Source organism: Strongylocentrotus purpuratus, unplaced genomic scaffold (assembly GCF_000002235.5).
Source record: "Strongylocentrotus purpuratus isolate Spur 01 unplaced genomic scaffold, Spur_5.0 spur5_scaffold_9, whole genome shotgun sequence".
Classification (NCBI taxonomy): domain Eukaryota; kingdom Metazoa; phylum Echinodermata; class Echinoidea; order Camarodonta; family Strongylocentrotidae; genus Strongylocentrotus; species Strongylocentrotus purpuratus.
In genome coordinates this window covers 1,778,182-1,922,360 of record NW_022145615.1, presented here as the reverse complement: position 1 = coordinate 1,922,360, position 144,179 = coordinate 1,778,182, and the positions used below count along the sequence as shown (strand labels likewise).

The window sequence follows — 144,179 nt, the reverse complement described above, 5'->3', positions numbered from 1 at the left end:
AGTCGTTGCGATCGTATTTGTGGTGAAAAATAGAGGTCACTAAGAGGAGCTGCCAAAATTCCACGTCCCATATTTTTAAAGAAATATTGTAACGATTAATCATGTTAATAATCATCTCGTCTAGAGCATCTATAAAACCCTTTTAATTTAAGATTGTCTAGTGCTACCACTATACGCCCGTCACAATGCCAGTCACAGGTCTATGCCTCATGTTTCAAACCTGTCTGATTTATGTTCGGTGTGTGATGTTGGAGATCATCCCAAGTGTTCCCTGGGATTCGGGGTAGGGGATTCTAAACTGAGTTATGGCGATGACTTTGCTTCCCATATTATATTTAGAGAGGTAGAGCATCTGAGAAATGCTGCCTTGAATGTGAACCCGAGATTTTATAGCGTCCGTCCGCACTTGAACTATATGGAGAGTTTAAGCATTTATAAATGTGTATTGTACCTTCTTTATATCCTTTCATTTAGTAAATAATTATACGTCATGTTTTATATTTATGTATATGATTTCTGGACCCCATGAAAGACCAGCAGTGTCGTGCCTGGCACAGCTGAATATGGGATATCCAACCGTTTTATTATCGCTTATGTATATACTTGTAATATTGTTTGTTTTTTAAAACGGAAAATAAATACTATACTATACTGTGGACAAACGTGTTCACATTACCCTGTCTGTATTGCAGCTACTGTCTGAACACGCTGCTTGAGTTCAGACATTGAAATGTACTTTTTTGATGAATAATTATTTTTTCAATTTTCTCTTACTTTCTCTGTTTGTGTTTTTTTGTTCTTGTTCGTGTTCTTGTTTTCTTTTTTTCTATTTCTTCTATTTCATTTTCTCCTTCTTCTTCATCATCTTCTTCTGATGTTCTTGTTAATATTTTATTTTTATCAGTTGGGCTTTAATAATTGCAAACAAATTATAGGAATCGAAAGAGATTGGGATTCTGTTTTCAATATTTTGTACATTGTGTTTGTGTTTGAGAGTCGTTTTATTTGTTTTGTTTTAAACGGAGTACAACATTATAGATACCGAACTCAATAGTATGTCTTTGTCTGATTTTAAAGCACGACAATCAAGGAACTAAAAAATCCTACCTCCTTGCGACAACGCATGATGGCGCTCTTACTCCTTTTTAAAAGTGTTGTCATTGAGCTGCTTATTCTCGAATCTAAGCAAGAAATTAATATATATGATACCTCTTTTTGGTTGTAGCTGTCGGAAATGACCGTGTGTGTAAATGAATTTATGAATGAAGTCAACCTAATTAATAACCTAAAATGTCAGAGATCCTGAATAAATTGTTACATGACTAATTTAATTTAACTTCAATTTCAAATATCTCTCCTTTCCGGTAACATACTCAAAATATGTGATGAATTAACACAGGGTGAAATAAACTCTCTTTGTTTCTATAAAGTTAAGATTGAAGAGCCCTTCGTTCTGGTTCATGAAAGTTCCCCCCCCCCAAAAAAAAGGGCGGAGTTTCAGTGCAATAACTAAATTTGCTTAATGATACATCTCGAAGAAAAACAGAAAGTAATATTTTGAAAAGAGAGGGAACCCAAAGAAGAAAAGTAAATTTGCAGTTCTGCAAATGTGGGATCAGATTGAAAACGACGGAGAAAGATAATCAATCTATATACCATCTCTTGCGAATTAAGTAAGGAAGTGTACCTTCGAGTGAGCTAAACGAAATAGATTAGTATTTTTAAACAGAACAACTTACTTCTGTATGTCAATTTTATTTTCTCTGTGTCGTAAATGAAATACGTGCACTTCAACCTTCTGCGGTAGAGAACATGCATATGTCAGAAGAATTATAGATTTTGCAATGTAATGCCTTGATAATAGACTTCTATTTATTTAGAAAGAAATCAATTGGGCGCATATTTTTTAAAATAAATATTCCGGTCCCCTAAGGTGCTCAAAAAATGGTCAGCTCTACATGAGGTTACTCATTTTCTTTGAAGATTAATTTTTCCATAAAAATGGGTTCATACTTCTGAAAATGAAAAAGGGTTCCCAAATTCGAACGTTCGTTGGTCTAAAATTAATTTGTTATAATTCCGAAATTTAAATTGGGTTGATAATTTCATTTTTCATGATTGGGATTCGGAACCTCAGGACTCATGGATCCCTTTTAATTTTATGAACCTTCGGAGCAACGACATTCTTTACATGTACGTGCATGTAGAAGAGGAAATTGGTAAACGTTAAAAAAAGGGAAATTCCCTATTCCCTTGAAGCTTCTATCGATGCTTGAGGCGCACCGGTAATGAAGGTGAGTCAAGTCACCGAGAGGGGGCCGAATCCTTCCGTTATTTGACAGATCCATAATATAAGAACTTCTAACTTCTAACAGCGGCGTAGATATACAGGGGGTGGGGACAAAGGGCACGTGCCGCCCCTTAGTCGAATGCGGGGGAGAAACGGAGATTTATAATTAAGGGAGTGGTAAAACCGCATTTAATAGCGTCGTTTAAATTTGTCTGTCAAAAAATGTGGTCCCCTAACTAGCACCAGCACTCCTACAATGAATCCACACTACGTCATTACTGTAATCGCTCAGAATATGTCATTATGTAATTACCCAAATTAGATTATGTAACTCATCAATTTACCACAATGTGTAATCCGAGATGTGCGTAGGTAATTTGATAATCATCCAATAATTCAGATGTAGGTCATCAACATCTCAAATAGATTTGATTAGAAAAATATCTCTCGTCGTTCCCGAAGACGTGATAACACTTTTTATTAAAAAGTCCTGACGTATACTTGTAATGATTTGATTCATGCGTCTTGTATTCATATTAAAGAATCATTAAATATATTGCTCTCAATATTCAAGATTAAATTTGTTTGACAATGTATTTTGATATTTTTAGACCGTATATACGACATTCAGTTAATCGATTTAGTATAACACACGGTTGCCCATAAGTAAGAATATTTTTTTTACTTCTTTTCATAAAGTGGTTGTGAGAATATGATTTATTCTTGATTGATAAGGGGCAGGCGCGTACGCAGGGGAGGCGGATGGGGGTTGACATTACCCCCCCCCCCCCCCAACGGAGCAAAATGTCAAATTTCGAGACCCCCCCCCCCCCCAAAAAAAAAAAAAAAAAAAAAAAAAAAAATGTCCTCTTACCTCTGACCAAAAAAAAGAAAAAGTGTCCCCTCCCCCCCCCCTCCCGCTTATTCAGCGGCTGGCTGAGTCGTTGCGAAATTTTCGGCCCGATTTAAAAATGTTAACCCCCCCCCCCTTGATAAGCGGTAAAAAAGAAATCTTCTCAGAAGTTTATCGATTAATCTATAGAGATTTATCGATAAACTTCTGAGAAGATCTAAACTTGTATTTATCAAGAATAAACCACAAGAAAAGATTAATCCAAATTTATGGGCAACAGCTAGTGTATGTAGGAAATAAAAATGGAATTACCCTTTCTCAGAACCACCTACCCTTCAGTACCATCAAACTGACAGGCAAAAGCGTCACCTGTTCGGTAAAATATTATCAAGGCTATGCTTTTAGATTAAAAAAGGGGCCATTCTTTTTGGATTTTTTTTGTTAGTTAAACAAATCCCGGGTATGGTAAAGACTGAAGGATGGCTGAAGTATTATTAGAAATATAAGACCTTTTTGGTTCTCTATAGACGCAACATGTACATGTGTTCACGTTCAATATAGGTGTTTTGACATAAAATAAGATGGTGACTATCAGTGTTTATGAAGAGGGATAGTATAGGGGAAGTGCGGATGTATGAGGCATGAGTGTGTGTGTGTGTGTGTGTGTGTGTGTGTGTGTGTGTGTGTTTGTGGGAATCAGATTATGTGCCACTATGTCTATGGGCCCCGGTAAAATGATATCATGATAATTATGATGGTGTATGTTTTTTTTTAATGGAATACTCGGATAGGCCTACGTGGGGTTATTCGTCCAGCTACAGATAATGTTCGTTTGCCCCTCCATAACCAGGGGGGCGTTTCACAAACTTGTCATCAGTGACAAATGACAGATTTTGTTATAAGCTACTGAAATCCTTGCTTCTGATTGGTTATCGTCAGATTTGTCAATAATTTTTGTCATTTGTCATTGAAAAAAGGCTTTGTGGAACGGGTCTCAGGAGAAGAATATAAAGAGCCAGGAAGATTTAGAACGAAAAAATGGCCTAGATTCCTTATTTCGTTTAGGTCACGAGAGAATAGATTACAGATTTTTGTTTAAATAAACTTCAATTTCGTGAAAAATATTAAAAAACCTTTATGTACTTTTACAAGGAAATGAAATTTCAAAGAGTATTATTGTTTTTCCCATTTTCGCTTCGCTCCCTCGCAACATTTAGAACAGGATGATTTCAGACCATGAAGTGCCCGGATACCACCATATTCGGGCAACGAGATGACAGAATATATTTGACACATTCGGGCAGCAAGGTGCTTGAATATATCTTAAATTGTTAAATATCCGAATTACATTTCTGCCACGAATTATTGTTTCACTCGATCGGAACATTTTCTGTAATAAATTTGGGGTAGGATGACGCGAAACTTTGTATTCCCTAAAAGGTTACTGTGACTATAAAAGGTTGAAAAACGCTGGTCTTGGTGAAGAAGGTATGAATTATGGAGTTGAGATGGTGCACACATTGTGTACGGTTAAGGAATGTGATAGAGGGAGAATTTGCATCGAAGCGCTAATTAGAGACTTATGTTTGGTAGTATACATTATGCTCTGTAGTCATTTTCACATTGGTACTACAATATGTTCAAATTTAAATCCATAATTTCAGTTTTAATAGCAGCCATGCATTTTGCATATATACTATAAATGACAAGGAAATCGTAATGCAACGTGCAATGCAAACAGACCTCGACACAGTTTGGGGCCGGTTTGTTGTGGTCTAGCCATGAGTTTGTCACGATGACTGTATCATGATGACATTTTGGTAGAACGTTTCAGATTTCATGCAGTGCCAAGAACACGTCAGATTTCGGATGGACTGATTCATTGCAAGGGGCGTACGCGGGATTTCGAAATGGGGGAGGGGGCGGGTAGGGGGTGTATATAATATACACGCATTAAACTTCAAACGTTCGTGCTTATGGGGGAAAAAAATGAAAAAAAATGAAAAAATGAAAAAATGAAAAAATGAAAAAATGAAGAAAAAAATAAAGGCCCACAATACCTTGTACGTTTATACATCGGATGTTGGCCGCCCTCATGTTAGAGGGGCAAATTTATCCTGTGCCCCCATCTGGATACGCCACTGATTGCGGTAAATGAGCTGGATTGTGCTCATCGTGAGGTAAGGGATACGACTGATTACTAGAATGTAATAATCATAGCCAGGATAATTGGGCGAGTCTCTGTAAACGACAATTTGGCAAGGGCTTGATATACTTGTACTTGTACAACATGCACAGTATATTATTCAGATTAATTAGTCCTATTAGCACTATTACGTGGTATACCAGAACATAATAAGGTACTAGTAACTGATTTTCATGTTCTATACGCTGTAAACTTGTTGGAATTACGCCATCTTAGTAATACAACCTCCCTCTCTTCCCAACTTTTCGCTCTGTTTTCATCAGATGTTTTTTCCGCTTTTTTATATCTTTGGTCTGGAAAATGCCCGGTATAATTTTCAAAGTCGAATATAATAGGTACCATAGACGTATCCATACATTTAACACCGTAATAACAAAAGGTGACCAGTACTACTTGGGTTGAATCACTTTTTGTACTAAACAACCAACAATAATAATCTGAAGGAGACGAAGAAGGTAATTTCAATAGTGCATCCGATTTGTCTGATGTGCCGATTAATTCAAGTCACTTGGTTTCAATATCTTCACAAAAACCCGAGGAGTAAACACTAAATACCCCGTAAATGAGGTATACAGGAATTTAAAGCGAATAGAAAGATTACTTAGTCTAGATCTTCACCCATTAAATGGTGATGAGACATGTATCTCATTGACATGTCTAATATGATTACTGCATCCATCTTATCTGACGGTATTCAGGTCACTTCGATTTGGGAACTGGATTTCCCGACGATGAGAGAGAGAGAGAGAGAGAGAGAGAGAGAGAGAGGGAGAGAGAGAGGTAATGATTCTGTATAAGAGGGGGCCACACTTCTGAAAATTATTTGATATGCAAAACAAGAAGAAGAAGAAGAAGAAAGACTGAAAAGCATGTAGAGAGAATGAAGAAAGAATACATCAAAAAGGTATATTATATTTTTTAAGGTAACATTTTTAGACTAAAGTTTGAAGAGGAGTGTATAGGAATACAAGTAGGGTGCACATTCTCTTGTATCGGATTTGTAAGAGGAGTACGGGCAGGCAGGTTGAGCCCCCCCCCCCCAATCTTAAATCTGCCATACGAGAGGTGAGTATCTATATCCTCAGACCACGGTCAGTGATAACCAAGGAATGTCCGATCGGGGTGGGGCATGAAGTAAACGAGGTAAAAATTAAGGATTATGGTAAACGAGTTGTGAAAAATAATTGTAATTTCTGTTTAGTTTTCACCAATTAGAATATGTCGGAAAAAACAGTTAGCCGTGAACATTTCAATCAGTGTAGTAGTCTGGTAGTAGAAAGTGGAAATTGAGAAGATTCGATTTTCCGCTGTTCTTAGCTGTTGACATAAAGTTTCTGAATAAAGACTGGACTTAGCACTAGTCAACGGTAAATCTGATGATTCGATCCATAATTAGGCGAACTTGCTCTTTAATACAGAGACACAATTTTTCAAAAGCTATATAATTCGGCTGTGTCAGTTATGCCATATTTCAAATGTATTATAAATAAGATTTATGTGAGTATCGGAATGCTCCTAAACATTACTTAGTTTATTATCAGCCAATGGTTTAGAAAATGAGCTGCATTTCAGAATTTGGAATTGGGTGTTCAACAGCAAACACTTTAGATACGATTGCAAAATGTAAACTTGTAGGCCTTTATCTATTAATAATAGTGTAATGAAACAGTGACAATACAAGTGATCATCTATTAGGCCTATCATGATTATGTTGTTATGGCGACCCCACCACAAGCCTCGTGCTTTTAGAGAATTTCGCATCTTTCTTACAAATTGTAAATATATATATGGAGGCGCGATAGCTCAGTCGGTAGAGCAGTGGTCTCGTAATCCGGTGTACCGGGTTCGAAACCAAGTCGATGCGCTAGTGCCCTTTGGTAAGGCATCCCTCGGAAAGGACCTGAAGCCGTCAGCCGTCGGCAGTCAGGTAAAATAACCACCACCACATATAATTGTTGTTGTTTTTCAAGAAGGCTACAGATGTTTATTGAATGGATCTACTTACAGAAGTTTACACAAATTGAGGTATGTCAGCCTAACGCACTTCCTTGGCTTACATGTATGTACGAAATCATTAAGGATAAGGCATTTCAACGTAATGAGGCAGCCCTTGAATGTGTCTTCATTCACGGTGGTCTGGTTGTTTTAATACGTTATATGCCATTTTATTCTGATTAATTTTCGACACCAAACACCTTCTCGCTCCCCTCTCTCGTTTTTGGGGGTCACGAAAATGGTCCAAGGCGATTCGTGTCTGTTTGTTTTTGGTATCAGGAGACATGTATCACATCAATTATGCTTAAATGTCTGAATGTATTCCCGTAACACCCCCTTTTCCAGTTGCCTCTAGTTTTGTTATCAGCTTTGGAATGATCTCACAATTAGTCACGTAAAGACAGACCCTATCTTCTCATAACTGCTCTCATAATCATTTTTGCTGGGCAGAACTTCAGAGAAAAAGTACATGCAGAGGCTTTTCCCCCTCTTACCCCCCCCCCTTCTCTCTTTCTCTCTCCCTCCCTCTCTCTCTCCCTCTCTTTCTCGCTCTTTCTCTCTCTTTCTCTCTCTCTCTCTTTCTCCCTTTCTCTTTTTCAATATGTATTCTATTATTCGAAAACAACATATCACAGCTTCCACCCCCTCCCCGATTCATTAAAAGAGATGTCCAATATCTCTCGAAAAAAAAATAATTTAACTGCTGTGGCCTTTTGGTTTGTGATCAAATTTGAATTCCAAATGAGTCGCCAACATCCTTCCGCAGGACATTAATTTTGCTACTCCATACCCAGGTGAGAAATTGTGACAAACACAAATTTATACATTGAAACTGAAGCTGTTGTTATTGTTATTAAAAATGGTCTTCTCGGTTATGTGTACAATCGACAAGAATATGGAGACGGTACACACATCGCCAGTATAGGGGTACTGCCACAATTTTGCCTAATATAAAATTCGTAATTAGGCATAAAGTTTTGTTTAAGAAACAACATCCGTATACATCCGTTTTTAGTACTGTATGTATCATTATGATTCTTCCATCCTTGTGGAATGAATACTCTTTCTTCAAATTGTACAAAAGCATAATGACCCCTCCCCCTCCCCATTTCAGTCAGGTCAGGTGCTCGTACCTTGGTACAAAATATCGTGAGCAAAACTGAAAGGACCCTGGATAAATAATCCCATGGTTCTCTCTTAAGACGATAAGGTGAAATAAGAAATACATAGCGTGAAGTATGATCCGGCCATATCACGATGATATTAATCATGAAAGTTTTGATGATAAAACATGATAATTCCAGAACTAGGATATGACGAATCTGAATCTAAATGAGCTCGACAGTTGCTTGATGTTTCTAGATTTCGAGATGAATTGCTTTAACACTTTGTGACTATTAAGGAGGCGTTGAATAGTGTTTAGTAGTGTTTAAATAACAAGAAAAAACAAATGTAACCTAATCTGATTTGGAATGCCTTTTTCTTATTTTCTTGTATGTAATAAACCACAGCATCCGACGTTCTTGACGAGCGCAGTGTAATCCGATAACGAACAATGGGCAGACCTTTTATATCACTATGGTAATGACATTTTACATTACATTACCAAAATCACGTGTCCTAATAGTTAAAGTATAGTAGGCTTACCAATTGTTGTACATCTATTCCAAATAAAGAAAATTTAAGTAACTTGTTTTATATGTCTGAGGGATAATAATATGACGTTGTCGTTTTGTAACAACCAAGTTTGACAATCTTGTTGAAAACAGTACATCACTTTACGCACTGAACAAATTAATTCATGTAAATGGACGTAAAAAATCGGTAGCCCAAATTATATATTGTGTTAAATGGTATGGAAGACGATGTTCATGCAGGTGGTTCGATTCCATTGCATCTATTTCGTCCTTCTGCTTGGAAATGTTAAAAACATATCAAGATAATGTTGAACCTTTTTGCTCCCTTTTACCATGTTCTCAAAGATTTATAGAAAAATTACCATGGCAACACTGAGGAGGAAAAATGATCAACCGCATGGCGTTTATGACATTCAAGGGATATCACTTAAAGGGGCTTTCACACCGGGCCTTGCGTAGAGTTGCGTAGAGTTGCGTAGCGACTACGCCGATCGTACGCAACCCTACGCAACTGTACGCGGAGGGACGCAAATGGGTACGCGAGATGAACGCAAAAAATTAAACATGTTTAATTTTTTTTGCATACCTTCGGCGTAGGCTTTTTTACGCAGAAAGTACGCCATGCCTACGCAACTGTACGCAACCCTACGCCAATTGCCTACGCCGAAGGTACGCGGTGCCTACGCACAGGGTACGTAACTATACGCCGATCGTAAGCAAGCCTGCGCATAACCTACGCAAGGACTACGCCGAAGCATCAATTTATTCATGAGTACGCAGCTTAACTTCGGCGTTGTTGGTACGCAACACTACGCAACTCTACGCAGATCCGGTGTGAAAGGGGCTTTAGACGTCAAGACCTGTAATCAGTATGCCATTTTTTTTTGGTCCATTTTATTTATTTTGATGTCTCTATACAAGAACGAGCTGCAATTTTACATTCGGAATATACCCTTTGACTACCACATCCTAACCTGCTAACCCTGAACACCTACTTCTCGAGAATCACTGGCCATGGGACAATTACTCCGGACTGCTACCACCAACAACTTCCTCAGGATTCATAGTCCAGGGGTTATAGTCGTGTGGACGCATTAAAAAAAATTGTAAGTTCACACCGTCATCAAAGTGTTCGTTCTTTAAACTACTTGTAGTTTCGACTACCAATTGCTCTCACCTCCTTATACTGCCATATCAGTCAACAAGGTGTTAGCAAGCTATGATATGATCGATTTTTCAAGACAGGGGCACCTTCTATCCTATCAATCAATGATCCCAGCGTCATCCACCAATCTGGGGTGTGTTTCACAAAGGTCCTAAGTTGAACTTATCTCTAAGTTGGACTTAACAGTTATGGAAAGCCATTATCATCCTTGAAATTATTTTTTTAAAGTTACTTTAAAAGGCAAAAAATGTTGATTCAAACGATTCAAATTTTCTATTTTCATAGGAGATTTTATGTTCTTGATGTCGAAGTTATAAAAAGTCTAAAATACTTGAATTTTTGCCTTTGAATATATTTCATTATTAGGCTACAAATGGCTCTCCATAATCTTGAAGTCCAACTTAGAGTTGAATTCGACTTAGACTCTTGTGAAACACCCCCCCCCCCCCCAGATGTCATCTTCGAAGTCTCCTAGCCTAGGGGAGCAGGGATTACAGAAAGATGCCCCGATCTGTCACAAATAAAACCTTCCAGATTAACATTAAGATGATCCTTCACATCTTTTCCACTATCAATTTTCTTGTTCTTGTTCTTGTTTTAAAATCTCTCTTCTTTCCCCTCTACCATGACAAGAACAAAACCTTGACTTTCTCGTTATTTAGGAATTTTGGTTAGTCACTATAGTAGCTGTTGATATCTCGGATAAGTATTGTTCAATTTTTTTTTAAATTTATTTACTTATTTGTAGTTTTATTTTCAAAGGGTAGGATTGTCAGTTACAAACTTGCTTTCCACATTAGCTCTGTTAATCGGTAATATGAGTATTCTTGAAATTATAGATATACGAATTATTTGCTAAGTCCTATATAAATGTTCCAAACATTGATTTAAGACAAACTAAGCATAATATATCAATAATGAAGGCGAATTTAGAGACGTTTCTTGGAAGTTATAATTAACCGAAAGATAAAAACAAAACATGAGAAAACAAAACAACACAAAAACCAAAAGAAAAACAATTAAGGAACGACAAAAAAAACCTCGTTGATATGAAATTGATACTTATTTTACAACATCCTTGGATACATGAATGCAGGGGATTCTCCTCATTCATACAGTGTTAATGTTATTGTCTTGCTGCTTACTCAATAAAGTGACATGAGTAATATATATTCTTGGTTTATAAAACGATTAATGCGTCGACGAAGACGACGATGTCTCCAAGCGCTTTACAGAAATATTATTTACCCGGTCATTGGATTCAGGCTTGTCCGCAAACAATTTATGCGCATTCTCCACTCCTCGGGGAGCATTCCAGCCAGGCGCCAATTTTACAGACGCTCACACTACAATAACTTTCGCAACCTCCCGAGTACCCGTTTAGCACCTGGGTGGAGAGGGGCAAATATGGATTAATGTCTTGCAAAATGACGTTAGTGCCGGGCTGGGATTCGAACCCTCAACCCTTGGATTGAGAATCAAGTGAATGAACCACTAGACCACGACACCTCTACAACCTATATAGTGAATTTTTAAGAGCTGAATCATATACAAAAACCGCAAAATTTAAGATTTTCTCCATTTTCTCGGAGCTCAGGTTCACAATGGCATCACCCCTGCTGCATGTCGGTCATCTTTGAACCATATCAAAATACCCTGAGTTCCCTTCTTTGTTTTCGTTGATGAAAATGATGAGTAACGTCGGATTTACCCTAATCCTAGTTCAAACATTCCATCCAACTTTTGAATGAAATTTTGACAGATTTGGCCATGTGCTTGTCCATCGGTGATCTGTCCTTCTTTAATCCGTGTTTGGATGATGAGTAAGACACAGGGTGATCAATCATCGTGAGTTTCATTATCATGTGATAGCTTTGGGTTTTCTTTTTTCATATCGCAAGATATTTTCGAAATAATATTGAATGCGTCGAAGACACACATGCATTATGACGATATAATTATTATATATTGTTTGATTTAATTTGCTAAAATTTCTTACATTTTGTTATGTTATGTTTCGTTTTGTTATCGAAGATGAAAGAAAGCGTAAAAAATAGGAACCCTAGGGCTGTTTTGAAGTTGAAAATCACTGAGACACACAAACAAGTTACACATGTACGAGTGCAATCGATATATTTGTGTACCCCTTTCATATCATTTTCATTCATCTTCAGTAGCATTATGTACATGTATCTCAGCTATTATTCACTTTCTATCTAATTCGTATTGCATATGTCTTGTTTTTAACGTTTTAATATTAAAAAATAATAATCGGAAGTTGTAGGATTCAGTAGGTCTATGAGGACATAATGCACAACGTCACCGCTCCCCAAAGAACTACATGATTTGACATATGTCATTTTCACCCATTATGTTTATTGATTGAATTCATATCAGATTTACATCTTAAAGGTCTGTCTAGGGGCAACATAAGATTACAATATTACATCGTACTTCTAAGGTAAGATGAAGTGCCATCTTGATCTCTTCTCTTTTAATTTCCTGTGTTAGATCACCTGTTCGTATATAATTCTACAGATTAAGAAGCGGAACAATTAGAAGGGGCGCTACGCTTGGATGACGTCAGTATACGTCATTGCGGTATTATCGGTGCTTCACTTGAGAGCGAGAGTGAGAGAAAAGGAGAGACAGAGAGACAGAGAAAGAGAGAGAGGGATAAAGGGAGAGAGCAGAAGCGGATCTAGAGGGGGGGGGGGGGGGGGGGGTTGGGGGGGGGGGTTGCAACCCCCCCCCCAAAAAAAAAAATCCGGGGACCATTTTTTAAAATCTTATCTTTTTTTTAAAACTTGTAATTTTATTTTATTCTATTTCTATGTATTTATTTCATTTATTATTATTATTATTATTATTATTATTATTATTATTTCTTTTTGGGGGGAGGGGGGGGGGGGGGGTTGGGCGAACAAATGTCACAGAGTCCCTTGCCCCCCCCCCCCCCATCAGCTTTTTTGAGGACACGGGCCACCGCCGAAGTGACAAGCTAGGCCAGCGTTGACGATTCTCATCCCCAAAATCCCCACATTAAAAAAAAAAAAAAAAAAAAAAAAAAAAAAAAAAAAAAAAAAAAAAAGAACGCACGCTGGAGAGAAACCCTTTCAAGTGCAATTATTGTGAGAAGATATTCAACTCATCTGGTAACTTAACCAAACACATGATAACTCTGGATATAACTGTGTATTTAACTGTTACTTGATTTAAAAAGACGTTATCATGCACTGCTTTTTATGGTCTCCATTGTGTTAATAGATGCCAGGAAAACATCACTTACGGGGTTCAAATAAACACCCCCAAAAAATCGGCTCGCCGCTTCGCGGCTCGTGGACGATGCTCCGCATCGTCATTATTGGTCAACCCCCCCCTGAGCAAAAAGCTAGATCCGCCCCTGGAGAGGAGGGTGTGGAGGAAAGAGTAAGAAGTAGAAGAAGAAAGAGAAGAATAAGTATGAGAAAAGGAAGAACAAGAATTAAAAGGATATGAATGATTTTGTGTTTAAACAGAGAAAGAGAGAGAAATAGAGAGAAAGAGATAGAGAACAGAGAAGGCGAAATGTACTATAGCAAATGCGCCGATCGCTAATTAGCTATGCGACAAGGGTTACACACTATTAAATGATTTTGGGGGAATTACTCATCCCTCCCCCTCCCTTAGAAATTTAGAAAAACTCGAAAACTACATTGGACCAACGTTTCATATTAAATAACCCTGTATAAATATTCCAGTTATCGCAATTCAAAATTTGAGAATTCCAAATGCTTATTAATATTATGACTCAAAGTCGCCTGTGACAGGGAGGAGAAAAAGAGACATGGGCTCACTTAAATTCCTTCCATGGTCAACATTGTTGGCTAGCAAAACGTTTTGTCACAAAGAGCATCATTTATTTACGTAACACTTGATCAATGTGTGTCATCACCGATGCATGTAATATAGCCCCAACGTATAATTGACATGTAGGACAACCCCTTCCTAGAGGCACCACCAGAAGCGATATCACTTGCCAACCGTTTAATTCTTCATGATTTCCTGACTAAAGATGTGCATAAAATGTGATTCAGAAATCAGATTTAGAACCATCATTGAAAGTAAAGTGTTCAAAAAGTGCTCACACATCCTTCCCTTCAGAAGAAACAAAATGAAGTTAGACGATTCTAAGGGAACTCTGACCTAGTAAACTGCCTAGACTGTTTCTATGTCGCCCAAATCGCTGAGAAAATAAGACACCCTCAACGCTAAAAACGGAGACAGTCCCTCGTCTTTTTGACTGGTGTATTTTCGGGGTTGGCGCGTTTTACTCATCGCACCCTCTGTGGGATGCTTGTAAAGGGAGTGGGACATAGAAGATTGATCACAAAAAATATATAAAAACGGACAGAAACTGTAATACCTCTGAATAAGTATATCGAAGAATAAGATGTCCGACCCAACATTAACGACCTGCAGAACACCTTCCATTTAGACACGAAAATTTAAATACTTATTCATTTTATTTGTTTGTAGTTGTACTATTTATTGTCAATAACAATATTGCTTTCCACAATGGCCCTGTTGGCCTATATGAAGTATAAATAGAATATAATTAAAGATTGTTTGGTTGTTTTTTTGTGTGTGCTGATGCTTAAAAAAATGATATCATATATACCTCTGTCACGATGTTATTGATAGCAAAGCTCTGTGTAGAGCCATCGCGAGCCGAGAGGCTACGGGATATGAGCCCCCCCCCCCCGCAAACTTCTACTTGCAAATCTGTGATTATCGTGGATATTTTTTTTTTAATCCGTAGGACCCTTTCTTGATTTTTGGGGAGGGGTGAGAGACTTAACGAATGTTCTGCTAACTTGGCAGCAAAATGGTTAGGCACTCCTATTTTAAAGAATGTTCCACCGCCGCGCCTTCAGCTATGGAAGGCTGATAGGGGAGGAAATGTAACGGTGTGATTCTTATTATAACCAGCCCTTAGGAGTAAACAAAAGTCTAGACTATTGCACCATTACATACTTGACTTAGGACATGCACGACAAGACAAATAGTTCAGGCAAGGTCATAGTATTTCATGTTATATGTTTTTTTTTATATCGCAATTCGTCATAGCGAGTGGATGTTTGAGTACACCTACACGAACGGAAGAGAGAGGTGATCATGATCGATTGACTGAGTGATTGAGTTTGGGGAGAAGTCTCTGGCTACTGAGGAAGAAAGATGACGGAATTCCTTGATTTATAGCCAAGGAGACTCGCACATTACCAGGTCAATGTGATCGCTTCTATGTATTATCCTGAATAAATAATGAATAAGGTTCTTGTAAACTAAATGTCAACTCTCACTGATTGAATTTGTCATTTTCTTATATCTTTAATTATGAGGATACCCTCTTCTGTCTTCGCACCTTGATCTTCAAATTTCTCAGGTCGAACCCAGGACCTTCGCATCTATAGGCAAGTGTATATACCACTCAACTACGGCATCCTATAATACCCCTAACCCTGGATGAAAAGGGGTTTCTCGAGCACAATGTACAGACAACTACAAAAAACGGACAGACACTCAACAGCAACAAAAATCATGCATGTGAATGTTAAACATTTTTTTGATTATACCAACACCTGTACCAGAAAAACACAAAGTCATTATCAGCTTAACATGCAGGAAGGGGCACTCTGCTGAAGGCAACATTCAGCAAACTTGTAATAAGTGAATGTGCAAGATTGGATATAGCGGGTTAAATGCCCCAGGGAGAGGTAGAAAGTTATCCCGGAAGTACGAATGAGGCCTCCATTACCTTCATGTCAAACATGGTATCGTCAGATGGTCTAGCAGGCTGGGTTCAGACATCGATTTTTCGGCCTAGAATCTCGGTTTTGAAACGTTTAGTTTAAACATGTTTTCACCGGTCATAAATGTAATAATGATTGAGCTAGCCGATTTACAAATTGCCACACTTTTAAGGTAATCATAACTTACGATGGAGACAATATATTTATACAGACTCCAAAACAAATCGCATTAAATTTGAAAAAGAAAAAAAAAAGGAAAGAATTTGGATTTATTTTGATGAAGGACAGTTCTCTCAAATGATTAAGGTTTCTCCCTTTTTGTCATTCACCTTAACATTTCAGTTGCAATTCCAATCGATTTGTATAACGACAAGATTTCATATTTATTTCATCAAATAGATCTACATCATCCATAGATTCATTGCTTTTGGCGATTTTGCCGAGCAAAGGAGAAAACGGCACCCCGATAATTTTGGTAACAGTGCCTTGATAGGTTGAATTGTGTTTTTTTTCCATTAGGCCTGATTTCATTTTAACATAATGTTTCACACGATATACCATAAGGTGCTTTTAATTTGTCCGATTACGTGCACTTTATGTGTCAAGGGGTAATGTGTAGTGTTTTATGTAAACTGTAATTCAGCTTGTCCGCGTAACGTAATCACCTTTGTCACTGCGGTTTAGGTATTTCTGGATTTCATTTCCTTTTGTAATTATCATGCCAGTGCACATGCGCAGTAGTCGACCTTGTCAAGTTTGATCCTGTCACATCCAAGCCATAGCCATTCGACAGGTAGACAGATAGATAGACAGGCACTAGGGGGCATCGGACAGAGCAGGTGAGAGGAAATGAAAGAGAATAGATGGGGAGATATGTGACATATGAGGAGGGTACACAAGGGAAATGAAAATGTGGAAGAGAGAGAGAGAGAGAGGAGGGGAGAGAGAGATGGAGAGAAGAGAGAGAGAGAGAGAGAGAGAGAGATGGGGGTGAGAGAAAGTAGAGAGCAATGATAAAGAAGGGGATATAAAGATTGAGAGAAGGGGGTTAGCAAGAATGAAGGGCAGGCAAGCTACACAATTAGAAGTAGATTAATGGAAAATTCAAAGAAAATGAAGATTTGTAAGAATATAACACCCTCGGTAGTGGGGTGATTGGAATTAGAGGGAGAAATAGTCGAAATAAAATAGAATACAAAGATAGCAGGAAGGAGTCGGTAGAAGCGTTATAAGATATCCCAGCGTTAATTAACAAGATGAACACAAAGAGAGAAAGAGGCCGGAGAGAGAGAGAGAGAGAGAGAGAGAGAGAGAGAGAAGGGGTTACGATTAGACCAAAATAATGTTGAAGATATATTTATATGGAGATGACGGGAAAACAGAGAAAAGACTAGCTGTGCAAAGATATAAATAGAAACGGAAATAAAGAGAGAGAATGAGGGAGATGGGGGAAAAGAAGGGGGTCATAGAAAGCAAGAAGATAAAGAGAGAGAGAGAGAGAGAGGAGGAGGGAGAGAGATAGATAGAGAGAGGGGGCAGAGATAGTGGATGGTGTAAGATAGGGATATGGAGATAAATGACAAACAGAGTAAGAGAGAATGAGAGCAAGAGAGATAGAAAGAGAAAGAGAGAGAGAGAGAAAGAGAAAGAAAGAAAGAGAAAGAGAGAGAGAGAGATAGAGAGAGAGAGAGAGAGAGAGAGAGAGAGAGAGAGAGAGAGAGAGAAAGAGATAGAGAGCGAAAGAAGCAAGGCACCCTGGAACTGTTTGGTGACTCACAGTCACGTCCTCCTCCGTACGGGAGTGACTGCCTGTTCAGAGCAGAGCCTAGCTAATGACATGGGTGCTCTATACCTCAAACCTGGCACGCCAACAAACCAACAAACCAACCAAGCTCACTACTCTACATGCCAGTCAGTCAGTCAGGCCCTGACCAAGGAAGCCTGCAATCGGTTTTAACGCACTAAACCTTTTCAAACTTTCCACGTGAAGTGCCGGTGAGTTACAAGTCACCGCGACGATCGAGATGGACGTGTGATGTTATGCCGCGGAAACTCTCATGATTTATTTCTGCGTCGTATAATTTGACGCAGAGGAAAGATGACGAACACAAAAATGTTCTTTTTCTTGGTATACAAAGTTTGTATCATCCACAACTAGTAATCAGTTGAACTATTAGATTTATAGCAGAGTTATCATCTGGCGTTAATTGCTTTCGTCAGGAGATTATTTCATTCAATCGGACAGTAGCCTGGTGAGGATTATATTGTAGAGTTGTAGTTTACCTGAAGTCGGTGCCATGGATATCTTGAAAAGAATACTTTGCTTGCTTTCCGTGATTATTAAACTTGTAAACATCGTATCTGTGTCGGCCCAGGAAGTGGCATACATGTTAGCTACCGAGGAGGTCAATGTACAACGAGGTGATATAGCAGTTCTTCCATGTGTTCTTGACCCGACGCAGAATGCCTTTGTCATCTGGCGCCGAATGGACCCACTCGTCGAGCTCAGTCTCGGTGTCATGTTGGACAGCAACCTCGACCCGGAACTCAAGGAGAGACTGTCCGTTGTCGTGAATCGTCAAACAGGGGAGTATAATCTCCAAATCGTGGACGTGCGGGTGAGCGATGAGGGTTCGTATAAGTGCGATGTCATTTTCGGCTTGATGACATCGAGAACAGTAAGCAACTCGGTACGACTGAACGTGTACGTACCACCGGAAGATGGGTTTCCGCTGTGTGACGTCACTCCGGCGATCCCGTTGCAAAAGGGACGGTTGGTGACGATGTCATGTTCGACAAGAGGTGGGCATCCACCATCTAAGGTGACGTGGTACCGTGGAAGAAATCCTGTCACAACTGCAGCTGAGAACGAACAACAGCTCCAATGGAGACTGACCGATAGTGACTATGGGGTTCAGTTTTCCTGTATCGAGACTCACCCGGCATTACCCGGCGTCCGGGAATGCAGCGTTGTCCCGCTTCCTTTCCGGCTTTCCGTCGATCTCTTTCCCGCCATTGCTGAGGTTGAGGTTGGTGGTGAGATGTCGTTTACCTGTCAGGGACGCGGACCAACGGATGCTCCTCTCGATTTCAACTGGCGGGTGAATAACAAGAATATCTCAATCAAAGGCAATTGGGCCATTTCCGGAAACAACGGTCAAATCCTTTCCGTCTCCAATGTATCTACCTTTGATAATCAATCGAGCATTATATGCACCGTCACGGCTGGTCCGGGGCAATCGGTGAAGACATACGCAGTACTCGTGGTGAAGGATATACCTATCAGGAGAACATCTACATCATCTAGAGGCAAGTCGTCCAGCAATTTTACGAGTCGTCCAAGACACAAGAATCGTCAACAAGACGGGTCGAGTCTAAACATGTCAAACTCGATCAGTAGAAGACTCGTCGTCATCATATCATTCGGGGCAGTCATGTTCGGTGTCCTTGTCGGCGCCACAGTCGCCATTGTAAGCATATACCGTAGTCGTAAGGTAGCCGGAACGCAGTCGAAACCGAAGTCGTTTAAGAGTTCGTTCAAGACCGGGTCGACGAAAAGTTCAAGACAAGTAGGTAGACGGAACCGCGGGTTCAACAACAGAGGAAGTCGCATCTGGCGAGATTCTAGGAGAATCACCTTCAACGACACTCAGATTACTTTCGCCGATCCTATTCTAGATTACGATGAACCACCGGCCGAGACGACGTCGACGGACCCTGACGACAGCTACCTCGGCCTCTGTCCCGACAGTCTGTCGTCATCGAAGTACGAAGATCTACATTGTCATGTCATGAACTCATTAAGCTTTGACCGTTTCTACAACGAAGCGCCTTCGGTTCCGGAACTCGAATACGAGGATGTAATAGCGGATAGGAATTGGTCGACGAGAAGCTACCCGGTAAATAGGAATCAATGCGATGAAAATATATACCTCAATAGGACATCGGTTCCATGAAATTAGAAACATGTTTGAAATGAACGAATGTCGGCCATTCGAGGCTTTGAGCACAATGATGTGCCTGACTGCCATGTTCTCAGAGTGACCATGTTTAACATAATAAGAGGGACATGAAATGTGTGGAAGACTTTTCGATTGACTTTCCAGTTTTATGAAGGCTCTGTTGAGAATATTGACATCCATCAAACTCTCTTGGTATCAACATTACAAATGCCATAAAGTTTCATTTGTTTAGATGTTCATAATATTTGAAATCATTTTATGATGATTTCTTTTCTCCTTCTCTCTCTCTCTCTCTCTCTCTCCATCCATCTCTCTCTCTCTTCCTCTCTCTCTCTCTCTCTCCTCGTCTTTTCTCTTTCTCCTTCCCTCCCTCCCTCCCTCCCTCCCCCTCTCTCTTTCAGTTTAATATTCTTATTTGGATATGTGGAGTAGGTATCGACCGTATCGAGTTCTGTTAACTCTGGTAGTTTTTAATGCAGTAGTGCTGAGCATTCTGCTTTCGTTGTATTGTGAAAGGTATAAATATGATACATGACAAAAGGTACTTTTATAAACTCCGATGATTAAAACTCTATTAATCATCCATTGATAAAATAAGTTCCGTCAGGTTTGAAACATATTTTTCCGTCGCCTTTATTGATAACTTCAACATCTGGAATCGTTGAAAGTTCGAAATTAGTGAATCTACATCTAGTACTTATCATCAAGGAAAAAAAGAAAAAGAAAAGAGTTCTTCTCAGCTGTGAAGAGAGCGCTCTTTTATGTAATCCCCGGTAGTGATCACCATAATCGAATATTGCTCTAACATTTGAATGTTGTAATCACTTTAAATTGGCATTATAAATTTGTTTTAATAACATTTTAAGTAATTTGGAAGTAATTGGTACAGAGTAATTCTCACTAATTTTCTTAAGATGTTAGATGCACAAATATTGGATGATTTGATACTATGTATATAGAAATGTATACTGATTTTCTTAAATATTTGTATGAACATGATAACATTCAAAATGTAAGCTACATGCAGCATGTGTCTGTGACACTAACGGACTTGTTAAGAGAAAGACAACATTTTTCGGATTAAATTTGATAAATATAAATAATTTCATGCTGTAAAAATGCGTAAAAGCTAGGATAATCTATCAGGGGCAATCTCTGACGGTAACTTATAATGATGTTTACATAATTATAGTATCGATTGCTGCACTAAGGTGATGTAGATTTTCTCTGACTTATTTGTGATGAATGCTTCAAAATAATTTATAAAATATAATCCATGATTATTTCTTACTGAAACATTGTATGTGTTGTAAGATATTACCAGTTCTATCACGATTTTAACAAAAATATCCATTGTCAGTGTACGTATAATGACACTACTTTGGGGGAAATTGTTCCTACAAAGCACGAGGCACTTATAGCTTTTATGTTTTTTTTAACATTAAATATTAAACATTAAAATATATTCAATTAACTAAGTGTAAACAGTGGCTTTTAAGGAAGAATGATTAACTAGCAAGTTGTTAAATAGCAAAAGAATGAAAGCTGGATGGCGATTGAGTATAAGAACAATGATGAGGTATGATGTGGAAAAGGTAAAAGAGATTGAAGGAAGATGGATTATTGAGAAAGAGAATATGCAGACAGGAACAATTATCGACACAAATATAACGGAAGAAGGGCGGCTGGGGTAAACATAATGGATCGTTAGGGAATCATGTATAATGAGTAACTTATACAAAACAAACTCTTTGTGGACTTGATATTTCCTCTATCGTCGTGTGATTCACATATACGACAAGTCCTACCCTGGATTCGGCCCAGGTCTTTTTCGACCCCCTCCATAACCAGTCTCCATGTCAGTACTCAGGAAATGGCTTTTATCTGCTCCTACCCACGTGGAGGTCGAAAGGTAGATCTAGGGGCCAGAGACATGAGCTTAGATCGATTTTAAACTCGTAAGGTTTGAAAGGTACCTGTATATAAACATAGCAGGGGCTAGCGACATGAGCTCATAGCTCGAACTAACTCGTAGAAATGCAGTATTAGGATATTAACTTGTTTGTAAACGATAATGGAGATACCACAAATGAAGGTTTAGTCAGAGTTAGGGGACTAACTTCCAAAAACTTGATTGCTGACAAAGGAAGATATTTATGAATTGTGTCCCATACATAACTAGTTCAACATGTTCAAGGGAATAGTATTTTAGAAGAAAAACAAACACTTTGACTACACACTGTATGTGATCTTTTCGATGTCAGTTTTGTAGCTTTGTTAAAGGTACTATGTCCCATTTGCAGGCCCCAAAAATGAAAAGGTTAAATTCCAACGGCATTTAAAAGATAATACTAATAGAACTTCCCTAAAAAAGGTGGGGCTTGAAAATGTCTTCAAGTGGGAAAATAACTACTAAAAGTTGTCAAATCGACTTAGGAGCTATAGAAGCCAATAAGTAATAGTCTTGATTTTCAGGCCATCGTACCGAATGGTCATACGTTTTATGCTGCGCAAAGATTCAATCAGTTTAATTTGGCCATCACAAGAAGTGGGTTATTGATGTAGACAAGTGCTCATGTACCCTTTACAGCTCATTTTATGTATGTTAATACCAAAGAAGAAAAAAGCCAGTCAGTCACTCATTAGTGTCTGACAGTGAAGTATAGCAAGTAAACGGGTTTCCTTGCATATTTTGAATATTAGGACACTGCTAACGTTTAAATTTCACAGATAGGACATACATGACATATTCATATTTGCTGCAAAGTTCTACAGAATTTGAGGTTGGCTGCAAAAGGGACAGAGTACCATCAAGTATTGGATCATCCGTACCTTTAAACGTTATTTTAACCTAGATTAATTTTAATTTGTTGTGAAATAAATGATTCATAAATTACTATCTCACTGTATGAAATATTAAACATTCGGGTTATTATAATATCTAACCACATTATAGCAATATATTTTCTGAATACTTCAATCATGGGCATTATTATGAGGGGTGAGCCTTTCATTTGCAAGAATTAGTATTTTCCAGATTATAATGTGATAGCAAGTATAAATGACACTACAATCTTTTATTTCTCTATCAGTTGGAACAGAACAATTATCTATTTTATTCCGCCCCCCCCCCCACTTTCCCCATTTGGTCCCCATCTGCATGTTAATATTGCATTGATATAGATGTGATATTCTTCATGGATTATTTTTTCATTGACGAAAGTAAAGAGAAGGACCGAATAGAAAACTGGATGATTGAAGGGGTAACTGTTATAGCATTCAAACTGTCAGTGCTTCATCTTCAGTCTGCTATGATATGTCTGGTATTTAAAAGTCAAAGTTTATGGGACTCCAGGCTCCAGATTTCGGCCCAATCAGGATCAGGAATGGGAAAACCCATGGAACGAGTATACATCTTAAACATACACCTGTAGGGGCTTCAATTTGCATCCTAATTTTTAACATTTCCACACTCTTAGGCGTCCAATGTTGAGCTTTTTAGGGTACCAACGTATAGATGCATGTAATGTGAATATCTGCATCTCCTTCATACCTGACTTCAACAAATTGTTCTGATAGGACTAAAATATTTCATTATTTTTAAAGATATTATATCAGTCTGGGAAAGCTCTATAATATATATTGTTGCTCCTTCATTTTTGTGTACGTTTATATCCTCTCGATTTCAAAATGAAAAGATGAATATAAATCGTGATTTCAAATGTAATTCTGAATCTGTCTGCCCTGAAATGGTTTTTCTATTATTTGATATATGACTGTTTTGGTATGTGAATGAATGATTTATCTTGAGTTGGAAATCAATATTGATGTTCACTTGAATCTATTTTTTACCATTTTATACTGACCAAAATATTTATTCTGACACTAATCACTTTGCAATCATCTCAACATCTCTGCCATGTTTACAATTTATTGTGAGTGAACAATACAACTGCATAGTAGTAGTAGTAGTAGTAGTAGTAGTAGTTGTAGTAGCTCTATACAGAGCGAATTTATTTTTCATTTCTTTTCACATAATATAAACAATAACAAACAATAATAAACGTAATGATATAACAGAAATCAGCATTGAAATATCTTTGACATTATTTTTTAGTCATTGTAATGCAAAATGGCTTGTTATGCGTACATCCGTACCTTTAAAAAAACGCCTTCCCTTTTTCCCTCTCATTTTTTAAGGTTATAACAACAGACCCCCGTAAGTGATCTAATCTCACAAATAGTAACTGTGCCTTTTGAAAAGATATTTTTATCTAAATCATAAAAAAATGAGTGAATGCAACATAGGGTATACTATGGGCATTATGATCTATAAATGGATTTTATGGGGAAGAAAAGGGAGGAAAATTAATCATAGCTGGTGCACTTATGAACTTACCGTCCGTGCCCCCGGCTATTTGTCCTTGGAAATGTGGTTCATTCGGTGTCACTGTATATAAGGATACGGGTAAGAATTAGGCAGGGGAAAAGGAGGGGAAGATAGCATGCGAGATAGACCCAAACCTTTCGAAAAGAGTCGTAACTCCATGCTCATGAGGCAAACACTTTCGTTTGAACTTTTTGTTTCACTTCTAAAGTTGCCGGCTATTTCTTGTCCACAATGAAATGGTTTCACTATAAATATTCAAACCTATACAGGTTTATAATTCTTGAAAAATATAATAATTTTTTTTTTCTCGTTCAAACGACCCTTTTCATTTACAGATGTTATTTATTTATTTATTCAGTTTTATTTAAAAACAGGGTAGTCTTTTCAGTGCCAAAGGCCTGCTTTACAAAAGAGCCCTGTACATACAAAGATTTACAAACAAATAGAATACATTGTAGAAAACAAAGACATTATATAAACAACATACCATAAGAGATTGAGAAGAAAAAAACCAAAAACAAACAAACAAACAAACAAACTAAAAACTAAAACAAATTAAAACTAGATCAAAATGAACATAAGGCCTGAAATATTAAACATTTAGGATATTATTGATACAATACGAAATACAAATACAAATACGCATGCCATAAAGAACAGACATAAAACCAAACGGGTAAAAGGTAAGAAATAAAACTACTACAGACTACACAACTACAAACAAACAAACAAACAAAACTAACTGTAATAAGTCATGATATAACATTAGGTACCAGTGCATGCATTAAAGTGAAGGAGGGAGTGATTTAATTTTGTTTTTTGAACATTTGGAGTGAAGTTGCCATTCATTTTGTTAACCAAACAATTCTGTTATTTTTCCTTTCCCCCCCCCCTCTCTCTCTCTCTCTCTCTCTCTCTCTCTCTCTCTCTCTTATTATAGTTTTTCATGTTTGTTTTTTAAATGATTATGGCTTTGACTCAATTATATAAGTGAACATTAGATATCCAACAATAAAGATATGTAGCCTATACTCTATGAAATTTCTTCATGAAAAAGGTGATATGCTTACCTGGACGCCTGTAGCTCACTTCGACATAATGAAAGTGTACTATTGAGGCCCTCGTAATAGATATTCTGATTGATTTGAGGTTTTTATAACATGGCCCAGGCATGGTTAGGAAAGAAAAGGAGATTCTGTAGCTTTCAACGCATCAATAAAAAAAGATCTGGAACGCTATCGATAAGGGGTTCACATCAATTGATACCTCTCATCGAGTAATGGGGCTTCTCTATCACCTGTCGTCTAAGATCGAGCAGCCCCCCCCTTCAACCCTCTCCCTCTCTCTCTTCTCCCTCTCCCCCTCTCTCTCTCTTTCTCTCTCTCTCTCTCTTTCCCCTCTCTTTCTCGATCTCGATCTCTCTCTCTCTCTCTCCCTCTCTCTTCTTCTTCTTCTTCTTCTTCTTCTTCTTCTTCTTCTTCTTCTTCTTCTCCTACTCCATATCTCTCCTCTCTCTTTCTTTCTCTCCAACTACCTCTAATCTTCTCTCATTACCCCATTCCCTTTTTCTTTCTTTCTCTCTCTCTCTCTCTCTCTCTCTCTCTTTTCCCCCTTCTCTTTTACTTTCCATCTTACTTTCACTCTTGCTATCTCTATTTCTCATAAGTTATCTTCTGCAGAAAAGGGAGTCTCCCCCCCCCCCAACCGATCATGATCTCAGCAAGGTGCAGATTGATTACATTTGGCAAAGATTACCTTCATTCATCCATTCCTGATTAGTTATTTGATTTTTAATCAGTAACAACCTTTTCCGAGTAAAATAACCAGGCGGTGTCTATAGGTTAATCGGTCACTGTAATTATGGTTTTAAAGATATTATATACAATACTTTGCAATGAAACAGAATCATATTAATTTCAGACTTCATTATAATGGCTTACAGTATTAAACCTAGTGCAAGGGTGATTATTTTGAAAAACATCAATGTAAAATTGAACTTAATTTGTAAGTATTCCCCCAATAAAAATGAAAACGCTGGAAAGATTTGTTGATATTACATGCTTTTCCATGGGTTTACAATGAGGGATTATGATCGTTATTATAATTATGAAACAGAATACAGGAGGGGAGGAAATGTTGAGTTGAATTTAGAATTCATGAGGATTCCGGACAGTTTCCATTCGGTGGTATATACCTTTGCGATGATCATAAATAATTAACGCAGGTAATACCATGTCAAGTCTCGCAAATCATATGATTATCACATTAGATGTTTCTGAAATACAAATGGAATCAAACGAGATTAATGTAGCTTAATATTAATCCAGAAGGAAGCATTGTATCAATTAACACCCATAAGCGTTCGATATGTACATGTAGCTACAAATTCCGGAAACTACAATCGTGGCCGGTCACGTACAAAGTTTACGTTAAGTATATTAATTATGTGAATCGTGGTCTTGGTTGATACATCAGAAGAGTTTGGATTAGATAGTACTTTGAGCTATATTTCACACTCTCAACCCAGGTGAAAAATGGGTACCCGAGAAGAAAGTGAATCAAGTGACAATTCCCTAATTGCTCGAGCGCCTCATCAAATAAGCTTTGCCAAAGCATGGGCAATGATAATTCCAAAATACTGTGTAATATGCGCTATACAAAAACGGATTCTTTTCATTATCATCAATAATAAGGACACTAATTTTTGTCTGTCCGTCTATTTAATGGATAATTCTTAAAGCAGCAAATTCTGCACCATTTCCTGCATCCTATCTCCCTCTCTCTCTCTCTCTCTCTCTCTCTATCAAATTCTCTTTCTAACACTCTAATGCTTCTTCCTCAAATATGCATCTTCTGTTCTTTCTCTTTAACTATTTTAATCGGGTGACTTCACGACCTCTCGACTTTCCAAAAAGTGAGTAATTTCCCTGGATTTACGTGTATGATTCGATGAGCGATGGTGATAAGATGTTGACCAGTCTATGATCTAATACAACCTGATCGCTAGTCGGTGATAATAAAAGTCACATAAACGTAGAAAGTCTTGCCGGGATCCCGTATCGTTAAATCTTGGGAAGTGTTTTCCCGCCAAAACTCCTCCCAAAGGTACTATACGTTGCGGTTTAGGCGTGCATCTAGAAGAGCATAAAGCTAGAACCTATAAAGACCCGGTGTTGTCATGGCGATGAGACTGAACGTTATATATCTTCACATGACCCCTTGTCACTTCTCCCGGCAATATTGTTCTTTACTGTCTGCGAGCCAGCATTTTACATAAATTGAATTCTATATTAAAATTTGAATATTCTTTGCAAAAACGTTAGTATTAAAGTAATGTATTTATTATCAGAGGAAGAGAATCGCAACCGGATTAAAGCAAAACCAAAAGGCCCCCCCCCCCCCACACCTCCTATAAAAGGATGGAATTCATATCTTATCTCTTGTGCTCTTCAGTTTTTTCTGATATTTTACTGTTTTTACATGAAACAAAAATTGACTTTTATCATATTTTCCTTTACGACCATAATCACCTTCAGTATGTTTCAATCAGTAACTCCCTGTCTTCTTCTCCTCACTTATTTTGTCATATTTTTTGTTCATAATTAGCAATCAGCATCTCCCCATGTTTCTCTCTCTTTTGTTCTCCTCTTCTGTATTTTTCTTCAGGGTTGCATCTTGCTTTCTTTCTCTTTTTCTTTACGTCGAGTATAATCACCTCTTATCTGTTTCAATCTGCAACTCCTCTTCTTCCTCTGTCTTGTTCTCCTCCTCCTCCTCCTTCTTGTTGTTCATGAAGCTCGCATCATTACGGATGTAAGTGTCAGCTTTAACTCCCACCAATTCCTGCATACGTCAACTGCTCATGTTTTCTTGGCATTCAATTCTTGTTACCAACGACGCTTTCGACTCATCTTCAAATTTCCCTTTTTTAATTATTCAAATTTAGTCATCTCTTATTCTTGTATACGATGACATCATTTTTTCATTGTTAACTATTTGTAGGGTTTTTCCACGGCCAATTAAGGTTCTTAATTCAGTATGTGGAACGTATTTTGCATAGAAGACACACACTACATTATTTCTAACTGTAGACCTCGAACTTGTATCAGTATATCTACATTCACGAGACACGAACAGCCCACAAGACCAGAAATTTCGGTCTCGGCAACCCCTTAGAAAAGATATCAGCAGGCTGACATGTCTGTCTCGTGTGGGTCATAGGTTACGTGAACCCTCAAAAAACTTTTCTCGTCGGCCTCATGAACCCTCAGATGACTTTTTAGAAGATCTGCGAGACCGAGATTATCGATTCTGTAGGCTGTCTTCAGCTCGAACTATTCTGAAGCGGGATACACAAAAGAATGCATTCTTAGTCAATGCAGATATCTATATCTGTGCTGAATCTGACATAATTTTCCAATTCCTTTTCGTCACATTACGATGAAATCAAGAATAGTAACATAAATCCTTCGCTGTGTGAAACCTCAAAATTCATGTCGCACATAACACACCCATGTATCTCATATAATTATATACCCGTGATTTTGCGAATTTTCTGAGGGAAAAGAGCAAAAAGCTCGTGACATTTTGAAATGGAAGTGTGTGTTAATGTGCCTAGTCCTGATCAGATAGCTAAGAATAGCCCCTCAAGCTAAACAAGTTTCACATCCGAAAAATGCTAGTGGTTTTTATCCCCATGAGGTGCAATGTTATCATATTTAAAGGGAACCATTTAACACATTGCCTGCCTTTCTTGGTATAATATACAGTATACGGAACATTATGTGTTGAACATGTAGGCCTATGCTACGTTTATACGTTGGTGTACTGTTTATGCTACTACACGTGATCAAAGTTACCTGTTATAAACAAATTATTAAAGAAGTCACATCGGATACAGTTCTTTCGATTTACACGTCACGAGGGAAAGAAATTGGCAGAAAGATTAATCTGAACGTGTTAGAAGGTCAGACCAATGCAATACAAAATCTAAAACCTATTTACTGTAATAAAATAATTCTAGTTTATCAAATAGAAACAAAATGATTATTTCTAAAAACAAACAAAAAAGTTGTCACACCCCTCTAAAGAGGAAAGGCCACTTCCCACCATAGAGGGTATATGGCAACTCGGGTTTTCAGTTTATCAGAGCATGACGACGACATCCCGATGAAAAAGAAATTATATTTTCATAATATTATGCAGTAACGAGGGTTACAAGGTAAAAGAGCCAGTTCTTGCTGATTATCTTAAATAGGCAATCCAAGTTTTTAAACAACTAGAATCCACTTTTTAAATGTATAAGAGTAAACAAGGAAATGAACTCTTATAAAATATTAATATTAACCAGTGATCTCGTTTTTATGTTGACTTTTGACTTGTTAAATAATCAATTTTGGAGAAGATATCATTTCATGTCATATTAGAGTACACCTTCCAAAACAGATGAACCATACTTCTGCATATACTATTCTACTTGCATTAATCAAATGACCATTACAACCTGTAAAGATTAAAGAAAATGTTTGCTTTTCCCCTTTAAAGCCTGTCTGTACTAGTTTGGCCAGGAGGGATTAGACCACCCACCGTGGTCACTGACAGGTGGCTATCTCATCAACTCAGCTCTCAATTAACATAAAAAAGAGGATAATGGGGCCCAACAGGCACCGCTTAGGCATTGTTTTCTATATAGAGGGAACAAGTATCTACAAGTAGTACAGTGGGGCTTTAAAGGCAAAGAAATCATGTGGATCAAATCAATCATTCCTCCCTCTAATTTCACAATTTGATGATTCCTCGCGCATCGCAAATTAGATTTGGGTCATTTAAGTGACCGATATTTTGCAAGTTTGAATCACCATTCCTAACCAGGGTATATATGTGATTTCGATTCTTTATAACAGAATCAGTAGTTCATTCAAACTGCATTCATTCTCGCCATGCAAACTTGTACTTTCAAACAACAGAATAAGCAGTTCATTGATCTAGAATAGAATTATTACAGGGTCAAAAATTCAGACGCTTCTGCGGAAGGTACAAGTTAGTAAAGAGATAATTGGGAATAAAGAGAAAGAGAGAAAAATTGGGAAAGGAAAGGGTTCAGAGACGGAGAAACAGAGAGAGAGAGAGAGAGAGAGTAATGGGGGAAGGAAAAGGTTCAGAGACGGAACAGAGATAGAGTGAGAAAGAGAGAGAGATATATATATATATATATGTATAAAGACAGAGAGAGAGAGAGAGAGTGTGTGTGTGTGTGTGTGTGTGTGTGACAGCGGCAGAGACAGAAAGAATAACAGAGAGGGAAATGGGGAAAGGAACGGGGTCAGAAACTGAGAAGCAAAGAGAGAAAGAGGAAAGAGTGAGAAAGAGAGTGAGAGAGAGAGAGAGAGAGAGAGAGCGCAGGATGTGGTTTTGAAAAAATTAAAAGACCAGCCAAAACATAATGTCAACGTTCACTTTCAGTGTGAATATGGAGTGATGTGCATGTGTTTTTATTTAGCCAAAGTGAATATATTCCATGAAAACAATTACCCCATCTCCATTCTACCCACTGGACACATCTATTAATAACTGGAGCTTTAGACCGACTTTGTAAAGGGTCATGCTGTATACTACCGTCCTTTTCACATGAGGCGTCAATTGTCACTGGCGTATGGCTGCGTCAGCCACTTGGCGCAGGCTTATACGCGCCTTTTGAAGGCTTTTTCAGGTATGGTGCGTTAAACCTTCGCGCCGCCGCAAGAAAAAAACAAATTACTTGTTAACGAATAGCAACCGTACTGTGCGCAAAAAAAGGACTTGCTCGTATATTCACTTAGCTCTGTTTTATAAGACACCGAAGTGGAAGCGCATCATACTTTACACCGTTATTTAAAAAAAAAAACGTCGTTTTGCAGCGTAACATCTGAACGAGCCTTTAGAAGGAGTGATAATCGACCAAATATAAATAGAAAATGGTACCACTATCACATTGCTTTGAATTATTGGCGCATGCTCTAGTTGCTTTCACAATTCGCGCAGGTAAGAAGCGCAAGCGAAATGACGCATTGTATGCAACGTAGGAGCATTCATCGTTCATGCGTCTTGTCTGATGGTTTGATTCTCTTGCTACCGAAGCTAGACTAGGAATAATGTCACATGTGACAGCAGGGGGATGACATCTATGAGGCAGGAAGGGGAAAGGGAAATCACCTTCAAGACAATTATCTCATCGATCTGACATTCTTCAACATCAAAATGGTTACATCCATCCCTACTCAGATACATACAAAATGGCTGAAATTTCCTCTACGTTGTAGATGTCCGATTTTGAGAGTGCTTTAAAAAAAGAATGCTAGTGTTCTTTTTCATGTTAACTTCGAGAGAAAGTCGTATCACATACTCATGATTTGTGAAGTCTATTATGACATTAATGAAATGGGTGATGATGAAATCATAACAAAATTAACATCATGTACAAATGTGTTTTGTTTTATTTTTTTCTCAGTCTTAAGGGCGTAGTCTAAAGGGCGTAAGTGACTCTCAATCTTACTATGATTTAAATCTGAAAGGTTATGGCCTTTATAAGAGTACGTTATTTCAGCCAATAATGTTTGCCAAAATATAAAGGTGTGGTTGGGCAAAAGGAAGGTGTTTGATATTAGTCTTAATTGACATTGAGTAAAGTAGCGTGTCCTTTCCATGCTTTCTAAGAACTAAGAATACATTTTTACAAAATGTTCATATCATGTGGAAATAATAATCCTACACCACACCAATTCCTTCGTAAATCTTTCTGATGTCGAACGTATACTTTTTGTTTTTTCTTGTCGACATTGGGTGATTTGAATTTTGATGCCCCACACCCTTATCCATCCGACTTCAATAACTTCTAGCGATGTCTTCTCAAGAAAACTCTCTACATGTATATAGCCCTAGTTGACATTACACAGGAGTATGATGACAAGTTATCACCCTTGATCTTCAACAACAATAAGTAGTGTTAAAGTATTAACAGATGTGTCTATATTAAGATGACAAAGCTGTGTATTAAACCACGTTTAAGTTAGTTGACTGCGCATCTGTTAGAGTCGTCATTTTTCTAAACCTTGAAAATTCTTCCCTTCATTTTTTCCTCAATAACAAGTGGTATTATAGGTGTATTATAGAAGCAAGGTAGGAGCTTAAATGAACACAAGTCATGACGTCAGTAGAGGCTAATTGAAAACAATGTTCTAATTTAGTCGAAAATGTCAACAGGATTAGTTTAAGATCTTCACTGATATCTGTCGTTTCCTCTTTTTTGTTACTAAGGTGTTGTTTTAAAAAGATAAGCGTCAATGTCACAATCTCACAACACTTCTAGGAAGAAAATACATCCTGCAAATGTTCATTTGTGTTCCAAATATTTTCTGTAATCGACAAGTCACTCCTTTTGTTGCCATTGTGTATCGCATTGAACTTGTCAAACAGTTTTACAGTAGTGTGAAAACAAAATAATGTTTTCTCATACCGTTGTTCTTGTTGTGGTCGAAGTGTTTTCAAACTGTGACGAAGAGTATGAAAATGGGGGGGGGGGGGGGGTTTAAATAAAAAAAAATAAATAAAAAAAATGGCGAGTCATTTTTGCACAAAAACCAAGGGTCCATATTTTTCAGTTACACCCGACCCCTCATCTAAAATCACGTTTAACAAAGGAAGAGTTAGACCTCGGACTAACTTCCCTAGTTTGTTAAACCGATTTTGAACAAAAGCTGAAGCCCAGTGTCAGATTAAAGAATAAGAATAGGGGTCTAACGTAGCTATTACATCGATTCCGGCCCTGGAACAAATTCGACGTCTTGAGGGGCCTATTATAAGAGGCGTAACCATTCCAAGGTATAAAAAAAAACCTGATCAACATGTCAACAAATTAAAAGTGTTTTAATCAAGGCACGCTAAACTAGAATTAGCAAGTCATTGAAAGACATCAGCATTCATGACGGTGGACTAGCCATTATGACACATACAAACAGACAGACATACGGACAAATATCCCGAGAGAACACACACTTAAACGAAAGAACAAAAACAGCCTTCTTGGTCTTTCACACTTTGTCACAATCGTTCTTCAGGTACGGAAGCTACCTTCAAGACAATTGGCTTGCTCGTGTGACGCCTTGAAGCCACCGTAGAGGCTAGTCAGGGTGAAGATCGAGTCTGTCTTATATTGATACCTGTATGTCATCTGGAGGATGCAGGAGTGGATGAGCAATCGGATCTAAGGATGTTAAAGGCCCGGCCCCCCCCCCCCACTCAGTGTTATTTAGGGTACGCATATGCTCGTTCCCTCTTTTTGAACGCACCCCCTATCTGAGGACTGCCAACATTTCCGAACCCCCCTTTCGCGGGCTTTTTGCGGGCTTTTCCTGCCTTGGAGACCCCCCTAAATCAGGAAAAAAAATCAATGTACCCCCCTAAATTTCGGAATAATTTCTCAGGAGTCCAAAGAGATGAGAGAAAAAAAGAAAAAACACCCCCTTTTTAAAGAAATCTCTGGGTGAAAAGTTAATACACCCCTTTTTTTTTTTTTTTTACAATTCTCGGGCTGGACTTTGTCGCACGAAAAGTACCCCTTTACCGGACATTTTGGTAACACGTATGGGGTCATTCCGACCCCGGAGTGGGGGGGGGGGGGGGGGTTAAAGGTAGTCTTGGCGGACTTTATTTCCAGATAACCCGCCAATACACAAAGCTACAGGGAAGCATTCGACATGTAGATTAATTTTGTTTCGTTGTTGGTCTTGTTGTTGTTGTTATTGTTGTTGCTGCTTCTTATTTATTTATTTATTTCTGATATTTAGACAGGGTGACTCATTATCACCAATAATGGTGGTCTTCCATGAGGCTCTGTTAAACATAATAAGGAACAATAGTTTCCCTACAAAAAAAAGAAATAATAATATGTGTTTATTATTGTAGTTGTTGTTTTTGCCGTTGTTTATACATTTCGTTTTACCTCAGGTTTGGCATGGATTAATACTTGTTTATCTCTAATTATCTGCAGGTGCGGATCTAGGGAGTTTCGGCGGTTTAAATCTTCCCCCTTGGGCGGCCAAGTGATTTTTTTTTGTTTAAGTGGAAGAAAGAAGAAGAAAAAAAAAGAAAAAATTAAAACAGTAAAACAGCGCAATTTTTGGAAAATCCTGGATCCGCCACTGGGTCAACCCCCCCCCCCCCTTGGCAAAAAGCTAGATCCGCCCCTGATCTGAATAAACCAATTAAATCATTCCACTGTATGACATGTCATCAAATGACTAGATTAATGATAGTCTTTGTTATGGATGAAGCATTAATAATAAATATGAAAATGCTTCAGTGCTTCATAATTGCGTTTTCATTGAAGACGACGATCTAGAGTGATTTACCTTCTGAGCGACGATGTATGTTTCTGTTACAAATACCCATTTGAAAATCAACATAAACGATAACCAATAATAATATTAGCGGGTGAGGGGATCCCCCGTCTCTCTCTCTCTCTCTCTCTCTCTCTCTCTCTCTCTCTCTCTCTCTCTCTCTCTCTGTCTCTCTCTGTCTCTCTGTCTCACTCTGGGTCCGCGTATGAGGGGGCTTCATTCTCCAAAGCCCCCCCCCCCCCCGACATGCTAGTGCCAAGGGTGTCGTTCTTAAGGTTAAGGTGGTGCCTAAGACATGAACTGAAGGATTATGCTCCACATGATACACACTTCATTTTTTCCCACGGGAGGGCTGCCCCCCCCCCCCGATCAACGATCGACGCCCCAGACGGTAACTTTGAGGAGCAAATGCATTGAGCCATGAGTCCATTTATCATGTCTATGTAGCACATTATCCCCTGCCCGTTTCAATCTAAACTGATTGGTTTTTATTCGTCAAGCTTCCAACATACAACAATATACAAGAATAATAGATCAAAATTAAGTCAGCTTGAACAGGATAACCCACGAAAGCTCGATAGCTTATTTCTAGTGGGGTCCCGACAGACGTATTACGTTAAAATAGTAATATTTACAGACAGATAAGAAAGAAAAAAAAACGAATTAACGATAATAATGATGATAATAATGATAACAACATTAAACTGATGATAGAAATGATCATAAGTACAAGCAGTGGCGTAGACAGGTTCGTACACCTGGGGGGATGACTGGGCTGCCAACGCTAATGAGGGCGCGAAGCACCCGAGCGAGGGAGCGAAGCGATAGGGAGCTTTTGCAATTTTGAACTTGAAATCGTGCAATCTGATGCATACTTAATGAGGTAAAATAACACACACAAGCGTGCACGCACACACACACATACTCACCCACACACACACACCCATACTCACGCACACACACACACACACACACACACGCACACACACACACTACGCCTTGAATGGACAGACATACATCGACAAGATCTACACACCGTGGCATACGAATACAGAATGGACTGACACATAGTATTGCATATTGAACTACACTACGTATTTACTTATCTCTGTGAATTTTGCTGTTACACCTCTTCAGAAAAAAAAAACAATGTCAACTGTGTACACGCAGGTATAGTCTTTGTTGTCTTGATAGGGGTATGTGGTTATGAAAGAAAACAGCCTCTGTGGCCATTTGTGAATAGAACACATAAACAACAAACAAATAACGATTAAACTTTGAACAATATGTCTGTTCATTATAAAGCATAATTAATACGTACATACTATGCTTTTTTTTACCTCAAAGAAACAGGCATAGTATCCATAGATGGATATTGGCTGGCGGCTCATTAACATACAGATACAAAAACATAAACAGTATCACTATGATCCATGGAGTAACAATACTGCTTTGTAAGTTTGTGAAGAAATCGGAACCATATAACGGCATTGCATCGTTTCAAATTAGGGCATTATTTACTTCTATTTGATCTCAGTCTTATAATAGTAATAGTAATAATAATAATAATAATAATAATAATAATAATAATAATAATAATAATACAAATAAAAATAATACTAATAGGTTCCTTTTATCTCGCATTTCAAGACAGGGTAAATTCACACTGCGCTTTACATGAAACAAACTTCTTTAAACATTTCAAACTTATGTCTTCATGCATCAATCAACATACTTTAAATGAATACAAAACAAAGTGCATCTTAAATAAAACAAAAATAAATAAATAGTTAACAATACAGAAAAGATGTAGCTGCTGCAAGCTTAACAACAAACTAATGTATACCAGTCAGTCCTGATATCAGTATTAGTGTAACAATAGTCATATAGTGGGAGCATGAAGTTGAACAATTCATGATTATACATAATTATATATGTTTGTTTGAATAATACTTGTTATAAAGATAGTAGTATGGTACTCTCTGTCACGAATTATTATGTATACTGTTGTATCACATTCATTTTCTATTCTGTTTTAGAATTGGCTTTCACCGTGTGAATGCGGCTAACAATAAACATAATTACAATAATGATGAGGATTATTATTATTATTATTATTATAATTGTTATCATTATTATTATTACTATTATTATCATCATTATGACTTATTAAGAAAGCAAATATCATTCCCCAAAACATGGGGGGATGATTGTACATGCCATCCCCCTCATCCCCCCCCCCCCCGTTGTCTACGCCCCTGAGTACAAGAAGATAATAAAGAAGGTGAAGAATAAAAAGAGGAGGAAGAAGAAGAATAGGAAAATGATGATGAATATGGAGAATTTCTATAACGTACAAAAACATAAGTATATACAAAATGAAAAAGTATAAACCAGCAAAAGAATTAGCTGTCGATCACGATGACTGGTCAAGCCCTCCAACTCCCTAAGGTCTGAAAGGTCGGCCGAATGTGGGACAGCTAGGAGAGTGCACAATGGCTCTTCTCATTAACGCCCTCACAAGACCCCTGTTCGTACCCCCGCGACTGTTAGGCAGTAACAACAGATGCGAGGGAACATGTTTCCTCACCAAACTCGATTCATATTCATAATCATGTAGCCTTATAGCTAGTAGATACTGTCATGTTATTACACAATCACGCAATGGGTAAAATCTAGACTCAATTGGGCTAAGCCATGGATTAAGAGGGGGAACACAAGTTCTGGACAATAAGAAATACATGATTCGTATTCTTATTATGAAATTTGAATATCCGTTCCAGTTGTAACATTTGACATACATTCGTAACACCCTCACAGTTATGTCACCACAATGCATTAGAATCCAAAAAAGAATGCAATAAAATAGTTGAAAATTATTCATCACAATGAACGCAGAAATAAAATCAATCAAACAAACAAACAAAACAATTGTGAAATTGCTGCTTTGATTATCACATTGTACAAGGGAGAAACATATACGGTTCAAAGGCGCTTGAAAGTTAGGAGTTTTTTGTTTTTGCTATTATAATTTCTCTAATCTGACACAATATTTGCAGTTAAAATCGTTTTGCTGAACAAAATCAAAAGGTTTATTCTCAATCCAAAGGAGCAAACAAAAAGCATATTACTAAATGAAGCGCACCACAATTTATAATTTAAACAAAATCAAAAAGCTTTCACGACAAAAGGGCAAAAGGACGCTGATAATAATGACTACATTTTCAGCGTATTCTTAAAGTTTTTAAAGTCGATAACAATAATGAGTAGTATTGCAGGGGGTGGATGATCAAATTAAGATGTGTTTTTTTGTCTAATCCCCAGGCCTTATTTTATACAATATTTATCATCATAATGTCATTCATGATAATCATCGGTCATGTATTTATTTTTACCGATATTACGATATGAAAAGTTTGTCAAACTTCTAAGCAGTTTTAATTTTGAAAAATAAGGGGGTAGAGATAAAGAGGGGTTTAAATAGTATCACAAGTGTATAGGAAACGCATGGAATGCAACGTTGTCAATTTGAAGACTTCGTCGTTATCATGGAGTCACATGTCCCAGCATGAGTTCTGAAGAATATCGAGGCCTTTGTCTCAGAGGTATTGACTAGTTAACTCCCTTGAGTGGAACAACCGGTGCAAGCGGACAACCCTCTGTTTGGATGTTTTTTCTCTCACAAAGATGTTTCCTTGGACAGTTACCTAAATTTCGGCGTTTCAGATGATTGTACCATCGGCTAGGATACGATTTCTTCCGGGCGGGGAGGGATCTTCTCTTGCTCGATTAAGAATTATCAATTAACTGTATAAATTGTTAAATATGTATTTACAAAATATATTTCTTTATCTCAATATGATAAATAGAAATTAAAATACTAAAATTAAATAATGGACCACCTCATTGCCCAAAATATTGGTAATGACAGAGTTTCAGAGGGGCTCCAGCCTTCAGGGCCTACTGAACCCCCCCCCCCCCCCCCCCTCTAATGTATGAGTTTGTACCGACAGCTTCGGGGCTAAGACGTCACCCATATAGACTCGCACTAGATAAAGAGACTGCTCTTTTAAATATCACACAGTTAGCATGAATATATTTATCATGGGCGTTATAATTATGATTATTTTGTTTGTTTAATAAGACACACACAATCTGCTCTTCGACTTACATCATTCACTGTGTCTAAAGACCTCAGACTGTACAATCCAACTCAATCTCCTAAGTAGTGTATACGTTTATTATCAATTACTTAATGTTGACGATGATGAGAAGTGAGAATTTCAATGAACGCTTCATTTCCTAAACATCCCTCGCCTCGGGCATTTAATGTAACACGATACTAATTCGGATGAATAATTAATGAATGCACAATAATAGCGCTCATAAATGATAAGTTTGACTGCTCGGCCTCTAAGTTCAATGCAATGCAATGGAGGTGGACGTTAAAGAGAGAAAACAAAACTTTAAACGGGGGATGAAAGGGGGAAGTCCCGAAGTTTCCCAAGGAAGAGCCGCAGTGGATGTGGGTGCTCCCGCGAGAGGGATACAGTTTATTTTTAAATCATCCCAACGGGGTTGCTATGGAAACAAGTCGGAGAATGAACTTGAACAAAGGGTTTCGATATTGAGAGTTTATAGATCTTAGGCGGATGCGTGAACTTTTTCACTCTCAATATTACTTTATGAAGCTGCTTTAAAAAAAAAGATTTTGTTAGCATTTTTTGAAGAACAGAAGTGACCGAGAAAGTAGGCCAGAAAATCTAAGGATCAGGGTATGAAAACTAGTTTTTCAGTGGACACAACCAATCGAAACAAAAACTATCATGATGGTAGATAAGACAATATCCTTTTGTTTTTTCCCAAATGAGCTGATCGAATTCGATTCCCTTGGCGTAACGTCGCTTTATCGAATCTACAAGTTACATTTCATTTAGAATTACCAATGATGAGGGGCAGGGGTCCTTAAGATAAAGGCTCCTTTTATTTCTCTCTCAGGCCAATCTACAATCTTAGTATATCTAACAAAATAGCGACTACTTTCGAAAATTCAGTATCCTTGTGCGTCAACTTTCTGCAAGGTACGAACATGATTTCTACATGCAATAAAGTAATGAAATCACCCCTTGAGTTGATTTCAATAATATTTGTTCGTGTTATTGTACCATTAAACAATGGTGATGATGATAAAGATGAGGACGACGACGACGACGATGATGACGATAAATATGAGAACGACGACGACGACGATGGTGATGATTAGGAGGATGCCATGATGGTGAAGATGAGATAAGTATACTGATGAAAGTAATAATCAGCTGAGAGAGATAATTATTCAATTTTAATTTGCCCATTATGTGGGCTTCCTCATTTAGGCTTGCGTTATGACTGTAAGAGATGGCAAGAGAATGAAACAAAAATGTTGTTGATTTTGTAACTAATAAAATCTGAAAGATATGACATTATTATTTCCTCTAGAAGACGCTGTTTGATGTTTCAAATTGCGTAGATGAAAATGGTAATGCTTCTAATTTTGTTTCTGTTTAATTGGGGAAAATCCAATTTGAAATGACTTCCTGAAAAAAGGGGGCGTCAAAATAATAGTTGTATGACCATCATTAAACTATAGTGTACGATATTTGGCAACTTTTGATGATGAATCAAGTGCAGTGTCGGGTCAAAATTACGCATAATCATAATGGATATATTTTCGTCATGAATTAATCAAATTAGAATTACCTTGAAACTATGTCTCCCCCATTTCGTGTGTCAAGCGCACGTCAAAATTGGTTCGTGTATTGTCACAGGTATTATCACAGCTAAATATATATCTCAACTTCATAAGAAACTGTTTCGCTTTTCTTGGCTAAAGTCCATAATAACCATGATAACAAATTAAAACGCTCCTTTTAGAGATTCTATAATTATCAAACATGAGATAGATCATGTCTCAAGTTTTATTTTTACATTTTCGTCTTTCTCTGACAACAATCTTGTCTTGTTTTGTCTTTTCCGTTCATCTTTTACTGTTTTCTTGTGTTTGATTTCTGCTAGTCAGAGTGCAACGCACAGTTCCATTCTGGTGAAATAAATCCAAGTTGGTATAATAACGGAAGTTACCTTGATACCGCATGATAATTCTTGCCGAACCCTAAACCATTGCTTATGACACAAAGCTTCAAAAGTCTTTTGTCTTTTGACACGATTATTATAAGAGATCACGTGTGACGAAATATCGAAGGCGATAATATAAATCCACAATGAAAATATTACTAGATGGATCTAGTCAAAGCTTTAAGAATTTTCTATATACCCCTTTTTTCCCTTTGCCTTGAAAAAAAGTGACATTACCGATTGCGTGCTATAAAATAACTATCTAAAATGAGGCTTCCGGTGTCATGAGTGTAATAAAGGAAAATATAAAGAAAAGGCGACCTATTGAAGTGGGGAAAACGAAGGGGTACATCTTCAATCGAGGTTATACTGTAGTGGTTATAGTCACTGTGGTTATAGTGGTGTAGTTCAAGATGTCTGATGAGCACAACAAAGGGGACGCTATATTTTAGAAGGACCAGTGGTACAAAAGACCAACGTGGTCATCTTCTGAGATTAGTGTAAGCCTATTTAGAAGTGGTTGGTATCATTTGACAACGTATAACATTTTCTGACTTCCTTCTGCACACATTTTAAAATATACAAAAACATTATGAGAGTATATACATGAAAAGAAAACATCGTTCAAAAATTAGTAAAACCATGTGCATGTGGCACAGTTGAGTATGATAATTCAGGCATGTTTCAGAGAAAGTGTCTTCTCGATTTTCTTACGATGTACTCTAACATGGTCAGCCCTTTTATAATTCAGTCCTTTTAACCACCACCAATAACTCTCAGCTGTAAATAAAATGTAATTTTTCAGGCTCGCCTACGGATGACAAGTTCCTCTGTATCAAAAGATGATTGATTATACCGCAACAAAACGGATTCATGAAGCAGAAATTATTATTTTTTTTTTGGGGGGGGGGGTCATTTCTCAGATGGTTTGTCAAGCTTTTAAACGCGTTCATTTTAAATTTTCTCTTACTTTGTATCAAATCCCCCTCCCCCGCCCCTCCAAACATGACACTAGCAACCTCAAACAGCAAACGTCAATTTGCACGTTCATGAATGTCGGCGCCTGAAGTTGAAGGTCATAAAGGCGCCCTCTTCCGGCCACATGCGTGTTAACGTCCGGCACTTTTAGAATCCGTGACATACAGACAAGTTTTGCTTTCAGCAGATCAGAGGAGAGGAAATAAACTTGGTATGTCTTTTATTCAATGTTCTTGATGATATAAATCCTTGATTAAAAAACTGGATGTCAAGTAAGGGACGAGAGAATAAAGAGAAAGATAATAATAAAGAGAATTATGGAGAGGAACACGAATGTAAAAATCGGAAGGATGTAGATTATAGAACAATTAGGTTCAAGTTTCAAGTTTCAAGTTTATTTCATATTTCACAAATAAAAAGAATTCACATTATTGACAAAATTAGGACATAATATGAAATATACTAAAAGTGTGTTTCATATTAATCGGTAATTCCAGTTACATTTTGGCAGTGGCCCTATTGTCGGAAGGCCAATATTCGGTCGCTTGAAACAGAGACATTAAAGCTTAGCAAGCTGTGTTCCATTTCCTGGCATTCAAAATAGTAACATTTGATTTTCAGTGCCAATTTCATTCATAAGAGCAGAGTTTCGCATGGAAATCAGAAAAGATAAGGCAACCTGTCCAAATCCGACTTTACATGAGTAATTTCATGTAAGTTGAAGAATGAGCTTTTTAGCATTACCGATAGTAGAAAATAATGTTTCGCAAAAACAAACCATTAAGCCATCAAAAAGGTGAGGTATTATCATTCATCTAAATTTTGATCACCCATAAACTATACTGTAGACCATCCTTCATATTCTCATTCATGTCATTAATTTCAACCCAAGTTTCTCTTCCTTAATATACTTCATGTAAAGTCTTAATCATGCAGTACAAGCGCTATTCGACATCACACATGAACAGACATTTGGAAAGTCAAAAATCGAGACATCATATTAAATTACATTTTTATAAAAATTACGATGTATAGCAACAAAAATGTCATTCGAGGATGATATTAATTTATCCTGGTCTATTTCAAGAGAGCGTGACAGCTCTGCTAGAATGTCATCAAGGTAGACTTGATTAAAGGAAGAGCAAGGAAATAATTAATATTGATAGGAAACGTGATCATATATGACAGGTGCATCAATGATACATGTATGGACGGAGTGAGACAGGTGAAAATGTTATTGAGATCAGAATGAAGCAAGCACTACTGTAATTGATACATAATGGTATGAACATTTGGTTCTAGGACACCTACACAGTTAAAATTTTAGTGAACATGTTGTTTAAAAGTTTAAACAATTTGGATTAACGGGTGACCTGATCTAAAGGGGCTTTCACACCGGGCCTTGCGTAGAGTTGCGTAGAGTTGCGTAGAGTTGCGTAGCGACTACGCCAATCGTACACAACCGTACGCCGATCGTACGCAACCCTACGCAACTGTACGCGGAGGGACGCGAATGGGTACGCGAGATGAACGCAAAAAATTAAACATGTTTAATTTTTTTCGCGTACCTTCGGCGTAGGCTTTACTACGCAACTGTACGCCAAGCCTACGCAACTGTACGCCAAGCCTACGCAACTGTACGCCAAGCCTACGCAAATGTACGCCAAGCCTACGCAACAATACGCTACCCTACGCCAGTCCGACGAAGCATTAAAAACGTATGGTATAAAGATTTTTTTGGGTATATACCTGGATGTAAACTTGGCAGGTATTGATCATTGATCATTCTTGCTTGTAATTCTGTTTGTACTACTACAAGGTATTTCAGACTGAAATGTTTTGTTTTATTATGGTTTATTCAATTTGTGATAATTGACATCTCAGGCTGTTGATATAATAAACAGAGATAAGATTCATAAACTGATGCCTCATGCGAAATGTTATTATGTTTTGCGGAAATCTGTATGTATTTGTGTCGGTTTGTTTGCTTGTGTGTACGTTTGTGGTCCTGTTTGTATGTTTGTAATATAATTTTGTTTAATTGAAATGAGCAAAAAAATAATTTTGTCTCACTCTGTTAGTGAGACTGAGTGAGTGTAGATTAGTAACTCCATGGTGTATGTCAGAAGTATTTCTTTAAATCTAATAAATGACTAACATTTGATATCATTACATTGTCACACACAAATACGCTACGGACCAAGGACAACAGATATCGTCTTCAAACTTTCAGGAAACCGTTATGGAATGATATTTTACAAATGAGTGATAAAAAGGGATATGGTCAACAAATATCAGACTTCTGTCCATATTTATTCACAAATCAAAATAAGCGCTCTCTTTTGTTGGCGTTTTGAGGTATCAAATCACATCACGTGACCTTGCAATGTTCATCAAAAGAAAAATCATGTATTACCCTTTTGAATGATACATAGTACAATAATGTAGTACATCAACAAAAATGTCTGCATTTTTTGGAAAATAAAATATTGAACAAATTAACATTACTGCAAAATAACCTCAGCAGTTGCTAATACCTACTAAAAAAAACTGAAAATTTAAGGGTCAAAAACGTGTACCAAATGCCACTTTTTTCTATTAAAACTTATGGGTTTATAAATGTTATTTTCTACACTCACTATTTTACGCAAATTGGCGTTTCAGCCCTATTTCACGCATGCAAAAGATACCCACTGCCCCTTGGATGTCACAGTTTGTCAGAATGTTATTATTATACTAAGATCAAGTTATGTTCACATGTAATAACATGTACAATTCTCTGTACACTGCACAGTTCATTTATACAATAAATTGAACTGTCTTTTTAACATATTTTTTTTAATTATATATGTTTATAAAGCGCCAATGGCTATACTCGCGGCTCCTACAAAGCGTCTATTGATTTTTACATGGCATTTTCGCACACAGTAAGCAACCGTACGCAACCGTAAGCAACCCTACGCCAGGCCTACGCAAGCGTACGTAACCCTACGCCAATTGCCTACGCACAGGGTACGTAACTATACGCCGATCGTACGCAAGCCTACGCAGGGACTACGCCGAAGCATCAATTTATTCATGAGTACGCAGCTTAACTTCGGCGTAGTCGGTACGCAACACTACGCAACTCTACGCAGATCCGGTGTGAAAGGGGCTTAAGAGTTGTTTAAAATGTTAAGCAACTCTAGTTGTTTAAAGTTTAAACACTTAGTTGATCAACATTTGGAACAACTTATTTAAAATTTGACCAACCTGTTTTATATGCCTATTATACACTGTAGACCAATTACGATTACAATTATATTGTTAATTTTCATTGTTTTACTATGTACAATGCAATCCCATGTATTTTATTTTCTTTTGTTGGAAATGGAAATATACGAAATGAAAAAATGAAACGGTACGTCGTGGGACTGTGGATCACATCGTTCGCGAGTTTCGACCCAGCATTAATGTACTTTGGCAAGGCAATTAGTCTTTATTTTTAACTCTCCACCCAGGTATTGAACATGTTAAATGTGTATAAGGTAGAAGGAATTATTTGACTGCTGTGGTAATATAGTACCAAATAGTCCCTCTGTTCCTCGGATAGAACGTTAAATGGAGGCCCCGTGTAGAGGAGAGTCACCACCTTTGCACGTTAAGAACCTCATACACTGTTCTTATCAGAGTAGGATGAAACCCCGGAGTAGTGGTCCACCTGCACACCACGGTATATACATCTGCAAGAATCTTCAAGCATAGGGGAGGCAGATTATCCGGAAGAAGAAGAAGAAGAAGAATAGTATCAAAATCGGTAGCCTCGGCCCTAGCAGAGCCCGTGTAATATTGGAGCGCCTTGAGCAATTTGCGTGATGGATAATAATGTACACTATATCAATATCCGACATTGTTTTTATTTAAGTAGTAACTTATGACGATTCGGAATATGGCTGAATTCATGCATGGCAATAATTATTATTATTATTTTTATTATGGCTGAACTAATGTATTTGCGGTCATTGTCTCTATGGTGATTAACATCGTAGTATAACCAGCTGTCAGTATTGGAATCATTCTTTTTTTTAAGGGGGACAACCAAAAAGTGCCGACAAAAAATCTCTCTCTCTTTAGCTCTCTTTAATAATATTCCTTGTGTAAAAATATATAAGCGGCTGCAGTTCATACCGCACACCAATGATCTGCAACGATGAACATAATAAGCACCTAAAGCATAAGAATAATATTTGGAAGGAAACCGTTTATCAGCAGCTACGCATCAGATGGTGATCTTGCCGAGATGACTCGACTGACATTGACGTCACAATAGAGAGATTTGATTAAGAATATAAATAAAGGGGAACGGACATATAATTGGGAGAGACAGGGGGGGGGGGGGGGGGGGGGGGGGGGGGAAAGAAGGGATTGGTGAGACAGAGAGAGAGAGAGAGAGAGAGAAAGTGAGAAAGTGAGGGGAGGGGAAGAGTACATGCAGAGATAGGTGGAGATAAAAGAATAGTAGCTAGGATTTTTTGTTTTAATTAAAGAGGAAAGATCAAGAGATATGAGCGGCTGAGAGAAATTAGGTAGACCCAGAGAGGGACAGAAAGAGAAATGAGTGATAGAAACACTCAGGGGCGTACGCAGGGGGGGGGGGGGTTTGGGGGTTCAAACCCCCCCTTTGGTATTTTTATGTATGTAAACCCCCTAAAAAAACCTAAAACCCCCCCCCCCTCTCGTACTTTTTTTTTTTTTTTTTTTTATTATAGGTTTTTCCCGCCCAATTTGATCAGAGTTGCATTCGACTTCATGAATAGGCGTTCAAGTTCGAACGGTTTTCATCAACTCTCTGCTCTCATGGTTCGAGTTCATTCTTTGAGCATTTGATTTAATTTTATATCATTCCTTTTAAATTTTATTTCATTCAATTTAGAGAGAAATCCATTCAATTTAGTGCCGCTAAGTTGTCATTCAATTTCGCGCAAGCTGGATAGACGTTCAATTTCGTGCTTAATACCAATTTCAATTTCATTTATAGGCACACACCTTCGCACTTTGAACGTTCAAATTAAATCAACATAAACAAGTTCTGTAGTTCTATTTCATTTTTACCGCAATCTTTTCACGTCATTTTTTTTTCTTTCACTGTTTTTAATTATATAACTTAATTTTCATTCTTAAAGTTTCATAATGTTTATTTTTTATCATATTCTATATATTTCTTTTCTTTCTAATCTTCTCTCCAAGTTTCACTGTATTTCCTAGCAGTATGGACATAACACTTACAGAATGGTTTATAAATCATAATTTGTTTGCATGACGGTTTGTCAGAAGAATGAGATATTTCACTATAAGGGAAAGGTCCTATTTCAAGGTACATAAAGTTTGCATAATTTATTCAAAGAGATGCAGATTGCAAAGAATATAAACAGTAACAGAAAAAGACTGCCCAAATGCTGTAAATGCTTGCCTATTCGTCAATTTGAATACCCTAACGTTCATCAGGGCGATGCAGGTGCGAAATTGAATGCATTTACTTGCATTTTTAATTTGAACGCGCTTTTTACACGTTTATGTGAGAAAATCATGAAATTGCATGCTTATACAATTAAATTGAATGAACTAATTAGCTTTTTGAATGTTGATCTCGGTGATCATTCAAATTCGCTCGAAATTGAATGATCGCATCGTTAAATCGGATGCAACTCTGATGAAATTGGGCGGGAAAACCTATATTAAAAAAAAAAAAAAAAAAAAAAAAAAAAAAAAAAAAAAAATTATACCCACGATTAACGTAAATAAGGTGACCTTACCCCCCCCCCCCCCCCAACGTAGAAAAATGTCAAATTTTGAAATTTCGAGACCAAAAAAAAAAAAAAAAAAAGTGTCCGCTTACCCCCCCCCCCCCCCCCCCCCCCCCCCCCCCCCCCCCCTCTCCCCCTCACTGAGCGACTTTTCGGCTGGCTGAGTCGTTGCGATTTTTTTTGACCTCCAAAAAAAAAAAAAGTGTCCGCTTACCCCCCCCCCCCCCCCCCCCCCACTGAGCGACTTTTTGGCCGGCGCGATTTTCAAATTTTCGGGGCAAAATATTTTAAAACCCCCCCCCCCCCCCCTTGAAAAAATCCTGCGTACGCCCCTGGAAACACTAATATAAAGACTTTCGAAAATTCCACCAATACCGGCAATTTCAGAAGCATTATCAATATACTGACTTGTGCGAGAAACGATTAAAATGATCTATATTCATATTCAAATTCAAATTCAATTATGATTTATATGGGCTTTACAATGGGGAATAGAAATGCCTTTTAGTTGATTTTGTATTTTGTATGTCTTTTCGACCCTGTTTAAATATTTTTTAAGGGGAAATATAATAATGATCAATGATAACGATGCAGAAAAATCACTATAAAGAAGCCCCCCCCCCTTTCCTTGCACTCTCTTTTTTCTGACTCGTAAGATTTGTGACTAAACCCTAACGAATAATAATGCATGGGTCATACTTAATTCTTTAGACAAACCAAAGAGATACCAATATCTCTTTGGACAAACAGCGCCTCTTTGGCTATTATCGAATGACCCGTGAACCAGCTAGGGAGCCTAATTACCATCGATTGCGCAATCCATGCTTTGTTTATTTGTTCTTCGCCTCGTGTGTTCAGGGCCTTTATTGTCATATACTGTTATATTCAGTTCTGATCTGTTTATCATATACGGCGATGATATTTATAGTGCATATATATAAAATAGGAGTCATTGAAATTATCTATAAATCCTTTATTATACGCTACCATTTTTCAATCAATCCAGCTCCATTGATGCACCGTGATATATCAGGTGACCGATCAGGTGATCAAGCTCTGTATATTTTGTACGCGTTTCGTATATCACATGCAATTCAATGTGCAGATCTAGTAGATAAACAAAGTGGGAGTATTGCGACATCGCTTTGAAATACTACAGCAAAGCGATCGAGGTCTTTGGTATAAATAGGAGTCATAATATTCTTCAGCTACGATACCATACAGCGTGGTGACACAAGTGCTTGATATTTTAAGAGATGTCAGTTTGTTCTTCAGCAGAAATTAGTGGAGAGGTGACTACAGAAAAATGTCCTCGCACTGAGCAAAATCAACCCACACTCGACACTGCAGAAACTAGTCTCGAGCCATCCGTAGACAAGATTGCAGAAAATCCCGAAAGCTCTTCATCTGATAATACAGCAGCCGATTCGTCTGCAACAAAGGCAACGGATTCCATTTCATCAGCTGAAAGAAATAGCCAAGATGGAACAGTAAAAGGTATATTTTATTTTACTAATTTACTTAATTCTAGGAACACATTATCATTATCCTAATAATCATGATAATCTTCTATTTCATGATTTTCTCTCTTAAAATTACATTGTAATTATTTTCAGATAAGCTGCTAGCATAAAACCAGTGAGACGGGAACATCTGTCAGGTTTGATAGGGTTTTACTTATGACTTGTAAGTTGTAGGAGAGGGAGTTTATCAGTCTAGTTTAATATTGTTTACTATAATCTAGAAACAACTTTGACTAATTAAGGAAATCAGGAATGTTTTTTTTGTGATTGTATAAATTAAATCTGCAAGAAAAACAACTGCAATTCCCTCCTCATTTTAGGTGCCAGTCTTTGCCTCAACTATTGTAGAAACTAGTAACATCAGATAATCAAACTCACTGAATAATCCTTCATATTTTTAATTTGCAGAATCAGTAGAAAACTCTGCTCTGTCGGTTGATGGACAGCAGAACTGCGGAGAAGAAACATTAAGCGGTGAAAGCAAGCCAGAATTATCAGCAGCAAAAGATCCAAGCAAACAAGCTCAAGAGAAGGTTTGCTCTTACTTTGTTCGATCTGGTCGGTGTAGCTATGGAAGAAATTGTAGGTTCCTTCACCCAGCTCGGCCTGAGGGACACAGCAGGGAACGGGGATCTACAGCCAAGCCTGATGCTAAGACGCCAGCATCTAGCACAGGAGACAAAGCAACATCCCAACCAAAACAGGTTTGCAAATTTTATGCAAGGTCTGGATGGTGTAGCTATGGTTACAGATGCAGGTTTTCTCACGTGAGCAAAGAAGCTGCTTCCAACGAGGAGTCCGATGCAAATTCTGGATCAGATCAGAAGACCAATGCAACAACAGAGGGCAGTATTGATGATGGTGACATCCTGGTGTCGTCCACATCGCAGCTTTCGATTGATGATGGGGCGGAGGAGCAGCCAGATGAGCGGAAGCGCTCCAAGAGGAAGTCCAAGTCTGCAAAGCAAAAGAGATGTCGGTTCTATGACATGGGGCATTGTAGAGTAGGACAGAGATGCAGGTTCTTGCATGCTGAGAAAGCAGAAACTCTTCAAGAAAAAGATGACACCAATGAAGTTGCTGAAGGTGTGTAGTTTTACATTATTTTGTTATTGATGTGATATCTTTTATTACTTTTCTGATCTTCTCTTTACCTCTTTCTTTAAATCTGTCTTGGCTCTTAATTTTTTAGTTTCATTCCCCTTCTTCCATGATAGACCAGCTTAATTTTCCATCTTTTATGTGCATCCTTCCCTCATTGGTCATTTAATTATATCAGTTGCTATCCATTAATCTTCCATTGACAAAGTGAAATGGTTTTACAGACATCACCTATCTCTCCCAATATTTAAATGTAAATTTCAATAGTTAAAGGCTTAACTTTGGTGTTTTTGTGTTTTGTTCAATACTTCAATTAGTTACAATTACTTATTGTCAGGATAAAGGTCATAATGAAGTGATAAGATGAAAAAATTGAAGATCCCAAATTCCTGATTTTGCATTTCTTCACCAGAACATGCAGCTCCAAAACAAGAGGAGGAAGGAGAGTGGCAGCCGGCACGCAAACCAGCTGGACCGGTCACAAGCCGTCCGTTATCTGAACTGAAGGAAGGTGATGCAGCTAAGATGCGGGAGACTGAGATCACTCAGCTCAAGAGGAGGTTTCCAGGAGACAAGCTTGAAGTGAGCGATGATGGTGATGACAATCCATCGTATCGCTTCACTGTCAGGCCTACTGACCCTGACTGGGTAAGCATAACCACTTGCACAAAGTGATGTTTCTTTTCATTTGAGGTACCATCAAACATTTAAAGGGCTTTACCATAGTAGATATATATATATATATATATATATCTCCTTTAAAATTTCCATTTTATGTTACTTTCTCTCCAGTGAATTCACAAAATGCTCTCAAATAACATAAGCACAAAAGAAGCGTATTACCCTGTTAAAATCAGGGTACGCATTGAATTTATTACTGAACCTAAATTCCATTTCTCATGCATTTTGTAATAGAGCAAATAAAAATCCACAATTCAATTACTTTTATTTAACTGTAGAAGGTTAAATATTGCCTCTAACAATATTGAACCCTCAATGTAAGATATGAAGTGATGAAAAAACCAAATTTATTGTGAAAATATGCAAATGAAAACACAAGTGGAATAGCTTTGGAAGTGGAATATTGATGTTTAAAGCTCAGATTCTATTAAACCTGTTTTACAGAAACAATACCATTCATGAAAGATTATTGGCCGATCCTTTCACATTTTGACCCAAAAAATGCAATACATCTTTTATTTCTCCACAGCCTTATGATCTGAGCGAATTTGAAATGGCTGTTAGCTTTCCCCTGGACTACCCTCTCTCGCCATTACAAGTCAGTTTGCCTGAGGATCAGGTACTCCCTACTGTTATAATGAGGTGAGAAAAAAATCAAGGTCATGAAAGCTTTTCAAACTGGTAAAACTCTGCTCAGCCCCGGACTATAGGTGGGGCTAAAAGGGGGTCTTATCCCCACCTGTAGTTCTGGGCTAAGCTTCGCCCATTTTCTGTTCAGACACAAATTTACCAAAGTGGGCTAGCCCCACCTAAAGTACAGGGTTTATTGGCCCTGCAAAAATGCAGGTCTAACTCTGCAATTTTGATGCTAACATGATTTTCTTATCCCGTGATAGGCACTTAGTATGGGTCTAATGTGAATTTTAACATCATTGCTGTCATAATAAATATAGCATGATTAGCAGAGCATGCTAAAGTGTATTAACACCTCCTTATCATACCGGGTAGTTCATTCTGAATGTACTGTATTTCAAGGGAAATGCACCATGTGGAATGATAGGAAATGATTATCACCTGGACTTTGTACTGGCAATTGTATGTATAGGCCTGTTTTCATCAGCTCCAGTTTGCCAAATAACCCGCTATTCTAACTATCCCAATCGCAAATTAACCAGCGTCGACATCAGCCCGCAATTGCAATTAGTGGGATATTTGGTGGAGAAAATATCCTGAGAAATCTTGGTCTTGTTTCCAAAATATCCTGCTATTTAAGAAATAGCGGGCTAATTTGTGCCTGTCCAAGCTAATTTGTGATGAGTGTATTGGTTTGGTGAAGACCTAATTTCGAGCTTCGAGATAATATCCTGAGTCTGAAAATAGCGTGTTATCTAGCAAACACGAGCTGATGAAGACAGGCCTAGGCCTAGTGACCTGTTAAGTGTACGGTACATCTATCTTGAAGATAATCCCAATATTCTGTTATCAAAGTACACTTCGCTTGTAAATTGACTGGGCATGGAATTACAGAAGAACATTATGAATTTAAAAAACTAAGTCCCACATATTTATAATTTAATACTAAGAAGGTAAATAACTTTAAGATTATGATTTATTCATGTTATTACCGTTGCTATTCCCAATGTACAGACACATTTCTGATAGTACGATTGAGTGGTTGGAGGCTAGGGATGCTACTAACAATCTCTCTGGGAAGGTAGAGCTGATGATGCGACCATTCCTGAGATGGTTTGATAGGAGTCTTATGAGGCTCTTCACAGAGGGCGCTAGAAAGGTTGGTTCATGCTCTTCAATCTGATGAAGACTGTTCTCTTAAAACCCATCTGCACTAGTTTGGCCAGGAGGGATTAGACTAGTGCTGTAGCCGAACCGCCGAACTGAACGGAAGTTCGCCGAACATGGCACTTCCAAACCGAACCGAACCGAACCAAACGCAAAGGCCTGGTTCGGATGTTCGGCAGAAAAATGTAAACGTTTTTGCAAGCTAATAAACTTGTCATTCTGTACCTAATTTTCATGTCATGATTGCTCATTTTATATTTACTTTTTTCCCATTTTCCGCCTTTGTGATTTATGCCTATCCAGTGGTGGGCGCGACTTCACTGGCGCCATTTAAATCCCAAATCCTGACCACGCTACGTCGCGATCGTAAGCCATAAACAAGAATACATGTGCGTGATCAAAACAAGTTCAGCTCAAACCCATTCAACAAAAAATTAATATTTTAATTGTAACAAAATCGGACAAATTTTACAATATAAATAATAAATAAACAATAAATATATATTATAGTATGGTATTTATTTTTTCAGGAAAAATAGGGATTTTATATTTTTTCTATTGAAAATAAAAACTTAAAACAACAGTTATTGACAAGCCTGACTTTCTATTCAAGATGGCAGCTTTCATGACTCTAACATTAGACAACAACTTTCACGGAAAATCTTTAAAAAATATCATTTATTGACAAATTGAAAACATGATTCTTTTAAAATTGAAAATAAAACACTATTTAAGACCGAAATACAAATTTAAGTAGTATTTTTCTTCACAAATAATTACGTTTAGAGCAGTTTTTAATGTGAAATTCGTGCTGGTCGGAAGCAGTGTGCAGAGGTCCTCCGCGCTGGTCGGGCCCGCGGCAGGCCGGCCGGCCCACCCAGTGCCGACCGCCGTGGCTATAATGCTGCTTGCTATTATATTACCGAACCCCGAACCGAACCAAGTTCGGGTGAAAAATTGCCGAACTCTGCCGAACCGAACCGAACCCAACATGAACAAAGCGTCTGACTTACAGCACTAGATTAGACCTCCCTGCATAGTCACTGGCAGGTGGTTATCAATATCTCGTCAAATCAGCTCTCAATTAACATAAGAAAAAGGGGACCATGGGCGATCAATGGGTACCTCTTAAGCATTGTTGGCTATATAGACAGCACAAGTAGCTACATGTAGTGCAGTCTCGCTTTAAATACGAGAAACTAAAAACCTTTGTTCAGGAATGATGCATTGAATTGCTTATAAAACCACCATGCAGGAAAATATTGACCATTTTATGCGAAAAATGAACGGCAAATGGGGATTAAAAAATTAGCTGCACACAAAAATAGCCCTCACGCATTATTATCTTATTGGTGTGATATTTCTGTATAGCCTCAATTGTTTACAAAACCTCAATTGTATGTACTATATAAATATGAAGAAGTTACACATGTCATCCTATTATATTACTCTCAGTTCCTGTCAACTTTAAGTGTACTGTGAACAAAAAAATTCTTGGACATGAAAAGAAACTTTTAAAGAATCAAAAAATGCAGTCTTATGTCAGTGTTTAAATAATTATTTCACAAAGCATTCATGCTAAACTATCCTGTACTTGTCTTTTATTTCCATAGTTCAAGAAGGAGGTTTATGCCAAGGCTGCAGGCTTTGAATTCATCTCCTACAGCTCAAAAGAAGAAGAGAAGGAATCGGCTGATCAGGGTGAATCGGATGCTCCAGCTCATCCCAAGGAAGAATATATCAACCATGAGATGGATGAAAATCGTGGAAACATCAAGGAAGAAGATGAGGGAGAAGATCCTGATGAAGAAGAAGAGGTAGAGGAGGAAGCAGAGGAAAGGGATGGTAAGGAAGAGAAGGAGGGTGTAGCATTAAAGGAAGATACACCAGTGCAGTCAGACGAGCCATCCCAATCAGCATCCTCACCGCCTCAGGCCCAACACCAACCCCCATCTACTCTAAAATCCTCCAAGTATGTATCCCCGACCGATAACCGCCGCGGCACCGAAATCCGGTTCCCTCGCATGGAGATGAGCGAGTCTGCCTCCATCCTGGCCTGTGAGAAGATCAAGATCCGCATCCAGTGTTCACGTTGCAAGGACCAAACAGATCTCAGCGTAGCTCCTGGAGTCGCCATGGTCTTGGGATGTCATAAGTGCCAGAGCCAGCAGGCCGTAGGATATAGACCTTGTATCATCCATCAGTTTTCATCTGTGATGGGGTTCCTGGACCTCACAGGATGTGTCCCTGTAGATCTTATCATATATGAGTGCAAGTTCATGGTTTCTTGTTTGGAATGCTCAGCAAATTCTGATATTCAGGTATGTTACACATAGATTTTGGGTTTTGCTTCTCTTTATTTCTCAAGATATAGGGTAATGAGGTAGAAGTCAGTATTGTGAGATCATCATGTAATAATGGTCGAACTTTGCATAAGTCTTAACCATTTATTATAAACAAGAGCCTTGATGCCTTCTAGTGGTATTTTCTTCTTTTAAATGAGATCTGTTGGTGCACATATGCTAAACTTGACCATCTTAAAAACATTTCCTTGTTATAAAAGGGGGTATAAACTGCATATGTTCAAAAAGCTTATTGAAAGGTCAGAATAAACTATTAGAAATAAAAAAAAAAATTGAATGCTATTTATTATAAGACCTGTTTTTTTTAATTAAGAATGGTGATATGCCATGGCAAATTGAGAACATTTTAATCCATTTTGTTTTATAGGGCATTCAATACGGACAAGAACGCCCTGTGTGGTGCTCCAAATGCCACCAGAAGATGACCATTGCCATGGATACAGCTAGATTCCAAAGACTGGTTGCTTCTGCACCTGAAGGTTAGTGTGAATAGTAATTTTTATTCTGTTATTGTTTATCTGGAAAATATTTTTTGCAATTATAAGACTCTTAAAGCCCCACTGTTCTACTTGTAGCTACTTGCTCCCTCTATATAGAAAACTTCCACAATCGGTGCCTGTTGGTCCCCCGTGATCCTCTTTTTTATGCCTCCGTTACGAAGTAGCCGGAGGCATTATGTTTTCGGGTTGTCCGTCCGTCCGTACGTCCGTACGTACGTACGTCCCGTTCTCGTGATCGCGTTATCTGAAGAACTGGTTGATGGATTCCTGCCAAACTTTGGTCATGTATGTATCTTGTAGAGCCGATGAACTGATTAGATTTTGGGGTTACGAGGTCAAAGGTCAAAGGTCACAGGGCTCATTATGTATGCAAAACGAGCTTGTGATCGCGTTATCTGAAGAACTGGTTGATGGATTCCTGCCAAACTTTGGTCATGTATGTATCTTGTAGAGCCGATGAACTGATTAGATTTTGGGGTCACGAGGTCAAAGGTCAAAGGTCACAGGGCTCATTATGTATGCAAAATTATGCTTGCTCTCCGCTATATGTGTGCAAGGATGTTATACAAAAATATCATTGTATTTATACCACAAAAGAACAAGATGTATGATATTTAAGAAGTTGCTATCCATACTCTTATTCATATAAAAAGCAAGCTTCTGTGCTATATATTATCTATGCAATGGGAATATACCAAAGAACTGTAATAACATTTTCAATTATTTCTTGAGTATTTTCGCTAGTAACATATCTTGAGCAAACTCTATTATGATAATACGTAAACTTAATCTTTGTTTAACTTCAGGTAAGACAGAAGTGGTTGCTGTGAAGAAAGAGAAGCGACAGAGAGACCCTGCCATCCAGGAAGGGCTCCCTCTACCAGCTAATGGAACATGCCAGCACTACAAGAAGAGCTTCAGGTGGCTCAGGTAAATCATTATATTTCATTTTTCTTTTATAAATCTATTTGTACTCTAGTTTCTTCTTCAAATTACAACTTTTCAATGCTTTAAATAAGGGCTGTACTTCTATTTGGATGTAATTTTTCATCACATAATTTGGACACACAATATAGATTCTACAGTGTGCTGTGTCCCTCTCCATACATATTTTATATTAGATATCTTTCTTTAAATATTGAAAAAATTGGAAACGCAAAGAAAACATCCATCCTTTATGACATTTATTTGTTCGTTTGTTTTTATAGATTCCCGTGCTGTGGTAAATGTTACCCATGTGATGAGTGTCATGATGCCGATTCAGATCACGAGATGAAATTTGCCTCACGTATGATCTGTGGATTCTGTTCTAAAGAACAGGTGAGTTTCTAAAAGAATGTTTCCCGCATCACATACAAGAAACATCCTATTCTTGGCTTTGGAACACCATGTTTACTGATCCACTGATATGATTTCATATACATATTCTATGACATTTTTTGGAGGCTGGTAACAAATTTACAGCACATTCATGTACTTTATATTTCCTTTTACTCCTGTTTATTTTATTTTCTTTGGGCCTTTTTTTTTTTTTTCACTCTCATTTTTTTTTTTTTTTTTTTTTTTTTTTTTACTCCTTTCTGTTTTTGGTTTATTCTCTTTAGTTTGCATGTTTTCTTTCTGATTTCTGGCTTCTAGCCTGTTTTTTTTTCTTCCTTTCTTTTGTTTTAACAGTAAAGTTAGGTTTTTTTCACAGCCTCCTAAACAATAATCAAATCATAGAAATATGACCCTTACTTTATTACCTTGTTTAAATGGTATCCTATTCTTTGTTTGTTTTAACTAGCCCTACTCTGCAGACAAGCCTTGCCTCTCCTGTGGATCCAATGTCACCAAGTCCAGGACCACTCACTGGGAAGGAGGGACTGGATGTAGGAACAAGTCCAAGATGAGCCGGTAAGCCTTGGGCTATACTGATACCCCCCTTCCTCAGGAATGAACCTAGAGATATTAAAAGGACATTCAAACCTGCTTTAACAACCACCTGTGTATAAAGATCACATTTCTTGTTCCCTTTGTAAAAACCGTTTCTCATTGAAACTGTAATAAAGGAACCTGTACATTGAGACCCCCCTTCTTTGTTCCCTCAGCGATCTTTTCAGGTTTCACTGTATATCAAAAGATGAAAATTTGTGAACCTCCTTAGTTTTATTACTGCTTGTCCTGTATAATCTTGTCAAGTTCATAAACAATAAAGAATAATTTCAACCGACAGAGTAACAAGGAAAATCAGATATTTTCATATTTCGTCTATGAAAGCTTCATTGGTGGGTTCCTCTATTAAATGCAGGAAATATACAACTTTACTTAATTGCAGTCAAACCTGTATAATTACTACTCAAGTAGAGAAACAAGAAATTTGTCTTCAACAGGATATGATTTATTTTGTACAGGTTCTCTTTCATAGTTTTCAAAGAATAATACCTTGGAAGAGAAACATAAAATGTGGTCTTTATAAACAGATGGCGGCTAAAGCAGGTTTGACTGTGGTTGAGGTTTCCATTTGACAGGGAATCAAATTGATAAATTTGAATATTAAAAATGATTCAATAAGTACCTCAGAATTATGCGTATTTTGCAATACAATGTTCAGAAATCTTAACTATGTGTAAATATCTATGTTTACCATGCAATGTTTGTTAATACATCTTCTGTAACAAACAAAAACAATGATCTGGGCCCCATTTCACAAAACTTGTCATCAGTGAGGAATGACAGTTCATGTCATGTTACTGAAATCCTTGCTTCTGATTGGTCATCAGCAGATTTGTCACTGATGTTGTCATTTGTCATTGAAAAAAGCCTGGTGTGAACCACCGCCTGGTGTGAACAAGTCATATTTATTTATATAGAGACAACTTAATTCTATGAAAACACAATTTCACTAGTTTTTATAATTTTGTATTTAAAATATTATTAATCATTCTTTTCTCCTTTCTGTTTCATTTCTCCTGTTTCTTTAGAAATGACAAACAGAAGTTTGCCAACTTGCATAAGACTACATCTCGTCATGCACAGAAAGTGGAGGAATTCCAAAAAGGGAAAAAGAAGAAATGACTGGAGCTCTAAACCAACTGCAAAAAAGGGAAAGAGAAGAAACCACTTTACCTCAATATTAATTCCATATGTACAGGTGGCGTAATATTGATTCAGTTCATAATTTGTTATAATTTTGTATTACTATTAATGTAAACAAATTATTATGAGCAGAATAAATGCTATGCAAAGAATCATAGCACAGTGATATTGAAAAAATATAAAGAAGCAAGGTAAAGTAAGCATTGAAAAGATGCTACGACTTCATGACAGAATGAAGATGGGACAAATTTGATTGTGAAACAATATTTGGAAGATTAGATAAACAAATTATATCTTAAAGTAGAATGATAAAATCAAAGCCAGATTATGTCAAGAATATCATTCGGAAACCAGTAGTAGGTTGAGCGATGATTATGTTTTGATGTAATGTTATAAATTGTTTTGTTTTGTTGTTTGTTTTTGGCTGCTGCTTCAAAGAAGAATTCATATAATGAGAATTTAATAAAGAGACAAAATCAATTTTGCCATAAAATGCTGTAATTTGTGCATTTTCTTAAGGCTGGACAGCTGGTGTATGTGATAGATATTGATAATAAGTCATAGAGATAATTTTAAAAAGTAGACTGTCAAAATCAATTTAGTTAATAACATTAATGAATTAAGGAGAATCAAATGACAATTTAAACACACAATGTCAATAAAAAAAATTCACTAAACTAAATTAAATAAACCTTCAATTTCATTATAAGATGTATGAATGATTAATATTTTGGCAAGAGGAGTGAATGATTGATTAAATGAATTTGTTCATTGATGTGAACAATAATGCCTTAAAATAGTTTGCATTGGTTAGAAGACATTGCTAGATTCAATCATTGATATGAATCATGAACTGCTCTTTTGCTAGGAGTTCTCTGATTAATGAAAGATTTGTTGATTGGTTGACTGGTTGATTAATCAAATGATTGATTGATTGATTGGTTAAATGATTGATTGATTAATTGAATGATTGGTTAAATGATTGGTTAAATGATTGATTGATTGAATGATTGGTTAAATGATTGATTGAATGATTGATTGAATGATTGATTGAATGATTGATTGAATGATTGATTGAATGATTGATTGAATGATTGATTGAATGATTGGTTAAATGATTGATTGATTGAATGATTGGTTAAATGATTGATTGAATGATTGATTGAATGATTGATTGAATGATTGATTGATTGAATGATTGATTGAATGATTGATTGAATGATTGATTGATTGATTGATTGAATGATTGATTGAATGATTGGTTAAATGATTGATTGATTGAATGATTGGTTAAATGATTGATTGAATGATTGATTGAATGATTGATTGAATGATTGATTGAATGATTGATTGAATGATTGATTGAATGATTGATTGAATGATTGATTGAATGATTGATTGAATGATTGATTGAATGATTGATTGAATGATTGATTGAATGATTGATTGATTAATTTAATGATTTAATGATTGGTTAAATGATTGATTGAATGATTGCTTGAATGATTGATTAATTAATTGAATGATTGAATGATTGATTGAATGATTGATTGAATGATTGATTGATCGATTGATTCAATGATTGGTTGAGTAATTGAATGATTGACCGATTGGATGTTTGACTGGTCGGTTGATTGGCTGGTTAGTTCATTGTATCTAATCGTTTACTAATCGCACAAGCAAACTTAATTAGATTTAATACAATGTGCGAATGTTGCATAAGGGTGTTATTTAAAATCATGATTTTTGATCTTTCTTTCAAAACGATAATGTTGACCAAAAATTATTATTCTACATGATGCAATCGACTCAGAATAAATCGGACAAGGGATGACAATACTTTTGGCATGCCTCTATTCTGATATTAAACCTTTTATGGGCCATCAATAAATTGGACCTCAAAATTTGCGCCCTGACAGCAGTTACCCCCTATACTCCCCCACCTTTTCCCCCAAAAATAGGTATAGATAAGGGGAGAGAGACGGGGGTTAATATTTAAATGTTTTCTTTTTATTTTTGATCAGTCTCTTCCTGCATGGCCTCGTCTGGCATTAAACGATGTTAAATTAGCTCAAAAATCAAAATTAAAATAGTAAACATGCCAAAGATATGATACGGGATGTGCACACATTATAAATGAATAAGAGACATACGCTAGCTGTAGTATAATGCAAATAAAACAAAAGGCAAGACAAGAGAGATGGGAGGGGAGTCAGGGAGAGAGGGAGGGAAGGAGGGGGGGGGGGACACATGGAGAGGGTAGGGGAGATCGAGGGAGGGAGAGGGAGAGGGGGGTAGAGAAAGAGGTCGGGAGGGAGTGGGGACATCAAAGTGTAAAAAAGGACAATACGACCCCACACGGACCCAACCGGCCTCTCCGCTTGCACCAGCCACCAGTGCCCCTCCCCATAACACCCCCCCCCCCCCCATGGCTGGGCCCATACTTCCCCAATGACCTTTTCCACAATCCCAAAAAGGACTGTCAAAGTCTTTTTAAGACTGGAATATCCTGAAATATCCGCATACGGCGGCCCTCACAGACTTAAGCACAAGGCATACACAAGCCTGGTTAATTATTGACAAAAACATGATTACTCCACCCAAAGAAGTTAATTTATAACACGGCAATGAAGAAGAAACGCTACGTATGGTTAATGTTCATGCTTTATGGCATGCTATGGATTTTCACGCAATTATAACTTTGGGTGTCATTGTTGTGGGCTACGTGAAACTTTATAACACCGGTTTTTTAGAATAAGTGAACCCTCCATGGATGGATGATTAGTCTTTGCGAAGATAAAATATAATTTATTGAACAAAATGTTCTAACGAACCAGGTAAGTTGAGTTATGTTAGAGTAATACAGCTTTTATGACTTGTTATATAATCTTCCCACAAATGTATCCGATTTCGAACAGACGGCAGGGCTATTGAAATCAAGGGTTGAAAATTGTGTAGGAGATGATTTGATTATTGTATGTTATTGTGTGGGCAAGCCTGAATCCGATGACCGGGGTAATAATATATCTGTTAAGCGCTTAGAGAGACCTTGCATGTTGTGTGTATAAAGTGCTGTATAAAAGTGGAATATTGTTATTATTTTTTTAATAATACATAATAGTTGATTTGTAGATTCCTGCTATACCGTTAATGTACAATTATAAACTGTCGGGCAATAAGATGGAATAAAAAAAATAGGCCTACACATCCGCATATGATTTATCAATTGCAATGAGATTTTTATTAGATAGGTTATTGTGGTACATTAATTATGTACGACCGGTACATCTAACAAAATTTAGGACTACCCAGGAAAAGTTTTCTCTATGGAATAAAAAACAACACAAATAGTATTAAATCAAAAATATCCAGAAGCAGTTTCAAGAATTTACTTTAAAATCATTTATTATGTAAAATAATAACTATCTGTATATTGCTCTGTATGAAATCATTTTTACTGAGTTTTAATTGATTTAGTATGTGTTAAGTGATTTAAAATTGAACGTCTTGTATTTTGTAAATGTTGTAAAGGAGCTACTTATGTTCTGGTCCCACTTACCATCCTTTAGCATACATTTTGATTCTATTCTGTAATATCATCATCGTCGTCATCCTCACACTCATTATCCCCACTATCACTGTCCTCATCATCATCATCATCATCATCATCACCACCACCACCACCACCACCACCACCACCACCACCACCACTACCACTACCACCAACATTATTGCCATCATCATCTTCATCGTCACCATCATCATCTTTATGAACATCATCACCACAAAAATAAGTATCATCGTATAATCTTAATTGTCCTCATTATTAGCATTATCGGTCTATCATCACAATCGCCACTGGTCGTCACCAGAGAGAGAATATATAGTGAAGTGAAATGGGGATTTAAAAAAACAAGAAGAGACCAGAGAAAATAAAGATAAAGAGAGAGAGAGAGAGAGAGAGAGAGAGAGAGAGAGAGAGAGAGAGAAATAGAGAGAGAGAGAGAGAGAGAGAGAGAGAGAAATAGAGAGAGATAGAGAGAGACAGAGACAAAGGGTCGAGGATTTAAGGAAATAATTGTACCATTACAATTATCTTAAATCAAATAAATGGAAAGGATTACAACATATCACTCCAGTCAAACAGAGAAAGAACGAAGGTGAGTTAGGGCAACTAATAGAAAGATGAGGCAAACTTAAAATAAATTGTCTGTTTCTTTATATTTCTCTGTAGGTTACGACATTGCTGACCGAAGAGTCATCAACTGACAGCAAATCATTAAGGTGACTCACGTCGGTGACCTGCTCAAAGGGAATTCTTAAAAAGAGAATCTTGGTCCAGACACCATTTAATAACACATCATAAGTTAAGGATGGGTCTAGTAATCGGCATCACAGCATGTTGCTGTGCTTACTGCGCTATCAAGAAGAAGCGGAAACAGAACAGGAGGAGACTCGCAGAGGGTCAGGCCGCCAGCGAAGAAAACGGTCTCGACGACGACGCCGATGAGAGCATGATGAGAGAACAGGGCGACGACGCCACCGACGACGAACTGAACGCCGACTCTCCCCTGCAGGCTGATGGAATCGAAATCGGAATGAACAGTGACCGGCCGCCGCCTTACCAAGCAGTGTCGGTTCCTATGGAAACAGTGCTGGAAGAGATCGACGAGGCAGACGATATGAATATTGGCGGGAGTAAACATTCCTCGAACAAAGTGAAATACAACCATCTCTCTGATACCGCAGAAGTAGTGGAAACATCAAAGGGGGTGGCGCCGGAGACTTCAACATCCGACGGGAAAGAAAATAGTCACGCGAGAACCGAAGAAGATGCTTTCATTAAAGAAGTCATCGACAAGATGTCCGAAATTGAGGAGGAGGGTGCGTTTGGAGAAGGGAGTAAAAAACAATCGTCGAAAAAGTACAAATATTCGCCGCTGAAAGGACCGACTAGCAGTGAAAGAAAGAGAGTTAAGTCGGGCGACTCTCAAAAGGACCATGAGGAAATTAAGACTTCTTGGTCCAATGACATGTACATAGATGAACCAGCGACTGACGTGTAATTTTTATTACCAATATTGTTAATTGTGTCGTGGATACCACCGGGGGGGGGGGGTGGAGGGTTCTTATCCCCGAATGTCTTATGTGAGTACCCCCCCCCCCCCCCGGATACCACACACTGTCTTTGTAAAAAGACAGAATTCTGTCACTTCATTTTAAGTGTACGCACGCAAAGGCATTCAAAAGGGGAACTAAGTATCTTTGTTCTCCCTGAATCTAATGTATTTTCAGCCTTATGAGACCAGGCAAGGAAGGTCATTTGCTTACTTTTAATAGTATTTCGCCATTGTAGGTAGTGTATATAATTATACAAAAATGCGACTTCTGCATGTCATTACACTGTAAAACAATATGAACTAAGTGCTGAAATTGCAAATTATGTTCTCAGCTATTAATTACTTACCGTCCGTATTTGGTACTTGTTTTAATTTAGTGCTTAGAGTGTGTAGCAAGAGGGAGATCTAATTGTGTTTCATTTCAACGGTATGATTTATCTTGTTCTAATTTCTAATCAAACTGATATTTCTTTTTCAATTGCTGCAAAAATGCTTCATGGCCAAATACTTGCTTGTAGCTAGTAGAACCAGGGTAAATTAATTTATATTTACTTAAGACATTTAGATATTAAACCTCTTCAGCTTTATTTGCTTTCGAAGAGATAAACTTTATCTTGTTGTATTGCTGATAGGGACTACATGACTTGTATAGTAAATATTGCATGCAGAACCATCTGCGGTGTTAGTTGTAGTGTTTTATGTTTTATTGTGCAAATATAATTTTGCATTAATGACGTCATTATAACCGTTAACGGTTTTAATACAAAGTGACAGATAATATTGGTTTATTTTATTGTTTCCTAGATGGTATTGTCCTCAATGTTTGTTGTATAATATGAAATTTATGCATAATGCTCATCAACTTTCAAAGAAAACAACCGTTGGTGTGTTTGAATATCTGAGTTGATTAATGGATCAAATGAAGAACCGTGTCATACTCATATCTCTAAATAAGGAAGGATCTGTATTTCATGCAAAAAAGATAAGAAACGATATACGAAAAGATTTGTGTGATGTGGTGGGGTCTATCCTCCCCTTTTATCGGTCGCACACATTTATTCTTATAAGTCATTTGTAGTGTAATGCAAATATTGTTAAGTAAAACTAACATTGTTATCAATGTGGTTTCTTCTTCTGGCTTTGAGATCTTCCATTATTTTGTTTGCTGAGCTTTGTTTTACGGGACGAAAGTCCACTAAGTGTAAACTCATTATGATTTTGAAGATGATTCACTCAGAAGTGTTTAATTTTAGAAACAGGCTGTAGATATGTCCGCGAGTCACGATGTGCTCCGGGAGTTGGGGCACATGGAATACACCCCTTCATTTTATGAGAGGTGTGCAAATAAACCTCGCCATCAGGGAAAGAATTGCAAAAAAAATATTTCAAGCCAAGGTGATACCAGAAGAGTATAAGAAATGAAGACTTAACAAGGAAGAGGGCAAAGTTTGAGAATTGCTATTATTAGTATCTTTCATTATGCTAATGGGGTAAAATAGGGAATCTTCTGTTAGCATAATTATACTTGTTCCCCTTCCTTCGAAAGAGAATGAATGAAAATGATTAAAATCGCTTTTTATTTTCTTTGGGATATGATGCTTTCTCTATTCTGAAAACTATTTCAGTACTAAAGTTGATCCTCACCGTAAGACAAGTGGAAAGTCATAATGATGTATAATCCTCCGAATAAAATGAGGTTTGGTGCGAAAATAATGACAACTTACATTCCTGAATTAAGATTGAATATACTTCTTGTGTTCATTTTTGTTTTTTGGATCTGTCGGATAGGATAGTTGATGCATAGTTTGAACGCAATATATTTTTATATATACGTATCGTAGTAAAGGTGTATTACATTTTCTGTGAGTCTCCAAACATCGATACTTCTCGGTTTCGTTTTTTCTGGGACGTACTGTATAGATCTTTAGGTATTATAAGTAGGTAATTGTAGCCTATAGTGGCCAGTGTAGATTTTATGGAGAATAATGAAGATAAAAGTTCACTTATTTGTATTTGAGTATGTCTAAGACTCTAGGTTATTGCTGTTTTTGTTGTTGCTATGCTGATGCTTGTCCCATGTACTTGATACTCAACATTTGTTTTGATTGAGTATTTACAATGTCCGATATGATCATTTAAGTGTATGATTTTCTCCTTCTTCCTCCTTCTATCATTCCCTCTCCTTCCACTACTTCGTCTTCTTCTTCTTCCACTACTTCTTCTTCTTCTTCTTCTTCTTCTTCTTCTTCTTCTTCTTCTTCTTCTTCTTTTTCTTCTTCTTCTTCTTCTTCTTCTTCTTCTTCTTCTTCTTCTTCTTCTTCTTCTTCTTCTTCTTCTTCTTCTTCTTCTTCTTCTTCTTATATTAGAAATCATTTCCTTATAAGCGTTGGACCTAGGGATTTTTTTTTTTTTTTATAGTGAAAGGGCATTCAGCACTAACCTGCAAAAAAAAATATCGCTGCTATATTACTTTTTTGGTGATCTGTATTCATTTACTATGATTAACGGGGCGTTGTGGCGTGCGCCTGTAATCCAGGTCTGATATCTGATTGATACACGTCTGTAAAAAAAAAAGAGAGAAAAAAAAGAAAAGAAGCTATTTCACAAAGTTTCTTGCGTTTTCATTGTTTTTTAATTAACGAGATTTGATTAAGGTAAGTGCAAAAGTGCGATGAGGTGAACAGACTTTTGTAATCAAATTGAGAGTTTATTTATCCATTATGTACTTGACGTTGTGTTTGTCTGTACACTGTCTGTAATATAAGGGTCGACAAACTTTTGCACAAATACTGCAAACACAATATACAACCAGATTAATGTGTATTTTTTCTCAGCGAGACAATTTGAACTAATTAAAAAAACATAATTCTAATACCGCTTTCCTATATCCGTTTTTTGTTGTGTTCATAATTATTTGCTGTCTACCGATAAGAAGACCATTACTGCCATCTGCAATGACCGACGTCGTTGGACATGCACATCCAATATCCTGTAAAGAAAAGGGGCACAATTCAACAAAAAAAGTCTGAAAAAAGGGTCTAATTAGGGGCCTCTTGGGTTTTAAATTTGACTGGTAGTGCAATAATTACACGAATTTTCCTTTTGTCATATTGGAATGGTAGTAAGTGGGGCACGATTAGGTTTTGCCTTCACTAAATGCACGAAATGAAATGACTTTATCTTGTAATAATCATGACTAAATAGAAAAAAATTATTAGTACACATAATGCTCAAGAGATAATACGGCCTGGTACCGGGTCAACTTAATCGCAACCCTAGTGAATACTTGCATGGGCAACCCTAATATAGACTGTGGTTGGAATTTCTTTGATGAGGTTTGTGTTAATCATTATGCTTAATTATCATCGGGTTTCTTAATCTGTGTTGCAACCAAGGAGATGACGCACGTTGCACATGTTAGTATTGGCAAAACTACGAGATTGTACCCCCCCCCCCCCACAGAGAGAGAGAGAGAGAGAGAGAGAGGGGGGGGGGAGAGGGGGACGCGTAGAGAGAGAGAGAGAGAGAGAGAGAGAGAGAAAGAGAGGGGAGAGAGATAGAGAGGGGGAGAGGGAGAGAAGAACAAAACACACACTAGTAGGTTATTTCCTCCCCTCCAATGAATGAGTTTACATTGGGAGAGGGATCGGATATGCCGGGCCCTTTTTTTAAATAGTTTTACCGCGGCCCGCCCCGCCCCGCCCATGCACGGGATCGGAGCCCGGAGGCGCGGATCCAGGATGTCTGGAGACCCATCCCCCCCCCCAAAAAAAGCTAAAAATTACGTGTTTTTACACGTTTTTTCCTCCAAGGGAAGGGGGGGGGGGGGGGCGTGGGAGAGCGGGCGGAGCACAAGTGAAGAGTTCAGAGGGGCGGAGATGCAGCGCAGACCGCGATCGTCTCGTGGCATAATGACGTATGTGTGACATCACACGTCAAAATATTGTACCTGAACTGAAGCTTGTCCCAAGATTGCCTACCTCCCAGATTACGTGGCAAGTCGCCTTGGCCTACATACCAAAGTCTTTGTCAGGTAATTTAGTTTTCGTGTGAATCAAATGGTGAATGTTTAGTATGATAAGTGTTTTGGGTGTGGTAGCTGGAAAGTAATGCATTTTAAATTAATTAAAAACGAATGCCTAATTAAAACATGGTACCACACGATGATATCGATGTTGTGTAACACTAGACTACACAGATCATTCTATTTCCAGGGAGCTCCGACGCCGACGGCATAGGCGTTGGAGCTCCCTCGAGTTAGTATATAGCAATAGCATGGTATAGTATTAGACTAGTAACACTAACACTAACAGGAAGGAGTCGTTTCATTAAATTTAAAGGGAAAGTCCACCCTGATGGTAAACTTTTAAGTCCAGCCCAAAAATGAGAGAAACAAATAATTAAGTGAAAGTTTGAGCAATATTATAAAAAAGCCAATAATCAATATCCAATTGAAAATAGGGTCTAGGAAATTTAAAAATGTTTGAATTGAAGTGGTCATCTGACATCACAGTCATCAGTGAAATGCAAGGAAATTGGCAACGCTGCACTGTGATGTATCTTGCAAGATCCTCTCCAATCTGCTCTAGCTGTTGGAAAATTTCATAAACTTTCATTCATCATTGTCTTTATAAATCTTATAGTTATTGATGATGGAATAGATTATTTTTCCTATAGGCCCAGGGGCTGTATGCAATTATATTTGCAATAGTTATAGCAGGAAAATGAGAGTTTAAATGGATACCCCATCTAAGAGGGCCCTTCGAAGAACTCCACTGCACCGCGAGTCTTTTTTCCCCCCATATCATAATCCCCTTAATCCCTCTCCCGGACCGCACAGCTCGTAAATCTCACTCCCGAAACTGAGTGACATAGGGCTCGCGAAATGCATTGTTGGAAATACACATCAGCTGCTATCAAACAAAAATGGCGCCGTACACTAGGGATGAGTATTTGCTAGGCGACGATTTAGACTTTCTGACTGATTTTGAGGAAGATTTGATTTATGGGAAGTTGGAGACCAATACAAGTTATGCACGTGTGAAATTCCATCAACAGAAAATCTTATTTGTTGCAGTGAACCAGAATGTACGTGTACAGTTCAATGGTTTCATCGTGAATGCGTAGGCCACTCCAGCAAAGCATAGATAGTTGATACTAATGCGTATTGACTACTAGCACTGCAGTACGTGTAAATAGGCAGCATTCGAATACATGAATAGTCAATACACTCACAACATACAAATGCACATAATCATCCCGATGCGGTTGATCGGCAAGTTTGCATTAGACTCACAGTTTTAATTTTTAAATTATTCTTTCTAACATCGGAAAGTTGAACAAATTGTATTTTAATGCTCTTTAGGTGTCATCGATCGTCACTACGGTACTGACTTTGAGTGAAATCAGTTGAGTTTTGTACAGTGGTGTTTGAAATGCTGAGAATCAATAGCACAACATTTAATACACGGCCAGGGTAGTAATGCAGCTATGTGTGTTTCCACCCACAACATGCACAGCCCAGCGAGCACGGCGGCTTGCACGTCGCCGGCCCGTATTTGGGCGAAAAGTGGTGATGAATTGACAACTTCTAACCCTCATTAAATCTAATGCGCAAATATATAACACAATTTCATTTAGTTATTTTAAGAGATAAACTTATGGACTACCTTCCTAGCTATATAAAAATTTCGGAAACTTTCGGAAAATGTCAATAATTAGGAGAGAACACGATGATGATGAGAAACTTGCATTCACTCTAACTCATGATTTCCTTGGTCGATTTCGCTGGTTCAGATGGCTACGTCTTCAGTAGAGTTATCCGAGCACAGCGAAAGCATTTGATAACCAATAGAAGGTTGCATTGTGCCGTAAGTTGTCAATTCTGTATTTTATATGTTATAGCTATATACACTGTACATCTTCAATGAGTATAACGTCATTTTTTCGGTGACACGCATGGCTTCAAAGCCTTTTTTTAACGACCAAGTGCTTGGAGAGCTTAGGGAAGCAGACGGCGTTGCGTAACACTTTGTAACATTTGGATCGCCAGAGGGCATCTGTGGTCTGATAAGGGCGGCTGTTGATGGATTTGATGGCTGAAGAGGGTTACATTACTTGTTGTTAAGCCAAGTTAATCTTGAATAGCTTTCAATCGGGAAATTCTTTTGAGACGGAATATCCATTTAACTCTCATATTCCTGGTTATAGTTATGACTTATGCCATGATGAAAGAATGATTCCACCCCTCCCCCCCCCCCCCCCATAAGGGGAAAAGAAGATAATATTAATAACACTAACAATCAGAACCACAATATGGTAACTAACAAACTGAAATTGATCCACTTTCATAGTAGATTGACAAAACCACTTCTATAGTTGGATCTAGATTGCCAGGTCTTATTAGCATGTTTTGTTTCTTATTTTCACCATGATAGGTATTGACATTATTCTTGTGCTGTCATTATGATGGAAGAAGTGAGCAGTGATGACCACAAAGAAGTGGACCCAGGCCTGCCGGGAGAGGAGGCGCAAGAGGTCGCACCAGCAGGTATGATTAATTCTTTGTAAAGTTTATTTAAAGTCAGTTAGTGTGGAGAATGCATGCTCGATCTGCAGAGTAAAAAAAAGTAATACGGCTGCACCACCACTTTTAATGCTGTAATGGATGTTTTGCTTGACTTTTCTTGCAGGAATATGGAATTGATGTTGAATAGCAAAGAAAGTGTGAAAAAACAGATATGCAAATGGTTAATTGATGCATGTTACAAATCATTCATGCTTTCAAATATATGGCATATTTATTTATTTATGTACAATTGGAAGGAAAACAATATTAGAAATGAATTTTGAGGGCTCATTTACCTTCTGACTGTCATTGGTATTGGATAAGAGAGAGATAGAGCAAAGAGATAATGAGAGGGGGAAACAAAAATAATACTATAAGATGATGCATGGGTAGAGGAGTAGATTGAAATTGAGAAGTAAGTACCTGTATAGGATTGGAAAATAAACTTACAAACCTTGATGAAAGATCAATTACAACAAAATAAAAGCAGGGAAGAAAGATCACAGTACAACATGTATATGTAACAGAAAGGCCCACGAGGCAATACACTTTAAGGAGGGGTTGGCCTTTAAAATTGTTATTGCTGGTAATCTTGCTGAATATATTACTTACATTGATTTGACATCATTGCCATCCCCCGCCCCCTCCTCCAGCTCCCTCCTCTAGCTCCTTCCGCTGTAACAGTAAATATCAATCCAGGGCTCTGTTGCATGAAAGTTACCATTGATGGTAACTTTACCATCAATGGCAACTACCATGGTAACAGGGCTCAACAGCCAATCAAAATCAAGGTTTCCATGGTAGTTACCATTGATAGCAAAGTTACCATCAATGGTAAATTTTGTGCAACGGGCCCCAGGTATTGATTTCCCCCATCTTTCGTCTTTGATTGAAGGAGATGGAGGCAGTCCTCAGCCACCAGTCCCAGACAGCACTTCATCCCTCCTGTCTGGAGTTCCCCCTCCCCAGCCGCTTGGGAGCCACATCTACCCACCACCACCCCCTGCCGGTGACCTAGGGGCTGTGTCGTCCTTGGGGCAGCAGCAGCCTCAGCCACAGATCTTCACACCATCCATGCCTGCTGAGCCAGTGGGTACATCAGGGTACTCGTATGGGGTGGTGTCAAGTCCTGATCCACAGGTGAGTTAGATGTAAATAGATTGATGGTGTTGAATTGAAAAAATGTAATAGAGTGATACCTGTCTATAAAGACCACTCTAATTTGATGGTGTTGATTTGAAGAAGAAACAAATGTAATACAGTGAAACCTGTCTATAAAGACCAGCCAAGGGAGACAAGAAAAGTGGTCTTTATAGGCAGACTGTCTTCTTGTACAGGTGCTTATAGTAAATGTTTAAATGACAAACCATTTTCAAGTGAAACAAAAATGTGGTTTTGGTAGACAGGTGGTCACTAAAGCAGGTTTGACTTTGGTAATAATGACTGATTCTGAAAGTAGACAACAAGGCCTATATGACAATATGCCAAATCTCAAATCAAAGGACCCTGTGTGAACAAATTAAGATATTTCAGTCAATTCATTTTGTCACAAATACTTGCAACAAACACCAGTTATGTTACAGATCATAATTATTTTTGATCAATTCTCTTGGAGCAGGATGCTACCTGTCCATTCTGTCATCACCTCTTCTATCTCATTTCCTCCATGTAGTCTATGTTATTTGTTGCCAATAAAGTGAAAAGAATGAGACCATTTTAAACCTTTGAAAAGAATTGTATTCAAGAAGGTTTTACAGGTATGCAATATGCTGTAGATCAAATGTTGTATGTGTGAAGACATTCATTGGATTTTGTCAAAGTCCGAATGACAAATTGAATTTTAGAATTGACAAATGTGTCGTTTAATGAGTAATTTTTATGAAGGTTTCTTTGTACAAATGTTTATTTTCTCTTGCAGAGCCCTCCACCAATGGAAATGCCTCATCAGTCCATCGCAAGCAGTAGTACCCCAGAGGTTGACCCCAACCCCCACCCTGAATCATTAGGAGGGGGTGGGGGAGGGGGCCTCTTTGGATGGGGCAGTGGCATTATGAGAAAGGTCATGGAGAAAACCAAGGTGAGATCTCTACCTAATACAAATCCATCTAGCATTTTATGAATTCATTTTCACAGGCTGCCTGCCCTAGCAACAAACAACAAATGCTGTCTTGTTGACGATCAGCTATGCATGAAGTCTTTCGTCTTCTTTGTTGTTAAGGGCAGACAGCCAGTGGAACGGATTCCTTTAATAAAATTATGGAAATGCAAGCATTACTTTAAACAAACAGAACCTTGTCATTCCTGGATCATTATTCCTGATTGAGGTGTCATATGAAAGAGCAGAAATTGATCTTTCTAGAAATGTGATTTTCTCTTTGAAATTCAGATACTGTTCGCCAAATGACTTTTTGGTACCCTTTCTTCAATTGTATTCAATCACTCATGCATGGAATATGAGTTGCATCAAATGAAAGAGGAGGAACTAAACTTTACAAATATGTGTCATTTATCAATTATAATTGTGATTACGTTATGATAAAACATTGATAATTCTTGGTTTCGTTTTTTCTTGGACGCACCGTATATTGATTTCCAGGCTTCAGGATGTAGTGGATCGAGTGGCATTTCCTTCATGTTTAGACTGAAAAGCAGTTTTGGTTTACCGTAGTATATTAAAGCTTGATTTAGTTGGGTAAGGACACTTTTGAAATGTCTACAGACGGGTATGTAAAAATAGAAACAATGTATGTAAAAAGGCCCTAACACTGCATTTCATACGAAAGAAACACTTTATTTTACACTTGAACCCTATACATGTCATTAAGTTCCTCACTACAATGGAAGCAAAATATATTGTAATTACATTTGAATATCGGTAATTTATATATTATGAACTTGATCCATCTATTTCTTGTTTTATTCATAAAGTAAACAATGGAGCTACTTTTTGTTTTTCCCTGTTGTCTTTTTGTACCATCTCATATTTCTTGTCATATTCAGAGCTCAGTTGATACAATGATAACAACACTAGATCCTGGTATGGCAGCAATAATCCGTAAGTACACTCTGAAAGAATTGCTAGTTAATTTTTATTTCTCTGGTGTATCGGGGAGAAAATAACAAAGAAAATATAGATGCTCTTTGATTTCGGGAGAAAATGAAGTCATGTCTTCAATTTTAATTTGGGTATAATGATTGTACAGTACAATTTTTCTGTTTAAATGATAGCAATATGAGAACATATGTGCATAAATGAATATATATTTTAAGGATGATTTCATACTGCTGTAGTGACTCTGCTGTTGAAAGTCTCCCATATTTCATGAAGATTTCTATTAACTTTTATAGTCAGTGGTTCTCGCAAAGTTTATTACCATTTTCAAAGTCCTTTCAAGACGTGTATCTCATTGCCTTACCTATGCAGGTTCTGGTGGGGACGTGGATATCATTGTTGCATCAGACAAAGAGGTGAAAGTAGCGGGAGTCCGAGATGCATTCCAGAAGGTGTTTGGTAAGGCCACGGTTACCGGTCTGGCAGCCCAGTCTAACATCGCACCTCAGCCCGAGGGGTACGCAGCGGGCTTGAAGGGGGCGGAGGAAAGGATAACAAATCTTAGGAGGAGTGGGGAGGTACATGAGAAACAACCCATGGTGTCAGTGGAGAGCTTCATTGCTGAGCTGCTTCCAGACAAGTGAGTTAGTTTCTATTCAGTTTGTAATGGTAATAGTTAAAAGATATATTAGTGATGTACCTTCATTGGTAGTATTTACCAATTTAAATTTTGCAGAAAAAAAGATTGATAATAGAGCTATATTTGAAGAATGTTTGGACCTAATTTATATAGACATCTAGATAATGGGTCTAGTATTATTTGTTAACAGTCTACATCACAGGCACAACCAAAAAACTTAACTCCTTTTGCAAATAATGATGATTTTATGGCCCAGATGTGCTGCATGTTATCCAGTATGACAATAATTCTATACCCAAAAATGTGCTGTTTGATATTAGGACTTGATATGTACATTGCAAGGGTTACCTGCAACTGTGCAAGGTAGTAATTGCTGTGCTATTTCACACCTAATAATCCCAAAATCTGCTGACCCTGTATCCCCATTCTCCAATAAAGAGAATTGCATATATTACATACTACAGTATTTTCATTGTATTCATGTAGTGCAAATTAATTGTGTTAGATCAATTCAGATATATTAGCCGAAATTTGGGTCACATTTTTAGATTCATAATGTTTCAGAGCAAAGGGGTGTTTCACAAAGATCCTTAGTCGAACTTAATTCTATGTTGGACTTAAACATTACAGAGAGCCAATTGTAGCCTTAAAATAAAATATATTCAACAGCAAAAATTCAAGTATTTCAGACTTTTCATAAATTCCACATCAAGAACATGAATGATTGAAATCAACATGTTATGCCTTTTAAGATAACTTTTACAAATTTTGTTCAAAGATGAAAACGGCTTTCCATAATTGTTAAGTCCAACTTAGGATCTTAGTCTGTTTAATAGTGAAGCTTAATAATGTTACTACTGACCTTTCTTTGTAATTATGTAATGTTGTCTTGTCTTTTTCAGGTGGTTTGATATTGGATGTGTCATCCTACAAGATCCCTACCATAACATAAACCTGGAGAACTTCACCCAGGCCACACCCATCCCCTCTGACCTGGTGGAAGAGGCGCAGAGAATGACCCCTCCGGACTACAACCTGCGGTGGTCTGGCCTCGCTGTGACCATCGGTGAGGTGATTGAGAGATCAAACCAGGGGATTCCCCGATCAGACTGGCACAAGGCCTTCACAGGGATGTCCAGACAGGAGATGATTTATAGTGCAGCCATCTCGTTAGCAGGGACCTATAAGGTCCAGCTGTCAGGGAAGACCCAAACTCTGTGAATCGAACTCTAAGGGTTGTACGGAGGACTTGACTGAATGTATCAGGGTACTAGTGTGGTGTCCACATAGAAGAGGAACTCGGCTCAAAAGTGATGGTTGCTATCTGTGGCTTGAAGACTTCCTATTGAAAAGATTGTATGGGAATGAATGCATGCCATGAGTAGGATTGTAAGAACACTATATACTCTAAGGCAACTAGACACATTCACACATAGTCAAATCAGACTTAATTTTCCAACCATCTTTTTGAGGCAAACGATGCTAAGGCAAAGATAGATAGCAGTTTTGTTAGGTCGGTATACAAATTTTGAGAATAATGCAAGAAAGTGTGCCTGCATGTGTACACACTGTAGCTACCTCTAGGAATCTCGATTCTGTTTGTATCGGCTTTAGCATCAAGCCATCGAGCTAGGTGTCCAAGTTCCAGGTGTAGAAGTAAGTGACAATCAAATGATGCGCAATGTCAACAACTTAGTAATAAATGAATGAATTTTTTGTTTTGTTGGGGGGTAGGGGGGGGGGGGGAGAATGATTTGGCAACTGATTTAAGCTTTGCTAGAGTTAGAGCTTCTAGGACAAATTAGGGTCTGCATTGAAAAGCTATGATTATGATATGAAATGGCTCCATCCATCTTCAAATTTTATATAAATGAATTAGTATGCACAAAATTGTAAGATACTTTTATAAATTAGTAGTTGGAATTGCAAGAGTTCTGGTCTAGTAGAATATAAACTTGCCATCCTTGTGCCTTTGGAATTTGAAGATCATTAAAGATCAAAGAAGCTTTTCTACCTTGTTAATTTTAGATCAAGAGTTGATTTTTGTGGATCCTTGTATAATATTTCCTGTTTATGACACTGCATTCATTGGCAACCAACCTTCTTATCTTGTCCATACAATTACCTTTATTCTGTGACAAAATGACTATAAAATAGGAATTAAGTCAGTCATAAAATGAAAATGAGTGATTGGATTAATGGGGACCCATCACGAGACAGACCGACTGTATGTGGCTACATCACTAACTTGCTGAGTAGATAGTTCTATCTACTTGGTCAGGGTGTAAACTTGAACTTGATTTAGAATAGATAATTTTATGACTATCAGCCATTGATAAAATATTTGAATGTTTGAGGATAGTTCTGAAATAAATTTGGAGTATTCCAAATTTCTATATGATTTGATTTTTGAATAAATTATTTAAGAATTTTATCATTTCTTATTTGGGATAATTCTGTCACGTTTCTTGTCTAGAAAGGAAAGAGGGAAGAACATGTGGTTTGTTTCCTAAAGTTCAAAGTTGAGTTCAGATATACATGTTCCTGTGCTATTTTCTTTATATCAAACTTACACTGTAATTTTGTTTTTCTTTAGACATTCTGTCATGTTTACTTTGTCTCTAATTTGTACGCATTTGATATTTCTTCCTTCAATAATTCCATGTTTGTTTTCTTTCGTCTAGAGAAATTGTGTTTGTGAAACACGGCATTTTTATTTATATATTATTATAATACGGCTGTAGGCTGAGCTGAAGTATTCAATTAAAAAGAAAGTAGAAAATGCAAAGGTGTGTCATTCTGTATTATCTCTAGCATGTCACTGTATGTGAACAGTTTTTTGTCATTCTCTCAAGGAATTCTGATACTTGCACTCTATAAATCTTCAAAGCCTTCCAAAAGCTATACCGGTAGTTTTTATTACTTGTTTAATTTGACAATAGATATTCTCTAGGGAACATTTAGAAATTAATGTACTGTTTTTATATTTCAGTAAGAAACATCAACAGCCTGTTGTAACTTTGCAATCACTTTCCATTTTGGTCAACTCTTGGAACATGCAACGGACCACTTTAGTCTACTTTTTCCACACACACAATATTTCAGAATATTAATACTCCAAATATGTTGGCAGTCTAGAGATTCAGATCCCAATAAACAAATAATTAAATTAATACAGGAAAACAAAATTGAAATATTGATGATCAGCATGAGCTTATTTTTATTCATGTAATATATTACATATCCATTACTGAGATACAGCCATGTATAATGTCATATATGTAATAATTTAATCAAGCAAAGAGTAGCATGGTAATGTAGAGGCCCATAAGTTAAAACGCAAAAGAAATACATGCGAGTAAATACAAAATTGAAGGAAAAAGAAATTGACATCAAAAGAAAATATGAAAGAGGTAGGGAAGAGAGATAGAGAAAGAGTGTGAAAAGAACTGAATTCATAATGGAATGCATTGACTTAGAGCCTAGTCAAAATCATGGATACACCTGCTAAAATCAATGAATTTGAAACATCATTTTTGTCAATTGAAATTTTACGAAATTATCCTTTACAAAATGACTGTCTTCTAAAAACATCTAGATTTTAGAATCCATGCCCCTGCCCTTTTCTTGAATAAGAACTGACAACAGCTGGCAAGAGAATTACATAATCCCATTTTACATACACCATGATACAGTAGCCTAGCAAAATGTAGTGTCGCAAATATAACAGAGGAACACATATGGCTATAAAGCAGCATTTATCTTTCTCCTATCGGGATATTTTCTAAATGCAGCAGTCACGGACCAGATTCTCAACAACAATATCTAGTGCACAACCACCCACCTATCATGATCTATAAAAGAAGATGACTATGACTGTTTAATTGACATGATGCAATCCTTTGTGAAAAGTTGCTGATGTACCTGCCACTTCATTTTGTTATGTTACAATATTATGCTTGACTTCTATATACAACACATTGATGACATTACATTTATACTTTTGTTTTTGTATGTCTATAATCAATGAAAACACAATATCAACTGATTATACTTCACTATAGAATCATCTACTAATGTTACTTTACATATTTACAATGAGTGAGTGCAGTCGTGCTCTTTATCCGAATTTCAGAGTCACAAGATGTGATAAAGCCCTTCTGGCTCCAAACAGACGAAAGTAGTTTAATAAATGATAACAAGAAAACTAAATCAATGAAACTTATCATTGACTACAGATCATGCACAAAGCATATATTTGTTCAGCCTATGAAGATGTGTTTTAGGCAACCATATGCTACTGGAACAACTATTGAAGTATTCTCTCATAAATAAATTGCTAACATCAAGGAATTCAAGGTGGAATTCCACAAACACAAATATAACTTGGAAGGAGCATGAACTGATGTGCACAAAGCCCCAAGTCCCTTGCAGCTAGGTTCCAGGACCTGGTTAGTGGCTCTGGAGGCACCAGGATTCTTAGATGCTTTCTGGTACGATCTGAGCCATATTTTGACACATTTTCATATAAAAATGTCTTGATTAATATTTCAGAAATAAAGTTTGTTTGAGAGTGAATTCAAACCTGTAACTGATTTACAAACCTGTCACAAAGAAAACCAATCCTGTCCCTCATGTTAACCTTTTAGCAACTAAACCGCCCGTAACCGCCCCTCCTTTTACTTACTGAACCACTCAAATAGGGTCTACTGTGATAATGTTATACATGCGTAATCCTTACCATGTCTACAGTAGGATTCTGCATAGAAAAATAGCGCATGTTCCATATTGTTCAGCACAATGTCAAAATTATGATATTATGCTTATCTTCCAGTGAATAATAGGCCATTTTTACAAAATCGCTAGTTGCTAATTGGTTAAGAACATTTGTGGACCACCCTGTATAATAGTAATGGCTCTAGACTAACGGTCACATTAATAAATATCTGGTGTCCTGACTTTATGAGCAACCTCGTATTTGGTCATCACCTCGTCCCATTGCACAAACTGTTTGGAGATAAGAGTTATCTGAAATGGTGAAAGCAATTCAGGAAAAATAAAATTGAATATCTGTCAGTTTACATGTATTGTTTAATATTTATTTTCAGATTTGTATCTGGTTATAAATTGTGCACACATTTTTAAAAATCATTTCATTTCATTTTATTCCATTCGTCACATAAAAACATGCATAATTATAACATTGATATTTACATATAAGTAAAGAACATACAAATAACATAACGAAAGATAAACACAAAATACAATTTTATATATATATGAATGAGGAAACCGGCAAGAAAGAACAAATAAATCTTATGTGGTGCATCCCTAATAATATCTTAACTTGTTGCAAAAATAGAAAGAAAAACAAAAATTGGGGGGAATGTTTCAGGTAGAATTGTAATCTTAATGCCTATGTTCAGTCAGTGTAAAAGCTGACAACCCAAAAAGTAGGAATAACTTAATAATAATAATAATAATATAGATATTTATAAAGCACCCGTATCTGCCAGGCTCTGACGCTCATGGCGCTGTACATATTACAATCACGAACATATCCCTTTCTTAATTAAAGTAAAGGTAAAGTAAAACAACACAAATTATTACGCCACAATTATAATTGTCATTATTAAATAGAACTTAGGGCATTACATGTCAGGAAATACAGATTCTACGACTCAAAATACATCTGAACATGTATTTGTAAAGGATACAATGTTATTATATGACTCGAGAAGCTTTTTGGTCTCATCTCCAAGCTCCTTTGCCTCTTCCTGAAAATGATAAAGAACAAATGATTTTGAAAGGAACTGTTACATGGTGGGTTTCATTAAATACAGACAATTAAAAGAGTGGACAGATTATTTTGTAATTTGACATTGTATCATTTTATTTAATCTCTGATAAAAAACTAGGAGAAGAGCTTTTATTCATCTGACCTATATTTCAAATACGTGGGAAAATCTTTATGTGATCATCATTTTGCTCATTGACGATACATGTCCAAGCACAGGTACAGTAACTGTATAATATATTAATAACAATACACACAACATCAAACTTTAGCCAGCTCAAACTGTGTATGGGCTACGGCAATAGAAGGTTCAAAGAAGTTTCTTACCTCATGTTTGACCTGTACTGTGGTCAGTGGTACCAGTCTGTCGGATAATCCACTTACACCTAGGGGGAAAAAAAGTTAAAAAGTCATTCTCATTTCATAACAGTTCTCAATTCCTACAGTACTGTCCACTTTACAAACAAAACCATGAGGAATACATATGAAAAGTTTTTTTTTAAATAGTTGTAATTATCTTTTCCCCCTTTGTATTACCCTCTACCCTCCCCCTCCCCCTTCTCTCTGTCTCTCTGTATGTCCGTCTCTCTGTTTCTTCTCTCTCTCTCTCTCTCTCTCTCTCTCTCATCCACACCTCAACCATCCTCTAACAATATAGCTCACCTTTGATATGTTCACTATCTAGCACTGAAGAAAGTTCTTTGACCTTTTCCAAGAGAACTGCTTGTGCTTTCAGCTGCTCCTCCTCTGTAAAACAGTTAAAACAGACACAGAATATACTAAAATATAGATCTTTAAAAGACAGAATCATTTAAAAAGACAAATCTTTTTAATCCCTGACACAATAGAGACAAGGCAGGTATAGTACATAATTTTTTTTAAATACACTGTAAGATACTCAACTTACTTCTTTTTTTCTTTTTTTCTTGGGGGGGGGGGGGGGGGCTATATTCAGCTAAGATTATACATGAGTCACAAATAATATCTGTTTTCAATCAAAATGTGTTGTTATTTTCTTGCTAGGAAAACCCTGTGTGGACAGGGATACATTTCAAAGAACATTAAACAACAGCATGAGCAGTTATCTGTAATGTGGCCCTCTAATCAGCAAAGATTATACATGAGTCACAAAAATAGGTTGAGATCGATAACCATATATATTCAAAATAATTAACCTGTTATGTACATCCTTTTTCGTTACAGTACATATTTTTTATAATTTCTAACCTGAAATATCTCATGTATTGCCATCAATTAGTTTTAAAAAAACTTGAAATTACATTGGTATTTACCTGATATACATGTAGTTGTAGCTGACTGAAAACTGCATCTTGTTTTAGTAAGATGTACTTAGCATTAGCAAGCCAATTAATCACATAAGATCTTTTGAAATTTAAGGGGACTGAGATTTCTTTACTTTATATAAAATACAGAGGTTTGAAAAGGACACATACCTGCTAAAATGATGTCAGTTTTAGCGTCATTGCTCAATGTCAGCTGACTGGAGAGTTCCGGGTCAAGATAATTATTGAGCTCTTCCACTGTAAAAATAAAAGCAAACAAAAAATACATATTTACTCAAGATGGAAAGGAAAGGAGAGGAGAGCAAGATTATGGTTGCTGGAGATGGAGTAAGAGTAAAATAGGGAGTGGAAGGGGAAGGGATGAGATGAGAAAGAAAGAAGGGAGGGGCAACCAGACAATTTAAGTGAGAGACATAGAGATGGAAACGAGAGAGGGAGATGGAAAATAGGAGAGATACAGGGGGTGGAGGGGGTATAAATAGGGGAGAGTCATCCACCTGTCAATCATGTTCTTGATGACTTGTACAGTCATACTTCACTCATAACTGTTTACTTAAAGAAAATATTGTGATAAACCAACACAAAATTTCTTTAACTCCTACCTACTATTCTTTGGAAGACAAAATAACTTACATCTTTTCCATAGAGCTTGAGTCTTGCTTTTACCAGATGTCAAGCCTGCTATCTTCTGCTTCACTCCATGCAAATTGTCTATAACCTGTGAAATTAAGAAATAAAATGTTGAATTGATGAATGTAAGTTACCTTTTGTCCATTTGTTGTTGGTTGTTGTAGACTTGTATAAGTTTTATGTCCCATTGAACAAATAATTATAATGGTATGAAGTGCATGGCATCTAGTATATAATATAACGTTTCACACATTTAAATGTCAACTAAAAACAAAGATGATCGAAAAGAACAGAAAATAGGAAGAAGAATAAGAATATGTTGATGGAAAAAAAGAAATGAAAGAAGAATAAGAAGAGGAAGAAGATGAAGATGAGGGGAAGTGAGAGGGAGAGGATGAAACACAAGAAGATCATGAAGACAAAATAAGGGGACAAAAAAAGAAAGAAAGAAAAGTGAAAAAATATGAGAAACCAGAAAAATCATCATCTTGATGAGATAATCTCTGAAGTACCTTTTCCAGCCTAAACCGTGATGGGCTGTTATGTGACAGTAGGTGACAGTGCAGAAAACTGACGACAACAAAACGGTGTAAAATGTCTAATTCATACCATTAAAACTGGTGCTGGTAAAGTCTTACGACATCAACCAACAACTGTGATGGGGGGGGGGGGGGGGGGGGGTTGGGTGTTTGGACACTTAAGTTGGTTGGTTGTTATTTTTTTACCTGACTGCTAAGAAAGCATAAATGCTTGTAAGTAAGCAACCAGACGGCCGACGGCTTTAGGTCCTCTCCGAGGGACCTGGTAATGAGGATTAATGCCTTACCAAAGGGCACTAGCGCTTCGACTTGGTTTCGAACCAGGGTCACCGGATAACGAGACCACTGCTCTACCAACTGAGCTATCGCGCCTGACAAGCAAACATCAATGACTTCTCTTTTGCCTTCAGATTAAACGGAAAATACTTATCAAATTACACTAACCATCATTGATATTTGTTCTCTACAACTTACAAGTACAATAATCAAAGTAAATCTAAGATTAATGAAATAATGCTTGTAAACTTCCAGATACACACATGTGAATACGCATTGCATTGGCCCATTTGTGCTGCTGGCGTGATTATCACCAAGCCCTAGTCTGGACACATAATATCTGAGTTTCAAATTACTGGGTTTTTAAAAATTTACTTATTTAGTGTTTTTATTAATCTGATGATAAATCATATTCATATTAGTCTAAACAAAGTCAAAGATTTCCTAGATCTACTGGGCACTGCATGCTTGAAAAGGGAGTTTTAGAGGCACAGCTGCACTCTTTGATATAGATCTAGACTACATGCACAAGCTTATTTGAGAAGTGGCAATTATTCATTTATTTATATTTCTTTCTCTTTTTCTTTTCCAATAATTGACACTACTGAATTCTGACATGTACATGTCAGGGCATTAAGGTAAACAAAACATACAAAGAAATAAGCAGCTGGGACTAGGTCGATTTTTTTTTTTTTTTTTCTAGACTCAAAAGTTCATCAAAACCTTTCGTTCCGGAAATTTTTAAGTTCTTAGAAACAAAACATAGTCTTACCGATCCTTGGATTCCATTCGAATTTCCTTCGCCGCATATTCTACTCTCAAGTGCAGCAATTCTTTGTTCCAATATCTCGAGAGTGCCAGCGCCAGCCATCTTGGACTTCCAACTTCGTCAGCAAACCAGTGCAGTCTACATGTGTAATACAGCTGCACCACGGCCACGCCCCAAGCCTAGCCCAGCCCTACGGTACCGGGCGGTGGCGATCTTAGCAGCACAGCCGCGCCAGCACAAGATCACCACTCCTTTATCCCTGGTTGGTTGTACCCTTGCCCCGGCTTTACTTTAGAAGAAAGAAAGAAAGATATGTAAGTGTTTGATAGTGTTGGTATGATTATTACATGATCAAATTATTCTGAGTCGGTGAGAATGTTGTAACTTATAGTCTAAAACTCAGTATAATTCATGATAGGCCCTAAGTATTTTGCAATTTCTCATTGCCCCTTCTTCTGTTTTGGGGGTAGGCCACGCGGGAGGGGGGGGGGGGGGGGGGGGGGGGGGGGGGAGTTGTCTTATTAGTCAGATCAGATTGATATTAGGTGTATGATTTAGTTATGTTGCACAATGAATATAAAGTGTTAGATGTGAAATCTAAAGAGCGCGCTAGTAGGGGATGTGGCCTGTGGTTGAACGTTTATTTAATCTTATTTATTTATATTCAAATTTGTCGAGTAATTTTCAACAATTAGAGATGATCGAGGATCAAGAATATGCAGAGGCCAGGGGCCGGTCCATGCCATGATGCATGCTATTTGAAAATTAATGACAATTTTTTGTATGTTTCCTTCTTAATTGCACACACAAATCCTTTGCAGAGACGCCAAGTTCAAAGATCAGCAATGCGTGACATTTCATGATACGGGCGCGTGTGAGGGTATAACACACGTATAAGGTATAGCGTTTTTCGAAATCAAGCGCGCGCACGTTGTGTGTGAGAGCGTTTTCAGACCCTCGAAATGCGTGACACTTGGTAGCTCTGCCTTTGGAGCCTGGGGTTTCTTCAAATGAAAAATATTTTTCACTCATGTTAACTTAAAGATAAACTTTAGTACTGGTAATGCGATTGCATTGTGAAAGAAAAGGTGTGGAAAGGATCAGAAACAGTTGATCATGTAGCATGTAAGTATTGGTGTGCACTGCAAGGTTCTGGAGTCATCAAAATCATAATAAATTGACCGAGTCTTGGTAAAGTAACAAGCACTCACATAGAAAGCTATATATGGGACAACACACATGGTGTCGGGGCTAGTACTACCTTGATTTCCTTGTCTTTCTATGCTCATTACTCAGCCAGTATACATTTTTCCAAAATTGTTGGCACATGTCATTTATTTGTAATCTTGAACATTCAGTGTAAGTTTTGTTGATTCTGTGAGAATTTTTTTTTTCTTTTACCAGTACTGGAGTTATCTTAAAAGGTAAAGACCAGTTATGGTCATGCGATGCATTGTGAAAGAAACGTTGTGGAATCGATCAGAAAAGGTTGATCATCTAGCATCTAGCATCTGCAAGGTTCTGGAATCATCAAAATGATAAGAAATTTGGCCTATTCTTCGTAAAGTTACAAGCACTATACACAGAAAGATGTATATGGGACTACCCTATATCTTCACAGACCATGGAGAGAAACAAATTTACCAAATATATGATTAGTAGGCAGTTTCCCGGCAAATTTGTTATCATCATGTATAGTCAAAACATATTCTTTCACATGATTGGTAATGAGAGCTTCCATTTCATTTTTTGAAATTGGGGCGTTCCAATACTGGTCTTTACCTTTAATATTACACTTACACTGTTACAGTCAGATAGAGTCAAGTTAGATAGAGATAGCTCAAAACCACATGCAGTTAGAGTAAGATGCTCAAAAACCACATGCAGTTAGATGGTAGACTTTATATATCTTTAATTCATCCTTATTTTCGTGTTAGCTTAGATTCCTTTGAATTTGGTTCATGCAAATAAAAAAACAGAGTTTAGACAACAAATAAGAAAGCTTCAGATTGTTGGAAAAAGATGCTGTTTCTCTCTCTCTCCCTCTCTCTCTCTCTCTCTCTCTCTAACTATCTCTGAAAGAACTAATCAATAGCCAGATAAATTTACAAGAAGCTTATTACAGTGAGTTTAATGTCAAAAGAAAGAATATCTGTTCTGATTCTGATAGTTTGTGAGCTTGCCATTTGATAATTCATAGTAGTCCTTGATCAATTTAGACCTTCTTAAGAGCTTAAAATGCAATTATCTGAATCCACTTTTATTCTATTTGATTCCCAAACAGGTTACAGCACCTGAATAGCAGACTGAGAAGTTCTTTATTCAGGATTCCCATCATCATTCAAAAGATGTCTACTTCAGGTCAAAGTTCAACCAGCTCAGTCAAGAGCTGCTCAACCGGTACCATTGAAGCACAACCCTCGAGCCATCAGTCTCCTCTGGTACTCTCAGTCTCACATCTCCTATTGGTTACATCAGGTCTTGTTTCAAGAGCAAGAACGGGACACCAAGGCAGCCATCGGTGTGTAGCTATGCTAGAGCCAAGCTGAAGATCCTCAAGTCTGTGTTTGTCTGCCCTGATCACTCGCTGGATGGCTTGGCACATTCTCTCATGTCTGGTGAGTTCAATCGTTTGATTGGCTTTAACCCTAATAAGGCCGGGCTATTGAGGTCTTAGTATGGCCGGGGGGGGGGGGGGGGGGGGGGGGCCATTATGGCCCCTAAGGGCCCTTTAGATCGCGAAGCGGCCGATTGACGCGAACATTTGCATGCATGTCAAGTGAAGTGTATAAAAATAATATGATAATTTCAATTTTGAAAAATTCACTCATTTGCATATTTATGGTAATTTATGCAAATAAAGTCATAAAAATCACATTTTTACGCATATAAATCATAATTATTCATAATTAGGTATTCTTTTTCACTAATATATTCATTAGACCAGGTGATCGAGGTGATGTGCTTCAAGGTATACCGGTTGAGCAGCTCTTGACTGAATAATCATACAACAAAAAAAATTTGAAGAGCCAGCTTATTCCTTATGTTATCCCTGTTTTTTAATTTCTTATGATTTCTTTGTTTTTAACTGATGTATTTCATTGTTTTGTGTATTATTTCATTTCTACTACAATTCAACTATTTTGACCCCAAAACAACCACCTAAACTTTAAAAACAAGACCAAATAACCCATGTTGATCTGTTTTTAGGAAAAATGACTTTTCCATATGTTTTGTACACAAATCACAAAAATGAGCGATTTTCGGGCTGATATGCAAAGACAAAAAGGTCACGTGACCTTGTAATCGTAGGTCCGATTTTCAAAAAAAATCTTTTAAAAGTTGCGCAAGACTCGAAAGAAAAAAGTCAGCGAGTGGCGGGGCGCCATCCATATGCGTTCTCGAGCAATCAGAAAAATCGTGGAGGGGGGGGGGGCATAATGGCCGCCCACCCCGGCCTTATTAGGGTAAAGCCCCACTGCACTTGCTACTTGTGCCCCTTATATAGCAAGCAATGCCTAATCGTTGCCTGTTTGTCCCCCATGATCCTCTTTTCTTATGTTAATTGAGAGCTGATTGTGAGATAACCACCTGTCAGTGACCTTGCAGGGAGGTCTAATCCCCCTGGCCAAACTATAGTACAGACGGGATTTCAAAGTATAATATTGACTTAAAACACCTGGGTGAAGAAGGATATTGAATTTGTAATGTAGGTAATAAGGATCTTTTCTCGAATGTTTATCTATCTTTTTGTGGGAAAGATTTATGCATTTGCCCATTTACACAAAATTATAGATCTATAGATTAAGATTTTACTCCAAATAATCATGATTGTCATTCATGATCATTTGCTTCTCTCCCATTCAGGGTTCTGTGTGTCTTCATAAGAACAGCCAGGAGAGTTTCACCAAGGCCAAGGCTATGGGAAGAAGGTCAACATGTTTGTTGACAAAGTCATCAGCAAAATAGGATCAACACCTATCTCTATTAGATGTTCTAAGTGATTTCTGTTACCCACGTCGGGGGTAAATGATATAAATTCTGAAAAGAAATGAAGAGGCTGGTCAGAATGTGTGGTTACTGTGAAGCATCATGTATAGAACTCTTTAATAACATAAAGATAACCATAGAATAACATATTCCACTATGAAACTAAATACAAGTAATCGGATTAAATATGAATATTAACACAGCTAACTCTAAATTCATAAACAACATTGGCATAGGCATCTGACTGCTTATCTTCTAATCTGAACACGGCTAACTGTAATTATAGACCAAGGTGAACCAGTTTAAAAGTTGTTTTGTGTCTTTTTACACAATAACCCAACTTTCTCCAATATCCCGACCTGTCTATAGTCGCACAGTAACCTAAATCCTTTTCTGAAATAATACTACACAATTACTTTTCTCAATTCTAGCAAAACTCTTCTCTACATGTATATGCAGGGACAAAAGTATAATAAAAGATACAAGGAATATATTCTAACAAAATCATACTCAATCTTCAAATATGATATTAACAGTTAAAGAGAGAACCAGAAATGAGAGGGAGTAAAAGAGAGAGACATGAGAGAAAGAGAAAGAGAGAGAGAGAGAGAGAGAGAGAGAGAGAGAGAGAGAGAGAAACTACAAATGCATAACAACTCATTTATCAAAGACCTGAATCTTGAACTATGAACCCACATGCTCTCTTTTCTACGATATTCCCTCATTTCTCCAGTTGGTGGACTACTGCTGACCACAAGTCATTAGTCATAGCATGTCACAGTTATCTCTGATAAAGACCAGAGAAACTTCTCCCAATGCACAGACTATTGAATTGGTATCAGGATTAACTTACTACTACTCTTTGTATAGTGGGGTATGAACTCGTCACTATACATCTCACATTAAGCATACACACATTATGAGGTGTCTTCACACTTGTTGGTTTAACATGACTTAGTATGAATATATAAAGATTTACTACTTCTACTACATAATAATACGACCATTATATAATCTAAATGCTTCATAAACGTGACTAACACCATACAATAGATACATGTCATGTAGATACATAGGTTAAGCCTGCATCTCTCATGATAAGTCTGGTTGATAAAATACACTTAATTGGTTCTAATATTACTAATAACATTCACTTCATCATTAAACACGAGTTGCAGCACAATAATGTAATATATGAATTGAACAATAATAATTAACTTAATTAGACAGACAGAAATGAAAGAGATTAAAAGTTGTATTTCTTACCTGAAAAGAAATGAAGAGGCTGGTCAGAATATGTGTTTACTGTGAAGCATCATGTATAGAACTGATGCTATCAGGCAGAAACCACTGACATGACCAACGCCTTCGATTTGGTTTCGTTTTGGGGAGAGGGCACAATATGAGTCACCACTTCTTGGAAACAGGGGTTGGGTTTCTGCATCTTTGCAGCAAGCCCTGAAGAATGTGCAAACTTTTTAAGATACTGGTGTGTAAAATATATGATAATACTAACAAGATATATGTATACAAAATTTGAGGGAGGCCTATTTTCCAGGGCCTTACACATCTATATGTCTAAGTTTATTTGTTTTGCTTGTCTTTCAGGGTTATGTTTGTGTTCCATGAGAACAGCCAAGAGAACTTCACCAAGGCCAAAGTGAAACCTCCAAGACTGGATGGGAAGAAGGTTGGTGTGTTTGCCTCAAGGTCTCCTCATAGACCCAATCCTATAGGACTCACCCTGGCAAGACTGGATAAAGTGGAAGGTATTCTGCTATTAAGATATCTTTATGGTATTCATTCAATATACCACTTCGGAGATAGTACTTGTACAAATCATTAAGCCTGTCTGCACTAGTTTGGCCAGGAGGGATTAGATGTTCCAGCGTGGTCAGTCACTGACAGGTGATTATCTCATCAAATCAGCTCTCAATCAACATAAGAAAAAGGGGACCATGGGGGACCAATGGTCACTGATAAGGCATTTTTTGATATATAGAGGGTGCCGCGGTAACTATAAGTAGTGCAGTGGGGCTTTAAACCTGGTGCAATCCTACTTTGTGCATTTTAGAATAAGTGCTGCCAAAGTGATCAAGGTGTTTATGAATACATTTTGTTTGCCCTATAGATGGAAAAGAATACTTCCACCTGCGCATCATAGAATGTACATTTGGTGCATAAATGAATAAAGATTGTCTTGATGGGTTTTACGTTTGTTAACAAATGACCTTAGATCTGCCCATGCGCAGATAGTATCTCTGAAGTGGCTTAATTAATATATGAATAAGGGTATACATGTATTGTTTTGATAAACGGTCTTAATCAATGGAAACTTACCCTTTAGTTCCATATCACCACTCCATTTCATTTCTCTTCATTTTTTAAATATTTAGTGTATGTGTGTCTATTTTTGTTTTTTTCATTTTTGTTTATTCATTATAATCTTGTCAATCACACCTAATGGATTCCTTTTCCTCCCAGGAGATACCTGTACCGTCTGGTATGGACATGATAGATGGAACCCCAGTCCTGGATGTCAAACCTTACGTTTCTGATTACGACAACCCCAAGCAAACCTCTACCAGAACTACTGATCATGTTCACAAGAGGCTTGATGATGCCTCAAGGGTTCCAAGTGAAGTGCAAGAAACAAGAGATGGGGCATTACCATCTCAGGTGGATAGTCAAAGCATAAAGACTGACCGAACAGAACATTTCTCCAAGGACAGTACTACACGGTCACACGGCATAGGTGAATCAAGCGGTCATGCCAAAGATATGACATCAGACTTAAACACAGACAATAGAGACAATGGCAATAGAACTACTTCATGTGAGAGCAGTGATGCTACTCATACGCTTCAACCTGAAGATGTTAGTGGAGATGATGTGAGAGTTGCAGACTGGGTAGGAGCTCCTCCGATCAAGGAACTTACTGTTCGGTTCACTCCCAGTGCCAAAGCACAACTTGCTTGCATTCTGGGGAAACACTGATCCAGGTGAGAATTCACAGATTTGTTCACGTGTTTGCCTCGATATGAAATTAAGGTGCCCTAAAAATGAGATGTCCTACTCCTTTTTCTTTCAGTCAAAGCATCTCAGTACAATGATTTATCCCAAAGATGTACATGTAACATGGTTTAAATTTCTAAAAAAATTAGTTTGTGAAAGGACTTGATATTGTCTTAATCAGTACCATACTACCATTTGTCTCAGAAGCAAAAATCTATAAATGAGATCAAAAGATGATGTAAGCATACTAGAAAATATTAAACACCATGACCATTTTCCTTTTCAGTCATCTGTGCCTCACTGGTAAACAAATTTACTGAAGCAGTCAAAAAAAAAAACTGTAATCATTTGCAGATCTTAATTACTAAGAATTAGATATTTTAAAAATAGATACCATATGTTCTACTCTTCCGTAAAGACTGTAAAGCATTCATACTCATAGTGTTAATAATATTTTGTTCCACAGATCACAAGCTAGAATTTCTGTACAGCTATGATGAAGCTCCCAGGCCATAGAAGACATCCTGTCAGCGACCCCACGCTCTGTCTACAGGAGAAAGTCTTGCTCTGATAGACTGTACTACTTCACCATAGACAACCTTCACATCACCAGCTGGTTTGGAGCGGGGTTTGTAGAGGTGCTTCAAGTGCAACCCTTTCCTTGGCTGATATACCCAAACACACTGCTGCGAGTGAAGGGCTGGCATCATCCAAAGTCAATAGATGATTGTGAAACTCGTTATAATGATGTCATTGGGACGATGAAAAGTTCCTAGGTTTATCAGGAGGGTGTTTCACAAAGGTCCTAAGTTGAACTTATCTCTAAGGTGGACTTACAATTATGGGAAGCTGCTAGCATCTTTGAAAAGAAATTCTACAAGTTGATTTAAAAGGCATAAAATATTGATTCAAATCATTCATATTTTAAGGAGATTTCTTGATGTTCTTTGATGTGGAATTTATGAAAAGTCTAAAATACTTGAAGTTTTTGCTTTTGAATATGTTTATTTTAAGGCTACAAATGGCTCTCCATAATGTTCAAGTCCACTTAGAGTTAAGTCCGACTTAGGATCTTTGTAAAATACCCCCTGGTATATTGTTATATATCCATGTTTTTAAAAAATAATATAAAGAGCTGGGAGGAGCAATGGCCTTGTTATGTCAAGTATCCTGTCATATCACATTTCTTTTTAGTGAGTTTCCACACTATTTTGCCCAAGACATTCCCATTTCAAACTGGTTTGAATCAGGTTTTCCAGTAGTAATCCATCTCCCTTTTCAAGTTTTCAGCTGATTGCAATAACAGTGCTTGAGGAAAGGCTTTTAATGCCAGGTCAAAGAAGAGAATGCAATCCTGGTGGCTCTTAAGGGATGCAATAATCTACCTTAGACAATCTCGACATCATTTGGATCTTGCCCAGCTTTGTGCTTTCAATCCGAACGATCCCTTTAGCAGATCTTTGTACCAAAATACTGAGAAAATCAGAAACTAAATTCATGAGATGTAAGTGATCTTATTTCATGCTGCAAAATAATTACATAATAATCAGAAACAAGACATTCCCATCTCAAACTGGTTTGAATCAGGTTTTCCAGTCGTATCCATCTCCCTTTTCAGCTGATGCAATAACAGTGCTTGAGGAAAGGCTTTTAATGCCAAGTCAAGAGAAATGCAATCCTTGTGGCTCTTAAAGGGATGCAATAATCTACCTTAGACAATCTCGACATCATTTGGATCTTGCCCAGCTTTGTGCTTTCAATCCAAACGATCCCTTTAGCAGATCTTTGTGCCAAAATACTGAGGAAATCAGAAACTAAAATTCATGAGATGCAAGTGATCTTATTTCATGCTGCAAAATAATTACATCACAATATTGAATTACATATTAAGTGAATGAACAATAATTCATTGCTTTGAAAAATTGCTGTTATGAATAATGTGTGAAGGTACATGTATGTGGTACCGTTTTGCAGTATAGTGAAGAGTTTGTGATGACAAAGAACAAATCAATTCACAATTTTGTACTGGGAGCGATTTGAATAAAATCTGAGGATTTGAATCAATTTATATTGAGAAATTATAATCATACACAGCTCGATTAATCAATCTCTAAATCGATGAAGTCAACTCAAGCATGAAAGGTGGACTAGTCGAATTAGGGCCTTTGTTAAATATTTTTAGATGTAAAGCTTCAATGTGTCAAGTTATTACATGCATGAATACATCTTGTGACTTAATAGATACTCTTCACAGTGTGATTTAACTTTGAAATAAAGATGCAACGACCATGGTTTTAAGAAATGCAAATTGTTTAATGTAGCAATATATATATCTTTGAAACATTAATACAATTTACCAGTAGTTAAAGGCAAGTATACAAAAACATGCAATACAGGGTGTAAATACTTATATCAGTACTTGACCATGTCTTTACTTTACAGTAACACTTGAAGACTTTTCACACATATGGGGCGTTGCAAGAAAGTTTCAATCGATTGCAAAGCCCAAAATCAAGCGTAAGTTTTGCGATTAATTGCAAATTAACAATTGATCGCAACTCAACTTTCTTGTAACGCTCCATTAGTAAGAGAGAGGGGGGGGGGGGGGGGGATAAAAGCTAGATATAGTTAACTTAATTCAATTGTTAAAACTTAATCCTTAAAAATCCTAGAAAATTTAGGAGACTAGTGGGGCGTTGCAGAAAAGTTGAGTTGCAATCATTGCAAATATCAGTTGCAAATTTTGCAACGTCGTCCAATAGTAACTAACCATGGTGGATAGAAGTATTGTATTTGATAAATTTCATAAATTAAATCACATTTCTGGCTAAAACATCAACCTCATTAACCCAATGTCTATTGCAGGAAACAGGATGGCTCTCGTATGAAGTCTATGACATTGAGAGAAGTTAGAGAATTGGCTAATATTTAAATGGTACCGTTGTCCAAAAAATATTGTAAGAAATGAAATTAACAAAATACTTCTTTCACAATGATTTAACTTTCATGTCAACATTGCTCTGTTATATACATGTAACTCTCTGAATGTAAACCAAGAATGTGATGAACATGAAATGTGTTTTATTCAATGTGCAAAATTAAATTTGATACAAAAAACAAAAAAACATAAGATTGGGTCTTTGTGTGTGTACATGTAGTTATGCTTTTTTTTTTAATACTGCCAGACATGCCATTTTGTTTTTGAAATACAAAATTAATGCTGAAGACCCCATATATATATATATATAATATGGTAATAAAAACAGGTATTAAATGTAACTCTTTTTGTGCTGCCTACCTATAATTTTTTTCAAAATATTTCACCAAGAAAGGAGCTACAAATTTGAGCCTTATAACAAACTGGTCAAAAGAATTACTGATATTTAATTTCATCTTTTTTAAATTTCATTATATAAACTATGAATAAAATACTGTTTAGAGTAGAACAAAATCTACATGATGTTATGAATATCTGTAGATCCCAACGGTTCCCTATCGTAATCTCATTCAGTCATCAGAAGACGATGCATAAAAAGTGGGGAAAAAAGATCAATCTTAGCAAGTGCAGAATAACTTGTTTCTTTACCAAAGTCACAAAGGAAACTTCCAAGTCTTATTGAAAAGTGGTGTCTCAATAAAAAATACTACATGTAGTAATTTTTAACACTGACTATCATGGTTTAATCCTGCTTACACAAGGAATCTTTTTCTTATGCATTTCCCATGCAATTTTAAATGTGCTCAAAGTAAACAAGCATTGCAGAACTAAAGACTAATATGCTGAACATAGTGATTGAAGCAATTATTGACAGTAAATTGAAAATTGAAAATTTACAAAAAACTATTTATATTATTGACTTCATGCTCCGCAAAATTCAAGACATCTTTTGGGAAATGGTGTTTCATGGGTCCTGATGTTTATTGCCATGCACTTAGCTTGCACCAGATTCCTTATGAAATAAGTTTCCACCTTTATGTCCGCAATCTCACACAGGTTGGATGTACAGTATCTATAAATAGGCATAAGTAGGACAGGACCCAGTCCCATTACAGATATTCTTTGGGATTGCCGAAGCTGGGTATTGGGTCAAATTTATACCTTCCATCCCTTTCAACAGTACTGGTAGTGGTTTATCAAAGTCTTCAAATTCAACTGCATAAGACTTTTCAATCAAACAAACTCACACATGGGTGAACGTTTACTCTCAAAATCGGGCAGGCAGGATGTCTCATTGGTAGAGCCATAGTCTTACAATCAGGAAGTCCCCACTTTGAAACCCAAGCCCTAGTGCACTTGTAATAAGTAAGTTATTAAAGATGATCATGCGTGGGTATATAAAGTAGTTGTTCATATAGTAGGTAATTTGGCGAACATTGAGCCAACAGGTATTGCAACTCCCATACGGACAGACGCATAAAGGGACACTAGTACGCACAGGAGCGTAATACCTGTTGGCTCAGCGTGCCGCCCTCTATATACCATGCAAGAGCAACTTAAATCTTCCATAATCAAGTTCCTTGAAAAAGACTTAAACCTGTATACTGGTTGCTTATCTTGAAGCAAATAGTCCTTTCCTCAGCAGTTGGTAAAACAATCATCATCATCATCAGTCTATTTGGTTAACACTGCAAGGTGTTGGGTTCTCCACAAGATCTTGGGGTACACCATCTTCAACTTCTCTTTCACAAAAATTCACAATATACATGTAAGAATATAGAAGAATATTGCATGCCTTACATAGGCCTGGTCCACAATGAAGTCCTAGTACTATCATTTATATTATGTCCTCAGGCAGAGTTTGATATCTGTTTTCTGACTCTTTCCGCTGCTTCACGGTTCAGTTTTCTCCGCCTCACAAAGACGACCATACAGGCAACTAATCCAATGAGTAACGTCACTCCTTCAAACACCCAAAATGATTTTTTCTATCGATTCCCTTGATCTTGGACAACTGTATGGAAAAAGATAGAAAAATGGAATACTGATATTAAAATCACTGATGATCAGAAGAGCCCAAAAGTTTTCACAACCTTAATTCTTCATACTTATCTTGATTTTTTTTTTTAAAATTCAATTCATAATTCATGAGTAAATGGAGCAGATCAATGGTTTTGATTAGCAAAGTGTGAACAATGTAGTGAAACTTGAAACGCAATTATGTATGAACAAAGAAAGTAAAGAACTTTTATAGGTAGCTTAGCACTACGTATTCACTATATACTAGTGCCACAAAAAAAACTTGTCCAGAACCCAAAATGTATAATAGTGGTGTTTTTTTTATTAAAAGTTATTTTATGACACATCTGAATGAAAGTTTAGCTAACATTAAAGCCTCATTGAGATGGTATGCATTCACCAACTCCATATCCTAATAATGTGTTTTCTACCTCGGCGTGAAAAAATGATGATTTTCAAAAATTATGCAGTTTGCATGCTTCTTTTTGTGCCACTACATTTCATCCAGGGCCCCATTTCACAAAACTTGTCATCAGTGACAAATGAGAGTTTTGTTATAAGCTACTGAAACCCTTGCTTCCAATTGGTTATCAGCAGACTTGTCACTGATCATTGTCATTGAAAAAAGGCTTTGTGAAACGGGTCCATGGTTTTCAACATACCCCCATGTAGAGGCCCCCTTGAGGATAGTCTGTACAGGGCTCTTTATCATTGTCATGTTACTCTGAACTTGACTAATCACTATGAAAAACAATTTGTTATTATTGTTTGGAAAAAAAAAGTCTTACCTTTTATAAACTTGTTGATTTGAATCTGTGCATTGAACTAATTGCTGGAATCCTGTCTCTGAACATGAATCTGTGTATACTTTCTGTAAGAGAATAACAAATACAAATACTGACATGAAAACATAAAATCAACTGTATTTGGGATTTTGGGTGAAATGTGACACACTCCTGAATTCATTCACAGAGAAAGAAAAGGAGATTTATGTACATCCCCATATCATGTATATATACTTGACTAATACTTTAAAGGTAAAGACCAGTATTGGAAATGCCCCAATTTCAAAAATGAAATGGAAGCTCTCATTACCAATCATGTGAAAGAATATGTTTTGACTAATACATGATATTAAAAAAAAAGCCGGGAAACCGCCTACTAATTCATATATTTGGTAAATTTGTTTCTCTCATGGTCTGTGAGAGATATAGGGTAGTCCCATATACATCTTTCTGTGTATAGTGTATGTAACTTTACGAAGAATGGGCCAAATTTCTTATCATTTTGATGATTCCAAAACCTTGCAGATGCTAGATGCCTTTCTCTGATCGATTCCACAACGTTTCTTTCACAATGCAATCGCATGACCAGAACTGGTCTTTACCTTTAAATGTAGTGCATGACAATAATAAATTCAAAATTCCATTTCAACACATTACAGTGGACCAGGAAATAAAACAAGAATGCCAGAATTTTCAGTACTTTATGAAAACTGTATAACTATGTGCTGGATTAAATACATTGAAGGAAAGGTACCATTTTTGGGAGGCCCAAGAACTATAGTAAATATTTTCTTTTCTCAATGATTCTGGGTGCGCAAGAATTTCCACTTGCGATATTGCAAGGTATAACTCCCAAATTATCTATATTTTTGGTGGTTTCTTGATAGTTATTTACCTTTCTTCTTCTTCAGTAAATGACTAAAGAATGAATGCAGGCAGGGGCGTACGCAGGGGGGGGGGGGTTTTGGGGGTTCAAACCCCCCCCCTTTGGTATTTTTATGTGTGTAAACCCCCCTAAAAAAAACCAAAACCCCCCCCCCCCCCCCCCCCCCCTTTGGGTTTTTTTTTTTTTTTTTTTTTTTTTTTTTTAATTATTAAAAAAACAAAAAAACAAAACAAAAAAAAAAATATACCCACGGTTAACCTAAAAAAGGTGACCTTACCCCCCCCCCCCCAACGAAGAAAAATGTCAAATTTTGAAATTTCGACACCAAAAAAAAAAAAAGTGTCCGCTTGCCCCCCCCCCCCCCCCCCCCCCCACTGAGCGACGTTTCGGCTGGCTGAGTCGTTGCGATTTTTTTTTGGACTCCAAAAAAAAAAAAAAAAAAGTGACCGCTTACCCCCCCCCCCCCCACTGAGCGACTTTTCGGCTGGCTGAGTCGTTGCGATTTTTTTTGGACTTCCAAAAAAAAAAAAAAAAGTGTCCGCTTACCCCCCCCCCCCCCCCCCCCCCCCCCCCCCCCCACTGAGCGACTTTTCGGCCGGCGCGATTTTCAAATTTTCGGGAGCAAAACCCCCCCCTTGAAAAAATCCTGCGTACGCCCCTGAATGCAGGTTTATATTTCCGACATGATCAATAGTTTATCATTTCTCTTTTTTTTAAAGGTAATACAAAGTTTAGGTATGGGGTCATGAATTTGGTTCAGATGAACATATTGGAAGCATAATGCGATCCTACAATATTCAGTGATGGTTGTCACGGTTAAAATCGCGTCTAAAGTTATGAAATTTAAATAATAAACTCTTTATGTTGTATAGCTTCCTCTCAACGTCAAGATATTAATTGAGCCGTAAAACCAAGTTTCTTGACTAAATCGACCAATTGGCTATTTCCGTTTAGAAATTATATATTAAATCTACATATTCTGAGATTTTCATGGTCGCAGCTGCAATTGTATGACCGTTAGCGCTATTTGAAATTTATCAGACTTTACCGGAAGCACCAGTAAATTTTAATATTCAATTTTACTCGAAAGCGAAAGTGCTTTAGGGGTTAAATTTTCTAGTGCTTATAATACATCCACAGGGGCATCTAAATATATCAAAATTGTAAAGAATCACTATCCTCCGATTTTCAAAATTTCCCAAAACTTTGCATTACCTTTAAACTGTCTCAAAGTGTAGTGTAATACTGCTGCAAGAATTTTCCAATAATTTGCCAAATATCTCATTAATAATTTAAGGTTTCTTTTTATGAAGGTTTGGAAAGAACATATAACGATCAACAATCCAAATGTAGAATTGGGCAATGTATACTTACTGAAGCTAAAAGATGACATGGATCACAGGGCCCAATAAAAGTAAAATTTTCTGTTTCCCAGCAAGTCTTCAGTGATCCTGCTCCATTGGTATTCTGATACTCCTCTTTCTCCTGGTCTACTTTCTCTTCACGCTCTTCAACTGGAGCACTTTTGTCAAAGAATGATAAGATAAAAGGAACGTTAAATGCATTGATTATAATTTAAAGATGTTATTGTGGTAAATTAATGTATGGTGAAAAGAAATGAGTAGTTAAACAATAGTCAAATGTATTATCCAAACTGTCCAATGGTAGTAATACCACTAGTATAGGGGCTGCAATCTACAAGCCCAGCTTTTCAGCAGTCCCCTCCATGACCAACCTGTTTTATATGCCTGTTGTACACTGTGGACCAATTACAAATATATTGTTAAGTTTCATTGTTTTACTATGTAGGTCTACAATGCAATCACATGAACTTTATTTATTTTGTTGGAAATTGAAATAAACGAAATGAAATGAAAATGAAATGAAAAAGTATTAGTCCAAGTACAGTTTTGTTTGAAGGCAAAATAGAGAGCTGAAGAATCGTGATGGGAAATTAACCCTATTTTTTAAACCTAGATTCTTTGGGTAGGGAGGCCAATGCCCAAATCTAACTTTTTAATTACTAATTTGTTTATACTAAAACTAAGATTAAAAGAAAGCATTTACTTTCACTAAGAAAATCCACCCATCTGCCGACTCCATAGGTTCCATCAAATAGGAGATATCCAGCTGGTTTGTAGCCATTTCCTTCTACGCCTTTCCGTACGTAAGAGCCTTGAAACAATTATATTTCATGTCGCAAAGTTACGTTCATAATTAGACAGGCCCGAGGGACAAAGTTCATGATGAAGTTTAAAACTTCGCGCGAAAGTGCAATCACTCAACAGCGGCTAGCCTTGAATCGGTCGCACACGTACACACCTTCTTCTTCTTAGTTGATCCCTCCACCGACACAGGCAAGCCCCGATGCAGGCTGAAGTCCAGCCATCAATGTGCGAACGATTACATCTTCTACTACTACGAGCCGAAGACGATGGTTCAAAAAAGGAAAGAAATATATATAATTCTTTGATATTTACCTTAGATGTGTATTCCAATAATTTGATTTCCTCATGAGTATTCCTTATTATCAACGATCGAGAAGTTACGAGGTCCAATTAAAATCCATCTTGCAGCGAACACAATCATAGCGCACATCCGGATCCATGCATGCAACGTACGTGTACTAATATTTCTCTCACTCTCTCTCTCTCTCTCTCTCTCCCTTTCGCTATACGTAACATACACACTCACTAACCATGTATCATACAACACACACCTTCAAATCATGGCTTTCATTTCAATTCTCAATTGGAGTATAGACTGCTCACGTAGACTTTTTTTTTTACTGAAATATCTTTTTTAACACTTCTCATACATTACTGCACGACACTCGTATCTAGTGCTGTGAGAATAAGGTACTAGGGTCTATAAATAAGACTACGCTTTGCGCACGATCTGACCGGAGCTCAGATTATGTCGCGAACAATTATTATTTTTGGCGCGAACAATGACGTCACTGTTCACTGTTTTCCTTCTCATTTTGAGATGGATGTAGCTATAGGGCTCAAACCAACGCAAGATTGACAGAAACATCGTACTCTATCTACTTTCGAATGTTCAGTTTGTAAAAATCTGTATTTAAAAAGATATAATCTTTTTTCTTTATATTTTCTAGTTGTTAGAAGTGCCAATTGTGAACATCTGAAATGTTGATCTCTATCAAAAGTTCTTTACTCAAAACGGATCCCATATTTTTAGGGTCTACCTTCTGCCAATGAGAAGGTTTTTAGTGAGCAAACCTCTACGCCCTCTAGGATTTTCTTAGTCGGTGGTGCGAGTGCGTCAAGGTCGTCTGCAACCACAATTATTGGATTAAAAAACGTCAAAATCTGCAAGATTGTCAACAAATGGTGAAAGACTGTTACAGATCCGTGATTATAGGTATGTTGTGAAATGTATAATTGTATTTTCTTTTCATATTTTCTTCAATTTTTATTTTTACATCATTTTTTTCCCTTTGCTAATTTTTTGAAGTGGGCGACGAGCGCACAAATCGTAGGTGTAGAAGCCTTACGCCCGGGCATTGGCCTCCCTACTTTGGGTAGAACATTTAATATCAGCATGTCGAAGTAAGTAAGCACTGAAAAAGTATGGAGCTCATGGAAAGTTTCATTTACTTAAAAAAGCAACAAATATTAATGATTTGATTAAAAGGCTGTTTGAAATATGGGTTGGCAAAATTTGATGCAATGTGAATGTGACTGATTACACCATATCTTTTCAATCTCCTAAAATCCTATAAAATAGCAATAATAATCATGTCTCACTCTCAAGTAATAAATAAATTACTAAATGTACTTACCCGAGCACTGTCATAGTGTTAATGTTGAGTACTAGGAGTGTTGCTATGATACCTGTCATGCACAGGTCTAGAACGGATTTCCACATGGCTGTCTCTCTCCCTGTTGCAATAAGCACCTAATTAAAACAAATTGTGTTGGATTTTTAAGGAGGCATCAAATTTGACCGTTATTTATCCCTGTAAACAATAACAGTCTACAGATAACATTTAATACGAAGATGGAAATTATGTCATCCTACAAATTAACTTAGGTTTGGTAATAAAAATAATATCATAATCATATCAAATTGAAATATGATAGCACCACCCAGCAAGTTACCACGACGTTGATCTGTCCTTCTTTTTCGTCAGCACAAAGACCCAACCCGCGGCCGTCAACTTACATATTTTACAACGTATGGGTCTGTTTAAAACACATAAAAACATTCCCGCAGTAAACGTTTGTAAAACACGTATGTAAAACGTTTTCTGAATGAACCAACAATGTATAATCAATCAAGTTGGAAATATGTACTTAATACATACCCAAGAATACTTTTGACCTCTTTGAAAAATGGTTAAAATGTGTCCAGACTGTGGAGAAAAAATTGTGACGTTCCCGAGAATGAGTTGGCAGCTGAATTTTTCGACTAATCTCGTGGATGATGACTCATTTTGTGTGATATGGTAGAGTAAACTTGATAATAATCACACCAAAAAGGGATCAACGCATGTAAACACATATACATAAATATAGTTGAAGACCTGAACCAACAGATTAAAAGAGGCAAAAACTTGCCATAAATCAAGATGGAAATGATCAGGGAGAGATAGAATGATTGAGGCGGACAGATAAGCTTGAGAGTTGGCGAAGGAAATGAATGGGTTTGAAATATATTTACACTAGTTGGCCAAAGTGTGATACATGTTCATTTCATTTTTTTTCATCTCATTTTATTCAAAACCACACAAAACATGAATCTTTTACATAAAAAGAAACTGGTAAAATCAACATATATTAAAATTGATTTTACATCATTAAATAAATGGTTTTAGAACCCCTTTAGAAGCTGTATATTATATCGAGAGCGGGATCGAAATCTAAAGAGAGAGAGAGAGAGAGAGAGAGTGTGTGTATGTGTATGGGTGTGTGTGTGTGTGTTAAACGAAGAGAGACCGACAATGTGGGGACAAGTGAAGTTTTTTATGAACTTTTAACTCTGGGCTATTGGGGCTATTGTAGCTTCATTTAAAAGATTTTAAAAAAAAGTTTTGAATAGATGGTTTCCATTTGTCTGTCGCTCCGGGTGGTGTGTGTGTCGCATGGTGGGGAGGGGGGGGGGGGGGGTAGTGTGTTTGGTTGGATGGGGTTATTTGTTTTATGTTGCAACTGATTTCATTTTTGTTTTCATCAATTGTACAATCTATGTAATAAAAAAATTTGAATTCATGTCAAGGAAAAACAACTCTATTTTATTTCTAAGATTAATTTGTATTGTTTGGAATCAATAAAAAAAAATACTATTGAAAAAAAAAGTAGGTCTACAGGCAGACACAGAAAGTAATGGGAAATGACTGATGAGTGGAGGAAAATAGTTGGGTTTTTACATTTTTGGAGTATATTTTGTTTTATCATGTATGTGAAGAATTAAAAAATGCACATAAAAAGTTATCACAAAAGCTACAAGCAGGTAGTGAAAGTAGACAACAGGTGCCAATTTGTTTGCAAAGCAAAGAACCCATGCCTGGCGGAGAGGGGGAGATATAAGAGAGATATATAACTGGAGTGAAATATATACTAGATATATATATATATATCATATATATTGTAGAGGTGTTGTGGACGAGTGGATAAGTCACCGGACTGTGGATCACAAAGTCCGTGGTTCAAGTCCCGCTGCAGCACTAATGTCCTTTGGCAAGACATTGATCTACATTTGCCACTCTCCACCCAGGTGTTAAATGGGTACCCGGTAGGATGCGAAAGCTAATGTGGTTAGATTAGCAAGTGTGCGCATGTAAAAATGACGCCTGGCTGGAATACTCCCCAGGGAGTGGAGAATGTGCATACATTGTGTGCGGGTAAGCCTGAATCCAATGAACGGGGTAATAATATACTTATCTGTAAAGCGCTTTGTGAGGAAAAGCGCTATATAAGAACAAGCTATTATTATTATTATTCAAATATTCAAATGTGAATATATTTTTCCATATAAAAAATAACTATCCATCTTTTTATCTTTCGATTATTTTACCTCTATAGTAGGCAAATATAGAAACTTCTACCCGTCTTTAGACTCATAAAATATATCATTCTAAGACGTCCCATGAAAATTTAACCAAGCTACTGGCAACTGAACTTTAGATTGCTTGGCTAAGCCAAGGAGTGCCACTTCAAAGAAGTGGCACTGAAGAAATTATCATCATATTTGTATCTATTTGAGTTGGTATAAAAGAGCAATATTAAGAACAATATATTTTAAAGCATAAAATAATAATAATAATGATAATGAGAAGAAGAAGAAGAAAAACGAAGAAGGAAGATGATGATGATGATAATGAAAATAGCTATACATTGTAGTTTGATTTTCTCCTCAAGGACACCATACAAAAAAACATCGGCTAGCTTCAGTGATGTTTACATAATCAGTGATAGGCATGTAGGCTACACTCACTACTAGCACCTAGAACTAACTGTGTGTATGTATACATGGTCAGCTCTGAGAAGTGACTGCGACTCCCCCGTTCTTTAACGTTGGGTTGGCCTTGCACTTTGGAACTATATCCTCAAAACATACATCCCGACTAGTAGTACAAAGCTTTGTACCATCACAAAGTCCAACACTATGTATGGATGTGTTGAGACGAATAGAGAAGGAGGTGGAGAACCCAGTGTAGAAATGGCGAACCAAGAAGATCGAGATTTAGACCAAGTTGTTGTTGATGCATCTGCATGGGTCATGACAGAATGCCGAGAGTTTGTGAAAAGGACGTTCACCTTTCTTCCTGCCAAGGAGCTCAATACTTGTGCCAGGTGAGTAGCAAACAAAATAAAGTAAATTTAACCAAATAAAACCAAACAATTCAATGGAAATAGCACTGTTTACTACCAGCATGCATTACATAATATTCAAAATGTACTGTTAATGTTATTGTTGTTATATTATTATTATTATGATGATGATAATTTTGAATAATATTTTTATTATTATTATTGTTGTTATCATCACTATTATTACCAGTATTATCATTATTTATATCATCTTCATCACCACCACCACCATCATCATCATCATCATCATCATCATCATCGTCATCATCATCATCATCATTATCATCAAATCATCATCATCATCATCATCATCATCATCATCATCATCATCATCATCATCATCATCATCAATATTATTAATATGATTACCATTATTCTAAAAGTGTCAATATAATTGAAACTACATAAATAAATAAAGTAATTACCTGTGTTTTAACTAAGCACAATAATATAAATCTAATGCCCGACCCTGACATGAAAAGTGAAAATCATGGAAAGTTTCAAGAAAAAAATGATAATCATCAATTTAGAATGAGAGTGGATCACATTTTGCCTGGTTCGATTATTTTGTAATTATTTTGTCCAAATTTTTCTCCAAAGACATGTCTAAGTTTAGTCTGAAGCATGCAGTTTTTTTGTTTTGTTTATATATTCCAGAGTTTGTAAGGTGTGGCAGAGAGAAGCCCATCGGATCCTGTCTAGGAGGCAAGATCTTAACTGGGTCTCTGAATTGAAATCATGTCACACTACCAATGAAAAGACCACACATCCTTTGGGATTCTTTGGCCATTACTTCCAGAAAACTACACAGGTAAAAGATCTTGGACAGTGCTTGAAAGTTGAAACTAACAGGGGTTCAAGGCAAAATTGCAAATGGATCCCCAAATTTAAAACTGGACAATATTTTTAAATCTAAACAAGAGGCACATGCTGACATGCATTATAGAGACATTGAATACCGTATACCAATTCAGACCTCCTGTGAAATATGTAAACATAGAGCCTTGTTGAAGATTAATTTCTAAATTAGAAGTGAAAATGTCATGACTCTCAGCTTGACACACAATGAATTTGCAGGACAGTGATAGTAAAAAGGGAAACGCTATGGGATATTTTCTACTGCTTTATTTGCGTATTATTCTATAGAAAATGGATGTTTGTTAGGAGAATGTCAAAACGTGAATACTTAGGTCATATGATTTTACTTGTCATGTTTAAATTCATGTAAATGGTAAAGAAGATAAAAGCCTTGAAATCAAATAGAAGTGAAAGGAAGACTTAAAGCAATTATAGGGAGAAATATAAAAATACATATAAAAGTAAGAACAATGGAATCAGAAGAGAGGAATACAAAAAGAATGTGGAAAAGAAGGAAAGGAAAACAATGTAGAGGACATACCTACTGTAGCAGTATAACTGGAAGCCCGACTGCTGAAAACACAGCATTCTTCAAAAAATCTCGGGGAAAGTTAAAGTATATTCTCATCTTATCCGATGTCTTTCTCTTCCTGATAGTCCATTGGCCCCATCCCAAAGTTTGCCCTGATGTTTACAGAGTACTCTAAGGGTTTGGACTACAGGAGCATTCCCGGGCAGAAGAAGAAGAAATCTGAAGACAATGGACCCCAGAAATCACAGGAGGTTGTAGATTATTTTAAGTCCCTCCTGCCTCAGGATTGTGTGTTGCTGAGCCTGATGACTCCAGGTATTGTTGGTAAGTTATGGAAAATCATTGATCTGGATTTGTGTAGCAGTTAATTCTGAACGTTCTCATAATATGTCATTCTAACTACTGATCAACATGATTTACTATGCATTATCACCCCATTCATTGGGTTAAAAAACAGTACCAAGGTTTTTACAGTGCTTGACACCTATTAGATAAAGTAAATTTTGATTTATAGCCATGCAGACAAAAGCACCCACTCTTCTGCCTGGTATAGGGAGCATTCTAGATACCAAACCAGTCAATGAGAATGCACCCAGCACTCTTCTGCCTGGTATAGGGAGCATTCTAGATACCAAACCAGTCGATGAGAATGCACCCACTCTTCTGCCTGGTATAGGGAGCATTCTAGATACCAAACCAGTCGATGAGAATGCACCCACTCTTCTGCCTGGTATAGGGAGCATTCTAGATACCAAACCAGTCAATGAGAATGTATGTGGAGAACCCTATCACAATATCTCCTGTTATCTTATCAAGTAATACCATTTCTCTCCTGGGTATAGAGTGGCAGATGAAGGAAATTGTAGTGTCTGAATTTAAACACTGGCAGGTTATTAAATTGATCCAGGATTTCCACAATGCTACAACACCCCAATCATGATTTTAATTACCGGTAGGTGGTTTTAGTGTAGCCTTTTGATAGTATATCTTTGGAGTTTTTCTTTTATATTCTCTATGATTTACTTTATTTGTTTATCCACCAAAAGTACCAAAGGACAGTTTGAGCACAAAGCCCGGTATGGAGAGCGAGGGTGAAGGTGGGGCGACCTGCGCCCTCTTCCCAAACATCCCCGGTGTCCGGATCAACCTCCTTCCCATCTCACCCAAGCTCCTGCAGGGAGGATACAAAGAGGAGCTATGGCAGCGGTGGCTGGAAGCAGGCATCTCTCCTAACGATACCCAGTGTGTTCTGCTCTTTGGGTGGGGGTTCATCTCAGGAGTGCAGCAGGCAGCCGCAGAGCTCCAGAGGCTGTTCCAGGAAAAGGCCAGAAAGAACCCGGTCATTGCTGGAGGAATTGTCAACAGATTGCTGAGTAAAGGACTCTGCTCCAAGTGAGTTATTAATTTTGTTCGTTATTTTTTAAAGATTCTGATCTGACTTTAAAATGAATGATCTGTTAGTCTGATATTATTGAAGATTAGGCTGTGGTGAAGAGCAATAAACAGTTGCCCCTCCTCCTTCTCCCAGGGAAAAAATTAGGTTCATAATGATGATGTAGGAGGAGTGCAAGGAGATAATGAGGATAATGTTGAAGATGATTATAATGATGATAGTGGTGGTGATGATGGTCATTTGGCCACTTATTATGACACCTGCATATTACATGTAGATTTACAAATGCAAACCAAAATGTGTGTATGTTGTAATTACTTTTCATCTCTATATGACAGATCTGAGGAATCATCTGGGGTGATAGGAGTAACGTTCTCAGGACCCAATGTGAAGGCCATTTCAGTGATCCTCAACGAACAGGTCAGGACACGGAGTGAAGCAAAGACTGCCATCGCGAGGCTGAAAGAAGCCAACCTTCCCGTCCGACCAAAGTTCAGTCTTGGCTTCATGTTTGCTTGTGCAGGGCGGGGACAACACTTCTATGAAGAGGACAATGTGGAGAGCGAAGAGTTCCACAAGCTCTTCCCGGACACGCCTTTGTTCGGGTTCTTCGGAGGTGGGGAGATAGGCTGCTACAACTTGACAGCCGGGAGAGACATTGAGGGCTTGTTGCTATCGAACACTGCTCATGCATACACCACGATTATGTGCCTTCTGACCTTTGACCCGAGTTAGGACATCATGTGATTTGATCATGTGAGTAAACTCTGTAAACTTGAAAAGACTGACAATGTTTTCCTTTCACACTGTATGTGTGATGATGAGAGATGTGAACCAAGCAAATCATCTTCATTGTGTATCATCATCAAGTTAGATTGCAGATCTGTCATGGTCATGAGTGATGGACTACAGAAAAGATTGGTATGTGCTCCTTGAAAGTTTTCTATTCCTCGAATGAACGACCAGACTCTGATACTACTATACAACTACATTTGTCTGATTACATGTGGGCCTGCATATTCCAAAGAACCTGCGTAGGAAACCTGAATCAGTTTAGGTTGACAAAGTGTTACGATATACGATATCCGATATATCCGGTATCCGTCGTAGTTCAATAAACATGTTCACCATCATCACAAACCTGACTGCCGACTCGTCTATTATCATGAGTATCTACCAAATCTAAGACCCTCGAACTCATCATGGTGGCAGCTGCTGGGATCTTCGAAATCAGTTTCGATTTTTGAAGACACAATTGATCCAGTTCACGACAGTTGGGAAGTATAATTAGCAAAATTATCGTTGATTAGCGATTTGTCACGTCGCACATTTTCGTATGCATAGTACGTGCACCGTACATACAGCACAGTGTACCGAGACACTGATGCTACTGCATAATCCTGATGAACTCGTACGTGAATGGTGATGTGTGTATGAGCATATAAAGGTTCATAAAGCCTGCTCAGAATAGCCTAATCAAGTTATAACTGTGCTCAATCACTGACACAGGGGTCTGCATAATAACTAAACTAAAGTTTAAATCTAAAATTAAACTAAATCAGAAGTGTGAACAACATTAAAGCTGTTTTCAGATAATATTAACAATAATATCTGGTGTGTGAGGAACTGTCACTGTCAGACATTGAGTGAGAGTGATCAACATTTTCATTGCATGAGACACCTAATGACATTCACAGAGGTGCGAGAGTGTACACAGGTATACGTAATCTGGTATTTTACGTAAATACCGTCCATATTTATGCAAAATTTCAAAAGTATGAAATATATGCTGTAGGTTATGGAGATTAATGGTCATTTCTTTATTTATCTACATTGAAACATGCATAGTCGAGTAGTTGTACATATACGTTTATGTAACCTATTATAGTTGTACGAATATAACAGGCATGAAATAAAGCATTGTTATTTTGGTAAACACAAACTACAATCAACAAAAATATGAAGAGCAAAATGGGTATGCAAAGGAAATGTGAAAAAGCTGAGGAATGCTAGAAGTTCTACTTGTTTACCCATGACTAAACATTGTAAAGATTTATCTTTCCTTACTAGGGGCCATGCTATGCACACACTGTAAACTTTACAAAGTCATTGAGGACGGAAGCTCAGCACAAGACCTGTGTTGTTGTTTGCTGAACAGAGTCCGTAGATCTTGTTAAACCAATATTTTATTTGATACTGAAAAACAGATAGCTATCTGCAGGGTCATCATAAGGATTATTTCTATGAATGAGTGAGAACCAGTTGTTATTGTTATTGTGAGATAATGTAATAAGCCAGTTCGTAAACACAATCTGCGCATGGACATACAAAGTCAAAGGTTGTTTCAATTGAAAAACCTAACAAGAAGTATGATGAATACCTGTTCATGAAAGCTATGTAATCATTACGGTATTCATTTATGCAACAACAGTACATTCTATGAAAGTATTCTTCTCAAGAGGGAAAACAAAAGGAATTCAAGAAGCACCCATGACTTTGGCAGTGATTATTCTAAAACGCACAAAGTGGGACGTCTCCATGTTTAAAAGATCTGTGGATATTCAGGGTCATTTGAACCATGTGCTAAGTACAACCTAGTGTATAGACTTGATCATCAACAAACATATATTTCCATTCATTGAAGGTGAAATTTCTTATCTCATCAGGAAACAAAGGTGATAAGGAACATACAGGTACATGTACATGACGAATTTAGGTCAGTAGGCCTGATACAGGTAGTTGACTTAATTACTTTCGTTACCCATGTACATTTCTTTTAATTTTATGCCTTGTTTGTCGAGAAGTAGTCTGTAATTACAGACTATATTCTGACACTTATACACAATTCCATGAAGCCTTAAGCCTAGTCTTAACTTATTTCAAACAATTGGTTGTGTTGTCAGGAGCTACATTACAGGGTCTATGGAGTGCAGCCTGGTTAGTCGTACAAACAAGACCCTCTGTTATGCATTACAAAGGGTCTGTAATGGCAAGCCAGTCCAAAATGCTAGTCAAAGGAATGATGACTCGTATGTGTTTTATGGCAGCATATACACATTCTAGTGATATGGTACACTACTGAGGGGAGAATGTATAAAGTTAACAATAGAAAGGGATATGTTGGCGATAACATACTTTTTAAACTCCATTTATTTATTGAAAAGTGAATGAGAATAAAAAACTGTCTAGTGTTTATGTATCATATTTCTGAATTCAACAGATTGAATACCAAAGCAGTGATCAATTTGAATCATACTCATATTTTATTTAATGAAAATTCTACCATCCCAAGCAGTTTTTTAAAAAGTCCTTGGGGTGTTTCGTAAATATAAAATATAAGAAAAATAGTACAGGTCATCACAATTATGGCATTATTCACCAATCTGAGAACTCATCTCAAGAGTGGTAAATTTATTTAACCTTTTATACTCCCATTTTTTAAAGAAGAATATTTTGTTTTAGGGTGCTATACTGTACTTACTGTGTTATTTTGTATTCTGTTCCGTGCCAGGCTGAAAGGATACATCATTTCAAGTGTATGTTGAAAAAATATAATGTATATATAAACATGTGCTCAGAGAATATGTTTTTAATTGAAAGGGGGATGAAGACTAAGTGTCTCATTGTTATGTTTGAATCCTATATTAATGTAAACAGATGTTTATAAAGAATGATTTTTGTTGTTGTTGAAAGAAACAAAGAATTAATTTGTTGTGGGATATTTGCAATATATTAGAATTTTGTACAGAGTATGCACTATGGTTTTTTATATTTTATTTTGTTCATGTTGTATGCACTATGGTTACTATATGGTGTACATGTTTCTTGATTTCTAACAAGAACAAAGTCTTATCGGTGGGGACATGTGAATTATTAATAAATCTTGTACATGGAGATTTTTTTCAAAGATCTCTTTGTTCACTCGGTTTGTATTTCATTTAATGCATGCACATATTGATTATTCAGTTTTGTAGTGAAGTGTAAATTTTATCAAGAGTCATCCATCCACCTACAGTGTACATGTATGATCATAATCGCAAAGACTTCCGTGTGTTCCCAAATGGATTTCATCAGTTATTTTGCTATACAAATAAAAGTGATTCAGATGAATTTCTATTCTCTGCATTTAACTAGGGTAAAGCAATTGATATGGAACATTAATTTTGTTGTTTTGTTGCAAGCAGGGCAGTTTATAGACTACATACCATTTTACTGAATACAAAATCAAACTATGTCAAAGAAATAAAAGAATACAGATAATGGCAAATATAACGTTTTATGACGCAGGTTGAAATGACATAGTAGCAGAGGGGGAGAGATAGAGAGAGGGAAAGGGGGAGGGATTATTCATATTATTCACATGGTGGCTTTAATTAGTGGCATTTCGCGGACCAAGCTGTTGAGAGGATGGTCCCTCTCTCTCTTCTCTCCTCTCTCTCAATCTCTCTCTCTCTCTCTCTCGATCTCTCGATCCTCTCTCTCTCTCTCTCTCTCTCTCTTATTTCTCTTTCTCTCTCTGTCTCTCTCTCTATTTTTCTCTCTCTCACACACTCTCTAGCTCTCTCTCTCTCTCTCTTGTCTTTCTATATTTTACACCATCGATACACCATCTATGAAATACTTGATAAACAAATAACCAAAAAGGAGACTCAATCAAACGATCCTATTAGTTTTTTTTAAACATTTTATTTTTATCATTTTATTGTATTTCACATAAATTCATAATTCATTGTCTTTCTTTTGCACATTGCAACTTTTACTTCATTCTTTTCAATCTTGTCAGCACCAGCCTACTTTACTTTCTCCATTTCGATTGTGTTCTGAAACAAAATGATGAGGAAATCGAATCGGTTTCGTCATGGTTGCCATTTTGTGTTCAGAACCGTCTGTATCACGTGATCCGCCAGTTCCCTTCCCGCTGTACATCCCCTAACCAAGATAACCTGCTTTTATCATCACAAACCAACATAATCCCACAAACACTTCAAAGTTTTTTAGTTTTCACGACAGAGAAGGATTTAAAATTCTCTTCAGTCGGGGACAAAACTTTGAGGGTGTTTCTGGATGTCAGTGAGGACATGCAAGTCAGGTTGTTTGAGCTACGAGTGCTCGCAGTACTAAAAGAACTGAACAAATCACCTAACCATTATTGTGATAAGACGCTTTTCAAACTTTTCTCTTAACTTTCCTAGTCCTTAGCATTCATTTTCATTGGCCATTTCTCTGCTCTATACGCTTTCTATGGTCTTTCCAGTATAATACCATATGCCATATATCATAAACAAATCATATAAATATATATACTTAAGACATTCTATTGGGTCATAAAACTGTCGTAACATTTTCAAGTCATTTCTATCTTCAAAGACAGAAATCATGGGGAGCGTAAAAATATATTCAAATATTTACGAATGCATATTATCTAATGCAACAACATTTTCCATCTACTTGTACTTTGCAGGCCATGTACTACAAGTGCCATATTGATTTTCAAATGCCATCTATGTTTAGGGAGACGCCTTCCTAATGGTCTAGCCTTTTCTGTCAATCTTAAAACTGTTGATATTTCGTACTTGGCATAGACCCTGTTCGTGCTCCGAAACGACTGTCGAACTCCATTTGGGTTCTTTGATCGTATACGGAGCCATCTGGTCGTGACCTTCCGATTCCCTTCCCGCAGGTTGATTCCCGATCCCAAGCATACAGATCTCCAGTCTTTCCCACTCAACGCGCGCGCGCATGTTTGCGAATCTCCCGAAACCTTCTAGCTCATCGAGGGTATTGAATTCGATGTGTTAAAGGTTTCGGGTGGTTCGCTGAGGTTGTAATAGCTCTAGGGGAAATACCGAAAACCTGCCAGCTTGAGAGGAGAATATCCGCAGTACTAAAGAAACCGATAAGTCACTTTAATTCATTATAGTGACCAGATGCGCTTTCTTTCCTATTCTCCCTGTATCTGTTCTCACCATAGTCATTCTTGACTATCAGGTTTGAAAATAGTTCGAGCGTAACTGTAGCTCTTCTGTCTATTCTGGTTTGATTGCTCTTATGTAGATATAAAAAGCCTTAGTTTATCCTGATTGGAGTTTTAAATCCATCAGCTATCATCAATATCATCATTCGAACCTTTTCTTTGAGCCTGCCTATGCATCGTATTTTTTTGCCGATTTTCTTTGGTTGAGAATTAAAGGCCCATAATTCATATTTTCTTTCCTTATTTGATTTGAGGCTCCCAGGATGCAGTTACACCGAAAGCTATACTGCTCAAATATCTTTAACTAATATCAAATATCATATCATGGCAAGATTATGAGAGAGATTTCCTCTGTGCTTTGGTGATGACCTTCTCAATGTGTTTCCATGAGGGTCGTAGACGAGCTTTAACATGGGTCATCTCATCTGCTAGGTCACGCAGAGGTCGACTCCTTATCACCTTCTCAATCCGAGCCAGGACCTTGCCTAAGGAATATATGTCAGTTTGAATAGTCATGGGTTGTAGATCTAGGATGAACTCTGGTGCCAGATGCGGGAAGAGGGTACCCTTCTTGTACCCTTCTAACTCCTCTTTGGGTAGCTGTTTGTGCCTGAGTGGTATGATCTGAGTAGAGACTTTGCCCATGTCAATGATGAAAGCATGCCATCGTTGATCTTCAAGGTTCCATTGTAAGAGGATGTTGTTAGCTTTCAGGTCGTTATGTAAGAGACCTTCCTCATGCATGGCTTTCAATCCGTGGATGATGTCCATGATGATCACGAACCAGTTTTCTTTGGAGAGAGCTGGAATTTGGAACTTGATAGCCTGACTGAGCGTGTAGATTGTACCGGTGTTCTTATCACCAAGGAACTCGAGGACGAGAGATGGAGCACCTCCGATGTCAACGATGCCGACTGTCTTCGGGAATGAGGGGTGGTCAGCGAAGGCGAGATTGACTAGGGCTTCCATGGTGGTACGAGCGTGATCAGCTTTGATTCGAACCATCCTCTTTTCATCATCTTCATCCCTGACTCCCTCGCTGATGTAAGGCACTTTGACGGCCACAGCCTCACCTTGGTACTGCCTCAAGAATACTTTCCCGAATGAACCCTTTCCGACGAGATCATCATCCGCATCGACGTCGGCTCCGACCAGGAATGAAAGGTCTTCAGACTTGATGACGGGCACCTTCACATCTGTAAGAATCCTATCGATCACAGCTCGGTCTATGTAGTTCATGTTGTCATACACCGAGTCCTCTTCATGGAGCATGTCCTTGTGGAAGCTGTACGTGAGTGAATCAATTTACAAAATGTTTACATGTTTCATGATTTATTTGTTTTTAACTTAATTTTTACCGATTGGTGAAATCTTATCCATTATCGACAATAACTTAGACCATGCAGAGGACCTGTGAATATATCCCCCACCCCAAAAAACAAAAACAACATAAACGGGTTTTCAAAGGGGTGCCATATCAGCCGAGGAAATCTTACATTGCCATTTCAATTCTATCTCATCATGATGAGTGTTAATTATTGATTATACTTACACAGATAGTTCGTATCTGAGCTTCTTGATCAAGCTTCCTTGTCTGCAAGTCTTGTATTGAAAATCTTTTATCATCTCCTTCAGTTCACATCTCTCTCGCTCTCTAGGACTGAAAGAAAGAAGACACAACATTTTGAGTAAAGTTTTTTGTTTAGATTACGCTCAATGATTCTTTTATCAATAAGCTTCAAGTTTCCATCAAGGTGTGGAATTGTTTGATAAAGAAGTAGTCAAACATATTTTTTTTTATTACAAATATTTCATTCTTATTCAATTCATAAATGTAATCATATTTAGCTTTCATCTGATAATATAATGAATTGCTTTACCTTTTCTCTGCAGCCGAATCTCCGCATTCAAGAAGGGGATCTCCGATACCAGGAATACTGATCTAAGAGAGGAAACAAAATCAGAATACGGAAATTGTATTCGTTTATCTCAAAATGCGGAGATTTACAGTCATTCCTACTCAATATATAAATATGAGTCTTCTATTTTTCATCTAATCAATTAACAATTACATTACATGTACACAAAATAAATTCTATTTTAAACACAAAAGCGAGTGAAACTGTTACCAATGTCGCCAAATTTAATGACAAACTCCAGGAAAATAAATTTAGGATAAATGCGATATACACTACACTAAATCAAATTTAATGGTGTGACGTACCATTTCTTCGAAGGTCTCTTTGGTCTTCTTCAAATTGACAATCTCGAGTTTCATATTTGCATTGAGTTGTTTCATATCTTCGAGAGCCTTGAACAGATCAGTGATGCAGATTGAATCCCCAACCGTTTCTACAACACCATACTGAATGGCGGCAGCAGCCATAGAAGCTTTCATACTCTGCATGGAGAAGAAGGGGAAAAGAAAGAGGAAAATAAACAAGGAATTCTCAACGAAATGCGCGTTTTATATCTAATTAGGTTGGGGATTTTGTCCATTTGAATTCATCATACTTTTTTTCGTCCCATTATAGTGAACTTTACTGTATCTTTTACTTTAGTTCTGGGTGCAGGTACACATAAATAAAATATAACCGTTTATAGACCGTCTAGCAGAGCTAAATTGTAAATTGATGCCTTTCGAATAGTACACTGCAAATATTTCTTGGTTTCGAACCCAGACGGTCCTGTTTTCAAGACCTTTGCTCTATCCAGGAAACTTATTCGTTGCTTCTTTTTGTTCTTCTTCCCATTGGCCATCTATTTGTACTTAGCCTTGTCTCTGTTCTAGAGCTTTTGTCCATTTGTTGTGATTTTTTTTTTAAGTGTAAGAATAGAAAATTATAATAGCCATACTGAGATGGGATGTTTCTTACCTGAAGCTCACCCTCTAGTTGCTTCTGTCTATTCTCAGCTAGAAATACTTTCTTCTCCAGTAGATCGAGCATTTCTACCAAAGTGAATGCTCTCCCTTCAAGCTCCTATATAAGAGATAAAGGTTTACATTATGTTCATTTACCATCTCCGCTATTATCATTACTGGTATTTTTCAGTAACTAACCATTAATTTGTTGTCAAAAGTTCATATTCCTGAGGAGAACAAGTATGTCTAGCATATGCGCCTGTACATGTAGATTGGAAAGCAAATGTAGCTTTGAATGTATTAGGAGTTGTATTGGAAATTTCGAAAAATGTCGACTAAATCATTTATTTTTTACTAATGTAGCTTTTGGTTATTAAAAGTCTGGTTGAATGGTAAAACATAAGGGCATCGATGTGCTTATTTAAATTTGCACGCGGATTCTAAGAGTTTTCCGAGATATCATTTCAATTCCCCCCCCAAAAAAAAAAAAAAAAAACAAGAAGAAGATAAATAAAATAAAATAAAAATAATTATAATGATAATAAATAAATAAATAAATGAAAGAAAAAAAATGTTAATTAATGTTTTACTTACCTCATTGCTTTTCTTCTGGAACTCTATTTGGTGTTTGAGACCTCTGTTATGAACGTTAAGATCTTTGTTATCAGCTTTGTAATCAGCAACCTTATTCTTGGCAAGCTGTAGGGATGGCATAATACAGTAAAGTTTAGATTTATTAGTGACAAATAGAATAATGTGACAATTCAATAATGACTATGTAAGTTATTTAGGACTCATGAGTACTAGAATTTCAATGAAAAGAAAAGAAAAAGAATGCCAAAGCCTGTAGAATTCCAATAATATTTTATTACCTGACACAAAAATTCGAGGCAATATAATGTTTTCTTTCTTCTTTAGAAAGAAAAAAAAACACAATCTATATCTTTATTGACATAAACTGGTACAATAAAGTTTTTACCTTGATTTCATACTCGAGTATCGTATTCTTCTCTTCAATATTCAATCTTAGTTCTTCGGCTTCTTTGAACTTTTCCATGGCTACCTTGTTTTGCTCGGAGAAATCCTGAAATGATGAAAAGAATATATAAATTGGAAAATGTTACATATTTCTTTGTAAAAACACAATCAACGGTATAAAAGTTAATACTTCGTATGAATCACTACTGATCTCGTTTATTTCTGTGTTAATTTTTGTATCGTTTTATTTATTTGTTTTGTTGTGTCTGGAATGTTCAGATAGTCATGCAATATCATATTCTCACCAGGCGTTCTTTCTCAGCAGTCTCTAATTTTCTCCGAAGTTCTTTCCTGTCTGTCTGTAAGTATGCAATCTTCTGGTCGAGTATTTTAGTCGCTTTGGGGATAACATCCAGTCTTACATCGGATTCCTGAATAAACATGAACAATTTAACATGAATTTATTATTTTGTATGTCGTATTGAAGACGATGATGATAATAATGCTAATAAAGGTGAAGATTTATTTATTATGTGAAACAAACTGAAATTTTAACCAATAACATAATGCAATGACTATAATAACTATGTATTAATTACTTTGTAATCTGCAACTACAATCATGAAGTAATATAGAGTTACTTGGAATACATTATTTATGTGTCTTAAATAGACCTTCAGTCCAAGTCGGAAGGTTCACGGAAACCAGATATCTCATCTTAGAGAGCCTTGGAACCTGTGAAACCTTTGCAAATTGCGACTATTAAATCAGACCCCATTGAACCACACATCACTATATATAGCTTTAGATTGTGACATCCTTATTTTATTGTGTTTATAATCATCAAATAATTTGTTTTTTTTTCTACCTGGCATTCCTTGCGGCTGTCTTCAAGTTGAACGCAAAGTTCTTCCTTTTCCTCGATCAACTTTGAAGCAAGTACATGTCGATTTTTGCCATCTTGACTAACAGACTCGAACTGATCTTTCAGTATCTATCAGAATAAATTAAATCAAATTTATTAAAGATTGGTTCAATTGTACATGTATCATGAGATGGGTAACTAACTCTTTTTAATAGTGATAGAACGTGTGTTTGAAAAAATAATGTTAATGAAAATAGTTTATACTTTGGTACCATAATATTATGAGCATTTTGTTTCAAGTCAAGTCAATTATAGGTTTATTATTTAAAAAATACAACAAATTTGATAAAGAAATATTCAAGAAAAAATGAATTTTCACCAAAAGCATGAATCTCTAAATTTCACAAAATTGTCGTTATCAAGAATACTTCTCGAATCGACGGAATGTCAACAAAAATCATTTTGGAAACAAAAGTATTTCAATTCTAAGAGGAAGAATGACAGTAATAATCTTGTAAATACCTGATATTGTGTCTGACTGTTTTGAAGTTGTGTCAAAAGATCGGCCCTATCTTTCTCCCATTTCAAAGTTTCTTCTTCAAATTCCGCTTTCTCGCCTTCTGCTGCGGCGACTTTCTGTTCTAAGATCTGTAGAAAATAGGCAAATGGATACATTAAGAGGTTAGAAGAATAAAAGAGATTCATGATATAATTAAGTAACTCGTCACTCGTTTATAGAATGCTTGAAGCTTCGACGCGAAGTCATAACAATCTAAGCGTCTAAGAGAGTCATGTTTTATTTGATATTGAGGAAAGAGTCATATTATATAAGGATAAATTGTTTATTCTGTTGAAAATGAGCCAATAATTGAAAGACATCGACAAATCTGTGAACTGATGATATATTTTCTCATTTATAAAATGAGGAGACTGTAATTCTGTCCTTATTTTAGAATACATATCCCTATTTGAATTGCACTGGAAAATAATCCATTGTAAAGTCTCTTTGAAATGTGTTACCTGACATAGCGCCGTATTTTTCTCAAGCTCCTCGAATAGTCCATCCTCTAATTGACTCTCAACCGATGTAGTTTCCTGGCGGAGCTTCTCATTGTTTTCACTCAGAATTTCAACCTCTTCCTGGAGATGCTGGTCGTGAGAAAATTTCAAACAGATATGAATATGTTAAAGAAAACATGTGATTTTTGTTTAAAGTATGTCTGTAGCAAAAACGAAAACACTTAACCATCAACATAATTAACTTGAAAACTTAATTCGGCAAAGAATTTTGATAGGGAAGAACAAATTCTTACTGCATAGAATTTTAACTATTACAATACAGTGTGTATTACCAAAATATAATATGTTTCAAAATTGCGGCTAAAATTTTGCCTTCTTCATTATATTTCAAAACGTCAAATGTGTCAGAAAACATGATTTTATAACAACATATATTCCATGGTTGCTATACTGTACATACCTTGATTAGATTACGCATGGATCCGAGTGAAGTAGAAAGGAGTTTATTTTCCTCCTTCAGTTTGGTAGCAAGTTCTTGTTCCTCGCCTTCTGCTTCTAAAGAATCCAGTTTATCTTCCAAAACCTGTTAGGAAGAGATGAAACTTGTTTCATATACAGTTGTTTTTTTCAAAGTCAAGAGAAGAGAATTGATGATTTCACAGTTTCTTTTCAAACGATATATCAGTCAATGCACATAAGTCCTTCTTCAGAACACGGTGTATTGTATAATTTTTTTGGTAGAAGTTACAATTAATTAAGTAACTACTCTGATACTAATTAGCCTATCAAAAGATCAAGATCAAAGACTGATTGATGTTTGCATGAAAAGAGGATCGTTATTGGTATGTGGATTCGAGGTAACTGGTATACTTGCAATTCAAGTATCAGACTTTGGTGTTTTTATGTACAGGGTCCATGTACTTTTGCAAAGTATGAAAGCATTGAGGATTTTTTAACGCGAAATCGAAAAAATAATATATAACACATCTAAACATGAATGTATAATGAATCATCGTTTGAAGTTAATCTTATTTGTCAATGATTGTCTTTTATCATGTGAAAATCATAGCTGTTAAAATCCATCAAATAACTTGACTTACATGCCTCTCTGTGTAAGCCTGCCCTAACTCAGTTGATAGCTTATAGTTATCATCAGCCAAGTTGTCAGCGAGAGATTGAAACTCTAGCTTCTCCTCAAGTAAAATGTCGAATTCTTTATCCAGGTCCTATGAGAGAGAGAGAGAGAGAGAGAGAGAGAGAGAGAGAAAGAGAGAGGGGAGAGAAAGAGAGAGAGAGGGGGGAGAGAAAGAGGAGAGAGAGAGAGAGAGAGAGAGACGAAGAGGGGGTGGGGATAGAAAGAAACGAACAGACAGACGGACAGAGGCAGAGTGAGAGAGAGAGAAAGTTAAGTAATTATATCATTGTTCAATAGAGTAATGTAATTTCGTTATGAAAGTATTGTGCAACTGTAATATTGAGATATTTTTCAAAGTGATTCTTTATATTTCTAATTTAATCAAAGTTACCTGATATTTCTGATTGGCCTCCTCAAGCTGAGTTGAGAGATCGTCTTGTTTCTCTGCCTGACAATCAGGATGTCTCTTTTCAGGATCTGCTTTCTTCCTAATAACCTGGATTTTCTCCCCCAGTACCTAAATGAATAAATTAAATATAATATAAAACAATGTACTTAAATATATCGGGGGAAAATACATTTAAAATATATAATTAATTTATATTAAACCACTGGCATAATGATAGCTCTTACAAAGAATAATTGTAATAGTCTAGTTTGTACATTTGATTTTTTTTTAAATTCTTGTTTCCAAACTCCGTTTACATCACGTGGTGTGTTATTCCAAGGGTTTGAGTCTGTATCCTGCGCAACTCAGCGCTATACAAGTTACTAATCTTGAGTCAATCAATATTTCTATATAATTTTCTTTGCTGTAGATAGCATTTGATTATACTTTGTAAACTTATTTTCTTTCCTGTCCTAATCTTTGTGGTGAACTTGTTAATTTTTCAATCTATCTTGTTTAAAACAAACTTACTCAGAAGAAAAACCCAAGAAATCTTACCTGACGCTGTTTAGGTGCAGTTCTAAGTTGAAATTTCTGTTCATGTCTCTCCTCTTTAAAACTATCAGAGCGAGGCTGGAATGAATCTCTCTCCTCCTCCAATGGTTCTCTCTCCTCCTCCAATGGTTCTCTCTCCTCCTCCAGTGGTTTTATCTCGTCATCCCATTCTAGACCGCCCTCTTGGTCCTCAACAGTAAAACTCTCTTCTGGTTCCTAGGAAAATCAATAATAATCTCTGTATAATAAATACACTTCAAGGCAGGATAATTAAGAAAAGTGTAACAAAATTATGGATTCTGGATTTATGTTTACTTAAAAAAACACTAACTTTGTCCGTTTCCAGTTTCTAGAATGTTCTTGATTTTCCTTCCTGTCCTAACATTTGTGATGAACGTGTTACATTTTCAATCTATCTTGCTACATGTAAAACAAACTCACTCAGAAAACAGACTTATAAGAAATTGTACCTGACGTTGTTTGGGGGTCTTCTTGAGTTGAAATTTCTGTTCATGTCCCTCCTCTTTAAAACTATCAGAGCGAGGCTGGAATGATTCTCTCTCCTCTGGCAGTGGTTCTCTATCTTCTGGCAGTGGTTCCATGTCGTCATCCCATTCAAAATCATTCTCTTGGTCCTCAGCAGTGAAACTCTCTTCTGGTTCCTATGAAAAATGAATAATAATCTCTGGTATAATAAATGCACTACAAGGCAGGATTATTATTTAAGATTGTAACTAAATTATGGATTTTTGATTTATGTTTACTTGAGAAAACACTAACTTTGTCCGTTGTCCGTTTCTAGAATGCCATATTTTCCATTTGTCTAGGTTGTGTTTAATGTAGGTTTAAAAAACAAACATTTTGAATTGTGATTTTGTATTTTGTATACCTGATATTGCTGGCGACGTTTACTGAGCTGAGCTGAAAGTTCGTCTTTCTCTTTCTCCAAGCTGATTGTACGAACTTGCAGTTCTTGTTTCTCCGCATACACAGCCGCGAATCCCTCGTCCAATTCCTATCAAAATGAATTCAATTTGCACAGTAAATCTACATTAAGCAAATATGGAGCTGGAGAAAAAACGAAAGTCATAGAAAAAAATTGTAACTGAAGGTATAAGATTGTCTATACATCTATTTTCGATACCATTTTAAGTTTAACTCATCTTAATCTTTCGAAGATATTGTCATTACACAATGGATATAAAATAAACCTATCGAAACATAGAGTATTAGAGTATTTTCAATCATCATTGAGAGTTTATACCTGGTATTGTTTGCGAGTCTCACTGAGCTGAGCCGACAAATCATCTCTCCCCTTTTCCATGATTTCTGCGCGAGATTGAAGCTGTTCTTTCTCTTCATTCACAGCAGTTAACTTATTGTCCAGTTCCTACATGTATATCAAATAAAAAATAAATACTGGATTGATATTTGTTTCAAAGAAACCGATGGAGATTAGGAGGCGGAGAACCGGCGAACTATACACTTACACTAATTTCATGAATTCATGATATTTTATCATAAGTGAACATTGATTCAAAATCATGTTGCTAAATCCTAACAAATAAGTATACCAATACGGCAAATGAAAGAAGGAACAGAAATATTTTTTTAAAAAACATACAAATTAACTTACCCTCTTGTCCTTCTGTCATTAGTATTATTATTTTCCATTTTTCTAGGTTGTGTTTAATGCAGGCTTTAAAAAAAGCACATTTTGACTTGTGGTTTTGTATCTTGTATACCTGATATTGCTGGAGACCTTTACTGTGCTGAGCTGAAAGTTCGTCTTTTTCTTGCTCCAAGCTGATAGTACGAACTTGCAGTTCTTGTTTCTCCGCATACACAGCCGCGAATCCCTCGTCCAATTCCTATCAAAATGAATTCAATTTGCACAGTAAATCTACATTAAACAGATAAGGAGCTGGAGAGAAAACGAAAGCCATGGAATTTCTTTATTCAACTGAAGGCACAAGATTGTCTAAGCATTTATTTTCAATATCATTTTAGGTTTAACTCTTCTTAATCTTTCGAAGATATGGTGATTACATTAAACAGATATTAATAAACCTAGTAATCATGATTGAGTGTTTATACCTGGTATTGTTTGCGAGTCTCACTGAGCTGAGCCGACAAATCATCTCTCCCCTCTTCCATTCTGTCAGCGCGAGATTGGAAATGTTCTTTCTCTTCATTCACAGCTGTTAATTGATTGTCCAGTTCCTACATCAAATAAGAATAAATACTGGATTGATATTTGTGTCAAAGAAACCGATGGAGATTAGGAGGCGGAGAACCGGCGAACTAAACACTTAAAATAATTTCATGAATTCATTATATTTTATCATAGGTGAACATTGATTCAAAATCATATTGCTAAATCCTAACATATAAGTATCCCAATAAGTTGCAAATGAAGGAAGGAAGGAACAGAATTATTATTTATTAAACATAAAGATTAACTTACCTTCTTGTCCTTCTGTTATTAGTATTATTATTTTCCATTATTTTAGGTTGTGTTTAATGCAGGCTTTAAATAAAAAGCACATTTTGACTTGTGGTTTTGTATTTTGTATACCTGATATTGCTGGAGACATTTACTGAGCTGAGCTGAAAGTTCGTCTTTCTCATTCTCCAAGCAGATAGTACGAACTTTCAGTTCTTGTTTCTCCGCATACACAGCCGCGAATCCCTCGTCCAATTCCTATCAAAATGAATTCAATTTGCACAGTAAATCTACATTAAACAGATAAGGAGCTGGAGAGAAAACGAAAACCATGGAATTTCTTTATTCACCTGAAGGCACAAGATTGTCTATAAATTTATTTTCAATATCATTTTAGGTTTAACTCATCTTAACCTTTCGAAGATATTGTCATTACATTAAACTGGTATTAAATAAACCTAGTAATCATCATGAGTGTTTATACCTGGTATTGTTTGCGAGTCTCACTGAGCTGAGCCGACAAATCATCTCTCCCCTCTTCCATTCTGTCAGCGCGAGATTGGAAATGTTCTTTCTCTTCATTCACAGCTGTTAATTGATTGTCCAGTTCCTACATCAAATAAGAATAAATACTGGATTGATATTTGTGTCAAAGAAACAGATGGAGATTGACAATCGAAGAACCTGCGAACAATACACTTACAATAATTTCATGAATTCATATAGATGAACATTGTTTTAAAATCATATTGCTAAATCCTAACAAATAAGTATACCAATACTGCAAATGAAAGAAGGAACAGATTTTTTTTTTTTAAACATAAAATTTAACTTACCTTCTTATCCTTCTGGATGTTTTTAATTTTAGAAGAAAGTTTGTCCTTTTCTTTCTTTCTCACTTCCATCCGACTTTCGAACTCCTTGAGTTGCTGGGTAGCTTTGGACAACCTTTCCTCCGCCCCCTGTTGATCACAAGAGAAGAAAAAAGACATCGCGCAATAAACATCATGAAATACTCAATTTCTGATGATAATTTCCGATGGCGTAGCCTGCAAAGGAAGGAGGCGACGTCTGCCCATCCCCCAATATCAATAACATCTGCAGAGGATAACATACAGGAAGCCCAAGTACATCTCTCTCCTTAGAAGAAACCTACAAGAAATCACCCCGTTTTGCTTATTTCTGGGTATTGAGAAGACTCATCAGTATCTACCCTTTTCTCTATAAAGCTTATAGGCTAGGGGGAAATGGGTTAGCGGTACATTTTGTTATTTTATTTGATACACAGCTATCTTTATAATTCTCACTTTCATAACAAATGAGGTTATTCTGATGAATCCCATTAATGAGGGTGGTAGTACTTGTTTTAATTCTAATGAACATAATGTTTTTGATGAGTTTAGAATAAATCGGAAGCGAAGTTCAGAAAGTAACAATGTTCTCTGTGCTCTCAGAAGAATCCTACAAGTAATCTAATTCTTGACAATATTCTCGTGTTGGCCAAGCTACCTGACAATCTTGTTGACTCTGCTCGAGTTCTGTGTAGATGTCGGCCATTTTGGTTTTCAAGTGAGCGATCTTTCCTCGCAGCTTCTCAGCATCTTGAGTCATGGCTGTTATCTTTTCCTCGTTGTCCTGTGAAAGATCATAGTCCACATCAGTGTGCTGATTGTCCACTTAAAACCCGTGAGCCCGGACCAACCAAATTGTATCGATAGGGTATAGTAAACATAATTATATGTAAAATCATATTTGCCCCGACTTGAATGCAAAACGTTGTATTCCTTAATAGTTTGAATTCGGGAAAGTGTTATTGTGTCCGGGGGAAATGCACGAACATTTAAGTAAAGATATACAGACTTTGAATTTGCGTTATGGAAAACGTTAATTAAAGATTTGCGAATGTAGGCTTACTATAAATTTTTAAAAAGTCGCGTTTACATGTATTGTCAGTGGAGAAAACTCATGATTATTTTTCCATTTTATTATAATTTCATTTATTTTTCTTGTCACTAATTATTGTAAAATCATTTATATCCGACTATTTTTTAAAGAAACGATTGTTTAAAGTTTTAAATTAATAAACAAGCGGTATAAATAATCTCTAAAACTAAAATTTACTTCTTGGACCACGACTACGTTGACCACCTTCTCCTTGCGAGAGGTATGCTGGGTCTTCACGCGGTGTTTCTCCTTTTTTTCCTGAAATAAAATGTTGAAAATATCAATAGTGAAGAGTATACATTCTATCAAAGAATCAACCATAATACATGCATATGTACATTTTATTGAAGATTTTAACTTTGAAGGATCATGATGTTTCTGTCAGAAATTATGATGATTGAAAACTATTAATGATATTTCGATATCCCAATATAAATTGCTTACGATTTAAAGAAGTATTGAAAATGAGTGAGTGTCTATGGTGGATAATATTCCTTAATATCTCTGTTGTGTCTTTTTACCTTTAGTTTGGACTTTAGATGTTTTAGCTTTGACTTCAGGTGAGAAACCTCATTGGCATGACCGATGTTTTCTGTCAGAAGGATCTCTTTCTCTCGCAGTGCGGACTGTAGCAAAGCAATGGCAACAATGTTAATTAGGATAAGGATTTACATTTTGCTCGTGAAAAGAACTACATGTACCCCCCCCCCCCCAAGGCCTGCTAAGCGATAAACCATCTTCTTCTACCTTTAAAAAAACAAAACATATTTCTCCCTTTTTATCTCTTTTTCTCTTTTTTTTCTTCTATAATTTTGTTCTTCTTCCTTTCTCCTTTTTATTTTTTCTTCATTTATATAGATTTCTTGTTTCTTCTTCTTTATTTTTTCTCGTCCCTTGTTCGTTTCTTCTTTTTCTTATGTTCCTCTTGTCATTCTCCGTAATCTTTCATCTTGTACTTGTCTTTAAAATCAAGCGGATTCTTTCTTAAGCCAAAGATGTTCTAACAAGACTTCAATGAGATAGATTAAATAAAATAAGAAAATGACCACATTGATTGATTTTGTTCCTACCTGCAATCTTTCTGTAGTTCTTCTTAAAAGAAGATCCGAGCACTCATGCTCATCGGAACATCGCTGGATCAGAGTGATGGATTCCTGACGTTCATCTATCAAACCCTGTAACGACAAAGAAAATAACAAAACATATAAAACACTTTATGCAAGTCAGTAGATAAAGGTGCTTTTGGCAACTGCATATATTATGACAATTCTTCAAAGTTCACCGCAAGGCTAAAGAAAAGATGAAATAAGGTTACATGTTAGCGACAGTTTTCGTCTATTTCCGATATGTATGTTTTGGTCAACTTTGCTTTTACTCTAAATGCATACTTACGAGATGACACTTTAAAAAAGATATATATATATATTTATATATATATATATATATATATATATATATATATATATATATATATATATATATATATATATATATATATATAAACTTCGTTGATCTGCATCGTAACACGTTGGAAACATCAAACGTTTAGATTCAAATATTTTTGGCGGTATGTTTTTGTTTCTCTTTTTCTTCTCATTACCCATATATACATGTACATGCCAAAAGAAAATAAGAGATAATTTGTACCTTTTTCTTCTGTACCACATACTCTATGTTGGAATTTATTGATTTAAGTTAATATGGAAACAAAATCTGTATCTACCTGATGTAGTATGGCTAGGTTTCCTTTCTCCTTCTTAACCAGAGTTATAGCTATTTCATGCTGTGAGATCAGATCATCTTTCTCCTTCTTAACCCGAGTTATAGCTGCTTCATGCTGTGAGATCAGATCATCTTTCTCTTGGTGCATGCGCTGCAAGTAGACAAATAAGGATAACGCGTCGATGTATCACTCATCCGTGTAGTACAAAATGGACTTTAACTTTTGATTGACTATAACTACATTGAAAGCAAAAAACTGAAACATAATCATTTTATGGGGATATTAAATATATCCCACAGAAAAGAGCTGCTTATCCCTCAAATTAATGAAGACAAGATGAGAAAAACGATCTTTTACATTAGGTCTTTGCATTAGTACCTTGAGTTGTGCTTATGGTGCACAGGAATAAAACACTATTTTACCTGGAGTTTTGAAGTCAGATCTTGCTTCTCCTGCTCCAAGTCAGAGAATTTCCTTTGCAAGGTCAAAACAAGGCTGTCGCCCCTGCTCTCTGTTCGATCATGCGCCTATATATCAAAGATAAAAGTTAGAGAATATTATATTCATATCTCATGATTAAGAATACTCAATTGGAGATGGACTTCTTTTAAATCGGAAAAAAAGTTTATCATATATAAACAAATCATATAAATTATATGAAAATAATACCTTTGGTGTGGTGAAGTTATAGGCGCTCTTCCGAGAGAACTCTGCAGTATTGTGATGTGTCTAGAGTTGATTAACAAACAAAAAAGGCATTCAAGATGTGTATCTATAGGCGGTGTCACACAGAGGCAAAACATCTGGATTTTAGTTATCCGGATTTTAGTTATCCTCTTAATTGCTGTCTGTCACCAATTATTCCATTAAAAATCCTCTAATGAAGCAAGAAAATTCTCTCTTGAAAGGATTTTTTTCAAGGGATTATTTTTTAAGGGATTTTACTGTGTGACACCGCCTCATTTCACATATTTCGAGATGATATCAATCAAGCCTTTCCCTCTCTAAAGCCCCTCCCTCCCCCTAACTCTTTTTCACACACGATTTCATTTTCAGTAAATAATGTTTTTATCGACTCCTTTCTAGCTCTATCTATCATTCAACCCCCCCCCCTCCATTTTTATTTTTTTAAATATATATCGATCATCCTAGAACGACTAGATTGGTTGATGTTGAATGGTACCTCAAGGTTTGTCTCCAATTCTTGTTTCTGTTTCTGCAAGACGGCGATTTCTTTCTCCAGCTCCAAGATCTGATTGTCTTTCTTGGGCTCGCTAGTTTGTAGATTCTATTAAACAAATGAATAAAATGTCGGTAAATTAATTTTAAGAAATAATACTTCGTGTTTTTTTTTTTTTTTTTTAGACTTCTTCATCTATTAATATTTCCAATATAGTTATCACTATGAATACAATTATTATCATAAATGCCAATAATAATGTTTTCATTACTAATAGCACCATAATCGATGATATTTTGAAGAGTTAGTAAGGTGTATTTAAATTGCTCTTAACATACACAATATGTTTATATTTGAGTATTTATCACACTTCATTTTTTCTTTCATTATCAATTTGTAATTTGTACTTATTTTTTCAAAAAGGGAGAACAAAATTAATTTAGTAATACCTTCAGTTCTACAATCGCGTCATCCTTTTGAACTTTCACTTCTCCAAGTTCCAGTTTCAGAGACAAGACTTGAGCGTTTGCCTGAAATTCAGCTGTTCGGAGGCTCTGAAAATGTATAAAAAGTCATCTTTAGAATGATTGCAGATCGGGACTTGTGTGTATGAAATAATATACTGATTTCCAAGAATGACTTTAAATATATATTTTTTTTAATATGCATTTGTTTACCTCAATCTTTGAGTCCAGTTCCTTCCTCTCTTGCTCCCAATTGGCATCATCATCGACCTTAGCATTATCTAGGGCCTGCGGGTTGGAATATAAAGATATGTACTGTCAATTTGTCTATATTGCACGGGTGCACAAATCAGTGACGAAATCATACTTACTCCAAATAAAAAAATTACTCGCAAACCTTACAAACTGGATCGAATTCGGCTTAAATTAGAAATAATGTTATTGATTATCATTTTGAATTACACATTATTTTTGTCATCAGTCGTATTCCTATTTCAAAGTAAATATGTTGATCATGGCAGTATTGCCTTGATGACTCATGGCTGTATACATTTTATTGTGACTGTTTGTAATTTGTTAATGAGATAATTGCCATACCTTGATCTGTAAATTGAGAAACTGGTTGAGTTGTTTGGTATCATCCAATTCAGATTGAAGGTTCAATACAACCTCTCCGGCTTCCTCGTAGCGCTGAAGCAAACACTGAAGAAGAAAAAAAAAAGATTATTATAAACTTTAGCATAATTTAATTGAGGTAATCATACTCAAGTTGGCTTCATTCATTCATTTAGCTTTAATATCATTAGTCTACAAAAAGTGCAAATATTTTATCAAGATTAATTTTGATAAGTTTCATGAGAAATAAGTTAAAGTATTTAAAGATGAATTCTTAGCCTCTATATTTTATTTGTTATCAAAATACCACTTTTTTAAATATACATGTACATGTAGATGTAACTATCTCAGTGAATATTCTTTATAGGGTTTCCCCGATTTGTTTTGCATAATGTAATGATGTTGTCTAATAGGTCGTTGTTTTCATTGCCCCTTTTATGATGTTCATTATAATATTTACTCTGTCACCCCCTTTGCCTTATAGATGTCTCTGTTGCATTGTTTCCCCCCTAATTTTCTGATATGATCAACCTATATACCTCAGTTTGAAGCACCTTCCTGTCATTGCCAATTTGAAGATCACGGATCTTGTGCTCTAGGTCACTGACAAGTTTGGTGGCTGAATTGCGCTCTTTTTGGGCTTGCTATAAAGTAGAAAATAAAATTGTATCAAGCACGTAATTTATAATGAAAGGAACTATAAAGCCACTAAGCACAGAAGGTTCTGACACAAAGCTGCTGTAATCCTATGAAATAACAACTGCTTTAAATCATGTATTTTATATGGCTTCTTCTGTTTAGTTTGTTAATACCTCCACCATTGTTTGTTTGTTTGTTAATACCCCCTTATACGTTGCCAACGTCAGAAATGATATATCACCTTCAGGTCAAGGGCCAGATAGTTGTTCCTGGTCTTGAGATCGTCCAGTTCATTCTCAAGTTCGACGATACGATTGGTCTTCGTCCTCTCAAGATCTTGGACATTCTAACAAAGAAAATTAAGTCCTGAAAGTTACTTTCTATAATACATCCTTTAATAAAAAGATATTGCAAATAAATTTACTTGTATAGGCACACGCATACTTTATACCACTGCAATTGAAGAGATTTAATGATTTTTTTTCCTTCTTATTTTTTTACATTAGATCACTTTCAATCATATTCCGGATTTACGTTATTTACGAGCAACCACGCTAAGTTACAATTGTAAATAAGAGTTGAAATAAACTTTTGTGCTAATAAACTGCATGAGTTCTTTTTTAAAATTTATTTTAGTCCATTTTAGTTGTGGTCTTACCAGGATAGACTCTTCTAGGTCAGCTTTGGAGTCTTTGAAGTCCTAAAAAAGATATATATAAAAAAAATCAAAGATCAAGATAACATTGGATATCATTATGACAATGGAAAAAGAAGTATTTAGAAAATATTTATACAAAAAAGAAGAAAGAAAAAAAGTTTCTTTACCGATTAAGGCGTAAAGGTAAAATTGTTCACTTGACTGGATTTTATTGTGCTTTTCAGAATTCCATTTGTTATTAACAGAATAGGAATTTTAAACACCTATTAGCATTTTGGCACTTGGCCTTATATTCCTAGCTGAATTCTTCAAAGCAACTACAGTAGGGCTTAAAAGCAAAACAGGTGATGGACAATTGGACATCAATGGCACACTTCGAATCTCAGACAAATTAATATCTTATTTAATCGTGAATTTTACCTGGATGGTGTTGTTGAGCTTTGAGATGACGTGGCGCTGTCGGCTCCATGTGGAGCTGAAATAGTTAGCTAGGCCAGCAGGAGCATGGTGACCGGATACTCCAGCGATCTCTTTGCAGGCCTTCAAGAGTGCCTCATTACCCTGAAATCAAAGATGGAAAAAGATTAAAGCAACTTTGGAATTACATGAAAGTTTTGTTGGAAATCAGAATGCAGAACTAAGATATCTCTTATTTGCAGATAAACTGCATGTGCATTTTCTTATAAGGATAGAAAACATATGACTTACCTATATGTTATTTTTTTCTTCCGAACTCGAATAGCATCGTTTTTTGTTTTGTTTTTCATGAATGATGATATTGTGAATCGCAACCCAAGCTTACCAGGGAATTCAGCTGGGAATTGACATCATCGGTTTTAACTACTAGCGATTATGGAATGCTTTTCGTGAATAAGTTAACATCTACCTGAGATTTTGATTTAATTTAGGCATTTTTAATACGGACATTGCTTCAAAACACGAAACTAGATATGGGAATAATATTCAATTTATTAAGTCTCAATTTAGGCCAACCTGATTGATGACTGCACAAAGGATAAATTAAAGACCATATTGTAATTCTAACTCCAATTTACCTTGATGGTTTTCTCAAGGTAAGCGGTATGCTCTTTTGAGGATCTAATGTACTTCTTGAAGGCTCGTGCAGTCCTGACAGAATTGACCTCGGAACCAAGGTTGAGCTCCTCTTGTACGTCAAACAAGAGAACATCATGGTCCTTAAAGAGAGATAGATTTAAAATGATGTAGAGAGAAAAGAAACAAATGAGAGTGCAAGGAGTGAGACGCAAATTGAGAGGGAAATGACCTTTAAAGTAATATAACAATTAAAGAGGCATACTTGTGAAAGTTGTGAAAGCTTAACAAAAAATATACTTTTTGAACAACTAGATGTGCAATTTTGAACTACGAGGGTGATACGAGGTTTCACATAAATCTGCACCTTATCCAAAAGATGGGTGAAAAGAGAAATCATCATCTAATATTCATCCATGATTTTGTTAAACGTGCGGTGAAAGTTATGAAATGTAATTTTTTCACTGTATTTATTACAGAGGATATAATTGTTGACTTCTGATTTCAACCTTTCATATCTCGAGCTAATTGTAGTTACCTTAAGTTGCTCTGCCATTCTCTTGATCTTGTTGTCTGTAGAGGACATCTTCAGTCTCAGTTTACAGACCATGTCTGCCGGGGTGGTGGTAGGCGCAAGATCAAAAGATTCTTGAAGGAATGTCAGCAGTAGTGTCACGTGCTGCCAGAGCAATGTATAACAACATATTTTGTTAGTTTCTATGCCTCTGATTTGGGTTTACACAAGATGACATAATAGCCCTTTTATAGTCATTAATTTTTAATGAGTTCGTTTTTTCTGTGTTTTGTTATTGTGTACATTAATTGTATACATCGTCACCCCCGCGCCCCTCTCTCTATCTATCTAAGTATTTATTTGTCTATCTATTTTCTCTCAACCTATATCTTTTTACATGTAATTTGTATCATAGTTCTTCTATATGGTTTCTTTTTCTTACTTCGCCACGGATTTTCTGTGATTTGAATGAATCCGCAGGTCGTGCACTCAGCTGTCCCTTCGTGTGGGGCAAGATGGTATCGCCCATCTTCCTCAGTCTACTTGGTAGAAGAGGAAGGTTTTTCTTCTGCTTCACTGTGACACTCATTCTAAAACGAACAAAAATAGCAGAAGTAGTAGTATCAGTAGTAGTAGAAGTAGTAGTAGTAGTACTAGTAGTAGCACCACCAGCAGCACCACACCTTGATACTATATTACTAACTTATATATTAATTATTACCACCACCAGCAATGCCGTCATCATCATGATCATCGTTGACAACATCATTTTCGTCTTCATCATCCTCTTCATAATCATCACCACCATCATCATTAAAACCGCCATCATCATTATCAGGGTCACATTGAACATCATCATCATCATCATCATCATCATCGACATCGACATCATCATCACCATCATCATCTCCATTTCATAGAATCGACGGTATACATTTATATGTATATATTATACTCCAAAACAAGAAAGCTCAATTTCACACTTATCACTGTAGAACACAAATCGTATCAATAATTAAAAAAAATGAAACATATTAAATTTGGCTATGCAAAGTACGCATAAACGAAAATGGACAATTCGTGGTATTTAGGGCCTTTATATTTTCACCTGAAAAGCATAGAAAATTAAACAAAACGAAATCATATTACCTGCAATGTCACGTAGTTTGCTTTTCCGTTCAATGATTTCCAAGAATTAACGTTTTAAAAGTTAATATTACTCGAAGTTTCGATAAGGCAATAGCTAAACGTGTTCGCTAGTATGCTGCATTAATCATTGTGAAGATTGGTTGCTAAGACAGATTCGTAACACGGGTAGAATTTTGGCTTGATCGTGACGTAACAAAAAACTTTGGACCAATGAAAGCGCGTATACACCCTTGCGCATGCGTGGTACTGGACTCACCTTCGACTGGGTCGTGACGTCACAATGAACGTCTGTCCAATGAGAGTGCGTATACACTCGTGCGCAAGCGTAGCGCAGGGAGCAACTTTCGGCTTGTTCGTGACGTAACAATAAACTTCTGCCCAATCATAAGAGAGGGGGCTGGACCTAATCATGATGTCCACACGTCACAATAGGGACTTTTAGATTCGCACGAAGACAATGGGTATTACTACGATCGACGTCCTTTTAATGCACTGCCTTGAATGGACGTCACACATATCAGGCCACGCAAATCTAAAAGTCCCTAATGATGTGCGCTCAACGATCCCATCTCTTTCGTCTCCCCCTCCCCATCCCCCTTGCCTTGATCCCCTCTAGAAAATCAGATGTTTTTACATATGGCAATTATACATGACTATACACAGAAAATATTATAATATTGGTAGAGATCATTTTATTTATATATTTTTGTTTATGCATTCACTTCACCCCCTTGAAATGCTGGATAATGCATACTCCAATAATGCAGGGTCGAAGAACTAAGAGATCAAGGGACGGGGACGTTTCTCAGGGCAATCGATCAGAGGGTCGTCCCCCCAAATATGATAATTTAAAGCTGCCTTTATCCATTAAAAAGAAAGGAGAAACTTTGAAATACCTGTGTGATGAAAAGTGCTGTAAATGCAAAACTGTAAATTAAAAAGTTCCATTTTTGGGGCTACACGAATTAACAAATTGATTTAGTAGGTTTAATAATCCCCAGGATAACATTAGAATGCAAAACGCAAAATTATTTTTCGGGAGAAAAATTCGTATTTTGGAGCGGGGCGTGGCGGGGCGAGATTATCCTTCATAGACGTTTGGTTGCTAAGCTTCAATGTCCCACCCCAGGGGCGAATCCAGGAATTTCTCCCGGGGGGGGGGGGGGCACACGGGGGGTAGGAGGACATATATATTTATTTTTGTTGGTCCCATAATTTTTTTTTAATCCCGAATATTTAAAAATCGCGCCGGCCGCAAATTCGCTTCATGGGATTGGGGGGGGGGGGTGAGTGGGAACTAATTTATTAATTTAATTTTATTTTTTTGGTCGGGGGGGGGGCACGTCCCTGTTTGCCAGTACATTTTTGGTGAATTTGGGGCTGATTTCAACATTTTTTGGGGGCCGGGGGGGGGGGCACGTGCCCCCCTGTGCCCCCCTGGATCCGCCACTGCACCCCCTCCCCCACCCGCGCACCGATCAGGACACTAAATCGTCGCTTCTGTCTATAAGAGAATATAAAATGTAAAGGAAATGCGTTGAAATCACAGGTTGTTAATTTATCTTATACATTATTTTCATTCACTTGCGGCGATGTATGACGATGCACTTTTTGTTATTGTTTCAATTTTTTTGGAATATCATACATTTAATTATAAATAGATTATAGCAATTTGGGTTTGGTTAGAGATCAGAAGAAATTCCAAGTGAAAGGACTGCCACAATACTGACATGCGAAAAACACGATCACACAATAGTAATGGCAAAATGTGTTTTCATTTTTTTGTTACATATTTACACTTATTGGTAATCAATCTATTAAGTGAGTTCTCTCATCATTAAGTTGTATGTAATCTATTCTGAAAAGGACAAAGCGAAAAAATGTATTGCCAAAACTTGGAGAAACTTTATTTTATTAGTAAACAGGAATACATGAATTATTTTATTAGGGAGCGAACTACAAGGGGAGGGGATCAACAACAACGATATATGAGACTATGCTCTTCGATGGACACTTACAAATTTAGTTATTTCACCAGGACACTTAAGGACTGGGACGAGCTACCTCAGATCATCGTCGAACTACCTTCTTTGGAGCAGTTCAAGGTGGCTCTTGAAACAATTTAGTTCCCTTTTCAGGAACTGTACCACATAGAGCTGTATATAACAACTCTATGCTTTACCCCCATCTACATGCTGAACAGGCGTTGATGAGTAGAAGTAGAATTAAAGAGTAGCGATTCCTACGATCAATATATGGGACCTGTCACCACGAAATGAGTCCAGTTGGTCAAAAACTTTATTCCTGTTTTTAAGTATTATATGAATCTACATTAAGTAAGCTTTAAATTAAGGGGTCACACATTAAAATTGATAAATTATATCCAGAAATATGAACAAAAACCTAATTGGACTTTATAAACAATGGGATTACCCAGTTTTAAAAATGCATCATTTTCGTGATAATTTCAGATTACATAGCCTATATTATTTGCCAAAAAATGTTAGAAGGAGATATTTTCGTGACCTAAGCTCTGGGGACATAAACTACAAGACATTAATAAGTCGATTTTTGGAAAAATCTTAAATGTGGTAGGTGGGTCAATTTTCAGTACATACACACTATACATCGCTATTACTACGATTGAGCCTAATGCGACACTGGACTCATTTCGTGGTGACTGGCCCCATATATGCAACACAAAGATAAGCATGATTTTTTATGTTCGGTTGAGGGGGTAAAATTCAGATAGATTTCCACATAGCCTACATGTATTACCAACCCAAGATGAAAATCCAATTGAATCCCCATTGAAAGTCCCCATTGAATCCCAATTGAATACCAATTGGCAATTTGGAGTACATGGAAAGTGAAACAATGGGTACCTATTGAAACCAATTGGCAATTGGTCCCCATTGAAACCAACTGGCAATTGGTTTGAATGGGGACTAATTGCCAATTAGTTCCAATGGGGACCAATTGCCAATTGGTTCGAATAGGAACACATTGTTTCACTCTCCAGTTACTCCAAATTGCCAATTGGAATTGAATTGGGATTCAATGGGGGCATTCAATGGGGATTCAATTGGTAAATCGATCCAGGTAGAAGAACCAGTGACAAACTGATACTGGCAACTGTCCACCAATTAGGTATATTCTATTCTCAAATGTATTAACTCCATCACATAGTTCATTTGAAATGTATTCAAGAGACACAATTAAAGTGACACAGGCTCGTACACATGTATATACTAAATATGTATATTGTTTCTTGGTGAGTAATCATATAATCAATATATCTATTGCTAAAAAGTGAATGGAATTGTAACATGATCAGACAAAATAATCTATTGGTTAATAATTGCCGAAGGAAAATAGAAATCACAAAAATGATGTGCATTGTCTTAATTTGCTTAACAAATCATGATAAATGTATTTTTCTGTTACACGTGTAAAGTAATAAATATGCATGAGATGCATAGATCTGTTGGTTTATTGCTTTCTATTGGTCCTATTGGTTTCTATTGGTCTTATTGGTCCTATTGGTTTCTATTTGTCCAATTGGTTTCTATTTAACATTGGTCCTATTGGTTTCAATTGGTTTCAATTGGCCCTATTAGATTTTAATGGGATTTCAATTGGACCAATCGGCCCCATTAGACTTTAAATGGTTTTCAATTGGTTTCAATTGGACCAATTGAAGTCCAACTTCAGGCCAATTGGTCCAATTGAAACCAATTGGGGTCCCATTAAAGTCTAATGGGACCTAGGCCAATGGGGCCAATGGGTCCAATTGGTCCAGTAGGGACAATCTGGACCAATTGAAACCATCTGAAGTCCTATCAAAGTCCCATTGTAACCTGTTAAAACATATTGAGACCAATTGAAACCAATTGAAAATTCAATTGGTGTTCAATTGATATCAATTGGATTTTCGTCTTGGGAAAGAACATTAAAAGCATTGAGCAGTTAACACACTCGCTTTCACGGTTAAGGTACATTATAGGTCTACTATGATACTGTAGACGATGCAATTTTGACATTTCTCCATAATATATATAATCACATGGACCACGTTGGTAATTCTGTAAGATGTCTGTTTGTCGATTTCTCAAGTGCATTCAACACGATTGTACCGCACATACTGATTAAGAAACTAATTGAGATGAAAGCACACCCTACCCTCATTCTATGGATACAGGATTTCCTAAATGAAAGAAAACAATATGTTTACTTAAGAAATGTTAACTCTAAAGTGAAATTCATCAACATAGGGCTCCCTCAGGGCTGTGTCCTCTCTCCAGTATTATTTTCTTTTTATACCAGCAATTGTGTAAGCACATCACCAAATTGTCAAATGATTAACCCTAAAAAGGCCGGGCTATTTGAGGGCCGGGGGGGGGGGGGGGGGCATTATGGATCTCGGCCGTGAAGCGGCCGATCTCCGCAAAAATGTGCACGCATGTCTAGTGAAGTGTATAGAATACAATGATAATATCAATTTTTTGAAAAATTCACTCATTTGCATATTTATGGTAATTTATGTAAATAAGGTCATAACAATCACATTTTTACCCATAAATCATATATTATTCATATTTAAGCATTCTTTTTCAACTATTTTGTCTCCCAAAACAACCACCTAAACTTTTAAAAAGACCCAATAACCCATGTTCGATCTGTTTTTAGGAAAAATGACTTTTCCATATGTTTTGTACACAAATCACGAAAATGAGCGATTTTCGGGCTGACATGCAAAGACAAAAGGTCACGTGACCATGTAACCGTAGGTCCGATCTCAAGAAAATTCTTTTAAAAGTTGCGCAAGACTCGAAAGAAAAATGTCAGCGAGCGGCGGGGTGCCATCCATATGCGTTCCCGAACAATCAGAAAAATCGTGGAGGGGGGGGGGGGCATGATACCCCCCGACCTTATTAGGGTTAAGTATGCAGATGATACTGTAATCTCAGGCTTTATGTCAGACATGATAAAAGAACACGATTATGTCACTTGTGTAAACAGATTTGTAGAGTGGTGTGAACGACACTAGGTACATTTTAGATTCGCACGAAGACAATGGGGATTGCTACGGTCGACGTCCTTTTAATGCACTAGCTGCCTTGAATCATAGACGTATGCTTGAATGGACGTCACACGTATCAGTCCACGCAAATCTAAAAGTCCCTAATATCTCAAGTTGAACGTCTCGAAGACAAAGGAAATGATTATAGATTTTCGGAGAAGTCCACAAGCAAGAGTAGACCACCGCTTATTATTCAGGGGTCGGCTGTGGAAATAGTTGACAGTTATAAGTACTTGGGAACAACGATATAAGATTCACTCGACTGGTCATCGAATGTTACCTAAAAAAAGTGCAATCAGAGAACGTACTTCTTGAGAATGATCATGGAAAGATGCATGTAGACAAAACAATTCTGACTCGATTTTACAGATCATTGATAGCTAGAGAGTGTAGCTACATACAACATAATATGCTATTTTTGGAATGCAACTCAAAAAGATAAGAAGAAGTTAGACAGTACGAGGAGAGTACGAGGAGAGTACGAGGAGAGGATAATTGGCAGTAGCCTACACGCAGTATCCACAATGTATGAAGAAAGAGTAGTTGCTAAAGTCAAACGAAGCATGAACGACCCCACCCACCCGCTTCACATGAATTACAATTACAATAGGTCAGGCTTTCGTTTCTGTGTTCCCAGGTCTGCTCGTGTGAGAACTCGGCAATCATTCGTACCAAACTCCATCCACATGTACAACGGAATGTCTCGAAGATCCAGTGTTGTACTTTAATATTATATTTAATTAGTAATTCCTAAATAGGTTTAAGACGCAAATACATGTACGGATACCCTACCTCCTCAGTATATTTATCTCACTTGAGAATTCGTTTGATCATCTGACACCTCCTCTTGCTCTGCATGCTTTACTTACTATGTTAAATATTGCAGTAGATGCAGGTTCAAGTCCCGCTGGTTCCAAGATTTTTTCTGACTTGTTTTTCAATACAGATCGATCAATCGATCTTATTTACTGGGTGTAAGCCTCAAATATGTTTAAATAGTGTTAAATATTGTTCTGAATTAGTGTTTGTAAAACAACATTCGATCCTCTGTTAATTTGTGCTTAATCATATGTTAAACCTTGTCTATTTACTGTTAATGTCTACATATTTGTTAATTCATTAGTAAATGTTAATCTGTATAATTATGTTACACCAGTGAAAATAAAATGTCCAGAAATGGACAATAAATACTCAATTGAATTGAATGTCATGATCGAGTAGAGACAAAGCTCACATTAATTATATACAACTTGCGGATCCAGGGTTTCGCAGGGGGGGAGGACCCAGGTGCCCCCCCCCCCACCCGCTTCCTCTATATAGTCCCCTATTGACTAACTCATCGACGTACGTATAGTCCTAACATTAACAATGCGAATGTGTGCGAGCATATTCATGATATTGGTCATGAAGTAGGCAAACTGATAACTAGTTCTGCAGAAACACGTCACATTAAAAATGCAATATATCCCCCCTTATAAAGGTGTTGTGTATATATATTTTGATGACTTATTGCATAATAATATTGCACCTTGATCAACAGAATAAAGCATCTTGTGAGCGGACCTCTAACATGTCGATAAACTCGATATGCCTCAAATACGTTCTGGTTTAAAGGTGAAATTCAAAGAAAATCACAAATATGTCAACTTATGTATCACTAGAAACTGGTAAGCTAACAGATGGCCATCGTACAAGTTTTAGGTCAACTACATATCGGGTGATTTATAAAAATACAAATACAACCACCTCCACAGCAGCTGGGATATACGAGAGATTCGCCGGAAAAATAACGATGTTTTAATGACGTCACTATATGGACCAATACTGCCCAAGCAGACGACATCCCATAAAGAATGAATTGCAAAGCTAGTAAACAAATTGGATCCTTTTCTTTCAGGAAATCTGCAAGTCTTTGCTTTTTACTATAATAGTTATCAACCTTTCTTTTGTATGTGTCGTTTATCAAAACAGTTCAAAAGATTAGACAAAACCAGGATGACCACCCGAAGACATAGCAGGTTGCCGCCATATCATCGAGTGCTATTATTGACCAACCTATCGGAAACAAATTCATACTTTTGGATAACAACCTTGACGCACCACACCAAGTTTATTCCCATGATATGACAACAGACTTGAATCAATCACAACCAAATGATGAAGAAGGCAGTATTGATGAGGACAGGGAAACGAGGAGGCTACAATGGCTGGCGAATAGGAAATCAACTAACCCTGCCGTCCATTGCCAACAAGAACTGCAGTCCGACACACAACCAAGAGGGATTGATATGGATTCTGTAGTAGGAAGGAAAACATTCCCGTGGTTGCTCTAAAGCTAGGGGTGGGGCTGGGTCCAACGGTTACACGCTGCACAATGCAGAACCAAGTTACCAGCAACTTCTTGGCAGAACACAAGTTAACATGGGATATGGTCACCCTGGTCGTTAATGCATTGATGAAAATAATGAGCAACAGATTGGGGAGAGAGAGAGAGAGAGAAAATAAGCATACTTCAAACATAAATGAATCATTGGGCTTATCTTGTACAACCATATACCGTTTCAAAAACTTGCCTTTTTGTGTCTGTAAAGAAAGCAAAATAAGAAGTGAAGGTGATGGCTTCGGTCATAATGATTAATACGGTGGTAATGAGGATAATGATAATAATGATGATGATGACGATGATGATGACGACGATCATGGTTATGATGATGATAATGATTATAGGTCTTGTGGTGGCAGTTGTGATGGTGACTTAATGCCCTACTTCTAGGCCTCTGTTCATCGCTGATCTATATTTAATGTTTTAATGGCATGAAAAGGCCTTCCTCGAAAGAGGATATAGGGAAAAGACAAATATTGTTATAGTACTGAATACTTATACTAATTTATTAATAAGTCTTCTTGCTCTCTGGTGGGAAGAGGTACCCTGTCTCTCATATCCACATCATAATTATGCAGTGTCTTAACCCTAATAAGGCCGGGCTATTTGAAGTCTTACTACGGCCGGGGGGGGGGGGCCATTATGGCCCCCCCCCCCCTAAGATCTCGGCCGTGAAACGGCCGATCTCCGCGAAAATTTGCACGCATGTCAGGTGAAGTGTATAGAACAATATGATAATTTCAATTTTTTGAAAAAAATCCCTCATTTGCATATTTATGGTAATTTATGCAAATAACGTCATAAAATCACATTTTTACCCATAAATCCTATATTATTCATATTTAAGCATTCTTTTTCACTACATATATTCATTAGACCATTTGGAACAATAATACGACAAAAAAAATTGGAAGGGCCAGCTTATTCCTTATGTTATCTCTTGTTTTGATAATTTCTTATGTATTTCATTGTTTTTTTAACTTATTTATGTTATTGTTTTTTTGTTTTTTTCATTTCTTCCTACAATTCAACTATTTTGACTCCCAAAACAACCACCTAAACTTTAAACAAGACCCAATAACCAATGTTTGATCTATTTTTATGAAAAATGACATTTCCATATGTTTTGTACACAAATCACAAAAATGAGCGATTTTCGGGCTGATATGCAAAGACAAAAGGTCACGTGACCTTGTAACTATAGGTCCGATTTTTTTTTTTTTTTTTTTTTAAAGATGCGCAAGACTCTAAAGAAAAAAGTCAGCGAGCGGCGAGGCGCCATCCATATGCGTTCTCGAACAATCAGAAAAATCGTGGAGGGGGGGGGGGGGCCATAATGGCCCCCCCGGCCTTATTAGGGTTAAATATGAAATGTTTTTAAAGCTATAGACAGTTGTGCATCAGCTACTTCAAAATACCAAACATTGGGGTGCATACGCAGCAAACCAATTCATCGTCAGGATGAAAACAAGGACGGGTACATCTTCGACGACATTGATGACAGGCGCGGAGCCAGAGTTTCTTAGGGGGCCCAATTTTAAATCATGCGAGCCAAATATTGGTACGTAATGGTGACCAGTGGCGTATCTGGCGCTTGGTCTCGTAAGTAGGAGGGGGAGGGGGGGGGGGGGGGGCGGGGGGCGAGAGGGGCGCAAAACATATCCGACGTCTTTCATATCGAAACACAACACCCACATATTCTTCAGAACTTGGGAAGGGGAAGGCTTTCACCAGGCTTAACTCCCGCTGGAAGAACATTCTGTTTTTTTAAAGTCCATATAGAGCATATTAATCAGGGGCAGATCTAGCTTTTAGCTAAAGGGGTGGAGGGACTGACCCAATGCGGCGATGCTATTTTTTGTTGTTGCTATTTTGAACCCCAGTAAGTCATGTTTTCCTGGCATCTACCCCGGCCCCCCACTCAGGGGTCGGAATGACCGCATGCGTGTTGCCAAAATGTCCGGTAAAGGGGTACTTTTTGTGCGACAAAGTCCGGCCCGAGAATTGTAAAAAAAGGGGTGTATTTGACTTTTCATCCGGAGATTTCTTTAAAAAGGGGGTGTTTTTCCTGTATTTCTCTCATATCTTTGGACTCCTGAGAAGTTATTCCGAATTTAGGGGGGTACATTGAGCATTTTTCCTGATTTAGGGGGGTCTCCAAGGCAGGAAAAGCCCGCGAAAAGCCCGCGAAAGGGGGGTTCGGAAATGTTGGCAGTCCTCAGATAGGGGGTGCTTTCAAAAAGAGGGAACGAGCATATGCGTACCCTAAAAAACACTGAGTGGGGGGCCGGGGCATCTACTAACACAATGGAGCCCATAAAAAGCAGTGCACGATAACGTCTTTTTAGCACATCACATTTTCACTAGGCAGCCCAAGGGGGGAGGAGGGGGGGGGGGGGTAAACCCCCTAACCCAAACGTAGATCCGCCATTTATAATGGCTAAAGTTTCTAAATCCGAAAGATAATGTATATTTACACGTAATGTGTCGAGGGGCTCATTCTTCACGTTTGGTTCGGTAATGAATAAGGATATTTGTTTCTGTGGGTGTCATCATGCATGGTCATGTACGCTAAATCCCTCGAAACCCGCCCTAAACACTGAGATCATATCAAACAGTTATGACTGTATTTGAGATGGCCAGATACTGTAAATCAATAACCATTTTCAATACAACCAATAACCATTTTCACTAGGATCAGCCTAAATATGTTTTGTGTGAAAACAAGTCATTGTCGTACGTAATATAATAAAGATGTCGGGCTCGATATTGAGTTTCAAAATGTAGACTTTATTGACGTGTAATATGATAACTCTAATATGATTACAACTTCCTCACGTGATTATGCTTTGCACAACTTGATCGTCATTTTGATCAATATCGTTACACTATCTTAAAGGTAAATCTAATCTTAAATGGGAAGTCCACCCTGGTATTAAATTGGCTTTAGTAGAAGAAGAAGAAAAATTAAAGAAACAGGTCAGTGAAAATTAGAGAAAAAACGATTAAAACAAGAAATTAATTAATTTTTAAAGGTTCGATCAATCATGCACAAATTGGCAACTCTGTGACGTATCCTTCAGGATCCCCTCCCATTTGCCCAGTACCCCAAAATAAAAATATAGATATTTCCCTTTTGATAAAATTCAATCATATATTCACCCTCAATATAGTTATTGAAAATATATTTTTAATACAATCCCGGTATGAAACAAATTTATTCCGTCATCAATAACTAAGGAAATGAAAGTTAATATCAGGGTGGACCTTTACCTTAATTTAAAAAAATTACTCTTAGAAGAAAACAGAAAAACAGACTGTTATAGTTTGAACAAAATCGGACAAAAAATAAGAAAGTTCTGAATTTTTGAAAGATATGTAATCATTATGGGAATTTCAAATTGACTAAATCGGAATGTGATAGAGTTGTGCCGGGCAACATTCACATATTTTTTTGCCAACACACATCATGACTGAAATGCTAATTTTTCAAATCTATCTCAGGTGTGTCTTTTCTTTTTAGAGAACCTTTGATAATATGATATCAACAATATATTATTTTTTTGAGTAGTGTCTTAAGGGAGCAGACGTTTATGAGAAAAGCAGAAATTTATTATTTTGGTTTGTACACGAAAAACTGGAGAGGTGGTCTCGGACTATATCTCAAAATCCAGTGCATGGGGCAGTGACCAAATCGCCAATTAGCTTTTAGAGATCTCATATTCCAAACATTCCAAACAGTTTGTTTTTTGGTGCTATTGGTCCTATTTATTTGAAACTTCCGGCATTCTGGCTCTCTTATATTTATTTATTTATCTATTATTTATTCCGCAATTCACAAGAAATATAACAATGTAAATATGAGAACAAACATTAAAGGAATGACAATTATAAAATGCTCAATCTTCCTGGAGGTCCTCTGAGTGCATCAGCTAGCTGTCGCGGAAGAGGAAAGCAAACTTAATCCTGTAACCGTAATGATCCCTCTACCCAACCAACTGGTGCACCCAAAAGACCTG

General features: G+C 36.9%; 10 protein-coding genes and 1 long non-coding RNA gene across 12 annotated transcripts; 7 read left to right on the top strand and 4 right to left on the bottom strand.

Annotated features, from left to right (window-relative positions):
• The first annotated feature begins 17,678 nt into the window (after window positions 1-17,678).
• On the top strand, window positions 17,679-20,184 carry LOC100893029 (titin). The gene has a single exon (XM_003723356.3). The coding sequence runs from the start codon at window positions 18,236-18,238 to the stop codon at window positions 19,892-19,894; it is 1,659 nt and encodes a 552-aa protein (XP_003723404.2). The 5' UTR covers window positions 17,679-18,235; the 3' UTR covers window positions 19,895-20,184.
• A 28,391-nt stretch (window positions 20,185-48,575) lies between these two features.
• On the top strand, window positions 48,576-59,078 carry LOC577616. Of its 2 annotated transcripts, none has more exons than XM_030976820.1 (11): window positions 48,576-49,035; window positions 49,470-50,147; window positions 50,578-50,810; window positions 51,373-51,485; window positions 52,491-52,635; window positions 54,257-54,964; window positions 55,374-55,485; window positions 56,313-56,436; window positions 56,715-56,826; window positions 57,293-57,402; window positions 58,470-59,078. In XM_030976820.1, the coding sequence occupies exons 1-11, from the start codon at window positions 48,795-48,797 to the stop codon at window positions 58,561-58,563; spliced, it is 2,670 nt and encodes an 889-aa protein (XP_030832680.1). In that variant the 5' UTR covers window positions 48,576-48,794; the 3' UTR covers window positions 58,564-59,078. The 2 variants fall into 2 exon arrangements, with proteins under 2 accessions (XP_030832680.1, XP_030832679.1); XM_030976819.1 differs by having other exon boundaries at window positions 48,577-49,035; window positions 50,575-50,810.
• Window positions 59,079-61,032: 1,954 nt separating this feature from the next.
• Window positions 61,033-63,694, top strand: LOC100893181. The gene is made up of 2 exons (XM_003723357.3): window positions 61,033-61,421; window positions 62,819-63,694. The coding sequence occupies exon 2, from the start codon at window positions 62,958-62,960 to the stop codon at window positions 63,648-63,650; it is 693 nt and encodes a 230-aa protein (XP_003723405.2). The 5' UTR covers window positions 61,033-61,421; window positions 62,819-62,957; the 3' UTR covers window positions 63,651-63,694.
• A 3,953-nt stretch (window positions 63,695-67,647) lies between these two features.
• LOC577491 (protein PRRC1) lies at window positions 67,648-76,752 on the top strand. Its single transcript, XM_777715.5, has 7 exons — window positions 67,648-67,737; window positions 70,142-70,254; window positions 71,168-71,412; window positions 72,191-72,349; window positions 73,273-73,327; window positions 73,697-73,964; window positions 74,867-76,752. Exons 2-7 carry the CDS (start codon window positions 70,170-70,172, stop codon window positions 75,183-75,185), a joined length of 1,131 nt encoding a protein of 376 aa, XP_782808.2. The 5' UTR covers window positions 67,648-67,737; window positions 70,142-70,169; the 3' UTR covers window positions 75,186-76,752.
• A 400-nt stretch (window positions 76,753-77,152) lies between these two features.
• Window positions 77,153-83,424, bottom strand: LOC577427 (dynactin subunit 3). Its single transcript, XM_777656.5, has 7 exons — window positions 83,283-83,424; window positions 81,699-81,783; window positions 81,216-81,302; window positions 80,425-80,508; window positions 80,089-80,147; window positions 79,682-79,741; window positions 77,153-78,992 (listed from the first exon to the last, which is right to left on the bottom strand). The coding sequence occupies exons 1-7, from the start codon at window positions 83,379-83,381 to the stop codon at window positions 78,900-78,902; spliced, it is 567 nt and encodes a 188-aa protein (XP_782749.2). The 5' UTR covers window positions 83,382-83,424; the 3' UTR covers window positions 77,153-78,899.
• On the top strand, window positions 83,422-91,230 carry LOC577363 (tRNA (adenine(37)-N6)-methyltransferase). Its single transcript, XM_030976987.1, is given in 7 exon segments — window positions 83,422-83,541; window positions 85,690-85,876; window positions 85,879-85,897; window positions 88,878-89,038; window positions 89,754-89,766; window positions 89,768-90,265; window positions 90,787-91,230. Coding segments are annotated over 7 exon segments (1,272 nt in total). The 3' UTR covers window positions 91,061-91,230.
• Window positions 91,231-91,277: 47 nt separating this feature from the next.
• On the top strand, window positions 91,278-93,409 carry LOC115920629. Its single transcript, XR_004062438.1, has 2 exons — window positions 91,278-91,566; window positions 91,903-93,409. It is a non-coding gene; the product is annotated as an uncharacterized LOC115920629 (long non-coding RNA).
• A 714-nt stretch (window positions 93,410-94,123) lies between these two features.
• Window positions 94,124-101,345, bottom strand: LOC577300 (protein JTB). Its single transcript, XM_777536.5, is given in 6 exon segments — window positions 94,124-95,207; window positions 95,209-95,236; window positions 96,030-96,112; window positions 98,287-98,434; window positions 100,718-100,833; window positions 101,243-101,345. Coding segments are annotated over 5 exon segments (408 nt in total). The 5' UTR covers window positions 100,732-100,833; window positions 101,243-101,345; the 3' UTR covers window positions 94,124-95,072.
• Window positions 101,346-103,385: 2,040 nt separating this feature from the next.
• LOC589685 (F-box only protein 22) lies at window positions 103,386-110,671 on the top strand. Its single transcript, XM_789320.4, has 5 exons — window positions 103,386-103,730; window positions 104,406-104,559; window positions 105,264-105,462; window positions 106,185-106,530; window positions 106,870-110,671. Exons 1-5 carry the CDS (start codon window positions 103,543-103,545, stop codon window positions 107,264-107,266), a joined length of 1,284 nt encoding a protein of 427 aa, XP_794413.2. The 5' UTR covers window positions 103,386-103,542; the 3' UTR covers window positions 107,267-110,671.
• Window positions 110,672-115,106: 4,435 nt separating this feature from the next.
• Window positions 115,107-120,961, bottom strand: LOC105444564 (trichohyalin-like). The gene is made up of 12 exons (XM_030976986.1): window positions 120,780-120,961; window positions 120,313-120,525; window positions 119,758-119,883; window positions 119,332-119,457; window positions 118,692-118,814; window positions 118,232-118,360; window positions 117,734-117,859; window positions 117,215-117,340; window positions 116,652-116,777; window positions 116,348-116,452; window positions 115,963-116,067; window positions 115,107-115,486 (listed from the first exon to the last, which is right to left on the bottom strand). The coding sequence occupies exons 1-12, from the start codon at window positions 120,909-120,911 to the stop codon at window positions 115,226-115,228; spliced, it is 1,698 nt and encodes a 565-aa protein (XP_030832846.1). The 5' UTR covers window positions 120,912-120,961; the 3' UTR covers window positions 115,107-115,225.
• An 803-nt stretch (window positions 120,962-121,764) lies between these two features.
• On the bottom strand, window positions 121,765-132,134 carry LOC576670 (myosin-2 heavy chain-like). Its single transcript, XM_030976985.1, has 22 exons — window positions 131,988-132,134; window positions 131,570-131,710; window positions 131,034-131,141; window positions 130,399-130,539; window positions 129,979-130,020; window positions 129,562-129,666; window positions 129,221-129,325; window positions 128,664-128,768; window positions 128,280-128,354; window positions 127,606-127,710; window positions 126,845-126,949; window positions 126,423-126,572; window positions 125,770-125,874; window positions 125,221-125,325; window positions 124,877-124,957; window positions 124,265-124,390; window positions 123,592-123,717; window positions 123,240-123,365; window positions 122,888-123,013; window positions 122,407-122,532; window positions 122,055-122,180; window positions 121,765-121,800 (listed from the first exon to the last, which is right to left on the bottom strand). Exons 1-22 carry the CDS (start codon window positions 132,132-132,134, stop codon window positions 121,765-121,767), a joined length of 2,412 nt encoding a protein of 803 aa, XP_030832845.1.
• Window positions 132,135-144,179: the final 12,045 nt, after the last annotated feature.

Coding starts and splice junctions, on each gene's coding strand:
- LOC105444564 (XM_030976986.1), bottom strand. CDS start 120,911: ATGGAACCACTGCCAGAAGATAGAGAACCACTGCCAGAGGAGAGAGAA. Junction 120,526..120,779: donor AGACCCCCAAACAACGTCAG/GTACAATTTCTT, acceptor TGATTTTCCTAG/GAACCAGAAGAGAGTTTTAC. Junction 117,860..118,231: donor AAAATACGGCGCTATGTCAG/GTAACACATTTC, acceptor TATTTTCTACAG/ATCTTAGAACAGAAAGTCGC.
- LOC589685 (XM_789320.4), top strand. CDS start 103,543: ATGTATGGATGTGTTGAGACGAATAGAGAAGGAGGTGGAGAACCCAGT. Junction 105,463..106,184: donor GATGACTCCAGGTATTGTTG/GTAAGTTATGGA, acceptor ATCCACCAAAAG/TACCAAAGGACAGTTTGAGC. Junction 106,531..106,869: donor AGTAAAGGACTCTGCTCCAA/GTGAGTTATTAA, acceptor TCTATATGACAG/ATCTGAGGAATCATCTGGGG.
- LOC577427 (XM_777656.5), bottom strand. CDS start 83,381: ATGGCTGGCGCTGGCACTCTCGAGATATTGGAACAAAGAATTGCTGCA. Junction 80,509..81,215: donor AACTGACATCATTTTAGCAG/GTATGTGTCCTT, acceptor ACTGTTTTACAG/AGGAGGAGCAGCTGAAAGCA. Junction 78,993..79,681: donor TCGAGTCATATAATAACATT/GTATCCTTTACA, acceptor TCACCATTTCAG/ATAACTCTTATCTCCAAACA.
- LOC100893181 (XM_003723357.3), top strand. CDS start 62,958: ATGGGTCTAGTAATCGGCATCACAGCATGTTGCTGTGCTTACTGCGCT.
- LOC100893029 (XM_003723356.3), top strand. CDS start 18,236: ATGGATATCTTGAAAAGAATACTTTGCTTGCTTTCCGTGATTATTAAA.
- LOC577491 (XM_777715.5), top strand. CDS start 70,170: ATGATGGAAGAAGTGAGCAGTGATGACCACAAAGAAGTGGACCCAGGC. Junction 72,350..73,272: donor AGGTCATGGAGAAAACCAAG/GTGAGATCTCTA, acceptor TGTCATATTCAG/AGCTCAGTTGATACAATGAT. Junction 73,328..73,696: donor TGGTATGGCAGCAATAATCC/GTAAGTACACTC, acceptor TTACCTATGCAG/GTTCTGGTGGGGACGTGGAT.
- LOC577616 (XM_030976819.1), top strand. CDS start 48,795: ATGTCAGTTTGTTCTTCAGCAGAAATTAGTGGAGAGGTGACTACAGAA. Junction 50,148..50,574: donor CACCAATGAAGTTGCTGAAG/GTGTGTAGTTTT, acceptor TTTCTTCACCAG/AACATGCAGCTCCAAAACAA. Junction 56,437..56,714: donor AAGAGCTTCAGGTGGCTCAG/GTAAATCATTAT, acceptor TTGTTTTTATAG/ATTCCCGTGCTGTGGTAAAT.
- LOC576670 (XM_030976985.1), bottom strand. CDS start 132,134: ATGAGTGTCACAGTGAAGCAGAAGAAAAACCTTCCTCTTCTACCAAGT. Junction 131,142..131,569: donor GAATGGCAGAGCAACTTAAG/GTAACTACAATT, acceptor GACGTACAAGAG/GAGCTCAACCTTGGTTCCGA. Junction 128,355..128,663: donor TTCTCAATTTACAGATCAAG/GTATGGCAATTA, acceptor TCCAACCCGCAG/GCCCTAGATAATGCTAAGGT.